Raw genomic sequence first — 144,179 nt, 5'->3', positions numbered from 1 at the left:
GTCACATGTGGAATGCATTACGCTTAAAACATGTTGTTTACACTGTGCCGGCTTTTTACATCTTGAAGGAACCGCGGATTTCCTTTCTTCGTTGCATTTAAATGCTGTAGTTTTCACATTTATTCTAGTAGCTGGAGTATGACGTTCAGAGTGCAAACGCAAGGGGAACGGAAATTTGCCAGGAATCAATGCACGAAAGGGCCACAGTGTGGGACCGATCTGGTGACAGGGGTGCATTGAAACTTGGTGATTAATAGGGAGTAGTATGACTGTAGTATTCTGTAGTCTGGCGCTGCACTGAAAAGAAACAAATTCAGAGTTTCAAACTGAAATCTCTTTGGGTTCGTGTTTGAGTTCACACGTTTTAGTTCTGTTCTGGTTCATCTCTGGAGCGAAAATAACAGTTTGAACCTGTTTGGAGCATCTTGCAATGGTCCATTCGGGTTCAAACAGGTTCAAAGGAAAAGAACATTCATGTGCCTGGAGATCAGAAATATGCGGTGCTTTTGGTGAAACAGTTCCCTTTGTTACTAGCTGTGTAAGAGTTTTCTTTTGCACAGGCATTAACTTGAAAAAGATGCCACAAAAATGATTCACCTAGGGGTTGAAATTTGTACATTCAGTGAGCTTGGTAGGGGGGGGGCACCCTGTGCTGCCTAGGCTGTGTTTTACCGCAACGCCCCTCCCCTAAATTTTCTCCTTCGTTGAATTCCTAAAGTTGCCTGCGCTTGTTGCCTTTACTGTGCAAAATTACTACCTAATCAATTAACTACCCATATATTACATGTTCATTTTATTTTAATGAAAGAAGGCACCTAGTTCTAAGAGAACATGTAATATCGGGCTGCTACATACATAAAACGGGCTGCTGGAATAGCTAGTACATGTTGATAACTAAGAATCGACCACAAAAACAAGACGGAGTGATTGAGGCTACTGAACTCGGCTCACAACTAGGTGCTGCTGCTGAGCACGAGGTCGCAGGATCGAACCCCGGCCACGGCGGCCGCATTTCGATGGGGGCGAAATGCGAAAACACCCGTGTACTTTGATTTAGGTGCATGTTAAAGAACCCCAGGCGGTCCAAATTTCCGGTGTCCCCCTCTACGGCGTGCCTCATAATCAGATCATGGTTTTGGCACGTAAAACCTCATAATTTTTTTTTTTAAACTAGTTGCTTTTCGCATAAGTTGTGCACCTGTGATGGCAAGTAGGAGTGTGTGTTGTATGGAGGTGAGTTTTGAAGTGAACTGAGAGGTCGGAAATATTGGGCACCAAATGTGTGATGCATATACGTAAAAGGTGGACTGGGTGGACTTAAAATAACAAAGTGAGCAAGTGGGAACAACGCATTTCTGATTTTGTCTTGGAAGTAGTGTAGATGTGAACAGCGCAATTGGCACCTTTATGAGCACTGCACTCGCTGTGCGCAAGTGATTATGTCACGTGCTTTTTACATATTTTGCACGCTTTCTTTTGGGATGCAGAAAAAAATGATACGTAACAAATAAAAAACTGCTAAATAGTTGTTTTTTGGAACACTCTTTAATTGTGTATCACCAAATGAGTGGAGTTACAAGGCGAATTGTATATATTGCATGTTGTAGCTGGCAACCTTACATATTTTATCATAAAATGCCAGTTGTTTAGAGCTTGTTTACTATTGACTATATTTATTGAGTTTAGGGCAAAACTGATTTCAAAAACAAATACAGTTGTCGACCGATTTTTCAGCAGCTGATTTTTCGAACCTGCTAAATTATTTGGACCCATGTACGAGTACATGCAGCAGTGTCACCCTTTCATAAAACCAATATATATAATGGCAACTGAAATTTCTGTCATTACATGAATTTTCATGGAATAATCATGAATATTTTCGTGAGGGCTAGTTCACAGCATCCCTCCAGAAAAAGTGTGCAAGTTTATTTTCAAGGTTTTGCCTGGTCCACCATGGTGTTGCGTATGTCAATCTGTTGGTCGGTATTTTTCATGATAGGACACGGCACACTGGGTTATATAGCACTGGATTGACCAACAAAATAGTTCCGTGAGCCCACCTGCTTTGGCGTAGTAGTACATTCAGTCACAAGAAACTTGTACGTATAATGTCCGCTCATGATAATTTCTAAAGCGCACAGATCTCTTAATCCCAGAGAGCCCAAGTCCAAATACCAGAGAGGCCTATCGCATTCTTGGGCAGCTGGGTATATGCCATCAGATGCTCCTGCTTAATAGCATGGAATTTTAACCGAAGAAGTAGTGCCGGTGAGAGCACCTTTGTTTTGCATAATAAAACAATGAATCGCAAATAAAACGTACATATATTGGTTCACAGGTATTTCTAAAGCACACACACCATTTAATGGAATATCACATGTATTCGATGGCATCTTTTTCATTCTTGTGCCTTGGGTGTGTGCCTCTGGATATGAGCCCATTCTTGGCCAATCCTGCAGAAGGGGTATGTGCTTGTGTGAGACAAGGAGTTAAAGGGTCCCTGAAACGGTTTGGACAAATTTTGTAGACGCATAGGGTACAGCTACAGTAAAACATTCGCACCACAATTTGTGTGAAGCATCTCACATTAAGAAAACTACGCATCATTACAAGTTACCCTCCTTCTTAGCGATGCTTTTTCTCCTCAACTCGTTTGCCGAGTGATCGGGGCTAAGCTCCGCCTTCACTGGCTCTGCTTCATGATGGGACGTCGTGTCGTCTACTTTCGGTTGTCTTGGAGCCAGCGCGTGAGGCTTCTCCAACCTCTGCCAGCCGCCTGGCAGTCGATCCCAAGTGAGAGCTATCCAAGCAGCGTGCGTTGCGAGCATTCTGTGGCAGCTTCGAGCATTTCTGGTATTCCGGTAACCACAGGCGGAGCTGGGCGTTTTGACGGATGGGGTGAGGCATGAACTAAAGCCCCTCCATACTACTATTGCTGTGAGTAAGGAGCTGTAGCACAGACGTACGTGAGCGGCCTGATCGGTCTGCATGGTCCAGCCAGCTGGTGGCGCAGAGCTTAACCAGCCAAACAAATAGCTAATATTGCTGTAACCAAATGTAAAACATTTTAAACATCTAGAAAAACAATGTGTTCACGATTATGCTCCTGCCAAAAAGTTACAACAGCAGCAAAGTGGACTACACTTGATTACTGCTATATTAGTTCTGTGTTTGGTTGAGCTCTGTGCCACCAGGTGGGCTGCACCGTCCAGGCCCTTCACGTTTGTGCCTCCACTCATCCTGTATACCACAATAGTGTTTCGAGTGACCAGTATTCGGGTAAATGCAAGCGCGTTTACCCGAATACTGGACACTCGAAACACTATTGTGGTATATAGTAATCCTTCGGGGTGAAGTGACGACCGCAAACGCATAGATGCTGGTGCCGATAGGATACCGACAACCAGCACTGCAGCCTCTTTGCATACATGTTTGCCTTGCAGAGGGACACGATGTCGCAGCTTGACATGTTGCCGATCGCTACATCTGCAGCCCACAATGCAAGGGCGTACCATGGTGCTTGTGAAGAGTGATTGAGACCAACACAGACTGGCGCAGCTCGCCTCAACAGAAGAGCACGTTGTAACACAAGCAGACGACACTTGCTGATTACCAGAAGTGCTTGAGTTTAGTGATACATTGTCCTTGTGCATTCTCTTTCTGTTGCTTTCTTTTTATAGAAACAAATTTACTAACATTTAAACTATTATGAACAACATTTGTTCACCATAAAGTTGGAAAAATTATCGATGACGCGCCCTGGGCAGCCAATCGGATAGCTCGCCCTATTGACGTCATATGGTCAAATCGCGTCACCTGGTCAGGGGCGGCTGAAAACTCAGCAGAGTGGCGTGCTGTGATCGGTAGTGATGTGCCTTTTTAAAACCTTGTAATAAATTACACACTTCATGCGGAGTACTTAGATATGCGTCAATTAGTGATCAGAAGGACCTACTGTAACGACTCAGTACATTTGTACAAAATTGTTTCAGGGTCCCTTTAAATGTAATTGCATGCGTGTCTATTGTGCGTCCACCTGATTTGGTGTTCGCATTTCGCCACAGTTTGTGAATGGTGTAGTGCATAAGCATAAACATTGCATGACATTAAAGTTGTGCAGTGCATACACATAAACATTGCATTAGGTTACATGTTGCATAGGATGAAAATGAACACAATTGTATACTTTGCATTTAGTTGTATGTTATTTACTGCTTTACTAAGCTTTGCATCATATCAGTTCCAACATCTGCGTTTGATTTGCTATTTTCTGTTTTAGAAACAATTAACATACTGAGTAAGAAAACAGCTTTTAATGGTTTTCACCTAACTTTATGTAATTTTTTGGCTTCAACAATAGTATTCATATTTTGAGGTTGGCAGGACTGATAATGTGGTTAACTACACGGTTTATTTGACACGCCATTTTGTGATGGAGACAGAACGTCATGCTTTGTTCGAAAGCTCCGTAGACTCTAGTGCAACTAATTCATGAGATCATGATTAAGTTCTTTGATCACCATAGCTGTTGTTTTATAAAAGCCAGATAAAAAATATAACATTTGTTTGCGCCGAATGGCTCACATTTGTAAAAGTATAAAATTTTTTTTTTTGAATATTCATTCACAATGCATGTGCATAGATGCTAATTGCATGCATGTAATATATATGCTCATTGTGAGCAGGAGCAGTAAACAAATATAAAAACATTTCAACTCTGAGCATAGCAGATGGGAAATGCGAGTCCCCTGCTTTTGTCGCCATGGCACTGTTCATAGTGCCACCATGTGTGATGCACCAGGGCAATGGGAGCAGACGGTTTAATATATTGTAACATAGGTTAAAGACGGAGGCTGGCAAAAAAGGCGCTGTCTCTTTAATGGCGGATCAAAAGAAGAGCGTGCAGCTTGCGCACATCATCTTCTTTCATGGCGCTGACCTTTGCGTGTGTCTTGCCATAGTGTGGAAGCCCCACATCATTGTGATATGTGCTGTGAAATCTGTGTGATATTTAGAACCATTGACTGCAGAGCCAGTTGGTGAATATTCTTGGTGAAGATGAGGCACGGAAAAAGTGTAGACATGAAAGAAATGCCAGATCTACTTATCTGTCCTTCATTTTTTTCTATGCTTCATCTATATTGTGTAAATTTGTAGAGTAGCAGTGCACAAATTAGAGTTGATAATCTTGACGATAGTTCTTTCTAAGCTCCTCAGAAAACTGAATGGGATCACCTATATGACAAGTCTGTTGCAACAAATTAGTTCCAAAAAAAAGGTTAATATTGCAAGTTGCTAAGAAACTGTGAACCTTAGACAAAACTGTGTGCTATTAGTTGTGCCAAATGCCAGTTGGACTACCTTAAATGTGGCTTGTGCAGGAGGCAGTTCCAGATTTTTCTTTTTTTTTTTTCATCCTTTTATTTTTTGGGTGGCCAGTAAAATGGGTGGCCAGTAAAATTCATTTCTTTTGGTTTTCTAATCGATGCTTGGTGAATCCAAATTTTTTTCTCTACAAATCTGATACTGGATTAAGAGCTTACACAAAAGCAAAATTTGGCAGCGTAGCTTTCGGAAGACATTTCCCACATATAAACAATAAGTTTGGTCTATCTCCTTCAGGACCATCATGGCGTTTGCGAAATGGTATGCTGCTGGAGCGGAGCTTGCGTCTGCGGCCCAGCTGGACTCCCGAGAGAGGCTGGAACGATCCAGAAGAACGAATGGCAGAAGAGCGCCATTTCAGGCATGGGGAAATTAGTCTTTCGAGTGACCGGGAGGCACCTGAACTTGGGGAGCGCAGTAGCCTTGGTGGCCCATCCAGCGCAGATGTTGCTGAGAGTGATGTCTCTGGATTAGACAACCTTGTTGATGAGTCTGCCATTGTAGGGGGTAAGCTGTATTATGTATTCCCTGATATAATTGGCTCCCCGTGTTGGTTGGCAAAGCAAACAATTGCTCTCATGTTTTTGCTTGCTTTCTTACAGGCTTCAGCAACTTTTAAGAATGCAGCTGAAACCACTGCAAAACAGAGCTGGAAATTAGCTACAATCACTTTCCATTTAGCCTCGCATGGAAATGGTACAGCTACAGCCGGGACCGACAAAATTAATCAAATTATTTGGCAGGTCAAATTAAATTAAAATGTAGAAAAACACCAAAACACATCACCTATACATTTGGCAGTACTTGCCCGAGTCTAACACGTCCCCGGCCGAATCAAAAGAGCACCCACTTTCCATGTGTTCTAAGTAGGAAACATTAAAGCTTCGAAACAAAGTAAAAGTCTTACACGCACCTGTTTCTTTAACATGAAAAAAGGGGCAAGGGTCTAATATGTGTTTCACAATGGCGACCATTTTCCTAAATTCAGCTTCGCCGCACGTTTTGTAATGTTACCTTCGCCGCAGTACATTCGTGATGCAGTAAAGCATCCAAGCGCCGCGAAGGTGGTTTTGATTTCTTATCTGATTGGACTATGCAGGCAAAATTTGGCCTAATTTTCTTCGGAAAAAACAAACAAAAAAGAAAAGTGCATATTAGAATCAAGTAAATACCGTAATCAGACATTGTCATCAGACGGGATAGACATTAATCAGACGGGATAGGATGTGTTCAACACCTTCGCTGTCCCCTGAGCTCCGCCGAGACAGACACTGCCACTAAAGGATTCACTATTGGGGTCACCATAGCGGTCAGGCGCGTGCATGCTGACTGGTCAAGTTTGAATTACCGAGCATGGACTAACTTTAGGCTCGAAATAACAAAAATTTGGGCTGCCGAAATGCATGGGTGCCGCCGGCTGGGAACTTTGACCGGGATCAAATTAATCGTAGTTGAATTTTCAACGGAAGTCTACTGTAATAGGAAACTGGTGTGGCCCTCTTCTCGCATGGTAGTGACATTGCATGCTTTCCTTTCCACCTCGTTGCGCTGCATGCTCTAGTACCTCTCCCTTCACCCAGTTTTTAATATAGATTTGTTATGTGGAGCTTGTGGATATGGCTGGAATGACATGTATTGCTGCCAGCTTTTTTCATAAAGACAAAATATATTTGAATGCATTCTCAGAATGTGCCTGTAGAATGCATGTAACTATACCATAGACCATTTCTCCTAAACCCATTTTGTGCACTGATATATTGCTGTGCGACAGTAAATGTGACGCAGAAGCAGGAAATAAAGTACACTTGTCGATGACGCAAAGAAGTAGTATCCTATGCTTGCTTCTGCTATTGGGTACTTTTTTTTTTCCTTTTTGCCCTGCTAGTTTTTTTTTGTGTAGTTGCTACATTTTTTGTCATAATAAACTTTGTGAGGGCAACATGGGGGTCTTTTCGTGCTACAGCATAAAATGTGCAAGTGTTTTTCTGGTATTTCGTTTAATAAATGGCAGTGTACATTTTCTAAAGCCAAGCACTAGTGTTAATATTGCTTCAGTGTCTTGAAGAAATTATGCCTCAGTGATCAAAAATTTGTGCGCTTCAAAAGATTGAAGCCTTCACAGAATGTGGGACATGCGTCAGTATTTTGTGTTAAGTGCACTGGTTCTGTTTTGTTTAGTAAGTATTGAAAGAAAAAAAAAATGTCCTTTTGGCTGAATCCTTTCTTGGTAGTCACAAGAAGCAGCAGACAGATTCGTGCGTGTGTGTGGGAATAATATATATATATATATATATATATATATATATATATATATGCCACCAAGCCGTGAGTGGTGGCGCTGGCTAACGCTTCCATGGTTCCAGAAACATAAATACCCCAGAAAGTGAATGGGAAAACGGTGCCGCGGTAGCTCAATTGGTAAGAGCATCACACGTGTAATGTGAAGATCTCGGTTCATATTCCACCTGCGGCCAGTTGTTTTTTCATCCACTTTCATTTCCCTGTATTTATCATTTCTTTAATTCAATTAGGAACTGTAGATAACTTCCCCTATGCTGTCCTTGGTGTCATTGTTGGCTTCTTATGATATGACTAATAAAAATCGGGCCCCTCGGTTTCCTTTCTTCTCGCTGATATATATATATATATATATATATATATATATATATAAATGCACGTACATACATACTACTTGAGAGACTGAAGTTATGGTTATTCTTGCTGACAGAAACACTTGAAAGTTCCTGTTTTCTTTAACATAATCTGTATTTTTTTAAAGGATTTGTCGTTATTTTTACAACACATTTCATACATGCTTCACTTTTCTGTTGCCTTTATGCCTGCTTACCCCCCTCCATGATGCAAGCTTAAATGTGAAGCTTTTACTTGGCTAAAGTGATGGTGATCTCTGCATGCACCTATCAGGATAAGGCATCAACGCATTGTACATTATGTATATTGTAATGTGAATTGTGAAGTGATTGCGTAAATGTGTTTGTCAGGGAAAGTGTGGTTTCCCCTTGGCTGTCACCATTATATTTATCTTGTTCGCTTTCAGAAATGAATTATCGTGTATTTTATGTCCCCCCCCCCAAATACTATCGGCATTTTTTGTAAATGAAGGCCTGTGTTCCTGCTTGCAGCAGCTGCAGTTCTTCCCAAATGTGCAAGATGTTTCTTATTTTGTTCTCATGCATTTCAACACTGTAGGTACCTCGAGTGACCATGGAAGAGTTGATAAAGCCACCCAGACCAATTCATCAGAAGAAGGTGTAGAATTGGCAGCGCCGCAGGCGAAGGCATTGAGAGCAGGACCTGATGATAGCCAGCACTATGTCGTGAGGAAATCAGCCTCCGTTATCTCCGATATTTCTTTTGTAGGTGAGTGTACAGGTGCTTGATGACACCCCAGTATGCTTTACCAGTATGCAAGGAAGGGGATGCAGCAAATGGCAGAAAATGGCGCCTTTGGTGGCGATGCCTGTGTGCATGCCAGTTGTTTCAGCAACAGCTGTCTCCAACAGTTAAAAATTCGGAATCACAGACAAAATGTTGATGCTAAAATTTGGGTGATAATTACCAAATGAGTTACTAACTAGCCGGATCTCACTACTGACATTTTGGATGAATAATTAATTGTTGCAGTTGTGGATTTCAAGCCAGTTCCTAAGGCATGTCTACTTTAATGGGTATCGCAAACATTAGCACCAGGCTTGGCCTATTTGTTAGCAAACTTTCAGTGAAATGTATGGGCATCCGATGTTTCATTTTCCCTCAAAGCCTTAGGGGACACTCCACTTGAAAACAATTAAAAAAAAATATCTGGGCCCATATTGATAAAATTGGCATAGCTATTATATTTTGATATGCTTATTTCGAATATGATTTTTCTGTGTGACAAGTAGTTTCTAAATAGAAATTTGTTTTTGTGTGGACTAGTTGGGAGGTTTGCTCTCTCTGAAATTCTGGTTATCGAGACTGGCATATCAAAATGATGTTGAATGAAAAAGAGTTTGCAGTGCTATAAGAATGAATGCTGTGGACTTATTTAGGCCAAATTTATATAGTATGTCCAACTTTTTATAGTAAGAACACCTAGTAACACCAGGCCAAATTACTTTTTGAAAATTTCTGAATAATATTTCTTCATATTATAGGCCTACTGCACTCTATCTGATAAAAGAAAAAAAAAATTACTGCGATAGGATTAGGTAGAACCAGAGATATCATCACTCCAAAACTGTGACACCATCAGAAATGCTTTTTGAGAAAAGGAACATTTCACGACGTGTTCATGGGGATTATGGCAAAGACTATATCAATTGAGGATGATACAGGGGTAATCAAGCAAAAATAAAGGCTCTACACCAACCTGGAGCTAAGAAACGTGAAACTATATTTGGGCCAATTTTCACCTCCAAAGAGCAGTGTCTCCCTTTAATCAAAATTCATCCGGAGACGCCTATCACGGTGTGCCTCAAAATCAGATTGTGGTTATGGCGCGTAAAACCCCATAATATTATTTAATTTTTGTTTTCCTCCCTTTAAGTACTGCGAGAGAAAACTGTGAGTAACTTCAGTGTATTTCACTTCGTCACATGTGGCGCAGTGCCACTTCCCTTATCTTACTGAACCTTGGTGCTGTCGCCGTGTTTCTCGGTGCCATTTGACAAGCCGAATTAACCTCTGCACAATTTTAAATGTGAATACCTCAAAAAATGGTACAGTACAATCCTCACTGTGCCTACTAGCGGACTGTCCTAAGCACTGACCAGCTTCAGCAGTAAAAAAAAGAGAGAGAGAGAGAGAGAGAGACATTTAGAGAGGCCATACTAATTTATTTATATTTAAACAAAAGGGTTGGGCAGACTTTTGCAGCACTATGTGTTTTGGGGCCAGGCACCATACTTCACCCATATGTTCAGATGTATGCTGCCCTGACATGGCATTTTATATAAAAATTTTCAAAAATGTGTGATTTCATTTTATGAGCTGTGGTTCTTTATGCTGAATTTTTTCTTCCCCTGAATTTCAGTGCTTGTAGCAGGTTGCAGCGCGGTCGCTGTATTTGGAGTGGTTGCGGCTGGTTACTGCTTCTACAAGTGAGTGTCTTTTTTAGTGTTTAACCTCTTCGAGCAGGTTGTTGCCATTTCATGACACACAAATTCTGGTTTCTTAAATTAGAATAATACGTTAAGGCAAAAGTAGGGTGGATTTTGATGTCATGTGTGATTGTGCAACGGCACTTGCTAGTGACCCAAGAAGCCTTGGGCCATGTTTGGGGGATCTCACGTGACTCGCTCGATGGCACCGATAGCGCTTGTGATTCCCCTGCGGTGACTGCGAAAGGAAGGCATCACCCCTCTCGACAAACGTGCTGGCGCTTGCACCTAACGTGACATTTACCGCGTACATGAGGACTCCCACATGAGCTGGTATAAAATGTGAATCTCATTTGATCCAAATGAAAATAAATTTTTCTATGTGATAGCAGCATTAACCGATTCGCTTCCACAGCCAGCGATCTACCGGCCCCGACGGCCAAGGCCAAAGTTGGAGTTACTGGCACTTTGCCGGCCGCTCAAAGATGTGCTGTTTCTGGCTATTTTTCATAGACGGCAGCCCATTATAGGCTGTTTTCTAGTTTTGGGTTTCGCGCACTAGAGGGAAAAATTTGTCTACACTTTTAGCTGGAGTTGTTTGTAAAACAATGGAAAGCTTCCTGCTCGCCAGACTCCACTCCGTTGTTGTAGCCGTTGCAACTAGAGCACCAGGCTCAATCGATAAAGAGCGTACAGGCTTCGGAGTGCACTCATTTTTTTCAGCACATGCCACCGAAAGCTGTGAAGCAGAAGCATTCAATGCTGTGCTTAGTTTTCGAGGGCTAAGTTCAAAAGTCCAAGAGGTGTTCCGAGTGCAGAAGTGCCAAAGTGCACTCCGCGTTCCTGCACGCTTTAAACATTTTTACAGCGATGCTGTTAAGGGCTCAGTCTCCAATGGTCCTGTCCGTGTGTAGAAAAAATTGCCCCCATCCCCGAAGGGAATCGTGAGGAAATGCGAATGCATTTCTTGTGCCGAGAGTACACGGCGTAGTAATTTTAATGGCGTAAATTAATGACGAGACGAGGATTTGTACCGTAACCATTTATTTACACATTCATCAGCACCTGTTTGTGTTGTCATTGTATCTGATGGCCATAATCACAGCCTTGTGGTCGCTAAAGTGTACAGTCAGAGGGTCTTTAAGAAGCATGCGCACGTCACAGTTTCGGGTAAAGGCGAGATCAATGCAACTTCCGTGAATGGTAGTCGGACACTTGTCGGACTCGGCGGAGGCACACTGCATAGAGTACTTTGTCCGCATGTACTCCACCAACCATTTGCCGCTCTTATTTCTCACGTCCACGTTAAAGTCACCAACCAAGACGACGGGGTCAGATACTTTGGAGCGCGCACACACACTTTCCATAGCCGCGTCCAGTTGCGCGGCAACGGCGTCACGAGCGAGGTTGGGCGCGAGGTACACGGTCACCACAAAGGCTCCGTCTCCGGTGTAGGCAAGGGTGTAGAAGTCTTTGTACGGAGACGTGTCTCGAACGGGCGAGGTGGCAACGGCATGCGATATGAGGTTCCCATACACGTTAGCAGCGAGATTAACGCCGCAGTATTCGCCGTCCTTGCCACTTCGAGCAAAGTAGTACTCGTTGACGGCGTCGTTTAATGCTGCACTGTGGAGAGAGAGCAAACGGCGAGAGAAGGAGCGGCGAAGCACTGCACCTACCCTCTCCTACACTCTCTCCACACACGCGGGAGCTCCGCCGAGTTCCCGCGATGCGAGCGCCCTCACACGCCAGAGCGCGCTCCTCCTCTCCGCTACTCCGCCCGCACCACGTGCTCCGGTTGCTAGGGGCGAGGATAAGCGCGCGCCCCCGCAGCTGTTGCTATGGGAGAGGGAGTGAGAGCGGAGAGATAACACCCGCCGGCGCGCGGACACCGACAGATGCCTGAATGCCCCGACTAAGAAATGCATTCGCATTTAAAAAACTCTCATTGGCCGTATGCTGTATGTGCAAGTGAAAGCACGCGAGGGACGCGCGCTTTCACTCGCACATACAGCACATTTTGGATTAATAATTAATTGTTGCAGTTGTGGATTTCAAGCCAGTCCCTAAGGCATGTCTACTTTAATGGGTATCCCAAACATTAGCACCAGGCTCGGTGTATTTGTTAGCAAACTTTCAGTGAAATGTATGGGCATCCCATGTTTCATTTTCCCTAAAAGCCTTAGGGGACACTCCACTTGAAAACAATTTTTTTTAATATCTGGGCCCATATTGATAAAATTGGCATAGCTAACTCTCATTGGCCGTATGCTGTATGTGCGAGTGAAAGCGCACGCTTTCATGGAGAGTGAACGCACGGCGGAGCGCAAACGCGACTTCTTCCGTCGCGCAAAAGGCCGTGGGGGCACGGGAGGGGAGGCGATGTTTAGCTGCGGCACTAAATGCGTATCTTGTGACTGGGCGCAAGGGGAACTGGCGACTCAATCACCCATGCAAAAGGAGGAAAGCGGGGATGCAGCGCGGGAGGGAGGTAGTGCGGCTTTTGCTCTGCAAGCAATCAACTGCGTACGTGTACTTTGCGCGGTGACAGGTGGTTGCGCGCACCGTATCTTGTAAGCAATCTGCAGGACGGCTCCTACCTTTTATCCGCTGTGCTTTCGCCGCTCAGTTTCCGTAGAAGCGTGTGGGGTCTCACACATGCTCTTGGGACAAAGGAACGACAACACAGTAGCGCAAACAATCAAAAGGGTATTTATTGCACCTTTCATACACTAATGCACACTAGCCGAATTACAACCAATTGAACATTCACACAGGCGCGCGACAAATCAAGGAAGTCCGACTCACCGCGACCCGATAGCGAGCGAATATGTTCGCCCCATGCTGTGACACCATCGCCCAGTCGTTCACGTGTACGGTCACGCGAACGGTAGCGCGTTCGAACGATCCGTGTTCGTCCATACCGGTGTCCTGCTCTTAGCCTCGCGCGACGGTCGCGCGAAGCGGGCCGGCGCACGCGCGAAGCGTTCGTGCGTGTTGGCCGCCGATCCCAATCCAAAGAGAGAGCGCCATCGACCTTTTTCTCCCAAGTCACCCCGCCGTTCGGTGGCGTTAGCATCGCGACACTCGCGCCATCTCTCGCAACGCGCCGCAACCGCTACGACCACCGCCAGCACTTAGCCACGCGGTGAAGCCGGACTACAGGAGACGCGAGCTATGCGGAGAAAACAACATCAGGGGACGCGCGTGAGTGGCGCATCCCCACAAGCGATAGACCGCATGAACCTTCGCTCGCAGCTGCTGGCGCGCTTGCTCACGCCAGCGTTTTGACTGCGCACGTCAGCAACCGCAGAACGCCGGCGCAGTGTCGACGGCGGCGGCGTTTTGCCCGCATTCGCATGTTTTTTTGTCCGCATTTTTTTCAATGCATCTGACACAGAAGCCTTTTGCGAAGAAAATCAATCAGACATTTTGTAAATGTGATGTCTGTAACGGTTTTAGAGCAATTTTCTTACAACGGGAAACGCGCTCAACAAAGCAGGAATATGTGCTGCGGGTCCCACCAGGCACGACGGAGCGCTGAATGGGCAGAAGTGAAGGGGTCAATGTGCGAGTCATAATGTGTTGTATCAACATTTTGTCAGCTGTTAGCTTCATATGTGGTGAAGCCTACTTAAGAATTTTTCTAACATAGAATAAGATTTTGTTAGCTTTACTAATTATCAGTATGCATTTCAGAGTTTGTTTGTTGCGAAATTGTTGGTATAAAAAACAAAGAAATAGTGAGGCGTGTTTTGATACTGTATGCACCACACAAGGTAGCACATAATCTCAAAAATGTAGCCAGCCAGTATCACACAAAAGTGGTATTCCTGCACCTAATAAACTTTTAAAAGTATGTGCCAGACCATAGGCTGTCAAAAAAAAAAGAAAGCCATAATTATGTAATGACGTTAAATTATTCAGCATTGTTTTCCTTTTGTTAAATGTGGGACCCATATGATCAGCAACAGAAATGTTTGACGTACAGTCAAATTCACAATGTAACGAACTATTTTTGTTTCCCAATCTTAGTTGCATTGAAAACCGTGTATTTTTTTCGTGATTTAATGAAGTCATTTCGTCACACAATTTTGATTTAACAAAGTTAGCGGCCATGTGAAGCATCTACTTGGAGCCTGTATTGCTAGTAAATCTAGCAAAGAACTATAAAAATCTTGGCCAAAGCAAAAGTTACTTTAAGCATCCTTCTGCATTAAATGTTTGAGAGGAAAAAACGCCGTCAAAAACACTGGCCCTGCGCCGCGTGTTTCGTGCGCGCAGGGAAACAGTAGGCAGGAAACACAGCTGTACCATTTGTCGTGTTGGTAAACGACTTGCAGAAGTCGTGGAGCATGTGGCAGCTTGCAGCGCTTGGAGAAACATGAGAGCTGACAAGTGAATGGGCACTTATCTGTTTTCTCCTCCATGCGAGGGCCACGAGCCGTGTCTTGGAGGTAATCTCTGCGGCAGGTGCTAAGTGTGAGCTGGGACAATAGGTGCTTTGATGCACAATAAGTTCCCGTGCGTCTACTGTTGGCGGTCGCGTAAGTTCAAGTTTCCGAGATTTTCAAGTTTCCACAACAGCAAGTTCGGGTTCGTAGAGTTAGATTTGTTAATGTTTGCCTGAGCGTGCGTGGCACTGACAAAACTACGAACTGTGATTTGCTGGAATTTTTTTTTTCCCTCAGTACAAATATATCTATGTAGGTATATCTTATTAAACTTGTTTTTCATTCGTGGGCGCCGGCTGCGGGCACTAAGGGCGGTCAGTCATGGCGTTCAAGATTTACGGCAACGCAACACACGCAAACCTCGGACGCTGTGAGCCACGTCAATGCATTGCTCTCGGCACGATCTGCAATGCACACGCTGGTGCTCATAACCGTGCATTTACGGCCCGACTTTCTTGCAATTTGCTTATAAATGCTTATTAAGAAGATGCTATCCACCAAGAATGCTGTAGGAATTTGTGAAGTTGTTTATAATGCTGAAACGTACCTCCAATATGAAATTCGTGATTTAACAAGGTTTTTCGCTGCAAGCACAACTTCGTTATATCAAGGTTCGACTGTATTTCAAGTTATCAAAATCATTGACATAACATATTTACACGCTTTTAACACGCTCCCGAATCTAACATGCACCCAATCTTCGTATGTTTAAACTAAGAAAATAAATGTGGCAACTGTATGTCAAATGCACCCGATTTATAAAAGTAAGCATACCTCCTACGTTCCCTAATGTAGCATACCCCCTAACGAGACGTGCGGAATTTACCTTCATGAAAAGTAAACTATTTTTTAAAAATAAGCTTTCATAATCAAAGCGGCATATGGCGCTACCGTGCGCAATGCCAAGAGCGCATGCACGAGGAACCACGTGACTTTTCTTCGTGAGCTTCGGAGTGAATAAAAGTTCAGTTGTTTGGGACGCGTGTTGCTTATAGTCGCTTAACTCAGCCTAACAGCGCGTTCCAACATTGGTGACCCGGACGTGATGTGCAGCCACCAGGGTTGAGCATCAACGTCACTATGACTTCGATGTCGACGATGGACTCCATGACTATGACTTCTAATGTCCACGACGGACGCTACGCCGACAGTCTCTTCAGTTGACGGTAAGCTGCCCCCCTTTTGGACTGTGGACCCCGCACTTTGGTTTATTCAAGTAGAAGCGCAGTTCGCAGCACGACGCATCACAGCAGACGTTGCCAAATACCACTACGTTGTAAGCAGTCTCCCGCCGCCCATAGCCAGTGAAATACGGGATCTTTTACTCGACTCGCCTGCTGAAAAAGCATATGCAACGCTAAAAGAAACCCTCATCCGCCGTGTCACGCCCCACCGAATCGCAGAGACTACAGCAATTGCTTCGCGACACAGACCTGGGTGACCGTACTCCCAGTCAGCTGTTACGGCACATGCAACTATTGTGCGGCGAAACAACAAACACTGTAGACGGAGCATTATTCCGAGAGCTCTTTTTGCAAAAGCTGCCGTCAAGTGTCCGCTTGGTTGTTGCTGCGTCAGAGCAGAAAGACCTACCTGTGGTCGCCGAGCTTGCTGATTGGCTCATGGCGATAACCACGCACGCATCACTGGCTTCCGTGCCAGCACAACAGGCTCAGGATGAACTTCAGCAAATGCTGAAGATATTTCTCGACTCACCGAGACGTTATCAGCTTTGGTACAAGCAGGAAAGCACAAAATTTAAGCGAGCCAAACGTGTCGCTATCACAACCTCAGTGGGAGAATTTATGCTGGTATCATTGGCGGTTTGGAAATGCTGCGCATAACTGTGTTCCACCCTGCGCGCGCTCGGGAAACGACCGCGGCAAGCAGTGAGGGCGACCAGTGCTTCTACGTTGCCTTCAAGTCGTCCCTTGGTATTTTTTGTTACCGACCGCAACAACGGGGCTCGTTTCTTAGTCGACACAGGCGCTGAGGTGAGGGTGATACCCGCGTCACAAACTGAAAAGCAGAAGCCTAGTAGATCGCCACTCGAAGCTGTCAATACACGGTGATACGAACATACAGACATCGTTCGTTCACGCTGAACTTCGGTTTCAACAGAGTGTTCAAATGGGTGTTCATAGCCGCTGATGTCAAGTTGGCCATATTGGGCGCTGACTTTCTGCAATACTTCGGTCTGTTAGGTGATGTTCGGAACAAACGGCTTCAGGATCCGGTAGGTCGTGTAGTGGTACAAGGCAAGCCGCGTTTGCGTCCTCCTCTCAGCCTGACATTACTTCGTCTGTCTGGAGAATCGCGCTTCACCACCATAGTACAAGAGTTCCCAGAGCTGACACAACAGCAACAGGCATTCGCTGAAGTGAAACACGATGTTCAGCATCACATAGAAATCGCAGGACCACCGGTCTACGCGCGGCCATGGCGCCTTTCACCCGAGAAGCTACGGTTAGCCCGACAGGTGTTTTCGCTTATGATGGAACTCGGCACAGTACGCCCTTCGTCGAGCCCATATGCGTCGCCTCTTCACATGGTCCCCAAATCAACAGGCGGCGATTGGCGTCATTATGGGGATTATAGGGCACTTAACCGTGTGACTGTACCGGACCGTTACCCAGTGCCACACGTCCACGACCTCACCTCCTGCCTGCATGGCGCTAATACCTTCTTAAAAATAGATTTGGTGTGAGCATATCAGATACCTGTAGCACCAGAGGATGTTCCCAAGACTGCAATAACAACGCCATTTAGAATGTTCGAATTTCTACGGATGCCTTTCGGCTTACGGAATGCAGGCCAAACTTTTCAACGGTTCATGGGTGGCGTTGTCCAGGGCCTCGACTTCTGCAAGGTTTACCTGGATGACCTGCTGATTGCTAGCCGCATGCCTGAACAGCACGAGGCTGCGCTGCGTGCTACAGCGACTGGCAGAGCACGGCATCGTTATCAATACGGCCAAGTGCGTGTTCGAGGTACCATCGCTACCATTTTTGGGCCACAGCATTTCAAGTGCGGGAGTGCAACCACATCAGGACAAGGTCGAAGCAGTACAATGGTTTCCACAGCCAAAAACCATCCGCCAGCTCAGAGTTCCTGGGACTCGTAAACTTCTACCGTAGGTTCATTCCGAAGTGCGCCCACATCCTTCACCTGCTGCACAGCCTACTAGCAGCATCAGGAACTAATGCAAGCGCCATTCATTGGAACGACCAAGCCGTAGAAGCGTTCCTGCATATTAAGGAGGCCCTCACAAATGCCGCTCTGCTCGTATACCCGCAGCCCGGTGTTCCGCAATGCGTAATGGCGGACGCCTCCGATGCAGCTATCAGAGCCGTATTGCAGCAGAAGTCGAGCGGAAGGTGGCGACCGATTTCCTTCTTCTCCAGAAAATTGAGTCTGTCCGAACAACGGTGCAGCAGCTTTGGTAGGCAGCTCCTGGCCATATACGCTGCTATACGCTGCACACGTGGCACGAGAGCTCCGCCAAATGTCGTACATCGCAGAATTCATGACGGATATGCGCCATGTCAGCGGGAAGAACAATGCAGCGGCAGATGCTGTTTCGCGCAGCCCAGTGAACGCCATCAGCCTACCAAGCGGCGTTGACTTCACCGCACTAACGACGGCTCAACGCAGCGACAGGGAGTTGAAACACCTACTGAAGTCCACAACCAGCGCCTTAAAGCTGCAATGGGTGGATGGACTGACTGGATCTGGATGCTGTGACGTGTCCACAGGTAGGGCCAGACCGTTCGTGCCCCCGGATCTTCGCCGCAACATTTATGAATTGCTGCACGGCCTCTCGCATCCGGGGATTTGAGCCACTCAATGGCTGTGCACAGCTAGGTTCGTGTGGCCTGGAATAAACCGGGATGTCCGACGTTGGACATAAGAGTGCCTATCATGTCAGTGCTCCAAAGTGCAGCGCCATACTGTGACCCCCTTAGGATCCTTCCCCGAGCCGGACACTCGATTTTACCATGTGTATTTGCACCTTGTGGGACCATTGCCCTATTGCCAAGGGCAAAACTACTTACTAACTTGTGTCGACCGCTTCACGCGGTGGCCGGAGGCCGTCCCCATCCCAGATATGACTGCTGATACTGTGGCCCACGCTTTCATCTACCACTTGGTAGCGCGATTCAGTGACAATGGATCGCGGAACGCAGTTCGAGTCTGCTCTATTCGGGAACATCACGTGGCTCCTAGGAATCATGCGCATCAGAACAACGGCCTACCATCCCATCAGCAACGGTATGGTGGAAAGGTTCCATCGCCAGCTGAAGACTAGCCTGATGGCAACTTCAAGTCACAGTTGGGTAGAGGCGCTACCTCTGGTTTTATTGGGAATTAGGACGTCTCTGAAAGCGGACATTGGCTGCTGCTTGGCTGAACTCTGTATACGGCAGAACACTTCGCCTTCCGGGAGAGTTTGTCACTGACAGTAAAAACGCAAACGCTAAGGCCAACAACGATTACGACCTGCGACTGCGGGTAATTATGAGCAAGCTATGCGCTGTCCCTCTGCGTCTGCCAGCACCACGGCTTGTCCATGTCCACAGTGATCTCTCTTCCTGCTCTCACGTGTTTGTAAGGCACGATGCCGTACAGCGTCCACTCCAGCCCCCGTATGATGGGCCGTTCAAGGTGGTGAAATGAGGAGAAAAGCACATCACAATTGACCGAGGTGGCCGTCACGACCAGCGCACGTGGACAGCAACAGTGAAGTGTGTGCATCTCGAGTTCCACAGCCACAAGGACTACCAGCAGACCAGACTGAACCGGCCCAACCAGTCGTCGAAAGGTTCACACGGAGTGGACGGCGCACAAGACCTCCGTTGCAAATGAACTTATGAACCGCAGCTCATTGTTGACCCATTCACTAGGGGGGGAGTATTGTAGCGCCGCGAAACGGCGCTTCCGTGCGCAATGCCAAGAGCGCATGCACAAGGAACCACGTGACTTTTCTTCGTGAGCTTCGGAGTGAATAAAAGTTCATTTGTTGTTCGGGACGTGTGTTGCTTATACTCGCTTAACTCAGCCTAGCAGCGCATTCCAACAGGCACATTGTCGACACCACCTACACTTCATTGGCCACAGATACCAAGTACACAGGGGCGGTATTCTCGCGTGACCACTTTTACTACTATCACTTCACAAGATTTTACGTGACTCTGCATCGCACATGATGAAGTATGCATCCAAGGTTGTTTCTGCTACTGTGCTGGCACCGTGCACAGATAGTGAGCTGCACCAAGAACGGTGATGGCCGTATACGCTGACTCATTTGGTGTTGAGTTGCACAAAACCTTGTAAAAGTGATAGTATATACAGTTAAACCTGCCTATAAGGAACCTCCATATAACGAATTCCTGGATATAACGAAGTTTTTTTATTCTCCGCCGTTACTCCATAGAAGCACATGTATTTGAGACCTTTATGTAACGAAGTGGCAGTGGGAGACCCCCTCAAACTAACGAAGTTTCCCCGCCGACAACCTAGAGATTTCGCCCCATTTTTTGTCATTTTTGCGCAAGCAGCAACCGGAAGCACCTTCTCCGCCTCAACGGAATGCAAAGCGGCGGCGGCGCGCTTGGCGCGCTCGAATTCATGGCGACTGTGAGGCGAGAGTGAGCGCACGTGTGCGTGCGTGCGCGCGTGTGTGCGCAAGGCGGGCCTGCATCCTTTGACCCAGCGATCATGCCGCCGCGGGCGTGACGTTTCTCCCTCCCTTCATTCAAACCTGATCCCGCCGCTTGCTGCAGCTGGCCTAGCCTAAAGCCCCTCAATTTAGCCTAGCCTGCCAAGCCGGCACTCTCCTTTTCCTATTGATGTTGCTGAAGGAAAAAAATGTTTTTTTTTTACGCGCTGACAGCGCCACTCTTTGGTTACTGCGCAAGTCTCTGCGCTTCACTTCACTAACCTGAGACTAGGTGACACTATAGGACGCTACCGCTCGCTCTTCGTTTCCGACGCCTTGCGCTTGTGCGAAACGACACGTGTCCACTCATCCAGTACCTGGTGTGACATTCCAAGGATGAGTGCTTCGACAAAGGAACGCAAGATATTGACCTTGTCTGCAGTTCGCTTTGAAGCCCGTGCGGGTGCACACTTTTTCCACATCGCAGATCGCTGTCAAGATACAGCGGCCGCCGCCGAACGCCTCCCTTTCTTGCCTCCCCCGCTGTACCTACCGACGAAGCGCATTTCTGCCCCCCCCCCTCCTTTCTCCCTCGCACGCGCGAGATTGAGTCAGCTGACCCCTGCAAGCTTTCACTCGCACACGCAGCATACGGCGCGCGGCAACGATGTTACTGTGTTTGGACTTTACAAGGAACCTCAAAGCGACGTCCACGGTGACCGCACAAATGCGCGTCGCAATAAAATGTGCTTCTGTGCGGTTACTACTTCGACGGCGACAGCGAATTTGCACGCCCTACCGGCAGCTTCTCCGCGTTACTGGGAACTTATCTCGAAGGCCATGCTTTTGTGCGCGCCAATCGGCAACAGCTGTACGAGCAGGAAATACGTCATGGTGGCCATGTTGTAAGTTCACTATCGCTGGCGACTGTCGTCCGGGCGTCACAACTCGAGAATCGAACATTTGCACACATGAGATTTTGCTGATTTTGGGCCTGTGCGTGTAGAACAAGAAAAATAGTACGTACTATCCGTTTGGTGGGCAATGAGCGACTACGGCTTAAGTGGTGAGCCAATACATAGGGTTCAATGGGAGCTGGGTGGGGGAATCTTCGCGACCACGTTTAAACCTCAATTACGCATTAAACGGGTACCTATTAATGAGGTTTGACTGTACTATGCTTACTTCGTATATTAATTGATGCAGTGATTCCACTCCTGCGCCAACTGCGCCAAAGTGCGCCAATTGGAATTTACTGCGCCATCCTGATACAATCGACGAAAATTGCGCCTAACTGCGCCAAACAGTCTCGGATTTGATGACGTCTATCGCCAATTGCACCACCGGGGAATTAAAACGTTCAACGTGACGATAGGGCGAGCCTTAGTTGCAACCTTAGCTGCAAACAGGAGACGAGAAAGCTCTAGCGCGTACGTCCCAATTAAGGTCACTGGAACCTGGAAAGTACCGCAGCCCTTTTCTCTAATTAGCTGCCGCGCCGCCGATTGGTCAGTTGCCGTCAGGTGATGACTTTCCACTATAGATGGCGGATCTAAGCCGCGCCGGAGGAGATAAGCAGACAGACATCGCTCGCACACGCCGCGCGTACGACGAGTCATCAACGAGGTCAGATTTTGCATTTTGTATAATTTAGTGTATATGTAACTTTCGTAGACTTAAAACAAAACGAAAGGAAATGCCCGGGTGCTGCACGTTCGGGTGCAGCAACCGCCGGGAGTCCGGGAAAGCGCTTTTCGCGATACCAGTTAAGCGGAAAGAGCGACAGCAAGCGCCGTGCTATATATGGCTGCACCGGATAAAGAGCGACAAGTTCACTTCCACTTGGTGAACTTGTTGATATTGCAAAGCTGAGAAGCTCCTTGCGGTATTTCATCGAACTCCCTAAATGCCATAATGTGATGGGAAAGCTTCTTCGCGCATTTGCTTTGAAGACTGCGGTTTGCCTTGAGTAAACAAAGCGAGGAGATGCTCAGAAATATGCAGAACCGAGCAAAATGTGGCTCGAAGAGCGACGGAATACGGGCGGCTGTGTCAAAAATAACAAAGTGTAGTGAGAAGATTGATTGACCTGTCAATGTTGAAAATTAAAATATAGAGTTTCTCGTGTGTTGTTTAAAACAACACGAACATGACCTGGTTAATTCTGTTTTAGCATCCCTTTTCTTGTAGTGCAGTCAGGGACCGTTTATTTTCGTAGAAATAGATCTGTATGAAACATTTCGTGCGCGGTTAAATCAGTAGCCACGTTAGAAAGTGATAATATCCACGCGTATAAACGATTTTGTGGCAGCGCTTGATACCTTGTGGGGATGCGCGACTCTCACGCGTCCCCTGATGTTGTTTTCCCCGCATGTCTCCTGTAGTCCGGCTTCTCTGCGTGGCTAAGCCCGGCGGTGGTTGCGGCGCAGTGCGAAAGATGGCGCTGGTGTCGCGATGCTAACGCCACCGAACGGCGAGGTCACTTGGGAGAAAAAGGTCGGAGGCGCTCGCTCTTTGGCTTGGGATCGGCGACGAACACGCACGGACGCTTCGCGCGTGCGCCGGCCCGCTTAGCGCGACCGTCGCGCGAGGCTAAGAGCAGGACACCGGTATGGACGAACACGGATCGTTCGAGCGCGCCACCGTTCGCGTGACTGTACACGTGAACGACTAGGCGATGGTGTCATAGCATGGGGCGAACGTATTCGCTCGCTATCGGGTCGCGGTGAGTCTGACTTCCTTGATTTGTCGCGCGCCCGTGTGAATGTTCTATTGGTTGTAATTCGGCTAGTATGTATTAGTGTATGAAAGGTGCAATAAATGGCCTTTTGATTGTCTGCACTACTGCGTTGTCGTTCCTTTGTCCCAAGAGCACATGTGAGACCCCACATTTGGCGCTACCAACGTGGTTCGAATTCGGCAACACCGCGAGTTTTTTTTTTTTTTTTTCTGTTTTTTTGGAGCTGGGACTACTGAAGTTACAGCAAACAATGGCGACAGGCTTGTCTGACTTTCCAGATTTGTTCATGTTGTCGGATGTCGCGGCAGATAATCAGAGGCCTAGTGCTAACGCGGCAGCAGCTTCCGAACAAACCGATAGCTTTGATTTTGAGTGTTTCACGCGAAACAGTCGGGATCACGGAAACGCCACGTTTGCAGGGTTTAGGCCTGAAAGTAGGCCTAACACGCCTAACACCTCGCCGCTTCGTCCCGCGGACTCAGAGCCACCTATGCCTCTAACTAGTTCGACGCAAGCTGCGGATGCGTCCGAACCTTCGGGCGGTAGTATTCCGTCAAGCGAAATAATGCTGCAGAATGCCCTGCAAGTCATGCAGAGCTTAGCCGGCGCCCTGCAGAACACAATGTGGGCCCCGTCGCAGAGTGAGCGACCACGAATTAAGGTAGACATGCCTACCTATAGTGGGTACCACGATCGCACTAGTGCAAACGAGTACCTCGACCGTCTGCAGTATTATCAGCAAGCAACAGGGCTTTCAGACGCCGAACTTCTCGCGCGCGTGGTCCCTGCTTCACTGACTGAACAGGCGGCTCGTTGGTTCCGACTGGCCGGACACAGAGCCCGCACAGTAGAAGAGTTCCGCGCGAACTTCCGCGAAGAATTTCTTCCGGCCAACTACGAGTGGCGTTTGAGGAGAGAGTTGGAGTTGCGTACCCAGCATCCGGACGAGTCCCTGCTGGAGTATGTTCGAGCGATGGACGAACTTTATCGTCTCGCAAGCCCTCTCGCCACCGACGCCGATAAAGTCGAGCGCGTCACACGGCAAGCGCACCCGACTTTCGCGGCCTACTTCAGGGGATGTAGGTTCCGAGACTTAGACGAGCTCGCCACCGAAGCAAAGCGCATCCAAGGGGACATCCTCGCGGCGCGAGCATACCGTCCGCCTCCACCCGCCGCGCTGTCACTCGAGCCTCGCTGCGCGTGGAACGGCGGCGGGATCGCTTCACATTCCCCTAGGGTCGACGCGTCGGCATCGTTCGCCGACGAGCAGGTCCAGCGTGGTTGTGAATTATCAGACCGCGCCTTGGACCCGTACGTCTATGCGCTGAAAACAGCACAGCATAACGCGCCGCGGCAGCAACTTGCGAGAACGGAGGAGCGGCACATGCCGACCGCTGAGCGTGGAAGCTACGGCCCGCCGGATTGGAGCGGCGGGCGCCCACGCCACTGAGGCTTCGGTGGCCGTTGCTACCAGTGCGGCGGACTGGGGCACATCGCCCGTGACTGCACAAGTACGCCGGGCCGAGGTCGAGCACGTGGTTCGGGAAACGGGCGAGGCCGCCGGTGATCCACCTTGGGTCCCGGGCGGCGATCTCGAACACAACCGGTGATTTCGATTTACTTGCGCCTTTGGCTTGTCGCGTAGGAGATGTCGCGGACTCGCAGGCGCCGTTCATCGAGCTAACGATAGCCCGAAAGAAGTTTGCCGCATTATTGGATACTGGGGCAAGCGCTTCTTTATTTGGTGACGAGGTGTTGCATCATCTCCGCGAGAACAATATCCGCTTAAGAGATAGTGACACCACTTTCCGCCTTGCTTCCGGCACAGCACAATCGAGCGGTGCAGCTAGGCTAGTTATTCGTTGGGAGAGACGCGTCAGGCGACAACGCCTCGTACATCTTCCTGGTCTGTCAGTGCCTGTTATTTTAGGTCGAGACTTTCTCACCAAGTCGGGTATTTTGATAGACATCGCCAGCGGAGGTTACCGAGAGAACGGAACGGGTGCTTTGAAGCGTTTCGCAAAAGCGCCCGTGCCAGCGGAGACACGCCAGTCTCTGGGCGCGGCGCGAGCGGGCCACACCCAGCCACAGCCGAGCGAGCAAACAGTAATCGGTAAAGGCGATGAAAGCAGCAGTGCGGTGGCACAACATTGTGCCACGGCGTTGCAAGGGGCAGTGCACCCACGTTTATCAGAGGTCAACAGCCTGCCGGAGAGAGAAAGGGCACGACTGTCATCGCTGTTGTACGAATACGACGCGATTTTCACGGACCGTCCGGGCCGCACTACGCTAGTCAGGCACAGGATAGACACGGGTGACGCTGCGCCGTGGAAATGTATACCTCGGCCGATAAGCTTGACTAAACGGAAAGCACTTGACAGCGCCTTAGACGAACTCATCGACACAGGCGTTGTCGAAAGGTCGAACAGCCCATGGGGCTTCCCTGGTAGTTCTAGTCCCGAAGAAGGACGATACTTATCGCCTTTGTGTAGACTACCGCAGGCTGAATGAGGTTACGAAGAAGGATGCGTACCCTCTACCCTCCATTTCCTCTTTAGTATCTGGCGGGCGAGGAGGACACTCCCCTCGCGGAAAGGTAAAAAGATATAAAAGAGCGCGACCGTGAGACCCCCGCTCTCTCTGACCTCGCTTGACCTACCTGCCGATACGGATTTACCCGCTGAAACCCGTGAGTGACCTCGTTTGCGTGACTACTACACGCGACGAGGCAAGCCTATTTTATTACTCATTATACAGAGCGGACTTCCCTCTGCAAGAGTGTTTTATTGCCAACAGCAATAAACGTTGTTGAGTTGACTCGCTTGTTGCCTTATTCGCCCGAACCCTACGTAGCTGCGATTACACGCGCTACGGGTTGGGGAAGACCCCCACAACCTATAGCCATCCGAAAAAAAAAATCTTGTGTGACACACGAGCATCGGGATCGCTTTGCATTTAGAACGGGTGGCGCACAGTTGAATGCTTCACTTTCCGAGTGCAGTAGCCGACCGATTTTCCGGACTTCGCGGGGACTGAAAAATCGAGCAGTCCGAAAAACTCGCCCCCCCCCCCCCCCCCCCAGAGAAAAAAATTATGAGGCTTTAGAGCGGCTTAAGAAAAATGTCGCACATTCGCCCAAAAGGCGGAGCATCGATTGCGATAGCAAATTAATAGACAGCGATACGAAGTAAGGATGTTAGTTTTATCGGCCGTATAAAGTTGTAAATATGTGCTTACTAACTAAATAAGCACGGTGTCACGCGGGCGCAGGTTACATGAACACATCTCGCTCGATGACCGCGGGCATATTGACCTTCGCGCTGTCTATTCTCTCGCTTCAATGCGAACGTCGAAAAAAAAAAACGAAAAAAAGAACGGCGCATACGAAGCTAGTGGCACTCGGCGCACACCCTTTGTACCCATCGCAGATCGCGGGTGCACACTTCGGCCACATAGCAGATCGCTTTCAAGATACGGTGCCTGCGAGGCAGCTCCGTCGGCAGCCGCAAGAGCAGAATGCAACTCCCCACCGTCTCCGCCGCCTTCTCCCCGTGCCCCGCGAGCAAACGAAGTCCGCGCGCGCCTCCGGCCGCCTTCCTCTCTCGCGTACGTGAGAATAAATTGCGGTTGCTGGCTGACCCTCGCAAGCTTTCACCCGCACACAGCGTACGGACCGAAAAAAAAAAAAGCAAGTGCAGCTTTTTAGAATGTTTTGTCGGCCAAGGAAGAGCGGGCATGGCCTCGGAGACGAGGGGATAGCGTGCGTCTACTTATCGAAGGCTATACAGGAGGGCACTGGAAGCCAAGCCAGCGGAAAATCCAACATGGCAGCCTTCAAGATCGGGTAGCGTGGCTCGGAGCGAGCGATTTAGTCTGGAAAATCGAACATTGGCTCCTAGATTCGTCTGAAAAATCGCTCGCGAAAATGCATTAGCGCTATGGGAATCCTGCCGGTACATCTATGAAGTCCGGAATATCCAACAAGTCCGAATTTTTGGAGTCCGAAAAATCCGTCGGCTACTGTACCTGTAATTTACATCGTAGCTAGCTAAACGAAATGCGGTTTTGTTTGTGGATTTCACAGGGCCCACTGCGGCAGCCATCGTGCTGTTCTTCACTGTAGCAAGCCTAGAAACCTAGAAAACCTGAGGAAGAGCTGCTCGTCTTCTCCGCGCAGTGTTGCCTGCGCTCACTCCGGCGGTTGCGCTACTTTCAAAGTTCCAGGTTCCAGTGACTTTAGCAGTGCCACGCACGGCGGCTCGACGGCAAAGTGCGGTTTCTGCCGAGGCTCGCGGCTTCAAGGTTGATTGGCGATTCATCGGCGGACGTTATCTACTCCGGCAACGCAGCTAGTAGCTTGTTTGAAGCGCAGCATGACGTGGTTATAATAACTGCGTGCCGCCAATGTGTCCATCATTTCTGTTTCTGGATATTACCGATGAATCTGGGAAAACTAGCAATATACGAAATGATATCAATTTGTGTCTGTGTGTGTCGCATGCACACAAGTGCATTTTTTTCTCCACGAGATCTGCAATAGATGGAAATGTTTACAAAGCTTCTCGTGAGAACATAAGAATTATTCAGGTAATTGAATGTAAATTGCAACTCGCTTTTTCGAAATACTTCAGGATGTGAAAAATCAGCTGCTCCAAGCTGCTCCAAAATGCCAAATTGCCTGCTCCAAACTGCTCCAAAATGAAATTTCTGATGCTCCAAAAATTGCTCCAAATCATAAGTCCACAGTAGCATCACTGTTGATGCTTCGCCTTTCGGGCGAAACGGGGACTTTTTTGTTCATAGCAACTTTAGTGTATTGGGAGTAAATCTTGAGTGATAGTACATACGGTAAGCATTTCTTTTTCGAATTTTCATGCTGAACCTGCATGTAACGAAATCCTCTTTATAACGAAGTTTTTCGGGAATTTGTCAATTTCGTTATATCCAGGTTTAACTGTATCTGAAAGTTATTGACAGGGAATGACATTGCAGATTGTAGTCGAGCACAAATTGACCCCACAGCAAACCTCACGAAAACGGGCTCTGTCCCTGTTGTGATGGTGATCATGCTACGTCTGATGGCTCTAACGGTAAGGTGTTGCCAATGCCGCGAACACGATTTGGTTTCGTATTCGATTATAACGTGCAAGCAATTTTTCGACCCATTTTCTTTAAAAAGGTGCACGTTAGATTCGTGCGAATACAGTATGCAACTCTTCTCTTTCAAGAGAGGGACATATTCAAAGAGAAACGGAATGCTCGATGACTGCACCATAACTGTCTAGTGCACGGCTTACACCTGAACAGCTGTCAGAAGTGTGGGGAAGGGGGAGAAGGGATGGAAGGATGACAGATATGACAAAGAAGAGTGTGCTCTGCTGGCATAAGATGCCCTGCAAACGCTAAACACGCTTTGTACTCAACTGTCATTTTTCGAAGGGTGGCACAAATGGGGATAAAGTTTACATTGAATAGACAAGAATGTTTAGTTTCTAATTGTGAACTGCATTGGTATTACAAAAAATTGTCGCAGTTTCACCCTAAAGGCGAAGCGTCAATTGCGATAGCAAATTAGTAGAGAGCTATACAGAGTAAGGATAGTAGTTTTATCAGCTGTATAAACTTGAACATGCAGCAGCACCAGCAACGCGCAGAACTGTTGTCGACGCCGTCGGCGTTTTATCTGTGTTCACACCGAACGCGCGTGTGGCGTTGGTGACTCTGGCCGGTACGTCTGGGGGCGGCTCGGAGGTTTTCGACGAAATCACAATGGGACACTCATCTAGCAGCATCGGAAATCTTACCTACCTTCTCGCCTCGCAACATTTTTATATAAATACGCATTTGGTGCCGCAGCTAAACGTCGCCTCCCCTACCTCCCGTCCCCCCACGGCATTTCGCGCCACGGAAGAAGTCGCGTTCGCTCTCTATATATAGTGATTGTAACGGAGGAAAGAGACGCAGCCCTTTAGGGAGCACGGCGCAGTAACGCGCGTTTGCTCTCCGACGTGCGTTCGCTCCCCGTGAAAGCGCGTGTCCCTCGTGCCCATTCACTTGCACATACAGCGTCCGGAGTGCGGCGACGATTTCATCGCAGTTGACGTCATACGGAACCTCACGGCAAAGGCAACGGCGCCGATGACGCCGACGGCAGAAATCCGCTTTGGAGTGTCCATATAATAGCTATCGCAGTAATAGGGTGTTGGTTTGTATATCGTATTTACTAGTCCAAGGGCCGTACTGTTTATATATATATATATATATATATATATATATATATATATATATATATAATTAGTAGGTGCAAGCATTACATGAGGCAGGGTTATAGCTACTCACCAAAGCCTCAAACTGCACTGAGACTGCTTTGCAAAGTAACGCAACCACTGGCGGCCGACTGTAAACACATTTACAGTTGCTGACGGATTTTTCGGACATGCTGAATAATCGGGCCGTCTGAAAATAAATCAATTCTGACTGTAAAATCGGTTTTGTTGTTTCATAGAGCACCAGCGTACCAGAACATTCATTTACAGGTTTTTTTCTCAGTTTACTTGAAATTTCGTGATGCCCAATGTTGTGTGGTGTGTTTTGCATTCACCCATGCATTGCATAGTACGATGCGAGTTGCAGGTAGCTGTGAAGTGCAATTTCCGCTCTTGTGACCTTGGCTCCGTGACCCTGTCAGTTTAGGCTGTGCTGCACAAAATCAGTAGAGCTTTATTGGTTTTATGCTCACACGCAAGCTGATGCCTTTCCGTCCAGTAAGCGTGCACATAAACTTGGTAGGCATTCGCAGTAGTTGCTGGCTAATTGCCCATGGACCCAAACTCCGATTCACGCATGTCGCCGTCAGTCCAGCCCTTGCACCTGCTCTCACCCCTGATCTCTGATGTAGTTCACTGGTACAGACGGTTGAACTTCCCGTAACAACTCGCTGCCCGCCACATTGTCTGGCTAGACCTAACCAGTGCCGCCACTTTGTCGGATTTGGCGACAAAAGTTGCGATTTGGTAGGTTTGGTGCCAAGTGCGGGATGATAGGCCATCAATGCCATCATCAGGAGGACACTAGTGCCATATAGTAGTGACTTGCGGAAGTTAACCAGCATGCGGGTATGCGCATAACGCTTAGCGAAACTTCTAAAAAAATTCGCACTGCAAAGGGATGGGGATGGGGAGGGGAGTATGGGCCTTACACAAGGGTGGGCCTTATAGGAGGAAATACGGTAGATGAAATGTTGAGTGCAACAGTTATTTCATCTACTTTGTCTAATTTGTGGTCTCTTTTTTGTATTGTTTTCTGTGGGCTGCCTTGTTTAAAGAAGATATGGCAACAACCAGCCGCAAGAGGGTTGACATCCTACGCACTATTTACAGGGTCCAGAAGAATGCACGTGCAGCTGCTGATGTGGACTATCCGGCGTATGGGGTGACAGGGCCGAACAAAGAAGGGGCTTCTCCAACGGCTGATCGCAAGCTGGCCCAAAGTGCCCAGATGTACCATTTCCAGCACCAGAAGCAGCAAATGATTGCCGTAGAGAAGTGAGCCTTTCTCTTTTTTCAGAAATTAATGGCTAAAATGATCTGTCTGTGAATTTCACATGCCCTTCTTCTGCACTACCCAATTTTCACAGTCAAATAATCCTTCCCGTGAATTAACATTGGGGTTTGCTCACCTTGGAAAATTGATACCCTTGACTCTGTAAAAAAAATATATATATATATATATATATATTCTAAAACTTTCGAAACCTAATGCATTCCTGGAATAACCTGAAAACTGGTTTGCAAGTAGTGCTTCAGATCGCGCATGCATGTGAGGCTCTACCATTTAGCTACAGCAACATCTGTCCCTACTTGCATACGGCAAACTGATTCCCTCACAGCGAAGGCAAGAGTGGCTGAAAGTAAGTTTTATACGTTGGTTTGGTTGACATAATGCAGCAAGTACTATTTATGTGCTCATAAAGTGCCTATTTCTAACCCTTTAAGGCGCTGTGGACACAATTGTGTACAACAAGATCAGTACAACAAGATCAAACAAAACACACACTGTAGCAGACGACCTGTGGTTCTATGGGCGAGGGGGCGAGATCTACAAGTGAGAGAGTACCTACGGTCCATGCCCATTACAATGAATCTGCAGACAACATACTTCTGATTCAGCAGATGATTCTTCTCACTTGGTTTCGTCTGTCTATATTATCAGTACTGGGTCATTCCACGCCAACTGTCCCTACCGTGGCGCTCGAGAAAAATAATTTCTTAAAAAAAAATACAAAAAATTACACGTATATAAGCATTACTTGCACAGTATTTTCCCAAAACATTTTGAGTGGTAAAAAAAAATTTTGGCCACATGAGGGCCATTTGAATTTCACGAAATGGTGGAACCATTTCAGTGGAACCATTTGGTGGAGCCATTTCGAAACCAGGTGCAAAAAACAAGTTTGCCTAAAATCTACAAATTTTTTATTGCTAATTAAAATTCTTCGAAAGAACCTATTTCGAAAAAATATGGTCAATTTTTTTAAAGTGACAGTAAAGTGGGGAAAAAATTGTTTGTGTTGTAAAATACACAATGTTTATTCATGAATAAGAAGATAAACGCACTAAAAAATGGCTGTATGCACGTCCGGGATACGAAACAAGTGAGAAGCCTTCGTCTTATCGCCAACAAGGTGCGGGTGCGATAGAGCTTTTGTGGTCTCCAAAAAAGGAAATGAGGAAACGGCAGCATCGTTTGTGTATATACGCTTTGTGTATATATGCTTTGTGTATACAGTCGATGTCCGATTTCCCGGACGCCCGAAATTCTGGACATGCCTGATTTCCCGGACTCATCTGTGGCACCGTCAAGTTCCCCATAGAGTCAATGTATTAAAAAGTCCGAAATTCCGGACGCTTATAGCCTTCGCCATCCGATTTCCCGGACTTTTTACTGTTAACCGCCGACCCAAAGTCACCACCGACACCGCCATTTTGGTTGTTTTCATATCCTCGAACCCACCATACTCGCATCGCAGGTGTGGCCAGCAGCACCGCCGCACCGCGCCGCGGCTGCCGTAACCTCGAAACCGCACGTGTCAATCCGTTGCCAGCCGTAGCTTAGCCAAGCCAAACCTCACTGTGTTCGTTCACGTGTTGTTTTGTCAGCTCTGCTAGCTCTGCGGTCGTGTCTGCGGTTGATCGTTTGCTGCTGCGCGCTATCTTCAGTGATCACGTTTCCCGACCTTCAGCATCCACCGAGTTCCTAGCTGTTTCGTGCTGCGCTTTTTGTCGAGCGGATTCGCCGTTTACAGCGATGGCACCGACTGCTCCTTTTTGTCTTCGTCCGCGCCTTCGAAGCGCACAAAGCCCCCTCGTAGGCTCGCGATGGAGAAGAAAGCCGCCATCATTGAACAAGTCCAAAGCGGTCGGTTGCAGGCAGAGGTGGGGAGGGAGTACGGAATTTCGAAGCAAACTGTTTCGGACTTCATCAAAAACAAGGCGAAGATCTTGGAAGTGGCTGCCAAATCAACCGGGGCTGGAAAGAAGAATGCGAGTCAGGGTGTTTACCCGCAGCTCGAGGAAGCGCTCCTCGTGTGGCTCAGTGCCATGATCGCTAAGAAAATCCCGGTGTCAGGCGACATCCTGAAGCAGAAGGCGGAGGTTTTCGCGCTTCGGATCAGAGCCACCTAAACGATGCATTGGCTGAATAGCAATGGGAATTTTGTACTCCGGCCGTGCACCCTCTCCGTCAGCGAAAAATACCTACCAAAAAGGTGCGTTTTCACGTGCATTCGTTTTTCCGGACTGCCCGATTTTCCGGACGTTTTCGCGGTCCCTTGAGGGTCCGGGAAATCGGACGTCGACTGTATACGTGCCTGCCAGGGAACAGGTGTAATCGTGCCGCGGTGGGCGATAAACGATCGAGTAACAAGCGGTCACCCTTTGAGAGATTTGAAACCAGGTTGCCATCAGTTTAGCGCGTGCAACAAGCGAGATTCGCCACAGGAGAAAGCCGTAACTTGCCTCCCGGGCCGCACGCGCGCGCCGGATGTGCAAGCGATAGCTGACGCGCCGTTGCCATAAAAAAAAAAAAAAGGGCATTGGCGCAAGAGGCATTGGCGCAAGTAAAAAATTCCTCGTGTTTCCGTCGAGTGGCAGCACATACCAAGCGAACAAAACTGATCGAAAGAGGCACGCTTTTTAAATGTACAAGCGGTACCGTACATGTACTCCATTGACCATTTTGAGGGTGTTCGCGGAGGCCGTATATGTACGGTATTGACCCTGAAAGGGTTAAAACGGGGCCCTACAAAAGTAGATAACTGCATTTCAGCCTTTTAGATGCGAGAGCATCTTATGCTCGGGGCAGTGTCCGTTCTGCGGCGTCCGCATGCAGACTGCGCATGCGCAACTCTCCCTCATTCTCCTCTCCTACGCAGGTGTGCGCTCTCCTCCTCCCGTCTCCCCCTCTTCGCCACAGGTGCAGCGCAGCAAATCATTGCATATAACTCTCTCTCTCCCTTTTTGAATTTGAATAACTGGCGAGCTTGTTTCTTGCACATTTTGGCAGCAGTGAGCTGCGCACTTCACATGTTCTGAGGCTGCCATTTCAAGATTTGCCTGGTTATCCTGAGTTTATTTCGTTGCTGGATCCTAGCTGCTGCCTGATGGTGATAAAGACATGGTTTGCACAAGATAATGGAATTTGCTTACTTTTTTTAATGGCTGTGAAGCTGCTTCGTATTGTGCACCCTGACTGAGGCAAAAGTAGCAAAGTTTCGATTACTCATTGAGCGCTGAAGACGAGGGAAGGCTTTGAATACAGAGATAAGGCGTCAAACCGCCCTGGAACGTCAACAGGCATCCGCCGATGATTTTCGCTTTCTTCTCGGACAGTTTCATTGAAGTGAATGCTGTCGATCTTGCTGACGCGGCAAGAATAGGTCGTGTGTTATTGCCGGCTTCTGATAAGTTACAAAACGACTGACAAGTGGCACGATACTGCTAAAGGAAGAAAGCCAAGGATTGCATGGAAATGTAAATAAGTAAAACATAAAGGAAGCAAGAAAGCTTTAAAAAAAAAAAACAGCAGAAGGTTTGTTTTCTTTTTTCAGGAGGGGGTTGGGGGGTCATGGGGGCGAGGTCAAGGCCAAGTGTCGTAGGTTGCTTGGTAACAGGAATGTGACCGGCGCGGCCGCTCTGCCTGCGCCTTCTCGCCGGTTCTGCTGGAGATCATGAAGAGGCTCGGTTGTTCGTATTATCCGCTATGGCCCAAAAAGCTGTTTGCAACATCTCAACTTTAGTATGCTGTAAGCTAATCGATTTGGGCCAGGGCTCGTGAAAAATTCATACCAGTCGTGATCGTATCACCGAGATTTTGCTGTACAGTCAAACCTCGATATAACGAAGTTGTACTTGCAGTGAAAAGCTTCATTATATCGAGAATTTCATTCTATCGAGGTTTCGTTTATTCAATAGAACTAAGAGGGGGAAATAAAAATAGTTCGTTACATTGCAAATTTCGTTAAATCGAGGTTTGTTATATCGAGGTTTGACTGTATTATGATTTTCGAATAGTGGCTATTCGATTTGACAACCAAATCGAATGGGTCAATGTTCAATTTGCTAATCGAATGTTTTGAATACTTGCACACCCATAATAAATGTTAGTTTGCATGGAATAAGATGAGTGTATTTGTTGTGTACAGCAATGTGTTAAATTCTCAGCCCTGATGAAAGCTAATAATTCTTGTGACTTTAGGAAATTCCTGATTACTCGCGGTGTGCTTGTTTTCTTCTGAGGGCCCTTTGCCACCATAGTTGCTCTGTGGTACTCATCACATTCATTCTTGCGCTACCTATGCCTTCTTAACACTTTCGTGACTGCGGGAAAATCGGTAGTTTTCGGGGGATGTAGGAAATATATTTTTTCTTGCCACATAAAATGCTTGATGTTAAAGTGTATAGTATCATATTATAGCACAAGAAATTATCTTTCCAATGGTATTAATTTCAAACAACATAATTATTAAAAATTAGAAAAATTATTTTTAAAAATTGTTAAGAAAATCGATGACGTTAGACAACATCAATGCTGCTTCACACAATATAAATGTAAAAAAATATTAGAAATATACATTTTGAACACAAGGGCCATATGCAATAATCCTGCAAATATAAGCTCTGTAGGTACAAAACTGCTTTAGCTACATAGCAAAACATCAGCCCTAGTGAACCACCGCGTGCTTACAAACCACTGCACGGCACTCCGGAGAGCGATGCCAAGGTCCATTCCTGGCCGTCTTTGTGCACAAAACGTCGTTCGGTACCGCCCGAACGACGTTGACACCCTGCAGATAAGAACTGTGACCTTTAGAACACGCCGGATATACTTGAATCAATGCGCGGCAGTGATGAAACTGTCCAATAAGAAAGCGAAAATCACCGGTGATGCCTGTTGATGTTCCGGGGCGGTTTGACGCACTTTCGCCGTCCGTATTGAAGTCTGACGAATGGAAGCCATTTTCCAAGTCTGTGATGCTACCATAATCCCGAAATTTGAGCCCAGATGCATCGAAATTCACCGCTTCTGTGGAGCAGCGGCGTGCGACGTTGACACCATCTTCGAAACTACGAGCGCTTGTCTCCCCGACTACGAAGGTGCTTTAGAAATGCACACGTTGTGGAAAAGAGAAACACAAAAGTGAAACTGATAAAATTGGTTCTCTTTGACCTATTAGATGGCGTAAGCTGTCCAGAAGTGCTCGGAGAGCACCAAAATTCTAATTTGCACCCATCGATAACATGCTATCAATGGGAATAGGTGCGGTCACGAAAGTGTTGATCGGGCAAAGAATGATGGTGTCCTTGACTAAGTGTTGCCAATAAAGTGCTTATGCTCATTATTCTCGTTTTGTGGTGTTTCAGGAACCATACTAATCGACACACCTCAGCATCTGATGTGGATACTGAGGAGGAAGAAAATGAGGAAGGTGATTACACAGTCTACGAGTGTCCTGGCATGGCCTCGGTGGGTGCTGTTTTTGTACTAGGCAGTTTTTTGTAGTTTGGAAACATCCATGAAAACACCACTGCAGTAGTTAACTTGTAGGCATTCACATGCTGTTTCAAAGGTATTTCGAAGATAAAAATAAGTTGTGTGAATTTCACTATATTTGCATCGAAAGTACATTTACAGTAATGATACACTCGAACCTCTTTATAACGAAGTTGAAGGGGAAGCCGAAATTACTTAGTTATATCCATTGCTTTGTTATACAGTTGAACCCACTTATAACAATATTCAAGTGGAACCAAAATTCCATTGTTATAACTGATCATTCTTATAACGGGTTTGCATAAAAAGAAAAAAGAAAACTAAATAGAGGGATGTAATAGCTATTGTGAGAGAACTATTGTGGCGGGGAGGTTAGTGCCCCTCCTCGCCAGCTTCCTCCATCCAGCTGCTGATTGTGTTGACTCGTTTAACTGTTTGACTCTGCTTCCTGCACTCGGATCGCATATACCAAGCCGCCGTCGTCGGCGTGAAAGAATGGCACTGCTTTAACAACTGCAAAGCAGGGTCATGGGCAGCAAGTGACATGAGAGCTCCGCCAAGGCATCGCTTTGGGGACCGCAAAAGGGGCCTTTTAAAAAGTATGTGAAGGTTGCCAGGAACGCTGGGTCGAGATCGCCAAAAGCATCTCGCCATGTACTTCTCACTGACTTGCACGAGAAAACCCCATGCCCGTTAGCTTTGCTTGCTTTATGCGAAGCTATCCGACATCCTTCTCTCGCGGAGGTCCCTCGCGATACGAAGCCCTGGAAGGACTGAATCACCTGCAAGTCCTCCTGTGAATACAAGCTTGAGGCAGCCTGCCCCACTGTGTCATCACTGCCGATCGTCACTGTCGTTTCGCTATCCAATGCAAGCACGTTCGTGACGATCGCCTCATCGGTTAGAAGTACTTCGTTTCCAAATCTGTCTCAGTCTGCTTTTTTTTTCATCGGCAACGTTGTGCGCTGCCAAAGACCAGTGGGTGGATCAGCCATCTTCCGTTTCAGCGGCGAGTCAAACGAGGCTGAGAAACCCACGTAGCCTGGAACGATTTCGACGCATCCAACAAAGATGAGAACGAGCGGCCTAATCCGTCTATAGAACTGCGTAGAATGAGGGGCCAGCATTGGCCAGCGAACAATCTAGGAGCTGCGCCCAGCGCTATCAGCATAGCTGGCAACGTCCATTCGTGTTTCGGAGGGTGGCGTGGCAGAGAGCTATGGGCGCAGCCCATTCGTGTTCGGAGGGGTGGAAGGGCGCCAAGCGAGAGGCGTGCGAGGATGGCGATGTGGAGATGAGTGGAAAACACCGCGCGGTAGCGTGCAACGACTCAGAAATTTGTCATTTTTTTCAAGGATTTCGCATTTTATTTTCTTTCGGCACGGACGCCCAGTAGCCAGACTTCATCATTATAACCGATAATGCGTCATGGGGGCATTGTAGTAAGCAGGTTATTTCACCATAAAAAGATACAAAAGTTGATGGTGCAGCAGCTTCTCATTGTTTATAACCGATATATTGTTAAAACCGGTCTCAGTACAAGTGGGTTCTACTGCACTGACTATTGGCATTTACTGCAGTATATGCCCATTAGTATACTGCAGTAAATTTATGTCCACTGCAGGACCTAGGCCTGCAGTGGAAATAAATATAGGCTGATAATGATGATGCCCAATATTATGCACTACATTAAACATCCGGAGAAGACTGCGGCTCCGCTGCCCTACGAACCGCTACGCAGCCGCGTATGCGATGCAAATTCACTAAAGCAACAGAAAAAAGACTCTGTGATGTGTTCAACACGCGACTTTTTAGCACCTGACGCGACAGCCGTTACGATAGCGTCCTTATGTTCCAATGTGATAGTCTTTCGCTTCTGCTTTCCGCTTGGCTTGCTCATATTGTGAAACCGATTGAAGTGTACGGCCGACAGAGCTTGGCACAGCGCTAGGAATGTGGATGTATAGGTGGACGCGTTTGGCCCTTGAAACTATCGGATTCGGCTTTCTCGTGACTCCGCGTCTCCGCTGTGTGAATGCACCGGCTGGGCTTGGCTGGCTCATGCACTGATCTGTACAAACATAGTACTGACAGATCAGTGGGCTCGTGCTGATTTCACGGAATTTCGAATGTCACGCCTAGCTGCGACAGCCCAGCGCAGTACACTGCATAGAGAGAGAGAAAAGTAGGGGCACTAGATTTTAGCATGCCGCACGCAAGCATCATCATCTATATGTGGCACGGCGCAGCCTTCGAGATTGCAATCTCGGAGGGTGCGTATAGCTTCGCCAGTTATGCGCTGCAGTGAGAGAGAGGTGCGATAAGAAAGAAGTGCTGCTTATGCGCGGGTAGCCGCACCGGTGTTGCTCGACGGTGTTCTAGACGCGGGAATTTTGAACTGCCACGCCAAATGAGTGCGGAACCCAACGGAAACCGATATTCTCGGTGCGCAACGGTCGGTACTTTTGGTTTCAGAGATAAATCTAGTTCATTATATCCATTGGCAGAACAATTTTACTTTGTTAAAACGAGGTTTAAAATACATGAATCTCTAAGGGGATGCCAGCTGTAAGTGCCGGCCCGTTGCTCGCTGAACAGAACGTCGGTTCTACGGCCGTATCTACACTACACATCAGTGATCCCCATTTTCACCAAATTTCATCGCGATGGCTTATGGTTTTCCCAGGATGGCGAGCTGAATTCACCACTTTAATTCAACCACACACTTATAACTTTGTCTGCACATCACCCATAACATTCTTACTATATCAACAAAATATAAACGAGGTGATTTGTCTAGTTCACCGAGGACACCACGGGCATCTCACATAACACATGAAAGCTGGGGGAAAGTGATGGTTTAGTAAATATTTCCAAAGCTCTTAATAATCGAGGAATCTTTAGCGTTTTGTCACACATTGCACATAACATGCACCCAATTTTCACCAAATATGAACATGGTGTGACGTGGAGTTATCTCAGGACGTTAAGAAACAGTGTATAACTCTCAGCACGTTAGTAAATAGTGTATAACAGCTGTATCTTGCTTTCAAGCACTTGATGAGGGAATTTTTTTTAGAAAGGTTGTAATTTATGCACACACATTTCACTTCTATGTACATTACCAATAATGTTCCCTCCATTTTCAGCAGACTTGGTCTCAGTGGCAGTTGCATTTCTCCCAGGACGGTAGGCTAAATGCTGCGCCATTAATAAAACACATTTATATACAGTAGAACCTCATTCATAGATTTTAGAAAAAAACCTGCTTAAGTGGGAAAACGTATGATCAGATGCAACTAAAACATTTGCCAGACTCAACTGTAGTTGACATCTACGTAATGCGAAGGGTTGTGAAAATCGTTGCGGCACGAGGCACAAGACACTGACATGCGCCGAGCTGGTAGGGCTTCGGCATCCCAAGATGCGTTTTGTTGTTTTCCTGTTGTGTAGCGCATTAAGACGGAGACAGGAATCTAAAACGAAATCGAGCTGGTGGGCGACGCCGAATGCCGCTGGAGCGAAACGTGACACTCGCATTGTGCCGCCTGCAGCTCATATGTAACTGCAGCTGAGAACGGAGGCTCGTTTGGGTTATCGCCTACTAAACGCGTGCAGTACGCTTCCAGTGGTACTACGCCCTACGCGCTGTGAAACAGATAAGTGAAGATGCTTATCGCAATTGGGTTGGTGGCGATAGCTGTGAATACGGCATGCGACTACCCAGGAGGATATTTGCTGGTATTGAAATAAACTGAGTGTGCGCCAGTGATTTCACGTGAGACGGGTGGGTGGGTATTGCGGTGAAGCTGCCGTGGCCGGCGGCTACTGTTCTCGATCGTGCGTGCCTCGTGCATTTTCTTGTTTACATGAGATCTAGCACCCGGAAAATGTATCATACTAATACCGGGGTGGAATCTCGTTGCTGCAATCTTCATGGGAACCAGAAAATAAAGCATATCATCCGAAAATCGTATCGTCGAACGTATTATCCCAGAAAAGAAAAAGAAATGTAATATTCCAAAAAACGTATTACAGTAGCCGATGGAAGGCAGCCGGAGGCGCGCGGACTTCTTTCGCTCGCGGGGCACGGGGAGAAGGCGACGGAGTTGGTGGGGAGTTGCGTTCAGCTCTTGCGGCTGCTGCTGCGCAGGCACCGTATCTTGAAAGCGATCTGCTATGTGGCCTAAGTGTGCGCCCGCGGGGGACTCATCTTCAAAGGGATCTGCGATGGGTACAAAGGACGTGCGCCGAGTGCCAGTAGCTTCGTATGCGCTGTTTTTGTTCTCGACGTTTGCGTGGAAGCGAGAGAATAGACAGCGCGAAGGTCAATTTGCCCGCATTCATCGAGCGAGATGTGTTCATGTAACCTGTGCGCGCGTGACACCATGCTTATTTAGTTAGTAAGCGCATATTTACAACTTTATACGGCCGATAAAGCTAACATCCTTACTTCGTATTGCTGTCGATTAATTTGCTATCGCAATCGATGCTGCGCTTTTTGTGCGAAACTGCGACATTTTTCGTAAGCCGCTCTTAGCCTCATAATTTTTTCTCATGGGGGGGGGGGGGGGGGGGCGAGTCAGTCCCCGCGGCGTCCGGAAAATCGGTCGGCTACTGTATGCAAAATCATATCAATGAGATTCTACTGTATCGCATTTTGGTGATGTACTGAACGTTGGTGCCGAATGATTGTATTTTCCGGGAATGTATGAACCAGAAAAATATAATCTTAACTCTATTGGGATATTTTCTGTTTTCTTGATCATAAACGTTGGCTCCAGGAAATCGTACGTAGTGGGATCATATCGAGGTTCTACTGTACACGCCTTTGACGCTGATGTTAGTACTTTTCTGTTAAGAGTGTAATTAGCTTGCATACTTACAAACTCTTGGTACATGCCACCCATAACATGTGCCCCGATTTCTCCAAATATTGAATTTCTACTACCTTTAGTTCTCCCAGGGCAGCGGGAAGACTTGGGCCGGTATTATGTAGCGATGCCTTTAAAGTAATAATGCCTTTTCGCGCTTATCGCACTTTGTCAGTGGTCAGAGCGACGGTCCGCTCACGATATCAACATTGATAACGCGAGCGGACCGTCGCTCTGACCACTGACAAAGCGCGATAAGCGCGAAAAGGCATTATTACTTTAAAGGCATCGCTACAAAATACCGGCCTTGGTAAGCATTTCATATGATGCCTCCAAACTGGCAAAAAAATGTGGGTTTAGTCATTTTCGTCTAGCCTCCATTTAAACCACACCCTTCGAAATTGTTCTGCCCATCATCCCTAACATTCCCCTTATTCCCTTTAAATATAATCTCCATGAAATATTTAGTTCTAGGATACTGTGAAAGCATGCACATACTGTGTTCCAACATTTTTAGTCGGAACTAATGACTTCACTGTATACCGTAAAATTCCGAGCAAGCGCGCCCCCCCTCGAGTAAGTCGAAATTACCGGCAAAGTTAGGGGGGGCGCTATCCCGGAACAGCACCAAAATTCAAGATGGCAACGACAAAATTTTCCTGCAAAAAAAAAAAAAGCACAGTGGGAATGGCATTAAAATTTTATTGAACATGAAATTTATTAAGCCAAAGATTTGTTAGTGGTGTTTATCACTCTCAAAACCACCGAAAGAACTGCAGAAAGAGCGCATCAACGCGTCGCCGCGACCGGCAACACGAACATTGGTTATGGAGCTTCTATTCCAGGCAAAATTATGTCCACTGGAGTAAAGCGACGCGTAATGTTCACTTTATTAAAAACCATGTCCACGGTGAAATGTTTAGCACTAATGAGAATTCTGATACAAGTCAAGCTCAGCTGCAGTGCATGGCCACCGGCAGCGAACCGCGGCTCGGCCATGCTCGCATCGCAGTTGGTGGCGCTGCAAATATCAGCATGTTTTCTTCATCGTGTGAAATTATTGCGAGATGAGGGCAAAGCGGCAACGACGGTAACAAAACATTGCTGTTTGGGAGCGTCGGCGGTTCGTTCTGAAGCGCTGTCTGCTACAGATTCGAAGTGAACTGGAAAAGGCCTAGCGACGATAGCGGTGGCGAGTGATTAGCAGCAGTAAAGCTGCCGGCGACGCCAGAGTGTAGCCGCGACCACTCCTCTGTCGCCGAGTGGTCACGTCGCTGTGCCGCAGGGAACTCCTCTGTGCCGTGCAAGAGGCAGATCTCGCCGTCAGCCGGCGGTCCGTGAACTACAGACCGCCAGCCGCAGTTCGCCCCGATGCACACGTGTGCCCACTGGGGAGCCCAGGTACGACCATGATTCGATGAAATGGGTTATCGGGGCCCCCCGATGCGCACCGGTGCGATTTGCCGAATTTGCCATTATTTTCGTGGACTGGATGTGGCAGGCCAGTGTTGGTGCGGAGCGGGAAGGGGGAAGGGGGGGGGGGGGGCGCTTTCCCGGAACGGCGCGGAAATTTGAAATTAGAAGTGAAGCTAGGGGGGGTGCTCTTGCACGGGTGGGGGCGCTTGCTCAGAATTTTGTGGTAAGCTTGCAGAGCAGTGTTGGAAGCAATGTCACCATTTAGCAACATATTTATTTTCTAGGTAGAAGCTATCCAGACCATTAGAAAATAGTGTCTTTTGCTAAATTTCTCTTTCTTAAATATATCATGAAATTGGCCCTTTATGTTTAGGGTAAAAATTACAAATGAGCCCCCCTCTTTTGTAGTCGGCTCCTGTGAAGTGAACTCAGCTTAGTAAGAACCCGCTTGTGCATAAGATGACAGAAATGAGTCACAAAGACAAAGTGCAATAACATTGTGAACTAGAATGCATTCTCCGCAAGTTGGTGGCATAAGACAAGAATATTGTCAGATGCAGGTCAGTAATGTTGCCTCAAATAATATAGAAGGCTTCCTGTCTTCTTCTCATCCCCACTCCCTCATTTGGTTGTTGCATAAATCAAACAGCAAGTGGGTGAAACATTCCAAGTAGTGTAATTATCCATCTCATGCTCTTGGGCATCTATCTTTTAGGGTGGCGAGTTGGAAGTCAAAAATCCACTGTTTCAAGATGACCATCCGATTGTGCTGGCCACACCAGAAGATTTGGGCAAGACATGCGATGAAGAGAGAAAGAAGCGTTCACCCTAAGAAAAAATGATGTGCAAGGTGCCTCCTCCTTTGACCCATTGACCCCTGCGTTGCTGCTCCTAGGTCATCAGTGAGCACCTGTGGGCTTGTTTACCTGAAACACGTTTCCTTGAAGCGCTAAAAAGAGGTTCTTAATTTATGTTTTGTTTTTCTCCCAAGTAATTTTTAAGCTTATGTCTGTTGAAGGTGTCATGAGCAAAGTTACATATGAGTTTTTAAGAAAGGGATGTTGGTTTAGCCCATGCTTTTATGAACAGTTTAAACAGCCTTGCATATGTATTTGGTAAACCTTGTCCAAATCAGTGGACACTCTAGCAGCGTTGTATGTATTCCACGTGCAAGGTAAGTGTTTCTATTTCCTTCTTTGTATCAATATTTTTGGATGCTTTCGTAAGTTAGGCTATGCTTTTATTTTTATCCTAAATCCTTAGTTAGTGAGAAGAATATGTGACAGATAAATGAGACTAACTGTAAACTGCTTAGAAAGTCACTTCTGTCTGTTCACACAATTGAGAGAATAAACCCACTTGTCATTGATGCTGTAAGTGTGCACAGTTGGATGACAGTGTGTACTTGTTTGAAATATTGGCTATAAGTCTATGAATTCTTTTCATCTGCAATATACTGAGGAACTGTAGCTGCTGCTTATTGCACATTGTTGCTGCACCAAAGTGTTTTTTTTCCCCCCTTTTTTTTCTGTTTTTTATTCTGCATATGATAGTGTTCACAACCACTTCTGTTTACATTTGCACTTGGCTTTTGCAAGCCATACTTTTTTTTTTTCTCTCATATAAAAGATATTGTATGGTTTAATGGCAAAAAAAAATGCAGTGGTTGATGCTGGGTGCATTTATAAGCGTTTTAGCTTGCTGTCCAGCTACTGATGTCGTAGGCACATTTGAGTCAACTTTCCATGTTTGAACTTTTACCTTATATAGTTTTTGTCCTGCATTTATTTATCTTTGATATTTTTTTCTTTTAAGAGCTTGAAAAATTTGAAACTGCTGTGTTTTCTTTTGTTATTATTTATGTATGTACGTTCATAGTGTTTTGCCATGCTTACTGCGATAAACTTTAAAAAGAGTTTTCTAGGCACTTGCTGTCAGACGATTTTTTTAGATATAGTTGTTAAAACAACCCTACTGGTTGTATATTCTGCATTGTTGAACTTAGCTTAGCTTTCACTGGGAAGTGTTGTTTTCCCTAGGGGTGTTGAAGATGGAAACCAGAGTTTTATCTCCTGCACTACCATTCAAAATTATGTGATGTGCTATGACCCCACATGTTTAACCTGTTTTTCTCACAAGTGCATGGTTGTTTTTGCCAGCTTTGAAGGTTGCCTCCTGGCTGTGCAGGACTTTTGTCCAAAAGGAACAGTGTATGAGTCTTTCAGTTACTGTGCTGTCGCCATGGGCATTTTACAACCAGTTTATAACTCTGCAGTGGCTAATAATAAGTGACGTCTGCACCATAGCTACATTCCACTTTCATGAAATGGACAATGTGTGCTATTCAGGGACAACAGTTTTAAAGTTATATCATGCTTTTGGTTGCAGATATTATGTGATTTAATTCTTCTAAAGCTCCGAATGCTTAATTGTGATGATGCAAAGACATTCAGGGCTGGTAACAGTGTCAGGGGAATCTGTAGTGTTACACCTTTGGGGGGCCACAATGAGGCACATTATTCTCTCGGAAACAAATTTGCTCATTCAAAAGTTCTGTACTGTTGTCACAGATTTCGGCTCTCTTATGTGCAACTTAAAAGTGTGTGCATAGGGCTGCAGTCACACAAATTTAAACATACTGCAAACTTTTTTACCTATGCCAGTACACTACACACATTTGTCACCACGTGGCTTGAAACTTGGAAGTAACAAGCAGGCCTTGCAAACCAAACAATCAGCTTTCCTGCAGCACTAGTCCAATTTCTTTCTTTGGCATTGAGCGACTTTACATGAATGCACACCAATCATGCTGCGAGCGCTGTCAGCTGCATCCATCTAGTCACACTTTGATTCTCAACACCTCACAGCTTGTCATGCAGATTTATTCCAGTATTCACCCAGTGCAGTGTTGAAGCACCAAAGTGAATGATATTCTATTTTGTAAGTGTATATTTGTGTGTCGGAGACTGGTTGCAGTGGATCTGAAAGACTGAGGAACCTGCTATTCTTGTACTACAGCCAAAAGCATTGCAGTCTTTGGCAGTAGTGCAATAATTTGCTGATAGCACAGTATATTTTGTATTTTATTTTGTAGGCAATATTCTTGTCAGCTCCTAGGACTCTCTCTCACTAGCCCTCCCCCCCCCCTTTTTTTTTCCTTCCGGTTTTTGTTTATGCTGCTAGTTTTAACTGCTTTCTTGTTTTAAATTTATTGCTTGCCTCACCTGGCCAGCATGGATTACAAATTATTATTGAAGCAGGCATATCCCGATAAGCAGGAGCTCTCTGTTGTTTTACTCTTTTAATGTCATGCAGGTACACTGCAAGCACCGTCTTTCCGCTAGTCCTATTATTCAGGGTCAATAGATATTGTGCGTAGAGGTATGTTATATATATACATAAAATATGCATGAATAAATGTTTATATATTCGGTCTCCCATCCCTGGCACCCTTCCAGTATGGGTATAAATTAAGAAGTGGACCTTATTATGTTATCTTACAGCCTCATACCTTTGGAAGCAGGAAACAAGTCTTTGTTTTGCTTGATTGGCTGTTTGTTTTAAAGTTCTAATTTTGGTAAGAAACTCGTACCATTTTTTTGTAGTATGCTAGCGCACTTTTTTTTTTATATGTGTATATACATACCTGCCAAGTCTCCCGGATTTGGACCATTTCTTCCGGTTGTACGGTTGATAGGAAAATCCCCCGAAAATTGCAGTTGTGTCCCGTTTCTATCCGCGTCCAGCGCTTTGCCAGGCCACACTGGCAAAAAGAATACAACGCAGTTGGAAGTTGATCGCGCAAAACATCGTTAGGGTGAACATTGTTATGAAAGAAGTAGGGATACCCTATACATGCGCTATTCCGTTAACCGCGGAGCCGCTTTTTACGCTGACGGGGTGGTTGGGTGCCCTAGTGGCCCTAGTCTCATTAAGTTAGTGCGCGAATGCGGCGTTCCGCAACTCGCAACACTCGACTGGCCATCGTTCTCCTCGGCATCAGCCGCTCTGGCATTGCGTAGGCCTACGGTCAGTCGTGGCCTTAACACCATGGAGCGCTAGCGCAAGAAATTTTTAATGTAGGGCTCAGCCGAAGTGACGCTGAGTATTTTGTTGATACCACAGAGCAATGCAGAGTGCGAGAGGCAATTTAACATCGGGAAAAAATAGGACGCAGTGCCGCTCGTCCATGTTTCACTCGTCTAAGACGCTGGGAAACATCATCCTCTCAAAATGTGAAAGAAATAATATTTATTACAATCAAACATCATCTGAAGAATTTTTGGACACCCGCCGTGGTTGCTTAGTGGCTTTGGCATTGCGCTGCTAAGCATGAGTTCGCGGGATCAAATCTCGGCCGCATTTGTTGGGGGCGAAGTGCAAAAACGCCCGTGTGCCGTCCTTTGGATGTACGAACCTCAGGTGGTCGAAATTAATTTCCCACAATGGCGTGCTTTGGATGGTGGTTGTAGAACCCGAGAATTTAATTAGTAACAACGAAATGCTTGCAAAAATGAGACCTTGATGGTCATGTGGTCATATCTGTAACTAAATTGTGATTAAGTTCTCCTCTCACTACTAGTCGGTGTTGTAAACGACTGCCCCCCCCCCCCCCCCCCCCCGGCAGCAGGTCTCCCGGGTTTAGTTTCTTCGAACTTGGCAGGTATGTATATATATTCAGCAGCATTAATATTCTGTTTAAGCAGTGTGCTTAATTAATCGGAATTGTTTAGACACATTATTTGGAAATCGTGTTCATTTGGGCTGCTTAGTACATCTTTAACAGCAGAATTTAAACAGCGCGACACAATACACAGATAAAAACCACAGGACAGCACTCTGTCCTGTGGTTTTTGTATTTGTCCTGTTTCGTGCTGTTTACATACCTGTAAAGCTTTTGTACGTATGTTTTTCTTCAGATTATGCAAATGCTATTCTCTTGTATTTATAGGTAATAAGGTTCAAAGGTTTTATCCTAATTGCTGTGTGTATGGACTTTATATTATAAAGTTTCGTAAGCAATTGTGACCTCCTGATAGGCAACAATTTGGTGAAAGCATTAGCATTTTATGCTTACAATTGACATTGTAGCAAAATGTTATAAAAGTGGTGACTATGTATTTAAAGAAAAAATTTTAAGAATTTTACAAAAATAATAGTCACACAGTGGCTGCGGCAGCCTTAACTTCAACACAGGAACATTTGTGTAGGTTCCACCATGTTGCCATAGTAAAAATAAGGTGGGGGCTGTTTTGTGCATACTGACCATTCCAAATAGACACCAGCATCATTTCTGTTAGTTTTGGCACTGCACACTTTATGGTCAAGTTCATATGTTCATGTTGATATGTTGGGTGTGAAAACAATGGGCAAGAGCAAAACAAAGCAGTGCACACTTGTAGTGTTCTTCTCTGTTCTACGTTCTTAATGTTGTTTTCATGGTGAACCTACCAACGTTACATTTTCACTATTGCTGTTTTTAGCCTGAGCTGTAAAACTTGCAATGCCTTGCGTTGGGTTGATCGCATCATGAAAATGTTGGGCCTCTGGCTATGCAGAGGGTGGCTTTTCACCCACTGGAATAGAGCTTGTTTTTCTTTTTTCCTCTCCTTTTGAATTCAGGATGCACTGCAACATGGCATTATGCATCCTATATGTTGAAACACATCTCTCTCTCACTCTTTTTAATGGCTAATGAAGAGAAACAAAGGCTTGTGACATACTGCTTTGACCAACCTACTTATATTCTTGATTGCAACTTGTGCTGCACCCAGGCAAAACATTTGCACATGACATTGTCTTTTTGTATGTTTGCGTGAGTGTACTTTTCATTAAGATCTGGTCAGGGCATCCGTGCGCACATGGAATGCTTGCAGATTGTGGCAGCCAGTGGCTTTCTTCCTCTCCCCCCCCCCCCCCCCCCCCCCCACTTGGCTAGAATTACAATATGGCAATATGCCATTTTGGGTACCAGTGAAAAAGCTTACATGATGACATAAGCATACGAGAATGAAGGTTCAAGTGAAATTTGTGTCCTTGCTTTTTGAAGTTTGAGAGCTTAATTACTCATGCACCATTCTGCACATCTTGTAGTTTAAAGCCTCTCAAGTATACAGAAATGCTTGCTTTCCTAATTAAAATTATATTTTTGTGCCAGGGAAAATCGGCGAATAAGTCGCAAAAGGCTACTTCTGTAATGTGCATATAATTATATAAAACTTCGTTTTATGTATTTACTGGTATTTCTCCCAGCATTCCGCCTGCCTGCTGTGTGTTTACATACCAGTTAAATTTTTTAAAGCTGTCTCATGTTTAGCTTCATTTGTTGCTTTACCAGCTGTAATATGTGCTAACATGTAGTTCAGTATAAGCTTCAAGCATCAATTAGGAGGACATGACCGGGCCTATGAGTAAAAAAAGAACCTTAGCATATCATGATAACACAAGCTCTTGTCTAATTGAATACTGAAAAAAAAAAAAATGTTGATGTCCAATTCTTGATCATTACTACTGAGAACTCACCTTGGCAAAAAAATAATTTGGAGTGTGAAATTATGTATTCAGTACCTGTGTGGTGGAAACAGCTGCCAGAATGTTTTGTACTGCTTTTGTTGGATCACTGGCAAATTGCAGTAAGATATGGTTTAGTGGCAGAGCAGACTGACAGCTTTAATGAATCTCATGCAAGCTAAGAGAGAACTGTATGGTTTAAAGCACAATGTTAATTATGGTTAAAGAGGCTAACACAGGTGTATGTAGCCACTGAGGCTTAAAGGGCCCCTAAACCACCCAGAGGTCGAAATTTAGTTGTGTTGAAGTTGTGCACGAGTCTACAGTGAACTTGTAGCGCGAGAATTTTTCGAAATGATGCTGTAATAGCAGAGCTACACGCGTTTGATCGAAACACGGCCCCCGCTCGTTTCGCTCTTTCCTTCGCTACTCTCCTCGCCGAGTGCTCCTCGAAATGTCATGTGACATTCCTCGTCGCCAACGCGCTTCTCAAAACACTGTCCATTTCCAGTTAAGCCTAGAGTGATTTAAGGCACGTCCGCGCTAACGGCAAATATGCCGACGGTGAACCGACCTCCAGTGCCATAGAACATCTGCCGCGCAAGAGGTGTCCGAAGTATATGGCAGTTCGGCCAGCGCACCGCCCGCTGCACGATCGAGGCGGATCCACGGGCCAATCGACGACGTGCGAAGCTGCGCGCTGCCGGCGACGAAAACATCGGCTGCAGCTTCTGTTCCAAGCAAAATTATTTCCGCTAGATAAAGCGATGCATAAGTTGTACATTTTATGAAAAACAATATCTGCTGTCAAACGTTTAACATGAACGAGAGCTCCGATGCTTGTCGAGCTCAGCTGCAGCGCACGGCTACCGACGGGAGATGACCGGCTCGGTTGTGCTCGCTTCGCAGCGGACGGCACTCCTAATATCAGCGTATTTTTCTTTTTTGTGTACAATTATTGCGAAGAGCGACAACAATGACACGAAAATATTGTGGCTCGTGAGTGTCGGTAAGCCAATCCAAAGCGCTGTCCGCTTTAGCTTTGAAGAGAACCGGAAAAGGCTTAGCGACGATATCTGCGTCATCGAGCGATCAGCGGCGGTGATCGAGGCTGCCGCACAAGGGACGTATTCTGAAACGTTACACTTCGGCGATATTTCGCTTTTCGCCTTCAGATGCGTGCTCATTGACTGGTTGAGCAAAATTTAATGGCGCCGGGCTCAACCAGCCAATCAGCTCATCCAATTTTGCTAAAACAGCCAATCAGCACGCGCCTAAAAGTGAAAAGCAAAATATCGCCGAAGTGGAACGTTTCAGAATATGTCCCCAAATAAGTCCTGGTCTCATCCTCTCTACGGCAAGGAAATCTCGCCGTTCACGGGCAAAACCGCTGTCGAACGGCGGCCCGCGAATGGCAAACGGCGTGCGGCGACTTACCGTGCTGGTAACGCAAACGGGCCTCAGCCGCGACTCAGCGCTTCTCGGCTACCCGCTGTTGTTGCTGTGCCGGCCCGTGCTCATGCAAAGCGTGCCGCTATGGACCCTGTGTTGCGTGCACATCTAGAAAGGCCAATACCGTCGAACTCTGTTCACGCAACTAATCAGATCGCTAAGCACGACTGTGTCGGAACATGAGCGATTTCGCACTTGCGTTGCGGGCTGTAATTACCGATTCGCAAGCGCGCACAAGCGAGCAACACGACGAGGAAGAGCAGGGAGCGTGTACCTGCTGACAGACTAACCGGAAATCTTAGGTTGTTTCTCAACCAATCGACATCGTCGACCCAATTTACATCACCAGATGTACCCTGGTGACATCGTGACGACCGCTGGGAATATCGGAAAGGCCAAGAGAGAAGGACAACATTGTTTTTTTTTTTATTTTGTGCAGCGTTTGGCTGCAGCGTTTGGCATCGGTGACCGTGACGGCATTTTGAACTCGATGCGCATGTTTACTTGAAATGTTCAAGAAATATCTCAGGTGGTTTAGGGGCCCTTTAAATATGACCTCAAGTGATTAGATTCGTAAAGATTCGTTGGAAGATGACTTTTAGGCTGTGGAATTATTAAAAGGATGTGGGAAACCAGCAAACCATTATTACAGTATTTCCGTAAATTGGTCGACACTCTTATTGACCCTCTTTGCGGCAATCCCATGGGCGCTGCCATGTTTGACCATGGGGTGACGCGTCCATTGCTTGCCTCAGCTGCCTCTACAATGGAAGTACATGACGCCCTGTGCGCCTCAGGAAACCTCTGTTTCGGGAGATGTCGTAGACGCTGACTGGGTGGTCGATACAAAGCTTTGGCCACAGCTTCAGCGGACATGTAAAAGCGCTTTTGGAGCTCAATGAGCTTTGTTCAAACGGCGTGAGCAGCGTAAATGGTGCTTGTTCTAAAAATGAGGCTAAAAATGTATTCCAAGCTATCCAAGCTTATCGCTTAGGAATTGAATCAAGCTCAGTGTGTTTTGCTCTTAGTTCTTTATTTTGCACATACTTAGAAGCAGCTTGTCACGTTTCTGACTCGGTGAAGTTCGTCGGTGCGGTCACTATCTGATTATTTTCTGCCTAATCGCTCACGGGTGTGCTTAGTTGCAATACATTTGTTCTTGCTGCACACAAGGCTTGGAACGTAGCTGTTATGTTCATTGTAATAGCTTGTAGCAAATATGTAGTTGTCGCTAGTAACTCGCTGACTCCTGTGGACCGTCGCGAAACATTCAGATTCGACCATTCGTGTGCTGTTGGTGTAGTCACTGTTACCCATGCTTTGGCGCATTGGTTCAAGTGTGCGCCCATTCACATATTTTTAATATATTGGTGATAGTGTGTGCGTAAGTTTGCATGCGAGTTGGGGTAGATGTGTGTAAATAACGTGTGCGAAACTTACTATGCCAGGTAACGGCGCTACTCCCTTCCTTTGTCATAGTTTAATGAGCGGTACTCACTCCTGCCAACGTTCCAGGGTTGAAGTCTTTGGAGGTTAGCGATATAATACTGACATGAATTATTGTGAAAAGTGAATTGTTTTTTTATCCACCAGGAAAGTGGTACATTGAGAAGAGTTGGCAACAGAGGCTGTCCGTATGTAGCAACGGTCCGGGAATTCCATTCCTTAATATGCCACTCACTATTTTTACAGCCAACTACCGCACACGTCTTCCCTTTATCGTTACACATTTTGCAGCGTGAATTGGGCACAGTGCTCTAGCGAACACCTATTTGCATTTCTGACACCTGATCGCACGGAAGCAGGGCAGAAGCGGTAATGGTTTCGTATTCGTGTGCTTTCGCTGAGGCAACGTATGGCGCGCCGCCGAAAGCGCCATCTTGTTTCTCGAGAACAAACTGCTCCACGAAAAGGGTCAATACTATATGCGAGTGCCCTGTGCGGAATTGGCAAAGTGCTTCACAGAATCAGTTTTTCTGCCTGGCAGTTCTTGCATTCAAAATGACTGTTGAGATAAGGTGAATGTATTTTTGTTGGGGGAAGTCATGTAAAAAAACAGTGTCTTTCAGTCAATTGTTTCAATATATCCTGCCTCTACCCTGAGACGGAGAGCTGTACTTGGGGATTGAACGTTGGGATTTCAAGGTTAATGATTAGTACAACCAGATTGTATAATCTGCTTCTTCACCCAGTTACTACCTGGCCCATTGAACAACTCTACTGACTATATATATATATGGTGTTCTTTGTTTAGGTAATACAGATTTTTTAATAAAAAGGCTATAAGCGCAGCGAACGTGTCATTTTTGCAGAGTTTCTAGCTGAGGTGGACATACTTTGCCACTAATAATGTGGGCTTCAGAAGACTAACATTTTTTAGTTAACTTTTTTATTAGTGCCTTAGGGGCAATTGTTTAAATGGCGAATTTAAAGGCAGTAGCATATAATGCAACCTCATTTTTTTAAATCTTGAAAGTCTCACCTAATTAAAGATATTTATCAATGGATTTGGACGATAAATCCAGGCAATAATAAAAGCAAGCGCCGCGGGAGCACAGAAAAGCTGGCCCCACTATCACGACAAGCGTGAGGAAGTTTGAAGCCAAACGTCTCGGCCACCGCGGCAGTTACTGATATGGTGCGCTTTGCCTGGCAAGCATGTGCAGCTGTGTGTCAGGTAAGGATTTGCCACAGCATGCTATAATTCAAACTTCACCCCACACTTCTTTATGGGGCGCTGCTGTCTGATGCGCGTGCAGCAGGACGCACTCAGTCTCGATATTTCGATTGAGCTTTGGAAATTATGATGAATATCTCGAATTATGTGCAATTTTGGTGGTGTGCATGGAAATGTCTGTCTCCATATTTGCCATTTAGACAACTGCTTTCAAGGCACCAATAAAAAAAAAAATTAATTATTCTTATGAAGCTCACATTATTAGCGGGAAAGCATGTCCGTCTCGTCTAGGAACTTGTCTACAAAAACACCACATTTGCTGCGCTCATTACTTCGTCCTGCAGTGGACATAAATATAGGCTGATGATTATGATATACAAAGTATCTAGCAACCTTGAAAGCAAGGAAAACTTGGAATTGTCAGAGGTGTGTAGCAATTGGAAGAAAGCATGGAATTGCAAGGGTTGCTACTTTTCGGTTGTGGAGATTTAATTTGCTCAAATAGTTCAGGGAAACCTGGAAAAGTAGAATTTAGAAGGATGGATTTACTGGATCCTTTATGTAGAATCTTGGCACTGTTATTGTATGGCCTCAAATAAGAAGAGCCTAACTCACTTAATGCTGGTACAGTTTCCTGTTGTTCTTGGAGCGACGTGATGCCCTGCACCATTTTTCTCTTATTCTGGCACGTTGGTTGCACTGAACTGGTTGAAAGTTTGAACTTTTTAGTCAAAAACATTGGGAAAGTCATTCTATTGCCCACCGTGCTGGCTGCATTGAGCATGCATACATTGGCAACTTATATCACTGGTGTTTAATGTTGCAAAGTGTGCTGCCCTCTGTAGTGGGCTCGTTAAACACCCACTGCACAGCATTGCAGTTAGTTGCACTTGACATGTGCTGATAAGCCAATTCATATCACACTGTGAACAGTTGGCACTGTTGTTGGGATAGACCCCTCTTTCTTTTATCTCGTGAATTCTTACTGTGTCATATATATATATATATATATATTATATACAAGACTTGTACTATCCATTTGTGTCTTGATCTGTGAATATGGTCTTAAGCATGAAATAAAAGTTCTGCAATCTCGTTCAGTGCATTTTCAGTTCATTGAAATGCAATGCCTTTTTTAGGTGGGTGCTTGCAGCGAAGAAGGCTCTTGTTAAGGTAGGTATTCACTGCATATTGAATATGTACATGCTTAGTCATTGTCTAAGCTGTCTGCTCGTGAAGACAAATCGAAGTACCACAAGAAGCTTGTAGCCATACTGCAAAATTGCGGTCGCAGTGTAGCACATATCTAAGTCCTCTGCCTGTAGTTAAGCATTTATTGCTCTGGGCAGTTACTGCTCTGGAAATTAAGTATTTCGACAAGAAATCTTGTACAGATGATGTCGCATGTAGTGAATAAAAAAAGGGTCTACCCGTGCCACTTAAATGTTAATGTATACTTTTTCTCATAATCTTACTCCGTGCAGTGGAGTAAAAGCTATGGGGTGTGCCTTGACAGCTGGAGTTGTGCAAAAGTATATATAGGTTCTGTCACTTCAATATCGCTCATGATGCATGCGATTTGTTTTGGTGCAACTTTGTTATGCAGAGATGTTTCAACACTTGGTTGGCTCATAAATAGTGGCTTCTAATACTTCTAATATGAAATCAAATGATAAGCGTTTCATATAGGTCAGGAATGTAGTCCCTCACAAAAGTGACTGATCATTAATCTCATTTGAGATTTAGGTTAAATATTTTGCAATGAAGCTAGGAAAGTCTTCACAAAACAAGAAACTGGTTATTCACGCAAACCAGCTAGAAACTTGGAAGAGGTTATCCCCTGCATTTAGTGCCCTAGCTTCGGTGTAGCTGTTCGATTTTCATATCATATGCTATGGTGGTGAACAGATCTTTGTTTTTGAGCTTGACACTCTTGATAAACGAATCCAGCTATGTAGACAGCTTTTTCTGGAAAAGTTTGTACAACAACTCTTGCACTTGCGTGCACCAGCAAGTGATCATTCTGAAGTGTACGAAAGAGGTCGAGTCTGTGGGTACGGTGCAGTCAACTCTGACTGAAGTCCTGGAGAGGCAACCATGTGACCAATATTAGGGTGGACAATTTTGACTTAAATGGTCATTGCAGACTTGCATACCACCTTGTATTACAGAGAACAGTGAAAAAATTTGGTTCATATTTCGTTTGAGACCCACACCTCGGATAAACCACCTGCAATAGCAGGCGCCTGATAATTGTGTGCTGTGAAAGTGAAATGCAGAAACCTTGGTGGTGTTGAAGCCGCATTTCACACAAAGGAGTGAATGGCTATCATCGTAGATGGGTAGGCGACACAACAAAAAGTGTCGTGTGAAAAAACTGCTGCCATATTTCCCTCCGAGGTGTGTTGCCATATAAAACGCGCTTCACTACACCATGAAACTTGAAAATATAATGCAAATGCTTTTTTTACAGAAAGTTATTCATAACTGGCTGTCATCCAAACAATAACATTCCTAGTGGACTTTTAACTGCATGTAACATTGTCTGCTTTCCCCAGCAGAATACACCAGTGGATCAACAATCTGTACAAGGTTACTGTGTGGTCATAAGTTTGTTTACCTGATTGACTGAAAAGGTTCCTAGCTCTGACTGCACTGCACCGGGTTGGTGAGACGGGAGTATACGTGGCACACCTACTTACTAAAAGTCACCATTTTTGAGAGTTGGCGCTACAAAACTATTTTACACAATGTCAAGAGTTGAAGAAACACTAAAAAGAAATTCCAGATCAGTTTAGACTGATAAAGTAATGTTTGAAAATTAATTTTCGCCTATTTCACAGAATTTCATTACCTAAAAAAAAAAATGTAGGCCAAACTTCCATTTTTTTTTTTTTTTAATTTCGCTTTGAAACCCCTATGCCCATATGTTATTATGATGACATGTATTTCAAAATACTCTTATTTGTGCCGTTGCGGTGCAGCATTTGTTCTCGTAACTAGCCTTTGACTATTTTGGAATACAATGCAGTTCATCTTTAGCAATAACAAATTAACTCGGCCTGAGCAGAGACCGTTAAAATCCATGACATCACGGCGAGCTGGTGCAGGAATTTGGAGGCAGTGTCGCCATCAGTCTTTCATTTTTGCATCTTTTCTGGCCTTTGAAACCTGCTGTCCCAATAAGATGGGCTTCTTTGGTATGTAGAAGGTTAGGTGATTAATACAGGCCAACTTCCCTTTAGTAGCGTCCCTTTAAAGGGCCCTTAAACCACCTCGAGCTTGAAAATGTGGTGTATAGTGACAGCTGGGTAATTTTTTTAAATGATGCTGTAAATGCAAAGTTAGGGCATTTCACTAAGAACTATGTGGCTACCACAGTTTCTCGCCTTTTCTACATTTCCCCCAGGTGCTCTCTCCTCCTTGCTGCATACTCTTGCCAACTTCATGCTGTGCAGTGAAAGCTACGGGTCGCATCAACACACCAGAAGAAAAGCTCCTCCATTGTCCACTGCTGTTTGCTCTCTGTGCGGCACCGACTGGATGGAAGTTTCATTAAGGGTTCAGTGGTGCACAAGGGGGCGAGTCCCCCTTCATTCTGAGAGCAGAGAGTCAGCTCTCATCATGCTACCTCGTCAACCGGCCATTTGACACTCTTTACCCTGGTGACATAGCGCGCAGGACTCTGCTGGCGTCACTACAATCAAAGAAGGGACCGGAGAAGCCTGGAGAGGAGCACGGGATTGTATTTTTTAATTTTTGGCTTCCTTGCAGAGCATAACTCTGCCATATTTGCCATGCGATGATCGTTATCATTTTAGAAGTACGGAGAAAGCACGAACTGAAATGCCGTGACCCATGCATGAATTGAAGAAAGCCTGAATGTCACAAGGACGAATTAAGTGAACACACACAAGCGCAAACATTTAAAAAAAATTATTGAAATGAAAATAAAATGAAAGAAACGTAGTCACCCTATAATGATGACGGCTATTCCTTTTCGCATAACAGAAGCAACAATATGAAAAATATCGGTAGTGAGAAAATGAAAAGAAACAACGTCACAGGACCAGAAATACACAGCACACAGTCATCTACACCCACAAACATACAAAGCAAGTCGCAGCACAATGAGTTTGTAAACAAAGTCACAAATATGCACAAACAGCCGTAATGTAGAGAGTGATGAGCATGTAAACAGATGAGACTACACAGAATACTAAAGAGTATAACACGTGATATTCAAGCGCTTATAATTACAAATAATAGAAGCAAGTTGTAGTTACACCGTGTGGCAAATTAGTGCGATATCTAGTAATTGTTAAGGATGCCTGTGTCTTCAAAAAAATGTTCGAGTGCGTTCAATGCTTTTCACTGAGAAGTTTTCGATGGCCATGGGCCCAGCAATTTTGCGAGCAAGAAAGGTCTGCGAGGACCAATGGAGTGTAGCTCTTGTTCTAGTTGCCATCTTTATGTCGTATATGTGGGGCATCCATCTACTCCTTGAAGCTTCAACATATGGCTTTGCTTGAAATGGGGCATAATATTTTCTCATCCATATACACATGATAATCATGAGGAAGCAAAGATGCCTTGCGTGTGCTATATCACATTAAAAAAAAAAAAAAAAAAACTTTTTTTAACAGTACTGACCCACTCAATGTGCAAACTTGCTATTTTTTCTACTTAAGTAATCAAACTTGCAAGTTCATCTGTGTCCCAACATCAGGTCTTTCTGGAACAATGGCTGTGCAACTTCTGCTTCCTCATGAGCATTGCATGTTTGCATATTAAAGGCATGCAAATATTAAAAATTTCAAATATGAATCAAATTGCATTGACAGTTTGATTAGTATTTGATTCGAGAATCCACTATTTGAAATTGGCAAATATTTCTTTTTGTTCAAAGACCAAGGATTAACAACAGTTGTTGCAGTCTACAGGGAAGAGCCAATGCGAGTGGAGACTTCGGAATGATCCAACACGAGAGTCACGGTTGTTGCACAGATGCACCAGTTGCTGAGCACAAGTGTCCAGCCATTAAATAATCATGCCTCACCTTCTGCAGACTATGAATTTGTTGTCTCGATTTAGCAAAGCACTTTATTCGACCAATGTCGCCATGTTTGGATCCTTAAGATGATGTTCAGTGCTCTAGCTCCTTCACCAAACGCAACACATTAGCAGCAGGCGCATAGCCAGAATTTCAGGGGAGGGGGGGTGCTAAGGTTGCATACGCCCACTTGGCGGTTTCCATAAACTTTTCAGGTCTCTCTTGTAATTTTGGTGTTAATTATTAAGGTTATGGAATCCCAGGTGTAATTATAAGCTGGACAAAAAATCACAATTCTGCGTAGTGCAAATCCGTGCACGTGCGCATGATAAAAGGGAGCAGGGCGCCAGTGGGAAAAATTTTGGGGGGAGGGGGCTGAAGCTCGGCAACCCCCCCCCCCTGGCTACGACTACCAGTGTACTTAGTGATGTGCTGTTCCTTCGTTTCATTATTGTCATGGGTGTACCATATATATGATCATTCCCTGTCAGTAGTTTCTCATTTACAAGCTTCTCAGTTGACCTCTCATCTAGTCAATGGCATTACATGCATCAATGTACCTGCCGCAGTAGCTCAGTGGCTCTGGCATTCTGCTGCTGAGTGCGAGGTTGCAGCTTAAATTACCAGCTACAGCAGCCACATTCTACTTTCGGCAGTATGATGAGAACATCGTGTACTTGGATTTTGGAATGTGTCAAAAAGGTCGAGCTGGCCGAAGTTCATCAGAAGGCACACCCCACCATATTCCGGTCTCTTGCATAGCCCTTCTGTTGCTTTGCGATGGTAGGCCCTATATTTTCATTTGATCAATACTGCAAATAAGCCTTTTGCCCAGCACACTACTCGCAACCTTTATATTTCACTGTTTACATGTTGCAAACATTCGTTACTTGAAGGTTTTTCCTCAAATATTCAATTAAAGAATTTTGGTATTGGTACACCCCTAGTGCGTATATAAATTATGCCCCATTTCACGTAAAGCCATTTGTTGGAAGCTAGTGCTAGCAAATGTCCACTCGCTTCAACCATTTTCAGCACTCTTCAGTGTATGGCTTACCAACAAGGCTGAACCTCTACGCACGTGATAATATTTTGCTATAATGCACAAGTTCTTACCAGCACAGACATTTGTTCAAACTGACATTTGTGCTATTTAATACGGTTTTGTTATAGAAAAGACACGCTCTTCGACGTAAATAAGCCTTGAACACAAAAGTACAGAAATACTGGTGAATGAGATATGGGGAAAAGGCAATGCTGCAAATGACATTTGTTGTTTGTGACAAAGGTGTACACCATTACGCATACAAAATAAATGTGGAAGCACACAACATAGCCGCTTTCTAGAGTTTAACATTCTGTAGGCAAAAGCTCTGCATCAATAGACCTTTTTATCCGCGCTGTGGCAGCAGTGCATCCATGACCCCAGAAAACTTCCGGTCATGCATTTCTGACATTCAGGTTAAGGAAAAAGTATTTTGCTTGATAATATACTATAGGCAGATGTTCTTGATGCATTCAAATATAAGGAAAGTGCCCCATGTGTCGAGCTCATATGTGTAGCTTTATGGTTGTACTTAGCAGTAAAACTCGCTTATCAAAAATTCTTACTCTGTAGCAAAACTGGTGCCAGCAAAAGTTCTATTGAGTTATAGGCTATTGTAAGTTTTTTTTTTTTGTTGTTGTTGTTGCAGAGCATTTGACCGGAAGTCTTTAGAGAGCTCTGTTTGCAAACACAGAAAGGGTCTATACATTTTATTCAAAGCGCGCCAGTGCTTGAAAGGGCTGCACTATACAGGCGCACTTGAGTTCTCTACACTCAACAGCAGCTAGACGCTCGGGGCACGATTCATCGAGCGGCCGTGCTCGGGAGCCGCCATTTCACTAGGGAACAAGAACAAGTTGCACGCGCACTTTTCAATGTGTTCACAACTTCACAGGCACCTCGACCCCGCACTTTTGTACCTGCAAACTGCACAGTTCGCGAGATTCCGGGTCTACAACCGCATAACGGGAGACGAGTCCGTCAACAGGCGCATCGTGACGAACTGACAGGTAGCTGGGCCACAAGCGAAGCGGCAACGAGTCAAAAAGCACGGATAAAGGATTAACCCAGTTATGCACAGCGTATCGCGCCGCGCCGACGGCAACCAATGGCTTCCTCTCGCTCGCAGGTCATCTCGCTTTTAATAAGCGTGTGCGCAACGAGAGTACGTACATTCGAAACGCTGCGGCCAACAAGCAGGCTTACGTGACGGCACGGCAGTGGCGGGGGCCAGTAATAAGTGAAAAGAGGGCAAAAATGCGTTTAGTTCCTTTCTTCTTTTTCACTTTTGCGTCGGAGCTTGTGGCGCAGTAACTGCTACAGCGGCAGCGCTGGTGGGAGCCGCGGCGGCTTCTGTGGCCGGCTGCTGCAGCAGTCGCATTCGTTTCCGAGTGTAGTGCTGCCAATGCAGGAGCTGTTGGTCCTCGATGAACTTTGCGCATTGTGCGTTGGATATCTCGCGTCGGAAGTGTTCATATTGGAGCAACTCTAGGAAGTAAAGGCACATCGGGTATTTGAGGTACCTGGAGTATTCCGGCTTCTTCCAGTACTGCAGATAGTTCAGGTAATTCACAAACATCATCTGCTTGAGGTAGCCTCGTTGTGCAAGGAAGTTCAGGTAGTTTGGGTTTGCCAGGCACTGAACAAACTCTAGTTCAATCTGGAAGCGTAGCTTTTGCTGTTCGTCCGTCTCTTTCACGTTCATTTTTTTCCCCTGCTGTGAGCACTTCGCACTTCACGGTCAGACATCAAGGAACAGCGCAACAGTAGTATTCCGATTCTGCTTACGCTTTTGTGATTGCTTGCTTGTTCCCGACTGCGGGAGATTGGCCAAGAGAGAGAAGTAATTTTTTATGAAGGGAAAGGTTGACGCTATTTTCTGCAGCTCAAGAGCACGGTTCAGGCCAAGAAGCCGGCGGTTAAAGTTTAAAGGGAAGGGGAGAGAAAAATCTAAATGAAAAAGTAAATAAGGGTGAAGTATAACGTTTATGATAATTAGGAACTAGATTTACCTGGGCAGATACAGAAATAATAATTTTAATTATATATAAACAGAAAACTTTTTTGGGGGGCGGGGAGCTTTGGTGGTATTAGAATAATTTGTGCACATAAAGACGCGAAGATGATGAAGCCTCAGTTGATGGCACAAACCCACTGTGGTGGATAGGCCACGAACCGGGTGGTAATATAGTTGAGCACCTTTCATGAAGCTTCAAATTTGTGCCAGTTGATGCTGCAGCCTTGCAGTATTTCCAGTTGCAAGCACATCGCCATCTTGGCTCAGGAACGCAGATGCGCATTACGTGTAAAAAAATAGAGAAAAGGTTCTCATAAGCGAATGCAATAACCAATATACAATTTTGAAAAACAATTTTAAATTTACATATTGTCATTTTATGAAATGATATAGCCCGTGTAGCTTTTTTTTTCTTGCAACTAATCAAGCATCGAGAATTTGCTCTCTGCGTTGTAGCGAGAGGTGGGCGAGGGCGCGTCAGACATGTTGCAAGAGTAATCGATACTGTTGTGCATGTTTCCTTGATGTTGGGTTTACTCGTTCAAGCTGTTACTGAAATTCCTCGGTGAGTTGTGTACTTTGTGGCATGGCCCGTGTGAGGCTGTAAAATTCGCGTACAAAGTCGTACCGTACCCCCGGGTTGCCGTTTTGACCGAAGCTGCTTTGCATTGCAAAGGAAACACGTCGAATCGAAGTCTATGGCAAGGCGCCTACAGTGAGACATCTCTTTTGATGCTCCCATTAATTGCTTGGAACCAAGGTAGAGCATCAAATGGCTGTCTTGTTTACGCCCGTCGCTCACTTGCTGGTTATGTTTAAGCACTGAAGTCGCCGAAGGCAACTGATAGCGATCTTCAAAGACGGCTGCGAGCGGCGCCGTCCTCTTGACAGTGCTCTGAATGACATGGGACGCGTTCCACTTGGTGCCAACCCGCCGTAATTGACAAACCGTTGCTGTTGGCTGTCGTTCTAGCTGCTGCGATTGTTTCTTGCTGCCCGCGGGTTCGCCCGATTTGGATCTGCCGTGTTGCTTATCGCGGTGTTGGAAAACGTCGCGGCCGTGGAGTTCATTCGGAGTATGACGCTTGCGGCACGTATCGAATGACGGCGGCCGCTGTGCGTATTTTGCCTGATGCGTTCATGGGCGCTTGTTTGTAATGTCGCAGTGTCGCCGGGGTCATGTGAAGCTGCCATGGTCTTCTGTGGCTGCCTCCTGATTCCGAACACCCGCACCTCGAATCATGACCTTCATGCTGAAGAAGAAAAAGTACAAGTTTCAGGTTGACATTCGTATCGAAGAGCTGACTGCTGTACCATTCGTCAATGCAATCCTTTTCGCCAAGATCCGTCTCCTCGACGGAGGAAGCTTCTCGGAGACGTCGTCGAGGTAAGTTTTCGTGTTTCATATTCTCTTGGTCCTACCGCTGCGTGATGAACGGAACTAATTGCGGCGTAGGTGTGGTTGTGATGTAATGAAACCGGCAAGATTGAGCTCATTCGTATAAATATGCGATGTTACCTTGAAATCACGTTCTGGAAGAAACCCATATCGGGGGGACTGAGCGAAATAAGGATTAAACAATGAAGGTTGTTCTTTCCTTCAATAATTTAGTGATCGTTTCGTCTTACATTGTGCGCCAAGTCGTAGTTAACTGGCTACTTCAATTCTTGCATGCGCGCTGTTTGCATAAGTTAGTTTTCGACAAGGAATTCAACTCTAGCGCGCCTGTTTCCGGGAAACGCCGTTGAACGTCTTCGGCTTATGGTTTTCTCTGTGCTGAGCCTGTGTTTTACCCTTTATTTTGTCTGTCGTGTCCTCTACTTTAGAACAATTACATAAGGCGGAGTATTGATAAATGTTGACTCGATTGTTTGGCTTGCGAGTGTGCAAGCTTTGTGTATTTCATTTACTTCTAACCTGATATTCTTTTTTGTGCAAGTTCAATTCCTGCAAAGCCTTCCATACTGACACTATAAAAGGACTTATGTTGGCATAAGGCATGTTGATTCACAATTTTCCTGTTTTGTTAATCATTTGTGGTATTGCCCACATTTTCTATTTAATTGTGAAACTAACTGTACGATGTAAACACTGTTTTCTAGTTTAATCCTGAAGGACATTTAGCACTGAATAAGTATAATTCATCATCATTTATTATTCCCTTAAAGGCCCCTGCTTGGGGTAAAACAAAAAGGGGGAGGGGGGGGAGAGCACATATACAAACTACACTAAAATTGGTCAGTGATCGAAATAAAAAGTGGAGAAAAACACGTGAGAAGTCATTCAATGAATAAAAAGCAGTTAAAGAAACAGCAGGATAGACATGGTTTAAGAGGGATCACTAATACCTCTGTCACACGAGCACGCAAAAACTCTTTTACGCAAGCGGTCTTTTACCAAGTTGAAAAACTTTTGAATGAAGAGGTGCTGCGCAGCAGACACACGGCGCCGACGATCTCCTTTTAGTGTTTCCTTCTAGACACGCTACCAAAAGCATGGCGCTAGCGTTCGAAACAATATCGGCCAAAAAAAACTTATGTATCTCAAAATATAAAGTGAAAACTTATTGTTTACCGTTTTTCAAATAAATGTAACATAAGCAGTGTTAATATAAAGATTTTTTTTAGTAGTTTAAAGAGCGTCATCACGTGACATCCCCAGCCCGTTCGACCTGCTTACGAGAGTACATAAGAAAATGAGCATTACTGGGTTTACTACACCTTCTGCGAGACATAAAATAATTTTTTATGATGAGCCTAGGCAACAGAAAATTATGCATTCGATTATTTTCTTTAATAAATGATAATTGCTGGTGCCCACTGGTTTCGAGGCTACTCCTTTTCGGCCGTAAAGGAGATCGGCGAACTCCTCTTCCAGAAAAGACCGCTTCAAAAAAAGAGATCGCTCCCTGTCCTGTGTCTGCGGGTGAAACTCTTTTTCGGGAGAAGTCTTTTTTCTCAAAAGACTTTCGAGTGCCCGTGTGACAGGGGTATAAGACATACTAGAAAAAGCATATTAGAGTTACATATTATTCTTGTTTGCACTAGCTCGTTTGTGGCGGGTAAATAATTTCCAAAACACATACGAAATGATAAGCACTCAGCTACAATGGCAGGCAAGCTAACTCAGTAACATTGATTTTAGGGATTTCTTTTACCTGCATCATAGTCGTAATGTGTGGTGGTTGATATTTAATTGGTTAAAGTGCAGCGGGGCTAACAGTGGTGTAACTTGCAATCTTGTGTAGTGAAGCCAATAGAATAATTGTATACATGCTAATGTTATGCAACATAAATTAAGTTACATTTTTAATGATTTAAATAAAATGGTTAGAAAAGGGTCGTTATATATTAATAGTGTTATGCAAGTCCTGCTGTGCTTCTACAACAAACATGGTATTCATATTTAAAAATCAACAACTTACCAGTCTAGGAACAAGTACTTGCAATATTCACGGGAAAGCTTCGCTTTGCTCAAGAAAAAAAAAAAAAAAAGCTGTAGGTAATTTATACCATTCTCCTCCCATTTCTTCCATGCCTAGTGTACTGTCTGCTACTCTGTGGAAAACAGTAACACACATGCTTCAAGGCTAAGTTGCTGTGCTTTCTGGATGCAAGGCACCCCAATTTTTATTCTTCTTCCATTTCAATTTGGTGACCCAGAAATGTTGCATCTGATAACTCACCCACGTGAAAAGTGGCACACTGGCTCTGCGTTCGCTTCTTGATCAGCCTTCTCTGTCTCCTGCTCCCGGCCTTTCTTGCTTTTGAGCTGAGCTTTAGAATAAAGATACAAAAAGCGGCACAGATTTCCCGCTGGCGAGATCCTTATTGCGATATGATGGTTTTCAGTCTGGCAAGCCAATGTGGTTCTTGAGTTGTATCTGATTGAACCTGCAAACTTTGACCCCAAACTTTCATTTATTGCTTGGGGTGTACCTTTAATGGATTCAGTACTCCCAAGTGCATTTGAAGGCAGGGGCGTACGTGTGGGGAATATTAATACACAGGCCACCTGAGTTGACTTAAACGATTCATTTGTGGTGTTGTTTTGTTTCTTCCTCCTCCATCATCACATTTCATTGTATCTATGTCTTGGCTGCTGTTGAAGTTCTGCTGTTCCAATATTTCTCAGTTCAAGCTTTTGTTTTATTGAGGTTGAAAATATTAGAACTAGTTCTACATTGTTTCTCGTAACCTACCTTTTCTTCGGACCTGTGGGAGTGCCCTCCCACAGGTCGCATGAACTGTGAGCATTAGGGGATTCTGTGTGGGCATTGTTAGCTGCCAGGCACGACATATTCACCAATAAGTTCCTCATTAACAATTGGCCATAATCCAGGTCATGCCCACATGCAGTTTTGTGAAAAGCTGCTTAATTTCACAAGTTTTCACATAGACATATGTGCATTTAATTGTATACTGCCCTAAACCATGCCCCAAAATTTGTCGCTGCTTTCCATGTTTGTTTGAAATGGAGGTCTCCGTTAAAATACTTGTCGGTACTCTCCGTGGTGGCTGATGCTAGGTAATTAAAAGTAGATAGTACACAATCCTGTAGTTTATTTTCTGCTCTCATTGGTAGGTACTGATGGCATCACTGGGCAAGCAAAATGTGTGAGGGCACTTTTGTCTGCTTGTCGTTTGTATTTTGAGATTCAATAACTTTTACTTACATGCACTAATTTACATATTGTTTTCTGTATTTAACTTGGGAATGTACGAATAATCCTTTGAAGCAATATGATTAACAATTAAAATAAAGTTTCCGGTTCCCTTTAAGGGCTTTACTAGAAGGAAGTATAAGGAACACCCACTGTCATTTTTGTTCAGGTGTAACTGCATAAAACATATTTTATGAACAGCCCCTGTGTGAGGCTGCCTCTGTCAGCAGCCCATTGACCCCCTACACATTTGTTTTGGTTGCACATGTGAAATTCGAACCAGTCTGAATGCTTTAAGCTAATTGCAATGGTATTTTGTGCTTGATAGAATTAGGAATCATAAATGTCACCCCAAGAATTAAAACACAGGTTGAACTTGTTTTTGACAGCATTAGTTACTAAACAGCTGGAAAACTTGCATTGCTACTTCTTCTAGTTGCAAAATGTGAGTGAGCGACATATAGGTTGCTGTGGTTTTGTTAAAATGTTTTCACTGTATGCTTTATTTTGTGCCGTCAGCGATTTCTTAGCATTTTACTCCATTGGTAGAGCAGGGGCACACAAATTTGCGGCTTGTAGCTTTATTTCGTAACCCCCCCCTTATGGTAATACCCCTGTTGGGGTATTACATAAGGGAGGGGGGGTGGTTACAGAAGGTAAGAATAGAAACAAAAATGTGGTTACAGTTTTCTAGAAAATTCAACCTGTGGGTTCATTTGAGAACAGAAATAAAAGTATAAATAAAAATACTAAGAAGCACACTGAATACGATTCAAAAGCAAATCAGCAGTAAAGTCGTAATGTGAATTGCTAATCGCACAAGAAGAAAACACACTGTAAGGTCATTATAAAGGTTAGTGTTTGAGGGGATCAGTAAGCAGCTTTTAAAGATAATGGGGTTGCACTCGTTAACAACTGGTAAATTGTTCCACTCTGTGATGGCACTAGGCAGAAACGAATAAATGATGTGAACCATGCAAGCGCTGGATGCTGCAAGGGTTAAAAAGGCGACGAGATGTTCGGGTATGTGGGATAACAAGTTGTTCATGTAGTTGTGGGAAGTTGTAATATAGTTTGTGGAAAAGGCACAACTTAATAATTTTCCACCAATGGTTAGAGTTCTAGGGATGATTTAATTGCATTGACGCTTTCTTCACGGCTGTACCTGGAAGTAATGAATCTGGCGGTACGATTTTGTATTGATTCTAAAGTGTTGAGTAAGCTTGGTGCAGGCTCCAAATAGCTGAGGCATATTTAAGTTTACTTCGAATGAAAATTTCATAAGCTAGTTCTTGCATGGACGAGGGGCACAAGGCTAGGGTACGTCTGACGTAACCAAGTTATTTAGTAGTGTCGGCAGCCACTTTTGTGGTCCGAGCAGGTTAACTTGCTGATAATAGTCACACCAAGATAACGATATGATTCAACGGAGGATAAGGTTGTCAAGTTTAAACGTGTATGGGTAGTCCTTGTAAGGTGTTTATGGGATACTTGCACAACTTTACATTTAGAGATGTTAAGTTTCTTTAGAGAATTGGAACTCCAGGTTTCTATTTACATTGCTTCAGGGATACGTTTTTATGTATAAATTCTGGATTTTGGTTATAAAGCTGGAAGCAGACAATATTTACAGTTTTGGTTAGTCAGGGAGTGTCACATGGTTTCTGTTTAATACAGTTGTGTTTCTGCTGTTGTTTACGCTCAGCAGTAATGACAGGGTTGACTGCTCAAAAGCAGTTACCTGCTGTTGTAATAAAATTGTAATTTGTATTATTGCTCACTGCAGTAAGTACTTTGTAACAGGAGTGAAATGTCAGGCTTTCTTGTTGACATAGAGCACATATTTGCATTGTATTGCTTAGAGCTAGTGCTTTCTAGACATCATCCCAGTAGCATTGGCTTTTGAGACATGTTTGTAAAGATAATGTGTGGTAATTATGTGTGAATGATAAATCACAAGCAATGCCTCCGATGTAGCAAGAGGAAAACATGGAGGTTGCTTATTGTTCCTCTAGTGCATCCTGCTTTCATAGTGCAGACTGTAAATGGGCTCTTTTAGCTTACTTCCTTATGCAGTTTTTACCTGCTTCCTGTTGGTGCAAGCTTGCACGTACAGACAAATTATTTTTGTGAAATGCAGTGATCCTTTAGTCAGTGAAAGTGAAAGCTGCTCTTTATTTTATTAGCAAATCTGCATAATAGTAGTATAATATCGATAACATTTTATAATATTCCGTTCGCTATGAATTCCTGAATATTTTCTTAGTTTTTATATCTTTATTGCATAATCACTTAACGTTTGTGTGTAAGCACACCCAGACTCGCAGACTAACAAATTGCTTGGACTTCTATTACTTCGTTTTCCTGTGCAACTTAACCTAAATGCTTTTAAATTTAAAAATACTGGTTAACTTAACTAAATTCATTACCATTAGAATTACTTTTCTAAGAAGACCTTTATAGTTAAAATTACATACTGCCTTGAAATTTCTAAACAGTGAACATAACTATGTACAGTTTGCAAAACTTGTGATGATGTTTCTTTTTAAGGGGGTAGCTGAAGTGAATGAGATATTTTCAGTACTCTTCAGTTAACCTTAAACTGCCTTTTGAATTTAGCACAGTCAGGAAAAAAATTACATTTCTTCCGTGGTGTCATCAAATTTTTATTACAGCTGTAGATTTCTTCCAATTGTGACCTACTTATTGGCATTTCATTCTGCCTTGCGCTGGACATTTAATTGGCTTTCACTTGCGCATTGGTCATCACGAATACTTTAGTGAGCTTGGGATCCAATTGTAGGGTCACATGAGAACTGCAGAAGCCTCTTTTGGCCAGCTTTTGATGTGGAATGGGTGCGGCAATAACTGTGTGCAACAGGTGTGCTACGTGCCAAGCTGGGACACCATGTCATGCGCAGCTGGCTATTGCCCATTTCAATGCTGCATCGTCACGCCACACTTGGCACGCTAGATGTACCTTCCATTGTTTTTCTGCCCTCTCTTCCTTCCAACTGTTTCCACAATGGTTTCTGTGGGATAGCATACAACACTTTGGGCAAGGATTTCCTGTGTTACCTTTCTCTCATTCTTTCATTGCTGTTGTTGCTGCCTTTATCGACTGTGTGTGTCTCATCTGCCAGCCATTTGCAAGCATGGCACAGAAAGTACAGCGTTCTACACTTTCCTCTGAGTTCATGTTTGTTGCTGCTTTGTACCTAAGTGGGTTGGGTGTGTAAACATTAAGTGCCTTTTATACAAAGCCTGTGTACACGAGTGTGTAAATTTTCTTAAGCCTCATTTTGTCACTGGTATCATGCCTTCGTGTTCTGGTACACAATGTATACCCCTCTGGGTAACTGTTTTTCTCCTTGCCCAAACCTCACAGACTGATGGTGCTTTTATTTTTAAATGTGTGAGCTTTGTGTTAGTGGGACTCTCACAGGTGAAGCGCGCATACTCAAAGGACACTAATTCTGGCCCGTGCGTAATTGGAAAGCACCATGCTTGGCCCTGATCATTTGCTTATCTGAGCTGATCTTGGCTATGGTAGCATTCTTTGCCACTTCTCACCTTGTACTTTTGGTCCAAGCTCTTAACTGTGGTACTGCCAAATTAACGAATGTCAATAACGTCGACTACTTTTGTGTGATATACCTAATTTCTCGAGCAAGTTCGCTTACTTGTTAACTTGTTGCGTTACACATTATTGTTTGATGATTTCATAAAATGTTTACTGGGCATTGGTTCTCATTGTTCATTTCTGTATTATTGCTATTTCCTTTTCTTTCTACTGCAACCACCTATTTTCTGATTTTGTAACTATGTTGCTAAATGTGTTCTTTTTTGTTCTATTGCCATATTTCGTACTTATATCATCATTATTGTAGCCTCTCTATCTATAATTCTTCATAAAAAAGCCCTGAAGGTATCACAAACAAACTCAAACAATGTAGTAGCTGCTATCTGGCTAGAAGTCCTGCTTGTATCGGGGCTAGATGTTTTCTTTGCATGCCCTCTGAATGTGGCAGGATACATGTGCTATTCTGACAGGTGACTGTCTGAGAGGTGTGAAGTGCCTTGCAGTGGTTGTAGCTTTTGCTGTATTATATGATGATTTCGAGATTGGCTGAGCTAAAGGTGTTGGCTTTTTGTGTACAGGGCACGTAATATTGTGTTTGTTGCACTAAACAGCCAGTGCATATATGAAACTAAATCTGTCTGATGTTTGTGCAATGAACTTTAGTATCAGTGGCAGGAATGAGGAATTACTTGGTACTAGGCATGTTTAGTTTTCATTCCTTACAGCCCACTCTGCTCACATTTTATGTGCCTAGGAACTACAGAGAACCACATTCATTTCGCATTTTGATAAGTGCATCACAGTGTGTCTGCCAGATAAGCAAGCGATGCGTAGTTAGCTTGGCAGCAAAACAACAAAAAAGCCAAGTAGGTGCACCGTCACGCTCCACTCAACCGGCTCTGTAATGGAGCGAGGGCAGCATTCTGCCTGCCAGTGCCCAGCGTGAGCATTGTGCGCACACAAAATATCTTTCCTGTTAAGTGGCTGGGTTCAAATTGTAAGGTTACAATGGTCTTTGTGGAGCAGACCGTGAATGCTTCACTAAAATTCTCTGTTAATGTAGTAAAATGAGCAAACTCCTGAATAAACTTTAATGTTTGCTACTACCTAATAGTCTGAAGTGCATTATTGCCAAACAACTAAAATACTTAAAAAATTTGTCATTTTTGATGGTAACATTTTAAATAATGCATCATAACAAATGTTATTTATTATCCTAGTTCATCGCCGAACCTAACACAGTGTTGTACACAAACATGATCTTTCTTAATGAAGTTATCAGTTATCATAACAAGAAATTGCAGAAGATTAAATTCTTAGAAAAAGGGGGGCAATTCTCAGATGCCATACATGTGTTTTGCCATCAGTTCAAGATTGCCTAAATCTTTTGAATGAAGCAAAGTATAAATGTAAGTCTTCATGGGCACAATTCTGAATTTGTAGGGGTGCTTAAAATGCCAAAAGTAAAAAAAAAAAAAAAAAACTTTCTGATGAAAAAAAAAAAGACATCTCCAAAGGTGGTGACTGACATATCTTAAAATGTCTAAAAAAGATGTAAAACCATAAAGGCTCCAAATTACTTTTTACCATTTGTAGCTGTTTACTGTGCGTTGAAAGCCAAGCACATGGGTATTGCATTTCACTCAAAGCAAATTGTACTTGCTGTTGTCTCACCCTAAGCATCAGAACACTTATGTGTGACATATTAGTGTTATAATGTACAATCTCCCTTCAGCCTGCAAGAGACTGGCATCTAGCAGGACTGGGCGCTTATCTAATTTTCTGGCGAACCCGAAGGGTTTATGCAAGCAAGCAGTAAATGGAAAGTGCATTTGTGTACAAATTCACTTTCTCTGTGTGCCTGTTTTCTCACAAGTGCAGCCAGTGGCCTGGAATGCCTAGTATTCAAAACATTGGAGAAGGCTTTTTCCTGGTTGGGGCTGTGCCCATCTCAGCCTCACATTGCTTATTATTCTTGTGTGTCTGGCTCCAAGAGAGTGCCTTTTCTGTTTGGATTTCTGCACAGCATTTTATTTGCCCGTCTGAGTGGTGCCAGTTATTTTTGGACAGTTCCCATGCATGCAGTAATTTCTTATGCATCTGGTTTCTTTACCTAATCCAGTAAGAACATCAAGCTTGGAATGAGAAGCTCATCTCATTGTTGTGAATATTGATGATGAAATGTTTATTTAAGAAGTAAGTAGGTGTCGGCAAGTTCCAGTAAAAGTGAGAGCATATTCTTAAGGTTTTATGTTGAAAAATATGCGGGGCACACATCCAGGGCAAACCACAAAGAATTGAGGAGACAAGCACTGGTGCTGACTAACTGCTTTATTCTTCTTACGTCAATGCGCACACACACACACACACACACACACACACACACACACACACACACACACACACACACACACATCACTAGAACCCCGCTGATGTTTTTCACGGGACCGTAAAAAAAAAAAAAAAAAAAAAAAAAAAAAAAAAAAAAAAAAACATAAGAGCCGGGAAACGGGAAAAATTAAGAAATGGGAGTAGTGTTGAACTGCGAGAAATGGGAGTAGTGTTGAACTGCACACAATATTATTTTAATACTTATGTGTGAAAAACAAGTAGTAGTTTCGCCCGACAGCCGAAGTATCGATTGCGATAGCAAATTAGTAGACAGCTATACAAAGTAAGAATAGTAGTTCTGTCGTCCGTATAAACTTGTAAACATTCGCTTAATAACTATATTAACAAGCATGGTGTCGGAACCCACAGGCAAACGTGAACACATCACACTCGATGAGCGCGGACACGCGCTGTCAAATGCTGGCGTGATGAATTTAAGCGCCGCTGCAGAAACGAGCGAAGTGACCTTCGTGCTGTTGTCTATCGTTTCAACGCAAACTGAGCGCCGAGAACACACAGCACGCACAAATCAACGAGCTGCCGACGCACCTACACTGCGTAGACTCTGCCCCCAAGGCAGATCGCTTTCAAGATACGGCCCGCGCGCCGCCGCGCAGTACGCAGTTGATGCCAGAGCACAACGCTTCCCGCTATTCCTTGCTCCCTCGCCGGTGCCTCGAGCGCAACGGAAGAAGGCGCGCTTCCTCCCCGCTTTTCTTTCTTTCGCGCGCGAGATTTAGACGCGGTCGTCGGCTCCCCTAGCACGCTTTCGCTCGCACATACAGCATACGGCGCGCGGCGACGGCGTTATCGCCCTTGGACTTCATACGAAAAGTATATGAGCCAAACACAATTTTAGGGCAGCAATGCATCATAGACACCATCTTTAGATAGCAAATACGGATCTCAAGGGCCATACTTTTGCTGGCGGAAACCGAAAATACGTCATAAATGTCGCCCCCGGCACTTTGGGCGGCCAATCCAAGTGACGTGGAATATCGAAATGGCCGCTCGGGCCGGCGCGGGGTGGCAGTTCACAACGTATGATGTGGGAACGGTCCCACAGTTGCAACGTAACAGCGGGGTTACCAATGCTTTGGGTTCGATGGGAGCTGTGCCGGGACCGGCCGAAAACGCCGCGACAGCCGGGAAAACGCAGCACCCGGGAACGTAACAGCGGGGTTCTACTGCACACACACACACACACACACACACACACACACACACACACACACACACACACACACACACACACACACACACACACCTGAACGACACAAGTGCATGCAACACATGACATATAAATACGCATGTCACACCAGTGCCAGTTACCGAAGATGTGTGCACAAGAAATTATATTTGCCCGAGTATAGGGACAATCTATTATCACTGATACATGGATGGCAAAGAAGACGTTGGTTATGCTTTTTCGGCCGATATAGAAGATGTATTTTATTCAATGCCACAGCGTGAACTTTTGACTTCTGTAAATTCTTGCATTGAGGAAAACGGTACGATACTGTTCCAGAATGATGTCGGACTGTCAGTGGGGAATTTTTAAAATTTGTTGGAATATTTCCTTAAAGTAACTTTTATTGTTTTCAATTACCAGCCGTTTTTACAGCGGAATGGGATATGCATTGGATCCTGTGTTGCTCCAGTTCTCTGCGATATTTTTTAGCTAGTATAGACCGGTCTTTAGACCATATTTTAAAGAGGAAAATTTTCAGTTTTCAGGTACGTCGATGATTCTTTAGTGTTTTTAACATTTGACTCTTCCTACCGGGTTACGGTAGATAAGGTTTTAAATGATTTTAAGCAACACGGACAAGGCCTTGTTTTTACCCAAGAGCTACCCCAGATTAATGTTTCGCAGCTTTTGGACCTTAGGCTCGAGGTCTGCGAACGACATGTGTGTGGGGGTTACCCAGCACATGCAAAAAAGGAAGTTTTGGCGTTCAAGTCGGCTCATTCCAAATTAGTAAAAAGAGGAATTGCGTCCTCATGTATGGAATCTGCTCTCAAATAGTTGTGTGGGCATAAGATGCAGGATAGCTTTGACGATTAGGTGCGCCAACTTTTGGCAGCAGGCTTCCCTATGTCGCTCCTGACAGCAGCTGCTGAGGCCCTGATTCAGAAAAGAACGGAATGAGGACGGTCGCGGAACGTGAGACCTTCAGGCTTCTGGTTGTACCTTAGCTTCATAAGGTCACTCATCAACTCAAGAGAGTTGCTGGCAGACATGGTGTCCCTCTGGCGTTTGCTGTACCGCACAAGCTTGCTAAGCTGTGCTCCCTTGCAGTGACAGCAGGTGTGGATGCCAAATCGGGCACGGGATCTCCTACATCCCATGCACCTCCGGTGGGGTTTATGCCTTCGCTCTCTCATGTGGGAAGACTTTCATTGGGCAGACAGGGCGATGTATTAATGAGCGACTTAGGGAACATGCGCAAAAAGTAACTAATAATGCAGACAAAGGTGCACATCTTGTTGCCCATCTTAATTCATTCCGATTGTGTAATTGTGCACCGTGATTTTATGAGATGGTGATTCTCGGCAGAAGCATAAATGGACACACGAGGCTGGCCCTGGAAGCTTTTCACATAAAGAAAAAAGCAGATGACTGTATCAGTGATACTTCTTTGTCCCTATGCTCGGCCGAATATAATTTCTTGTGCACACGTCTTCAGTAACTGGCACTGGTGTGACGTGTATTTATATGTCATGTGTTGCATGCGCTTGCGTGGTTAAGGGTCTGTGTGTGTGTGTGTGTGTGTGTGTGTGTGTGTGTGTGTGTGTGTGTGTATATATATATATATATATATATATATATATATATATATATATATATATATATATATATATATATATATATATATATATATGAGTTGACGTAAGAAGAATAAAGCAGTTAGTCAGCACCAGTGCTTGTCTCGTCTCTTCTTTGTGGTTTGTCCTGGGTGTTTACGCTGAATTTTTTTCACCTTAAAATACTATGTACCAACTAGCCCCAACCGAAGTTTATTGATATTCTTAGGGGATGTAGAAAATACCTTGCTGCTAAAGTTGTCTTCTGCATGCCGTGTTTTGGGCCTTGCATTCCTAGATGAGGTGCTGCATAGTAGGTGTGATGGACTCCTCATACCATAATATTTTAATCGGCTAACAATTATAGAGATAAAAATTTCTCATCAGGTTGAGTGAAATGTGAGCAGTGTAGAATACATTAAGGGCTGTTTCATATTACATATGTGTATTGCAGAACTTTAGTGAGTGGGTAATGGTCCATTGTCATGTCCAGCCTTCACTTTTAGTACAAGCAGTCAAGTGCAGGTGCTATATTCTGTTGAATCTATAAATTATGGGGGCAAAATGCAAAAATGCTTGTGTACTTCGATTTATGTGCGCTTTAAAGAACTGCAGGGGGGAGGGGGTCAAAAAATAATCTTGAGCCCTCCCCTTTGGCATCTCTCAAAGCCCTCTGGGCAGATTTGGGACACAATTCGCCATCCAATTAAAAGCTCCTTTTTTCAAACTCTTCTGTCTGGAGTAAAGGGGTATGTGAGATTCAAAGGGTGTTTATATATCAAAAGAAAGATTTTTTAGGATATACATACTTAATTTAAAACTTCAGTCTGATGACTGATACTACACAAGAAAAAACAAAAACATCAATAGACACTGCTCTCAACTGTTCGAGGAAACAGTCTTCAAATATTGTCACGCATATATTGTTTTTCCTTTTCCACGGGAATGTTGCTGATAGGAATTGTTCACTTGAAGCAGGACGCGACATTGATAATTTAGATTCTTGACTCGCTCTTTGAAGGTGCTTTTTTTCTTCACCGTCACTACAAGTGTGTGTGTGTGTGTGTGTGTGTGTGTGTGGTGTGTGTGTGTGTGTGTGCGCGCGCACAGACGCACATACACATGCAGAAGCTTTGGAGTATTGTGAATAGGGATATTTCAGGTTGAATGGTACCAGAAGTGAATGAAATATGAACTGGTTTTTGAATAATGAACACCCTTTTTCACCATTAATATAAATTGCATGTTCCCATCCTAATATTCATAACATTAGCAAGTTTGTCATTGCTCTGCCCATTATATAATGAAGCACACTTTATCAAAAGCATGAATCAAGCATTAGAAAAAAAATTAGTTTTGTGTACTCAAGATTCATTGCGGCATACATGGTTATGAATTATCAAAGTGAAGTTTTACAAGGTAATTCTGTGAGTCTGTTAGCATCTGTGTATACCTTCGAGACTAAATAATAAACACCCCTTGATTGCAGAGATAGCAAGGTGAAAAAAAAAGCACTTTTTCTTTTGTTAAAGTTGTGGTTGAGGTGGCAGGCATTTTCTGCGGACTCCGCGCTGATGAGCAAGGATGTCTTTGACATTTAAATTGATGGGATTTTGTGAGGGATAGTGTAATACGCCCGTCAAGCGGGCAAGTTAAGGGCACTTATGGAGAGTGTCACTCGGTTTAAGTGCACTTAGCCAAATCTAAACGTCGCAAGTGGAGTGTCACTCGCAGAAGAGTGTACTCCGGTCGAAGTGCCTTCACGGAACGCACTTTGCTGGCCGAGTGCGTAGCCTCGCCGCCAGCGGTTTCAGTGGTACAAAATTTAATGCATAAAAAAAAGGACACAGAAGTTCTTTTTAGTGGTTGAACAGCTCTTGCGCACAGATAATAGCCTAAAACACACTCATATTCTGCTCTAGCAGGATCAAATGCTGCCTCGTCCCACGCCGCTGTCGTTCTGGATTGGCTAGGCATTCTTCTTGGCCGGTATTGACTTGCCACACTCTTATAATAAAAAATATTTTTGTTTTTTGTTGAAAAAAACATAGATTAAGTTTGTTTTTATAATAATACAACGCAAAACTATCACTTTTTAGAAATACTTTTTTTTTAACTACATCCTCACAAAAAGCGCTCGTATTCTGTCGCCATCTTTTTTTTTTTTTACTGTGAGTGCGCTCTGTTTTCCCGTTTAGAACCGCGTAGATTAAAGGGTCACTCAAGGTCCCGAAGTGCACTTCCCGTAAGTGCACTTAACTTGCCTGCTTGACAAGGGTATTACTCTAACTTCTCGTTCTTTGTCTGCTATGTCTGGGTTGAAATTTATCGCAGTGTGCACTTCAGTTTTGCGCCTGATTATGCATACCTAATGATGTGACGGTCTTGAAAGCTATTATATAAATATGTGCTTTTACGAATAATGACTATTTGATGCGACGACTGAATTGAATGGATGATAATCTATTTGTTATTTCGAAGAAGCTCATGCGCGGTTGCATTGGGTGGACAAGATTCTGCTATAGTCAAAGGGCATCAAGTCGTAGAAAAGCATTACGAACAGCATGCTAGCTCTCATATTGGTGAAGACTATTTGCTTTTTAGAACGGTGCTTTACAAATGGAAGAGTTGACATTTACAGCTAAGTGTGTGCTTTCTTTTTTGCATTGAGCAAATGTCCACTCATATGATCATTGACTGATCTGCTAGTCTGGCTGATAGAGCATTTCTCACAATATAGATAAAAGAAAGGAACTCAGTTGGTTGATTTAATGTTAGTTACTGCCATATGAAGCTAACAGATAATGAAGCCATAGAAAGCATAAGGAAAATCAACTGTTATTTTAAATTGAAATCTAGAAATATAAAATGGAAATTGAATTCAAAGAGGCGAATTTTAGAATCGAAATAACGAAAGTTTGGGCCCACAGGAATGCATTGGACCGACCGGGACCTTCAGTGGGGGTTGAAATAACTGAAAAATAGAATTAACTGGAGTCGAATTAACGGAAGTCTGCTGTAGTGTAGTGTGTTAACTTAAGAGCAAAAGACTGGCCAATAAACCCTTATATGTTACCTCATAACATCAAGTCTGCCAAACTTGGAGGCCATTGCCTGCAATGATTGAGAACATCATGGTACTGGGACTCTTGTGTGTGTGTGTGTGTGTGTGTGTGTGTGTGTGTGTGTGCGTGTGTATTAGTTACTACTATATGAAGCCAAAGGAGGCATACGGAAAATGACGTATTATTTTTAATTGAATAATGAAAGGGGAAACTAAATTCGATCAAAAGACAACTTGTCGCAAGTGCGAGCCAAACCCACATTTTCTGGCCGTGAGTGGTACTGGCTTACACTCCCAGTGCTAATTTTGTACATATGCACAAATACCGTAGGAAGGTGACAGTCACCACGGTAACGTAATGGTTATGCACCGCATGCATAGTGTGGCAGATGTAGATTGAGCTCCCACCTGCAGTAAGTTATCTTTTCGTCTGCTTTAATTTTTCTTTTATTGCTATTTATTTTTTTTTCAAATAAATATAATTGTTCATTTTCCCTATTGTTTCTGTGGCTTCATTTTCTGTTTACTTCATAGCGCAATATACAGTGGAATCTCGTTAATGGGATTTTCACGGGAGTCGGAAAATAAAACGCATCATCCGAAAATCGTATTATCCAAACATAATCGTATATAAGAAAGAAAAAGAAACGTATGTAAGAAAAAAAAAAAAAACTTAGTCTGAAGAATTATATCAACGAGATTCCACTGTATTGATATTTCATACGTTATACGTCAGGGGATCACCTAACAAAAAAGGAGACACTTTTTGTTGCACTCTTGTTTAGTCTCGCCTTCTGCAGCAGTGTAAAGACAGACAGTGTGCCTATTTGAGGACTTAAAAATTGCACCTGAATGTTGTGCCTGCCGAGGTTGTTGGGCACTTTGGCAGGTATGGGATCGCTTCCAGTCTTCACTTTTTCTGCGTGGCTTCCACAAGCTATCGGCTGTGCCCGTTCTTTGTCCTCTTAGGAGTGCTTTAGTGACACTCATTATCAGTTTGAGAGGGAACCCAACTTACAACAATATCAGCGCCTGATACTCGGAACTCTTGGATCTTGTGACGTCACAAAAATGCTAGCAGTGTGCAAGTTTTTACAATCTTATCGTCCATAGCTTGCAGCTATCACTAGCTGAATGTCTAGTATGCCTGCACTTCCAGCCCCTGGAAAATGCCTGCTGCTTATTATTGTGTTTGAAGCAGCTGTGTGCACAGGCACAAAACTTCTCATTAAGTCCCACTGAGCCTATTGGCATAATTAGTTGATGCTATTTTCATTACCTCAAAAGATAGTTTATGGCTAGTTCTCCCATCAACTTCTGCTATCAATGAAATAAAAACATTGTGGCTTTGATAGACCGAGTGAAGTGGGTCACAAAAGAAGCTTGGAAGGGCCGTGACATGGTCGTCTGCTTTTCTCAGTTTAGCATTGTAACTGAAAATAGAGAGAGCAATCATCATCATCATCAGCCTATTTATGTCCACTGCAGGACGAAGGCCTCTCCCTGCGATCTCCAATTACCCCTGTCTTGCGCTAGTGTATCCCAACTTGCGCCTGCAAATTTCTTAACTTCATCATCCCATCTGGTTTTCTGCCGACCTCGACTGTGCTTACCTTCTCTTGGTCGAGCACTACGGTTATGAAAAAAAAAAAAAAAACTCTCAGCAGATATTTTAACCAAGAATTCCAATTTAAAACTGCTGCCTCTAAGGTCCCCCTATCAACGGCGCCCGCCATTTTTGGCATGGCCTGTGGGACGTCGAGAAATGCGGGGCCACCCCTGTGTCGTCTTCTCGAAAATATTCCAAAGTCACATGTGCGCCTTGCTGTACTCTGAAAAAAAAAAAAAATAGGACTGGCAGTAGGAAGTCACCACACAAAGGAGCTTTAAAGGCATTAAAAAGTCTTCCGAATTTAGTCCTTGCATGAATCCCCAACCTAAAACTTTGATAAAACGCAAGGTGCCATCTTAGCCATCTGAACCAGCATGTGAAAGACTAAGACAGAACAGGCCAAAATAGAGCTTTTTTATACCACAACCCGCGTTGGCACTTGCTAAATGGCAATTCAATGATATAACGGTACAAGGCGCTTTCATGACGGTCAAAAATGATTTCTGGCACGAAAGTTTTGATAAATATGAAGCCCATGAGCGTCATGCGAAATGCTTCCTTTCAAGCCCCAGGAGTAATCGAAGTGCTTCACCAATTGCGCCAAACTGCTCCGTGAAGGAAATGCTGCTACATGCTGTGTTAAATAGTTTATTGCTGGTATTGCGCCTCGCCTGCGCTGACATGCACCTGCTCTGAATAATCTAGCAGAAAAAAACTAAAATTTCAGTGATCAAAATAAATTTCTTTGCTTTTTACAATGCCCGCAGTACGAAGAAAACGCTTAATTTTGCTGTGTTGGGCTTCATTGAACTAATGCGATAGTCATGCTGGCGGGGTCACTTCGCGTTTGGCCATTGCTGGCACATCGCGCAGCCTGATGCGTCTGTGCATTGTCTAAAGTGTGCAATGCATATGACCTTGTTAGTTTAGAGCTGTATAAGCATAGTGGGCGAATTTGCATTAGTTCCTGGCAGAGTGACCATGGTCTCAATTTCTGCCAATACGGCCGCCAGTTTAGGCTGTGTGTATGGTGTCACGTGCAGTTGCCGAAGATGTCTCTTGTATGAACATATGAACATACAGACGAGCATTCTGCGACAACTTGCCACCTGCCGCTCCAATGACCAGCCAGCACTGACTTTTTGTCATGGCCATGTGCCCCTAGGCCTAACCAGTGCCGCTTCGTCAGGATTCTGTAGTAAATGTTGTGCTTTGATGCGGAGTTGGAGAAAATTTTCTTAGTAGTGGTCATATGGCGTTCTGGAAGTCAAGAAATTGCTTCGGCCAAGAAAAATTAGGGTTAGGGCAACAACCTGAATGGCGGCAACTTTTTTCACAACTGTCTCAAGCAGGGCCCAGGACCCTCCCCCGCTTTTTCTGAATCTGCCAGTATCTGTAGAGAATGCGGCAGGGCCGTAGGGAAGTTCTAATAATCAGAGCAGGTACGAAAAATCAATCAGTGATGTACATATTGCAGTGGGACTGCTACTTTGGCTAGTTGACTGAAATGCATTTTTTGGGCATTTATTGACTTGTATTTGTCATTATGTGCACTTTCGTACATGGCAATTAATTTCTCGCTATTAAAAGTGTTGCATACTTACGGTCGCTTTGGGATCAATCACTGGTATCTAACTTTTTTACATATGGTGTGTGTAGCCTATAACTTTTTTTGTGGTAGTATGGTGACTCACAGTAGTGAAGGCACATTTCCTCGTCACGGCTTTTGCATGGTCGCTTGGCAGTTTTTACAAGTGTGTAGGACGCCTTTTATTACGACTAGGCAGCCCGACATGGAAAGAAAAAACTGAAAGTGGGACAAGGAAGTAGTGTGTCGGCTGCGCAAGCTGCAGAACACAGACGCTATTCCATCTATGCCTTTGAGGACAACAAAAATGTCTTTATTTCTGTTGCATCTCGATTTGCACTGCCTAGACGTGCTCGTAATGAACTACCAACTCGCTAAGCTAGTAATTTCAATTGGAGTAATGTATATCCTCCTGAGACCCTGTAGACCCTGTATATCCTCCTGCAAACGGGGATAGCCGATAGGAGCTCAAATGGTTCTTAGCAAATCTGAAATAGTTTTCTTGCTGTGTTTTGTCAATTCACCAGAGAGGAGGTTTGCAACCACTGCGTGAAATGGGATTCCAAGTTCGTCTTCACATGCAAGATGAGCGCCAACGCCAACACTGGGGAGTTGGACCCCTGTATCTGCCGAATTTCCATCAGAAAGGTATGTGACCGCATGATGTCCTCTCTACTTTACCCTCGCTTTTTTTTTGTTCTGAATCTTTTGTTGTTCTTTTAGTGTAACAGTTAGGATACAATGGTGTTGCAATGATAGCTGTTCTGGCCTTTTGTCTGGCCTGGCCCAGTATGATGTAGGGCACGAGGTGACGGTGATATTCAGTCACCTTCAGGCTGAGGGAACAAACCCATCCCTCCTCAAGATTCAATCTTGAGGAGAGATGGTCCACAGCATGGCAGCTGGGCATTCTACCACTAAGCTACGCCAACTGCTTCAAACATGCTTTAAATTCTATTGCATAACTGCATTTACAAGTCTTGCATCATACCCATTAGAATGCTTTTCTTACGCCAGGGGATCCCTGTTCCAAATGGGTTCCTTAGACTGGTACCATGCCTGTTTTATCTCTGCAGTTTGATTGTATCATGCAACTTCTGCCCTGTGGCATCATGTCACGATAGTCTCTTGCTAAATTCGTATATAAAATCAAGGTTTGTCACTCTCCAAGCAGACACTGGTGATGACTCCCTCATACAAAGGGAAGACCTTAGAAGAATAAGTGGAACACAAAGATTTAGGACTGCAGGACAGGTGTGTCCGCCTTGCCAGATCATTGAAAACACATAAACTAAGAGTGACGTTGTCAATATTATGCACGCGTCCTAGTGCACTGAATATGGAGCTGATTAACCCTTTTAGTGTTGGGTTTTTTCGAAGGTTGCGCATGCACATTGTCGTTTTTTTTTTTTCCCTCGGGTATTACAAAATGAACCCAACATTTTAGTTTTGGCCATTCATAAGGGGAAAATGACAAATGCACTCTTGGTATGGTCCTCACTAGATAGTAGACAACATACGGGTACATGGTGGGACATAAATGCGGAAACGTACCGCTACATCTGACACTGAAAAGGTTAACGGTTGAAAACGATGTCATTGGTGCATTTGCTGCTTGTGCAGTACATTGTTTACACGAACACAAGCTCCCCATGTCTCTGCTCAACCAGTCTTTGCTTTGGGATGTTGAACCCATCAGTAAATCATCCTCGACCAGCCAATTGCACTGGAATGGGAATTATTCAGTGATATTATAGATGTTCAGGTCATTAAGGTTGAAACTCTTGCTGTTAATTGTTTCAGACCTGGCATTTTTTATCTGGAGCTGTATTTTTATTCATATTATTTAGCTTTTTTTACTACATTAACACAAATACTATATGAAAAAATAGAGCTTCATTTGATTCCTCAAGTAAGCACATCAGGGCCAAGTGGTTGTGGTGTTGGCAAAAATATTATTTGGCCTGACATTTAATTGCCCATTTTATACAACTATTTAGATCAATAAAAAGTTGTATGACGTGCTAATCTTGAGACTGAACTAAGCCATGTCATATCAGTGATGCATATGGAATCGTAGAAGCAATTTTTCTATTGGCATGAGCAAGTGAAGAAAACTATGCTAGTATCTTATGTCTTTTTCATTTGCTTGGACAGGTGTTATTTCATTGAAAAAATTGCAGGGTCTTTTATTTTATCCCTAAGATGACTTGAAGGCAAAATCCCAAGTGCTGACGCATTAAAGACAGACACATGACATACTTTGTTTCACGTTGTCTAGCGTGAAAGTCAGGATCAGACTTACGTTGTCGGCGCTTGGATTCGGCTTTCTGCTCCCTTCGTCTTGTCGGCAACGTCAGTACCTGTGGACGCACATTTTGTTCTCGCCATTTGGCTCACCGAGCTCAATTCCTTGCTTCTCGAGCTTCCTCCAGCCTTGCAAACGTCTTAGGTCGACTAGAGGTCCTTAGGCCCTGGCATAGCATCAGGCATGGCGCGCTACTCTGTATAAGGTTATGTTGCATGCTGCTTATAAAGAAGACAATGATGACTGTGACCCCTGCACCATCAAGATGGTTGCGTGAGCGTTGCTTGCTTACTCATAGAAAACTATGACGACGGTAACCCGCACACTATCAAAATTATTGCTAGAGCGTTTGCATGTAGGTAAGACACGATGCCGGGTTGGTGTAGCAAGTTGCTACACCAACTCGGCATCGTGTACAATTTCGTGTTGACGACACTGTTTTCGCTCAAGGACATTGAAGGTCGACTGAACGATGAGACATAAAAATGTCTTTCGCCTTAATGACGAATACAAGTTAGTTTCGTAAGCCATCCCGTCGAACACACTGTTGGACATTATAGCAAGGAAAATATTTGTGCATAGTAGGTGGTTGATCAAGACAAGGGTCATTCTCATCAGAAAGTATGATGGTAGCTTATAAATTTTTCTGCACCATGACACATTTTCGGTAAGTCATTCCCCATAAAATTCATTGTACGATTCCGGTGTATCTTGGGCTCAGCCACCATGGCCTCTTTTTTAAAAAATGTAGCCATCTTCCCCTTTGTCTTCATTCTCACCCCACGTCCAGTATATTTTCACGATCACGTTGAGCAAACGTTTTGTTTGCACCTTCAAGAAGGAATAAACTAAGCTTCAATGCCTTCATGGAAGACGTGAAACAAATCGGATGTAATTAGAACACCTAAAAAGAAATCCAAGTGTGGAGCGGAACGTTTCCAAGTTTCCGGAAAGAGCGAAATCAGCTACAGCAAAGTCGCTGATAAAGCCAATGTGATCTATGAACAGTGCATTTCTTGTTAGTTTTTGCCCTTCCTTGTTTGCTGCTACTTCTGTGCTTTGTCTACAGGCAAATCGGCAATTATAAATTATTATGTTTCATCAATAAAGTACATATGTCGCACTCAAAAGTTGTGTACTCGGGTTAAACTTAAAAATAATATATGCTCCCCCTTCCCTCCTTTTTTTTTTTTTTTCTTTTTTCTGCTGTCATGTCCGTGGGCTTTCTATGAATTTTAACCTTCACTGGTTGGCAGCTGTGCGAGGCACAGTGCCAAGAAGAAGCAAAGTCTTTTCACTGATGTGAAGTTTACGAAAGCATTGGTAATTTTTTTTCAAGTCAGGAAGTAATGAAACAGAATTCCTGCTTCCACATGTGGTGTAAGTAGCCTCCACAACTTGTTACCTCGACAGCAGCATAGGCAGGTAATTTTCCCATTGCTTCAGGTCCTCAGGTCAGGACTGTGCAGGCAGTTAGCCAACTGTCCCGTACGCTCTGTTGTTGGAGGCAGCACAAATTGACATTGTATCACATAAATTGCTATTCCAAACCTTGTGTCTGTACAAAGCAGGAATTGAGCATTTGATGTTTCATTTGCCTTGCTGCTTTTTGTAATTATACAAGTAGGTGCAGGTGTTGAGGCTTCTGTATGAGAAAGGATGATAATGTCCAAACCCCGTGTAAATATCTTATGCGGCTGCACATAGCATCATGGTGTATTGTGCAGTTGAAGTGCTGACGAAAAAGTTTAAAGCATGCATGCCATCTCCTGAATGTTTTGTACAACTCCACCACCGCTATGCATTGCTTCGAGGTACCATGCATGCGTTAAATCACGACTCCAAACAAAAGCAGATCCCATGTGCCGCAGTTACCATAATAATAAGGTGGCGACGTTCATTCACTGCAGCAGTGTTAAAGTTCCCAGAAATGCTGCGGCATTCTTTGGTTTGACATTTTTCCCGTTTTCCTGTTTACTTGTTTTTGCCTCGGTACTCTCTTTTGCACTCAGTAGTTATTTTATTAACACACCTTTAACACACCTTTTCTACATTGGACTTCTTTTAATCTAAGGCTGACTTTTGTTGCCTGACCTAACGATCGAACTGTGAGGCTCAACATAAAGAGCTATATTTCAAAGCCCATCAATGTTTTGACCGTGGTGTAAGGTCATGTGGCTAAGTTCAGAACTGCTAGCCTCTCTACAGAGGTGGCCATAGCTATTGCCATATACGCACATCTATATATCCCCATTCTCACGTAAAGCATCACGTCTTAACACTCTGCTAGTGGGGTGTGACTGCTAAAGTAGTAATTTTTTAGGTTAGTGAATTTCACAATGTGTGTGTCGCCATATACGTTTGAGCTGTTTGATTCCTAACTAGTAATCCTTTTTACAAGTTGAGTCCAGGTTCAATTTTCGCCAAAATGTAGGTTTGGTTTGGCTCAATGATGTGGTTACTAGCACCAATGCAACATCTGTATTACTCATCAGAAACTCTGGAACCTGTAATGTACTTTGTTTATCAGTTTTCATCAGTTACTGTCGTCTTGATGAGAAGTTATAGCTGGACCACTAATTCAAGGTAGGTAACTAATGACACACTATGCCCGAATCACTTCTGGGCCACTATGTTCCAACTTTCAATAGTTAGAGATAGTAAAGAGTGAAGTAAGTTGAGCTAATTTTAAGTTGCCCTTCTACAATACCAAATCAAGCCACACTTGTAAGTTGCCCTTCTACAATACCAAATCAAGCCACACTTGCCATGAGAAGAGGCTTGGTAAGCCTAGGATTGACACAAAATACCAAAGGCTGAAATTCCCACAAAATCTTGCTGTGACTTTGTGAACTTTGACGGCTCCTGCTTGGTGAAGATGGAGTACATTGTATTCTGAAGGCGCCCAAGATTGAACTTGGCAAGTTTCAAGAACCTTAACTGAGCCACAACAGCCACAGTACGAGAAAATACTTTGTGACGTAACACTGACATGCCATTGCTGGAGTTTTGGCACCAAGTTAAATAAAAGTGTGGAAATTTGACCTTTATTTTCTCTTCTAATAGTCAACCTCTTACCGCAAAATAAATGAAACTAGTTTTTTAATAATACTTCATCAGTCTACTGAGTTAATTGTTTTTCTGTAGCGTCCCTTTAATACATATTTGCTGCCTTCTTCATAACAGGAGGTCAAGGGAGGCAGGTCCTTCCAGAAGCTGGGCTTTGCAGACCTCAACCTGGTGGAGTTTGCCGGTGCAGGTCTCTGCTCACGGCGGTACTTGCTCGAGGGTTACGATGCCAAGCACCGCCAAGACAACTCCATCCTGCAGTTGTCACTCAGCATGACTCTTCTATCTGGAGATCCCTGCTTCAAGGCGTATGCATATGACTTAATCGCTTTTTACCATAACTGTCGCTGAAAACAACCCATGAAAGTAAACTTTTCAACTGCTGGCTGAATTTTAATAAAAATTGGGAGGCATGTTTACAGCGATATATTCTAGGGCCGGGTGCCCCATTTTATCATTATAGAATAATTTCACCCTTTGACAGTCGATTTTTTTTTTTGCACTATCCAACCCCCCCAGGGTCGAATTACTTTATTGCAGAGTTAAAATCTTCAGACTGACCCATTTCTAAAAAATGTACCGAAGTTCTTTTAGAGTGACCTCAAAGTGACAAAAAAAAATTATTTTCTGTAGGTAAACATGCATTGTTTCTTCATGGATACGGATCGGCTTCCATAAATACTTTTAATAACAATAGAAAAGTACATACACTAAAATATATATACCATATAAACTCGTGTAAGGGCCGCACTATTCTTTTATAATTTTGACGAGGTGTAGCCCTTACATGGGATAGAACCTTTTGGTCAAAATGATGCTGGCCCAGCTGGTGACATGCACACCCCAAATCTTGTGCGTACCCCCCAGCTCTGGCCATCTAGTAGTGGCATGCGAAAGTACACAGCGCACTAAAATTTGCTGATGCTTGCACACGGCATTGGGGCACCAAACGCGATTGCTTCTACGTTGGAAATATTGTTCTCCAAATCTTGGGCTGCCAAGTTGGGGGTGTGGCCCATGCACGGGTGCAGCCATGCACGAGTCTTTACAGTATTCTAATTCGGCACTTGGGTGGTAGTCCACATCTGAAAAATCGCCACTCGACTGAACCGGTGCGTGCGCGCGTAATCGAACCGTGTATGTGAGCGCAAGCAAGAAAGCTCGATGGTTGTGCGCCTGTCAGAAAAACGTTTGCAAACGAGTCAAGGAACTTGCAGTAATCATTCGTTCCGTCGCCAACGACGGGCAATCAGCTTTTGCGAGCCGAGTCACGAGAAAAGAAACGCAAGCATGGCAGCATCGTTTTTATACGGTGGCATCGTTTGTGTATGCCAGCGCCAGCCGGTGAACAGATCTAGCAGTGACCCTTTGAGAGATTAGAAACCAGGTGGACATCAGTGTTTAGGAGTGCAACGAACGGAAACAGCCCGCTAAATGAAACCAAAACTAACTGCGGGGCGCCCTCGCACTAGCGGATGCTCAAGCAGACGCTGAAACGCGAGTGTAAAGAAGCTGTGGAATGAAAACCAAGAGACTACGGAGCAAATAAAAAATTATTTGTTTCACCCCTAGGGTGGCAGCACTTGCTGGGTGACGAGTTAAAAAACTGATGTGTTTTTCATACAGACATTGCCTTAAATATGCGGCATCAACCATTTGGGACTTGTTCGCAGTGCCATGTACTTATGGAATTGTCCGTCAAAGGGTTAAACGATATGGCTGTTTGAAAGTTCACATTACTATGGTTAATCACAAAAGATGCCATTCCAAAATTACCAGAAGGTTTAGTGTTTGTGGGCCCTATATGGTTAGGAGGTCCCAAAGTATACCACAGGGGTGCTTTTTTTTTAAATTGTGTATAACTGGCGCCACTCAACTGATACTTGCACCTTTATGCAAAATATTAATTTTTCTCCAAGAAAGACAAAACTTACAATTTCACCTTGGGAATGTCCTGCAAACAGACCGCCTTGTATGATGCAGTCGATCCAGGATATATCGATTCGAAGAGTGTCATGAAATAGTTCGATATATCGATAATTAGAAATATAATCCATGTCTATCTAGAGCTTGAAATATAAAATGTCTACAAATATCTAAAATATTTCTAAAATATGTCTATCTAAAGATGTGGCCTGACATGGCTCTATTGCAGCGAAACTAACAAGAGAACCGGCGATTAACAACGCAAATTAAACCCTTGCAGGCCCCGAAATAAGTGTAACCCTGCACTCGGCAAATTTGGCATGATTAGAAGAGGATCATGAAATAGTTCGATATATTGATAATTAAAAATATAAAATATGTCTATCTAAAGCTTATTTGAGCTCTCCACACATTTCGAACAGTTTCCCAAAATTGTGAAAATCGGGAACTTACCACTTTGCTTCTCCATGGTTGTGTCAAATGTAGAAAAGTTGACTTGTTTTTTGTTCACAAACATTGCAAGTTGCTCACGCTGCAAAAGGTCTTTGCAACACTAACCCTAAAAGCCCACACTGTCTAGACACTAGAGTTCCAGACTTTTGAAACTCTTTTCCAAATGACATGCCATGTGTGTGCTACAAGAGTACCCAATTTCTTAAACACTCTCTGAATCCCTTTTGGACCAGCAATCTAACTTCCATAGTCTAGAACGTTCCTTCACTCATCCCTCCACCTGGACAGGAGAAAGTGGATGGCAGTGCCAACTGTCAACAGAAGTGTTCACTGCTCTTCTTTGACGTTCCACGGCAATTCTTGAGAAGCGTAGTGTCTCGTCAAGGGCCGGTGCTGTGTTAAACTAGGTTGAGTGGAGGATCGTTTGAGAATAGTGGGGTTAGCAATTTAGGACTTCGGCCGTTTGAAACACCAGAGCTTGGCAGATAAGCGCGTCCAGCGTTGGGGAAGAAGACTGCCTGAAAAGCGCGGAGCACAGGTCACTTTGCAATTATACAAAATTTGAACTAATGAAAGTCAGAGAAAAACTTGCTCAGTTAATGCGCATACATAGTCCAACGTGATGTAGCGTGTGCGCTTGCGTGTACGCACTCGTTACGTTGACGAGAATGTTGTCTATAGTTCGACGCACTGGCGCAGCCAACGTAACCGGACGTGGCCGACATCGAGACGGCTCTTCCTCCATGCACGCGTTCTTTGCGCTGACTGCGCCGACCCACAATGCATTGCGCGAAGATGAGGTGCCCATGACGCTTTGCCGATGGTCGCAGATAGCCATTGAAAACAGCGTGCAAGTTTGGGATCGTTCTGCGCATGCTAAGAAGAGAGCAGCCCAAGGTGCGCGCATCGAAGTATAGAGGGGATGGCATTTGAGCTGGCGCAGCACAACGGGCATAGCATGACTGGTTGCAAGCGACGCCCACCCGCGCGCCGAAAACATTGGACTACAAACGTGCCTTTTGTGTTTATAGTCCGACAAGGTGCGTCAGCAAGCATTGCTTGCAGCCAGTCATGCTACGCTGGTTACGCTGGGCCAGCCAAAATGTCATCCCCTCTATACTGCTGCTTTCTTCAGAGTATGTGCAGAATAAACCCCAACCCGTGCGTCGCTTAGCAGACGGTCGCAGACCATCTGCTAAGCGACGTGGGCGTGTTTTAGAGTTTACGTCGCTGCGCGCCCTGCTCTGCGACACCGGTGTCGCCTACTTGCTCCCGCGCACTAGCGCTCTCTCCATCCACAATGGCATGGAGTTCGAATTATCGTTGGCGGTGCGGATTACACTGTGAATTAGCGGTATGCGTTACATATTGCTTTCAATACATTGTTGGTTGAACTGTGGCGGCTACTTCAAATTATCAAAAATTTTGAATGAATGAATTCTGAATTAACAAGCTTTTACAGTACCTTTGAATGACGGAACAGAAAATTGGTGTTGTGTAAAGATAAATTACCTAAAAGAATATAAAGTTCTATGCCTGCCTGTCGCATCACAGCCACCTTTAAATGATAGACAATCATAAATGTTCTACTATTTAATTTTTTTTGATCAAAGAAAGCATTTGTGGCACACATTGAAGTTTCACTGAGTGGTAAAAGGCATTCTCCATGACAAGAATGCTCCTCAGGTCCACATGCAGCACCATTTTTCTACACACCATTTTTGGCAGCGTTATCTGCCGATCTGCTGACTGGCGACTTTTCTTAGCGACGTGACAGAACATTTGGTGGCATTTTAGCGACCTCAAAGTTAAAAAGTTGCTTCTTAAACAGCTTTTTTAGAATGAACCTTAGCATTGAAAACCTACAAGTGAGCGGCCGAAATTGTCTGTACAACGTGTGCACTCGGTGACATGATAAAGCGACAATGATCTCCACTCACAGAGGCTTTGTGCTACGGTTAATTACGTGGCGCAGAGACCACCACGCTGCAGCCTTTGCTGGCATCATACCGTCGGCAGAGACACATGATAAATGTGGAAGATAAATGGAACGTTTCAGAACATGTGCCCTAGTTGTGTCAGACCTATTTAAAACATATAAAATAAAGTTGTGTGAATTTTATTACATTAAAAAAATTATTTGTGCTAGTTTATCCATGTAATCAACTGTAAACCACATTTTAAAAAATGACCTTTGGTTTGCTTATCGTCATCTAAAATTATTTGCTTGTTTTTTTCTCGAAGTAAGGCACTCTGAAGAATACAAATTTGCAATTTAAACAAATGTGGCCCTGGGGGACTCATTTCTCATTAAAAAAAATAGTGACCCTCAGAGGGTTAAAAATTCATCTTTCAATGTGTCCTGTGATGCATCATAATACGAAATTAGGCCTACAGAGACCGCACCGCATCTTACTTTGAACCAGTTTTGCAACAATGTACATTTTCTCATTCTTTTAGTGTCACATTGAGTTTTTAAAGACTGGCCCAAACAGGCCACACTTTACTTGCTGCAAAGTTCGTTATGTGGTTGTTATGCTACAGTCTCGCTATTCTTTTTGCAGTGTTTAGGGGTGTATGTATATAGCTGTGCATTGCTCATGCATTGCTGAAATGTATTTTCCCATGTCCGGCAACAGCATGCACATGGAGGGTAAAAGAGCTGTTTGTTACTCCTCTAGATTATCCACGCAAGCTCTGGTACCGAATGCATAAGTATGAAGACTCGTCTGCAGGGGTGATGCTCCTACAATATCCTAGCTAGCAGGGAAATCTTCAGAATTTGGTCAATGCTGTCAAAAGAAATACGCACATTGTCGTGATCGTAGAGGAGACTGACCCAAGTCTGTTTACGTGGTTTCATTGCAGTCCCACGCTGCTGCCGTGCCCTGCACCCAGTGAGCAGCAGCCCAGTGAGCTGCACGTAGCGGCCCCCAAGGTGGATGACCACAGTGGCAGCAGCATTGCAAGCAGCAGCAGTGGCTTTGGCAGCCTGCCTCGTAAGCAGCGACCTACCATAGGCAGCACATCTGCAGGTGCGCTGTGGCTCTGTTACATTGGCCTATCGCTTATGTTGCTGATTAGTCCCAATGGGCAGTTGTTTTTCCACTACGATCCGGTTACAAAATGCTTGAAATACTCACTCGCTTTTTATAGATGGAAATTCTCCAGCCAAGAGAAACATAATGTGAATTAATGAAATGACACACTTGCAAGTGAATTCAACCACTTTGCAATGGTCACCCGGAGAAATTGCGCACAATGCAAAGAAAATTTACCATGCTGTCGTCATATTCAGTATGAAAACCACAGTGCTAGCAGTATGATGTTTTAACTCTTTCCCTACCATCGGTAAAATAGGTGTTTTTTCTAGGTTACGCCAGATTTTTTTTTTTTTTTTTTGTCTGGGGGAACTACTGCACTCAATATTTTATGTAATACATAAAGAAAAAGCAGAATGAATGCACTTTTCACGCATAAAGGTTTTTATTAACGAGATGTATGTCATAAAAAAAGATATAAATTGCCAAAATCAAGATTGTGGGATAAAATTGAAAAAAAGATTGTAGACACGCTTGTATCTACTAAAAAGAAAATGTAACGAAAATTATGAGATATACAAAATGTATTGCCGTTAATAGGCACTCTCTCCAAAAAGATCAATTTTTCATTGAACAGGTATTCTGATAAAAAATTTAACTGCAAGTGCTACAGTTTGCTCGGACTGCAGTCGCCGATGTTCCGAGCTGGTTTGCGTCGTCGTCACTCTTAGAGTCGAAGTCCAACGAAAAAGCAGCATCCTCAAACTCACTGCTGCGCGATCCATCGATAAAATCAGCCGCAGACGCATTGGAATTGCAAAACCTGCGATCTTTCGAAGCGTGCGTGTTGCTCTTGGAGGTGGCCATTTTTGCTTTCTACTTTGACGATTGCGTTTAAAAATTGCCACCTGGCGGGAAAAAAAAGCGAACTGCTTAGAAAACAAAAATATAGTTCTTCTTCACGCCCGATGGCACAGTGCGTCCATGAGCGGCATGGAAGGTCTCGAAAGCGGACGTTTCAAACCATCGTTAACGGGCGTCCATTCTTGCTTTCTACTTTGATGATCGATATAGTTTCTCACTATATTTACCTAGAGGGAAATCAGGCACTGCTGCGCTGTGGTATGCTTGGGAATGCTGGTATATTGTGATCTCCCGTGGCCCCCTCCAACGACAGACCGATGCCGAAGTTCCGCCCGGTTTGAACGTTTGACGATTCCTCTACGGCTAGCACAACTACCGTATTTACTCGATTCTCACGCTTCCTCGATTGTAACGCGCACCCGTTTTCCGTGAGGAAAAATTTGGAAAAATAGATTTCCTCCCGATGCACTGATGTTGCGATGAATAAAGAAGTCGCAGTTTCGCCCGAAAGGCGATGCATCGAATGCGGCAGCAAATTAGTAGACCGCTATTAACAAGCACGGTGTCACGCGCGCTCAAGCAAACATGAACACACCTCGCTCGTTGACCACGGAAACGAACTGTCAAAACGCTGGAGACGAAGCGCGCCTTCGTGCTCGCATGCCTCTCGCTTCAACGCGGCGAAAACACGGCGCGCGGCGGACTTTACCAGTCGCAGATTGCTTTCAAGATAGGGCCAAGCCTGATCGTATCGCCGGAGTGGATCGTCGCAGATTACGTCCTGCTTCGGTACACTGAAACCGTTCCGCATTGCTTTGCTGGCGAAAATCCTCTCCTTCTGTTTGCGCCAGTCCCGCTCGCAAGTTTCGGATTCTCCGAACGCCCGTGATGCGGCGCGATTTCCGTCCGTCTCCGCACATATGATCACTTTCCTTTTAAATGCGGCATCATGATGAACTCAGTACTTCATGCTGAAAGATAGAGCAGACGCTGAGAACGTGAAGACAGACGGTAGACTATTGCCTAAGCACGTGTACTGCAGCACACGGAGGAAGCTTCCGCATGCTACGGTAGCTAGGCACGACGCGCGTGCGAGGCGGCCATTTTGAAATGCCGACGCAGATTTAGGGTCGTGTTGAAAGTGCGCGTGATTCGAGTAAATACCGTTTAGAAAGCGGCACTAAGTGGCATCGTTGGTGCCATTACGATAACGACAGTCAAGATTCTCGCTTGTGTACTTCAGCTCTACTGCGCGGCTAGTAGCGGCTGCGATACTGACTTTCTAGATGGCGCTAACTATGCACCATTTATCAGTTTCGTCTGGCGCGTTTTTTAAAATCTCGAATCTAAGCCGACCCTAGAGTTTTTTGATTATTTGAAAAAAACACGGCCTAGATGATTCTGAGGGAAATCGGCACTGCTGTAGGTGAGTAAGAGCCAGGCCACCTTGAAGATGCGCCTGGCTAGTACCGTTCGTCTGTCACAGTGATTCATTTCCTGCTGAAACAGCACGTAAAAAGCTGTTTTAGCTTTATTATTGCACAAAAAAATTTGTTCTTTAATTTTGAGAACTTGTTATTGGATGTACAATTATATGAATCGTAAAAAGTATCAGCTGGCCGCTAAAGTTGGAGGACAGTCAAGATTCTCGCTCGCTTTTGAACAGCTTGTCGTCTGTTCTTGCTTTTTTTCACTTGATTCTGCGTTGTAGGTGAGTAAACTTTATTGAGAGATGTAATATGGGGGAATGAAAGCCTTTTGTGTGGATTTTATTTTTAGAACGCAATCTTTGTGTAGCCAATCCATGTTTTCGACGAAGCCTCATACAGCACCAGAGAACACAAGCCTCGCAGACACATATCCCGTCATTCCCATGAAGGCACAGCGCCCTTTAAAAAACTTCCATAGGTGGTGGCACCAGATTACCCTCTAGGTGTTATAGTGGGCCTCTTCGATTATCCGTCTCTGACAGTCCCGGACTGTCCGAGAAGCTGCACACGCAACGCTCATTGACTGAAAGCACGGCCTCGGGCAGTCCGGGACTGTCGGGGACGGATAATCGAAGAGGCCCAGTGAGAAACTCTATGGCGCTTCTCGGAGGCCATGCCCACTTTTCCTTAGCTGACAGGACACTCTAGGGGATGACACTTTTTTTTCTCCCTTTTTTTGGTCAGCACTATCGTCTTAATCGCTTTGCAAAATATGTGTTTTATTATTTTTTAAAAGTTTCATTGCTATTTTTTTTACTTGCCAACTTTCTCCAATTGTCCGAGAGCCTTCAGAATTTTGATCACATCTCCCATTTTACGGACGTGACCTCAAATCTCCCAAAAAGTGGCCGCCACAGCACAGCGTTATCGCTATAATCCTATTATGCCCTATAATATAACCATGCGAGAAAGCAGTGCAGGAGCAGTTAGTCACAAGTACGCATCTTGAATCGAGGTAGCGGCCCGGCACCACCACGAACGCGAGCAACAAATGAGCGTGGCTATATTGGGTTTTCCAGATTGGCTCATCTCAGGCTGGCTCGCGCGTTTTTAGCAATCCAGTTGTTATATGATCGTGGGTGCGCTAGGCTTCAGTTGGCTTTGTCAGGTCGTCGAGTGAAGCGCTGAACACCAAACTACTCTTTGTGTTTCCCCGAGTTTAGTTGGAACGATCCATGGTGCTTTCAACAGCGAAGAAGGATCATACACGACTGAGTTCCTGTGCTTTTTCACTTCGCGGAAAGGAGACAAGTATGGATTCTGTACCACGTGCGCCTGTGATGAGTGTTTCGCTCGGGGGAGGGGGGGGGGGGATATAAGATTGCTTTAACCCCCCACCCTCCCCGCATGGTGGTCTCCCGAATTTTCATGTTGCTAGGTTGGCAGGTATGTATTTTGCACTTGGTGTGTGCGGCTTGGGAGACGTGTACGGCTTTGCATTTGTGTGATCGGTGCCACCTCCTGTGCCTTCGCACCACTTGGCCGGAGTGAACGCTGCCGGAGCTGATCGCAGAGGCCATGTGCAAAGGAACGGGGCTCGTTTCTTCGACCTCCATGGTGATCTCCGCTAATGGAGATTGTCAACTTGGGGACGCTCTAGTCAACTGTACAGTCAAACCCGCATATATCGAACTCGCAAAAAAACTGGAATTAGTTCGATATATCGAGTAATTCGATATAGAGCATTTAAAGAATTAGAAAATGTACAAAACGCACCTCATTAAAAAAGTGTTCTTTATTTCCTAAATACATGTGTGACGGGCATATTAGCGCGAGAAATAGTCGCCGATCTTCTTCTGCTTTTTCATTTTTAAAGCATTGTTGAGCATACAGTTTTCAATTATCGGGTACAGACCCCGTCAAGCCTTTTTTTGGCTTTTAGTCTGTGCCCCCAGCATTTTGTACATGCTATAATGTACCATAATGCCGAAATAAAATGAATGATGAATAAATGAACATTGTCGAGTGACTCGGAAAAGCGGAGCCCACAGCCTTCTATGGACGCGCAGTGGCGGCGAACAATGCTCAGTGCATGAAGTGCATCGGAACACGTGGGCAGGTCAGAACTGGTTGGGTCCTCCCAGTTAACTCTCGCCGGCAAGATCCCTAGCCAGATCGGCAACGATGTCTTCGTCAGCGAGCTCTCCGGTGGTCACAACATGGTGTCGGAGCGTCCGGTGCCAGGCCGCAATACAAGACAGCCTGTAGCGGCACCCGTGGCCCGCGGCCACCCGGTTCCCAGAGCCACGACTCTGGGAACCGGGGGGCTTACAAAGTCAAAGAGATAAAAAAAGCTATTTACATAAGAAATTCGGACCACCCACGAGGCTTCCGTACTCACTCGCTTCAGGCTTGCCAATGCTCCACGGGCGCTAGGCCTCGCTCTCCCAGGATGCAGACCACGTGGCTCTCATACCGATGAGTGTACTTCTAAACACTTACAAAAAGCCTTAGCATGTTCAAAAGATCAAACTCCAGCAACTGTCGCCTCGCTCAAGAAAGCACGCTGCCAACGCTAGGGATCAAAATGCACGCTAGGACTACGCTTCGGTTGAAACAAAGGTTGTTTCGAACCGAGCAAAACTGTGAAAATTATCGTCCGATGCCCCAAGAGGTCCACTTTGGGCAGCCAGGTGTGGGGTCTCACACGTGCTCTTGGGACAAAGGAACGACAACACAGTAGTGCAAACAGTCAAAGGGGCGTTTATTGCACCTTTCATACACTAATGCATGCTAGCCGAAATACTACAGATAGAACATTCACATGAGCGCGCGACAAATCCTTAAGTCCGACTCACCGCGACCGGATAGCGAGCGAATATGTTCGCCCCATGCTATGACACCATCGCCGAGTCGTTCACATGTACGGTTATGCGAACGGTGGCGTGTTCAAATGATCAGTGTTCGTCCATACCGGTGTCCTGCTCCTGGTCTCGTGAAGCATGGATCAGCGCACGCGCGGAACGTCCACATCGCTAACCGATCCCACGTCCAAGAGTCTTCTTCCTTTTGCGCCCTAGTAACCCCGCCGTTAGATGGCGTTAGCAGCGAGACACTCGTGCCATGTCTCACAATGCGCCGCAACTCCACCGCTGTAAAGCTACGCGGCGAAGCCAGTTTACAGGAGACTGGAGCCATGCGGGGAAAACATCAGGGGATGCGCGAGAGTCACGCATCCCCACACAGCGAAGTCCAGAAAATCGGTTGGCGACTGTGTTATCAAGCTGGGTTAATTTGTGATGTTGGAACATTTCAATTACACGGGTTCAAAGTAAACCCCCACAAGAGTTCGTTTTCTTTTCACCAGGAAGAAAGGTCTCGTTGCAGATCCCACTATCGAAATGCATGGAAAACAATTACCTATGAACAACGAACACAAGTTTTTAGGCATCATACTTGACTCTAAGATTACTTTCATCCACCACATAAAACACCTCAAGGCGAAATGCCTAAACACAATGAACTTACTGAAAATTTTATCTCGCACATCCTGGGACAGTGACAGGAAGTGTTCAATGAATCTTCATAAGAGCCTCATTCGGTCACGATTGGACCATGGTGGTGTAGCATATCCACTCTGCCGCCCTGAGCGCGCTAAAAATGCTAGATCCTGTCCACCATCTAGGTATCCGCCTGGCCACTGGCGCATTCAGAACAAGCCCCGTCGAAAGTTTATACGTAGAATCAAATGAGTGGTCATTCCATCTCCAGATAACATACATCAGCTTCACCTATTTTCCAAAGTGCACTCCGATTGGGAACATCCTTGTTCTATAACAGTTAATGATTTGAAGTGTGGAATGTTTTTCTATAATCGACCCTCTATGAGGCGACCTTTGTCACTGCGTGTAAGAGAACTTAGCGAACAGATGGATGTCCCACTTCTAGAAAATCGCCTAATGCCTCCAGCTAAGCTGTCATCGCCCTGGGAGTGGCAGGTGATAGAATGTGATTTATCCTTTGTAGAGGTCACAAAGCATGCTCCCGAGTTTGAAATTGCAATCCATTTCCACGAACTTAAATCGAAGTACTCATGCTCAGAATTCTACACCGACGCATCCAAGTCCCGTGCTGGCCTAACTTACGCGGCTGTTGGCCCCTCTTTTTCTAAATCTGACTTATTGCAACCCCTAACAAGCTGTTGGCTCCTCTTTTTCCAAATCTGACGTATTGCAACCCCTAACAAGCATCTTCATAGCAGAGGCCTACGCAGTACTGTCTGCGGTGAAACATATAAAGAAATTAAAACTAGAAAAAGCAATAATATTCACAGATTCATTAAGTCTTGTAAAAGCGCTAACATCTTTACAAAAGCATAAAAATCCTGTTTTTATTGAGCTTTACTCACTCTTGTGTAACATTTACTTATCTCATAGACATGTAATAATATGCTGGGTTCCTGGCCATAGAGGAATCGAGGCTAATGTGCTTGCTGTCAAAATCGCCAAATCAATAGCATCGCAAGGGATTGGTCTTCCCGCTGCTGCCCCTGCTACAGATCTTAAGCCTTTCCTACGAAACAAACTGCGAAGCCACTGGCAACGCTTGTGGGATGCCGAAACAAATAATAAGCTCCACTTGATTAAGCCACAGTTAGGTTTCTGGCCCTGTACAACTAAAACACGACGAACTGATGTCCTATTCTGGCGTCTCAGAATAGGACACACATATGGTACTCACAATTTTCTTTTGAATGGTAATGATCCTCCAACCTGTGGTAGATGTGGCGAGAGGCTCACCGTCCTGCATGTCCTCCTGGAGTGTCGGGAAGCCAAAAGAGAAACATTTTCCGCTAGCATATCGCTATTGTGTCCCTCTCCATCCCGCTATGTTTCTCAGTAAAGAACCACTTTTTAACACCAACGCAGTCCTCGCATTCGTGAACGAAGTTGTGCTACATGTTATTAGCCCAATAAGTTCGTAGCGCATCCTCTCTCCAGAAGATGTTGCTTTGATAGTTTTTTATAGCACATGCCTCAAGGCCCTTGTGTTTCAAGGGCTCTGTTTAGGTACTTGTGCTTCTGGCCAATTCTTGCATCTGTAATATTTTGTAAGTCATATCATTCTTTCGCAATGCATTGTTCATGTCCATAGTATACATAATTAGTCATTGCCATAATTTTATTACGTATAGATTTTACGCACTTTACAGCAACTATTTTTAGGCCCCTTTACAGCCATGCCACATCTAATGTTCATATAATTCACTATTCATGCACCACAAGCCATTACCATCGTCTTGGCGCTCTTTGGCCACATCTGGCCCTTGCGCCAATAAACCACAATAATCAATCAACATTGCAATTACATTGTCAATGTTAAAAACTAGACTAGTAAGCCGTTATACTAAAACATTTTGTATTTGGCTTGGAGAATTTAGGTATTTCCCCTAGCTATGCTCGCCAGCCTGTGCCTTATTATACTGCATCAAATGCCCGTGAACTGAGAGGCATTTGATCCTGTGCCAGTCGTCACTGATCGTACTTGCTGTCAAGCAGTAAGCTCAGAATTGGGGGTGGCGCTGCAAAATCAAAAAAGAAAAAAAGTGAGCCATTTCACTCTATGAAGCTGATGACCCGTGAAGCTGTTAAGCACATAGGCACGTTGCTCCTCGGGAGTCCGGACTATACGCAGCCTCCCCATTACGATGACAGAAGAGAAAAATTCAATATGGAGAATGGTAACTTGTCTTTCTGGTTTTTTATATACATTCGCGTGGACGATGGGACCGCCTTCACGAGGAGCCGGAGGAAACTAGGCACGTGTGACGTTTCGACAGCACCGCTACTACAGGAGAGCACAAGGATACACAAGTACTTGGAATGCCAACAAAGAGAGGGCAGTACGAACGTAGACATGGCCAACGCGGCATAGCTTTGAGAAACCTTTATTATCTACCCGCAAGGTTACTCATTTTGAAAATGGTGCCTATTGATAACTAATGTACTCAAAATGCATATCCGAGGGACGCCGACAAGTCCGCTGTGGAAGAAGACGACAAACGCGCGAGCAGTGGCATGAGCGCGTTCGCGCGGAACCCAAGTTCTTGCTTACGCACACGGAGAATCCACGGAACCATAGCCATAAACAGCTTCGCTGTAAAAAGTGTACCCTCGCTCTCCGCAAACCCGTGCCCCTTGCTATTGAGAGGCTGGCTTTCCTGCAAAGTTTAGTTGTCTAGTGGCTAAGTGCTTTACAGGCGCAATTTCACTGGCAGCACGAAATCATCACAAAATTCAGCACACAATCGCTCCTATGTTCTTAGATTAGATGTAAACAAATGCTAAGAACTGGGTTTGCTCCTGCACAGTGAGCAATATATTTGTTTTGATTCAAATATTTGGTTGGATATGAATAGTCGTACATTTTCAGATATCTATTTTTTTAATCGAATACGAATATTAAAAATGTAATATTCGATAAATTTGAACTTTTCTAATATTCGCACACTCCTAAACATAAATCGATAGCTGCATCAGCAACAATGCTGATGCATTCCAATGCATGTCGGCTTCTTGTATTTCAAGATTGAATAACATTTGTTTGTTTATCAGGGCTAAACTGAGGACCATTTGAAGTGAAATTACCATATTTTCAGTACTATCATTGCACCTTTGTAAAGTTGCCACCCCCACTTTTCACGAGTTTCCAGGGAAAAATTGTTTATATAAGTCGCATTGGTGTACGAGACACGCGCCTATTACAACTCAGTCGGCATGAAGAAATGCATTTATGCATGTTTGTACACTCATCGCAAAATGCTGTATTTAACCATTTCAGGGTGCTAAATTTCCATAAACAAAGTTTTTACAAGATGCAATGCAATTTTTAGCCGAAAAAAACTTCAACCAACAGTCGTCCTAAGACGCCATAAAATTTTAATTACTTTGGGCAGCAGCATCGCTCGGTCACCATCTTAGGCCTCTGAGTAATTTAGATGTAGGCACGTTGCCGGCATTGCTTCTTCAGGGAGGGGGGGGGGGGGGGTTGCTCGGGGAGAAAAAGAATGCTCCTTTTGGACGTGCTAGTGTGCACGGTTTCATGCATGTATAGTAGAACTCTGTTATGTTTTTCGAGGCATTGAGGAAAAGAAATGGTAGCAGTGAGGAACGGCGCAAATCACAACATCAGAAACAGCTCTGATTGGCTTCCAGTGAAGATATTAGGCGTTTTGGTGCTTGTACTGTGACCAGGGACGTGGTGCGTGCATGCATGTATTATTAAAGGACACATGCAATGTTCCATGACAGTGACCCCTTTCCGCTCTTGATATGCTTTACTGCAATATTTTGCATATTCTTCACCACGTGACATGGCTCTATTGCGTTTAAGCTGACAGAGAATGGGCGATTATGCAATGCAAATAAGACATTTGCAGGCCCCGAAGTAAGTGTAACCCTGCGCTCGGCAGATTTGGCGTGATTCCCGGTAAGTTTTAACCGGTGCACGTTTTTCAGGTGCTTTGCCAAATCCTCTGTGCACGTTTTCTTCCGGTGCTGGCAGTGCTTGGTTACTGCAACTTCGGTCACATATTGAAAACTTCGATCGGTTGTTGCAATGTGTGAGAGCAAATTTCCCTTTGAATGGCTAAATTTATGTGACTACTGTGTTCAAATGCGACGTAAGATGCAGGAACATTACAGAATGGTGACGTACCAAATGGAAACATAATACAAGGAAGTCAATGCGATTTAGGTCGGGACTGTGACTTATCTGCCGGGGAAGTGCAACAGTGTAGAAACATACTAAAGTCACACCTTTGCACAAGATGCACTGACGAAAATTTTGAAAAAAGAATGCAACTTATATTCGAAAAAATATGGTAAATACAGTCAGAATAGTGTTGTATTACTTTTCCTGCATGGCTTCCATGTTGTAGATAGCAAAGCAGCCATTTAGTTGCTCAGTTTATCTTTCCCTAATGCCAAAAAAATGTTTTCAACCCTAGAATACTCTCAAAAGTCATGGTGGCCTTTTGTTTTGATGTATTAGCCACAGTGATTCCACTCCTGCGCCAACTGCGGAAAATTGCGCCAATTGGGATTTACTCCGCCATCCTGACGCCATCCTGATACAATCGACGAAAATTGCGCCTAACTGCGCCAAACAGTCTCGGATTTGATGGCGTCTATCGCCAATTGCACCACCGGGGAATTAAAACGTTCAACGTGACGATAGAGCGAGCCTTAGTTGCAACCTTAGCTGCAAACAGGAGACGAGAAAGCTCTAGCGTGTACGTCCCAATTAAGGTCACTGGAACCTGGGAAGTACCGCAGCCCTTTTCTCTTAGCCGCCATGCCGCCGATTGGTCAGTTGCCGTCAGGTGATCACTTTCCACTATAGATGGCGGATCTAAGCCGCGCCGGAGGAGATAAGCAGACAGACATCGCTCGCACACGCCACGCGTACGAGTCATCAACGAGGTCAGATTTTGCATTTTGTATAATTTAGTGTATATGTAACTTTCGTAGACTTAAAACAAAACGAAAGGAAATGCCCGGGTGCTGCACTTTCGGGTGCAGCAACCGCCGGGAGTCCGGGAAAGCGCTTTTCGCGATACCAGTTAAGCGGAAAGAGCGACAGCAAGCGCCGTGCTATCTCTGGCTGCACCGGATAAAGAGCGACAAGTTCACTCCCACTTGGTGAACTTGTTGATATCGCCAAGCTGAGAAGCTCCTTGCGGTATATCATCGAACTCCCTAAATGCCATAATGTGATGGAAAAGCTTCTTCGCGCATTTGCTTTGAAGACTGCGGTTTGCCTTGAGTAAACAAAGCGAGGAGATGCTCAGAAGTATGCAGAACCGAGCAAAATGTGGCTCGAAGAGCGACGGAAAACGGACGGCTGTGTAACCACTGCAATAAATCGATCGAGCTGTCAATGTTGAAAATTAAAATATAGATTTTCTCGTGTGTTGTTTAAAACAACACGAACATGACCTGGTTAATTGTTTTAGCATCCCTTTTCTTGTAGTGCAGTCAGGGACCGTTTATTTTCGTAGAAATAGATCTGTATGAAACATTTGCGTGCGCGGTTAAATCAGTAGCCACGTTAGAAAGCGATAATATCCACGCGTATAAACGATTTTGTGGCAGCGCTTGATACCTAGTCATCTGAAAAAAAAAGTCTTGTGTGACACACGAGCATCGGGATCGCTTTGCATTTAGAACGGGTGGCGCACAGTTGAATGCTTCACTTTCCGAGTGCAGTAGCCGACCGGTTTTCCGGACTTCACAGGGACTGAAAAATCGAGCAGTCCAAAAAACCTGAACAGTCCGAAAAACTCCCCCCCCCCCCCCAAGAGAAAAAAATTACGAGGCTTATAGCGGCTTAAGAAAAATGTCGCACTTTCGCCCAAAAGGCGGAGCATCGATTGCGATAGCCAATTAATAGATAGCGATACGCAGTAAGGATGTTAGTTTTATCGGCTGTATAAAGTTGTAAATATGCGCTTACTAACTAAATAAGCACGGTGTCACGCGCGCACAGGTTACATGAACACATCCCGCTCGATGACCGCGGGCATATTGACCTTCGCGCTGTCTATTCTCTCACTTCAACGCGAACGTCAAAAAAAAAAACGGTGCATACGAAGCTAGTGGCACTCGGCGCACGCCCTTTGTACCCATCGCAGATCGCGGGCGCACACTTCGGCCACATAGCAGATCGCTTTCAAGATACGGTGCCCTGCGCGGCAGCTCCGTCGGCAGCCGCAAGAGCAGAATGCAACTCCCCACCGTCTCCGCCGCCTTCTCCCCGTGCCCGCGTGCGAACGAAGTCCGCGCGCGCCTCCGGCCGCCTTCCTCTCTCGCGTGCGTAAGGATAAATTGCGGTTGCTGACTGACCTTCGCAAGCTTTCACCCGCACACAGCGTACGGACCGAACAAAAAAAAAAAAAGAAAAGAAAAGCAAGTGCAGCTTTTTCGAACGTTTTGTCGGCCAAGGAAGAGCGGGCATGGCCTCGGCGACGAGGGGATAGCGTGCGTGTACTGATCTTGAAGGCTATACAGGGGGGCACTGGAAGCCAAGCCAGCGGAAAATCTAACATGGCGGCCTCCAAAATCGGGTAGCGTGGCCCGGAGCAAGCAATTTAGTCCGGAAAATCGAACATTGGCTCCTAGATTGGTCCGAAAAATCGCTCGCGAAAATGCATTAGCTCTATGGGAATCCTGCCGGTACATCTATGAAGTCCGGAATATCCAACAAGTACGAATTTTTGGAGTCCGAAAAATCCATCGGCTACTGTACTTGTAATTTACATTGTATCTAGCTAAACGAAATGCGGTTTTGTTTGTGGATTTCACAGAGCCCACTGCGGCAGCCATCGTGCTGTTCTTCACTGTAGCAAGCTTAGAAAACCCGAGGAAGAGCCGCTCGTCTTTTCCGCGCAGTGTTGCCTGCGCAGTGTTGTCTGCGCTCGCTCCGGCGGTTGCGGTACTTTCAAAGTTCCAGGTTCCAGTGACTTTAGCAGTGCCACGCACGGCGCCGAGGCGGCGTCTGTCTGCCTTGCAAGGCGGCTCGACGGCAAAGTGCGGTTTCTGCCGAGGCTCGTGGCTTCAAGGTTAATTGGCGATTCATCGGCGGACGTTATCTACTCCTGAAACGCAGCTAGTAGTTTGTTTGAAGCGCAGCATGACGTGGTTATAATAACTGCGTGCCGCCAATGTGTCCATCATTTCTGTTTCTGGATATTACCGATGACATCTGGGAAAACTAGCAATTTACGAAATGATACCAATTTGTGTCTGTGTGTGTCGCATGCACACAAGTGCATTTTTTTCTCCACGAGATCTGCAATAGATGGAAATGTTTACGAAGCTTGTCGTGAGAACATAAGAATTATTCAGGTAATTGAATGTAAATTGCAATTCGCTTTTTCGAAATACTTCAGGATGTGAAAAATCAGCTGCTCCAAGCTGCTCCAAAATGCCAAATTGCCTGCTCCAAAGTGCTCCAAAATGAAATTTCTGATGCTCCAAAAATTGCTCCAAATCATAAGTCCGCAGTAGCATCACTGATTAGCCACCTTTCTTGCACTACTGGCTTTTGCTGTTCACTGCTGTTGCTGGTGCCAAGGGTTCCACAACAGCATTTTGCAGTTTTTTAAGTGACGTAAATGTAGGCTGATTGGATTGTGCAATTTCTATGGAGGAAAGACAAATATTCTTGGAATGCAAGGTTGTCTAGGCTTCGCCATGGTTTTTTAGTTGCTTTGAAGTGTATTATGCTGGACCTTAACTGAGTATGAACCTCTTTTTACTTACCTCTTTTCTGAAAACTATGCAGAAGGAGGCAATGGTGGCGTGGGATGCCCAGAGCCAGGTGAGCCCAGGCGGGAGGAGGACTTTGAACAGTGCCACTCACGCAATTCGAGCTATCACAGCCAACACTCTCGTGGCTCTGGCTATGGCAGCCTCCAGTCACACTCGCGGCAAGGTAGCTCTGAGTCTGGACATGTCAGGTAGGTTGGCCTTCGATTCAGCAAAGGGGTGAGGCTAGGCAGAATACACTTTCACAACTGAATAAATCGGAAGCATTGAATGTAGTGCATAGCCACAATTCGTACCTGTGTTGAAGGGAACCTGGCAGAAAAGGCAGCAATGTATTCTATTATGAACAACCAATGCTAAACAGTCGAACCCGGATACAGTTGAACCCTGCAGAACAACCAATGCTAAACAGTCGAACTCGGATACAGTTGAACCCTGCAATAATGAAATCGGCGGGGAAACTGAAAAATTTAGCTATCGCGAGAATTTCATTATCGTGAAATAACACATAACAAATAGGGAAATAATCACCAAAAGAAATTTAATGCCAAAATTCAGTTAGCTTGCCTTGTCGACACTTGCCATGGAGTTAATGCATATATTTTCCCTCGCAACGCAACAAATACAGTGAAATCTCGTTACTACAAACACCACATTAACAAACTATTCAGAAATCCCCCGCTGACTTCTTATAGTTTCAATGTAAATATATTTTAGTACTATGAAAGTCCACACACATTGCAGCATGTACCTGGAAATTTTATCGCATGTACCCGTGCGATATCAGATGCCATACGGTGACAGTCTTGTTCTTGCACAATTGTCCATGTGGCACCATGTGTATTACACCTATTTAAATGATTTCAAACGACCATCTATGTCCTTCCACGGTGGAAGGACATAGATGGTCGACATAGCACCGTGCGTACTGCACGGCGGCGCGCGGGTCGTATCTTGAAAGCTATCTGCGTTGGGGCAGAGTTTAGGCAGTGTAGGTGCGTCGGCGGCTCGTAGCTTTGTGCGTGCTGTGTGTTCTTGGTGCTCAGTTTGCGTTGAAGAGATAGACAACAGCACGAAGGTCACTTCGCTCGATTCTGCAGCGGCGCTTCCACACGCCGTCAGCGTTTGATAGCGCGTGTCCGCGCTCTTTGAGTGCGATGTGTCACAGCGTCTGCCAGCGCTTCGGCAACATCAACTGGAAAAGGAGAGTGCCGGCTTGGCGGGCTAGGCCAGCTGCAGCAAGGTTTTAATGAAGGGAGGGGGAAAGGTGACGCCCGCGGCGGCAAGATCGCCGGGTCGAGGGATGCAGGCCTGCCTTGTCACGCTCGCACACACGCACACGTGCACTCGCTTCGCATTCCGTCGCAGCGGAGAAGATGCTTCTGGTTGCTGCTCGCGCAAGAATGACATAATTTGGGGCGATATCTGTAGGTTGTCAGCGGGTAAAATTCGTTATTTCAAGGGGGTCTCCCGCTTCCACTTTGTTACGTAGAGGTTTCAAATACTGTGGAGTAACGGCGGCGAATAGAAAAACTTTGTTATATCCAGAAATTCGTTATGTGGAGGTTCGTTATAAGCAGGTTTGACTGTAATACCGTTCAGAGCAGTGTAGGCAACGCCAGCATAAGGAACTTGTTATTGTCGTTAGTCAGAAAACACAAAATGCTGAAGTCAGTTTCTAGCTGGGTGTTTGGTCACATTTATTGGTATAAACGCGGGTGCTCCAGCCCATTGCAATAAAGACGTCGATGCATTTTTGCCATGCATAAAACAATACTGCAATCGATTTATACGGTTTAATGAAATATAAGACCGTAGAGGCTTGGGCTAGTCGGTACATACTTGAAAGGGAAAAACAACGCGAAAAAACACGACAAGAAGACAAGAAGGCAGACACACACCAAATGAAATGTGTTTATGCGATATTTAGCTAGTTTTAATGTTTCAATTTCGAGAAATCCAGGTATTGGTTTATTGCTACCTCAGTTATTTAAATTGATACATGAAGAATTGTTGGTAAGTGCATATGGTTCACTGTTTGGTTGCAATAAAATAAAGTAATACGTCTTGGACTAGATTCATGAATATATTTAAAATGCAAGAAAAGCTCTCGTAAGTTCAGTCAGCGGACACACCAACATAAAGAACCTAGTGCAAGCAAGGCCGCAACATTGGTCCATCACATCACCTTTTTTCACAGCGCCGCCTCAGCTTCATTCAGGTGCTTCCTCTTCTCCCTGATGCTTTCACGCACTTTGTTCTTGCCCTTGACAAGAAAGTGAAGGCCGGTGTGTAATTGAATAGAACTTCACATCATCGTTTGTGGGCTCTTTCTTGTGTCGCTCACAGCCGATCAAATTCGGAGCATTCATCTGCATAAAGGATGGAAAGTCGGCGATACTGTTCCATCGTAACTCATTTAAACTGAAGCAGAGCATGAAGGCTTCTTCTAGCACTGCTACCAGTTTAAGTATTTCAGAAGGCAGCAACGGCCCTGACCTACTCATGTGCAGCGTAAGTGACGACTCAGGAGGAGGAGCTGATGCTGTTGAATTCGGTGATGTCCCTGAGCAGTTTAAGCGCTTGGTTCTTTGCAGGAACTTCCTGGCTACATAGCATGCTATATATAGAATATCAAGCTAGGGTCACTAAATTTTCCCTGTAGCAGCGAAGTGGTGTTCAAACTAGCCTTTCAAACAGTAAAAGGGACCCGGAGCTCTTCACCTTTCAAACCGACACGAACAGACAACATACAGCTATTCCAATACTGGCTTTATTTTTTGCGCATCGTCTGCACAGACGACGCGCACTGTGGAACCGTTATACAGTAAAAAACTTGTTAATTCGAATCTCATGGGGACACTTAACGAGTTCGAATTAAGGAGGGACATGGGTTATTGAGATGACTTTGCTAGTTCTTGAGATAACTTTGTTTCCTGATCAAATCTGATAAAACTGTATATGCTCATTCAGTTTTAATTATATTTTGCATATGTACATAGAAGTTGCCAAAATAATTAATAATTACCTTCTATTGTTTGCTGAAACAATTAAAATTTGCCTGCTAGAGCAAAAGTTGTAAACAACATTTCGTTGGATACTACAGTGCATAAGGATAGCAACGCTGCAAACATATTCGAAATTGAACAATTATTCATAATTTTACAGCCAATTGAAGTTCTGTGTTCATAGTATCAATAATAAGAGCGAATGTTGATGTAAATAAAAACTTTTGGAGTTGAAAATTCTAAATCTGCTCTCAGCGTTGCCTTCCCAACATGTTTAGCTTTGTACTGCAAAAAAAAAAAAGCTGTCCTAGGTCCAAAGATATTGATGCCGCAAACACGCATAGGGACCAAAAACCATGTTTTGAGAAAAAAGAGAGGAACTTTACTCAGTGCTATACAGTAAAAGCTATTTGCACATTTACACTCAGAATTGAGTAGTAAACCCTGTAGTAATTTGCTTGCAGCACTTCAAGCTTTATGCATTTTGCGTCATATAGCAAAAAAACAATAATAAAACGAAGTGTCGTTTGTTGATTACCGCTGCACCGCATTTCGCCCACAGCGAGATTGTTCACGAGGGATGAGTTGCACGTTTGGTCAACGCAGCATCAGCGTAGATCGCGCACGAGAAAAATATCTTTAAACGCAAAAAAATGTCATTGCCGTTTGCCAAACCGGTTCTCCACATGTCGTGCACAGCAAGATTGTTCACAAGCAAGGACATGCACGTTTGCCCGCTGGTCACGCATGGACAACGGCGCTCCGACACGGCAGTCGCCGCAGATTGCACACAAGATTATTATCTCTAAGGCGAGATCGCTGTCCTGTTCACCTTTGCCCACTGCGGCACCACAACTTGCGGTTTACACAAGACAGCAGAGCATTTATAGAATCCAGGCTTTCAATAACGAAGTGCGTCTCCATCGCATCCAAGCCAGCTGCGGCGGCATCAGTGTGAGCAAGAAAATGCTATTTTCTCTTGGTAGCCGGCATTGAAGCAAAGTCTTGCAGTTTTTCTTAGCCTTCTTCACCTGCTCCGAATCGTCGGGCTACAGTGGTTGTGCTGGAATGCCGCATGAACACAGGCCGCTTCCAGAACCGCTTTCATCTGCTGAGCCTATTTCGCTCGGCACGGGTAGCCTCCGTGCCGAGCGAATCTTCCAAAGCTACTGCTACTTTAGTAAGTTTAACACGCCTCGTTTCTTCATTTGTTTGCTGAATTTATGGCTTGTAGAAAACCGAATTTGACATCATTTCTTGTCGATTTTCGCACGCCTGAGCGGCCTGAGCAGACGACGAAGGAAATCCGCCACTAGCATGGCGTGTTTATGGTCACGTGCCTCAGTCGACGAATGGCATTGCGCATCGGGACAACTTTCTCGTGGCCTTTTTCTTCGTAACCATTCAGCGCACAGAGTAGCGGTAGCGCGAAAGCTAAACGAGAAGAGTGGCTTTTTCAAACAAGACCAAGATGGCTGCGATCGAAAACTGCGCACCAACTGCACCAACTGGCAACTGCGCACCACGGAAAAGGCCCTTTTTTGCATGCTCATCAGTAAAAATGCAGCTCGCCGACGTGATACAAAACGGCATTACGACCAAAATATTGGTCCAAGGTGTGTGAACATTTCTGAGATAATGCATCGGACACTGTAGAATCCAAAAATAACATTTAAAGAAAAAAGTGGTTTTTCCACGATTTTTCGTTCTGTAAGACCCGTGTCCCCCCTTAACCGAAATTCGGACTGTGATTAAGAAAAGGCCTCATTTCATAACAAAAGTAGGAGCACCTCCGGGTACTATATTTATTTGCAAAAAAATCCGTGATGGCTTTTTGCTTTTTCTCTCTGAAAGCAATTGCTGTCGCTTTATCTAGCAGAGCTCGAATGAGCCGGAAGGCACCATCTTTACCTTCTTCGAAACTGAAGAGAACCAGGGCGTGATTCAGTCCTTCCATCACCTGCGACAATGATGGTCATACCGGTGTTTCACGATCTTCCTCATTTGTGTCGTCATCGTCCACGGCAGGGTCGTGGACGATGTCTTCGCCGACGACTTGGGTGATAATTTCATCATCTGTCACGGCACAGCTGTCCATATTTACACAGTCGCCGTAGTCGGCATCTCCGAGCGCTTCATGTGCATGAACCAGAACGTGAACGTCTTGTTCAACTTCACTAGTGTCCGTGCTAGGGGCACCGAAACCACAGTGACTGAAACAATTCGCGATAGTTTCGGTTGTAACTTGACTGCAGGTGCGCACAAGCATGTGCAGGGCGATGAATAGATGTACAGGAGCATCTTTTCGAGAATGTGGCGTCTATAAAAACTTCTCAATTTTTTTTTATAATGCTTTAGTCCATAGGCTGAAGAGCTGCAGTGGTCTCAATTCAATGTCGACCTTGTTCGCCGAGCCGTTATCTACGAGAAGGAGAACATGCCTCTTGCCGAATCTGAAATTTTTGGTCTAGCTTCCTCCGCCACTGCTTGAAAAGCTCGCACGTCATCCACGCCTTCTTATTTGCAGCATAGTCGGCCGGCACTGTGCGGATGTTCTTGAAACATAAAGGTTTCTGCGACTTCCCTATCACAAATATTATGGCGGCCGCATTTCGATGGGGGCAAAATGGGAAAACATCCGTGTACTTAGATTTAGGTGCACGTTAAAGAACCCCAGGTGGTCCAAATTTCCGGAGTCCCCCACTACGGCGTGCCTCATAATCAGATCGTGGTTTTGGCACGTAAAACCCCATAATTGAATTTTTTTTTCTATCACAAATAGGGGGAGATTCTCTGTCCTGGTCATGTTGGCCTCGAGCAACACCGTCACGTCAACACCGTCACGTGATTTTGTCAGGTAAAAGTTTAAAAACATTGGATGGTGCATACTTGTTCAGGTGGTCTTCCAGTGCACCATTTCGCCACACGGTACAGAGTTTCTGCGTCTACAGCTTTGGCTTCGCTGCACACACTGCAGAAAAACGAGGTCGTGCCTATCTCTGAATCGATGAAACCATCCGTTCAGGCGAAATGGGAGATGTAAAAAGCGCTACACGAAATCGGCCGCCTTCGCTACGATGATCGGGCCACTCAAAGGGAAGTTCTGGCTCCGTTTTTCTGGTATCTATGTGGGCAACGCTGTCTCCAGGTGCTTAGCTGTACGAAGCCTTTTTTGATCCTTGGCGAAAGTTTCAGCCACGTTGCCGTCCTCAATCATCTTCTTGCTCCAGATGTATGTCGACTGCGTGCTTCTCAGTATTTTGTGCTTCTTGGCGATTTCGTTATTGCTCAGCTTTCCTGCATCCACTTCCCGCAGATTTTCAAATTTCTCCTTCGATGTTTTGGCGCGTACTTGCCACGCGACGACATAGCGGCATGCGTGCAGTGTCGGTCTGCGGTGGATGCGTCCCACCAGTCACAGAACAAAAGAAAGCAATGGCGCAGCTTCCGCAATCGCACGAGTGGTCAACTTGGGTTTGTGACGCGCTGCATATTCCACTGTCCATGACGATGCGGCAGAGCATTTACGAATAGTAAATGAAAATGCTGCCCCCTAAAAACATGCAATGATGATAGTGATAGGTTGCGGTGGCGCGCAGTTCGAATTATGCACAGCGGACCGGATTAGTGTTCGAATTAACGAGCTTTCCAATACATGGGGCTCTATGGAGCATGGCCAGACCGCACCACTTAGTTCGAATTATTCGAAAATTCGAATTAACGAGGTGTGAATTAACGAGCTCTTACTGTACTGACCGCAGCACCAATTTTGCACGATGACGTGGAGAAGAGGTGAACTGCGCTCCAGACGCTTTGGTCGGCACACCTACCCATCTAGCCACCGTATATGGGTGGAACATGTACTCTCAAAACCTGATGCATCGTTGCCTCCGCAATAGGAAAAAAAAAAAAAGGAAAGTCCCCTCTCGGCGTTCTTTTTTCTCCGGCGCCTTCTCTGGTTTTCTGAACCCATGCGCTGCGGCATCCGCTTTCTGCGCCTTGTTAACTGCTAGCCTACTGTTCCGGCTGCTGTAAAGGATACAGGAAAATCTAAGAATCCCAACATTTCGATATATTAGTTTGTAGTACTGAGGCATTACTAACATGACACGGAAAATGAATAGAGACCGTTATTCTGACAAGTTCGGTATTGCTAAAGTTCGTAGCACTGAAATAATTTTACATCGAAGCTATAAGCAGTCAGCAGGGCTGATGGCGTGTAATCAAACTGGACGAACGTCTGCGCGGTGCAGACCGAATCCTGTGCTGCTACTATTGTTTGTTTTACGCGCGCACGGTCACAGTGCCATTGCTACAGCTGGGAACAAGCAGTTGGTTCGAGCTCACTGGTGGCTTTCCGAGTGGCTCTTAGCGGTGCCCTCCTCGATTACGGCGGTGCAGTGCATATATCGAGGCACAAAAAGGGTCGCACGAAGCAGACTCACTTTCGTTTTATTGTTTTCCTAGCACCCGTTGTTTTCTCGTGCGTCGGTGTTCGTGGTCGTGCTGGGTAATCGCGCTGTGACGAGTATAGGAAAATGAGGCCATGGCTGAAGGGGTAGACAAATTAAATTACACAAGGGAGTGGCATGCATGCGCATTGTTGTGATGAAACGCGGCAGTTGTTCAATATTTGTGTCTTTCTCAATGCGGTCACACTCGCCGTACGTGAAGCTGGGGAGCCAACTCTGACTTCCCTATCGAAATACATGTAGCACGCAATAAGAATATTTTTCGATGCAAACACTCGGCTCACGAGAACGAAACGTGTCGCAGGAGACAGCGGAAGGCACTTAAGGGAGCAGACATTTCATGCAGTGCGGGGAATGTAATGCACAAAACTAACTAAGCGAACATTTCACAAGGGGACTTCTGAAAAGTTGGTAATCTGAAAAGTTCGTTAATGAGGTGGTTGTTGTAACGAGGTTTCACTGTATAACTTTTTCGTTTTATTTTACAAATGTCTTTTAGGTGTTTCTTTTTAAATTTTTTCCTTATAAACACATTATTTGGAACTAGAACCATTAGAAACAGAATTTCTTCTTTTTCAATTTAAATCTATACACTTTAGTATCTATCAAGCATGCTCGGTGACTAGAAAAAACATGTTTACTCTACAACCCAAGAACTGCTGCTTTTCACTGGGCAGGAAAGTGTTAAGTATTACATGCCAGCATTTGCATGGGAAGTACAAACAGGGGGGGGGGTTAGTTTTCCTAATCTTTTTTTTCCCACAAATTTTTAAAAATAATTTAGAATCTGCAAATTGTGATCTGAACGGACCCTGTGCTTGAAATCTCAGAGGCATTTAGATAAAGCACACAATTGCTTTTAGTGTTGCAATGAATCCATTAGTCGAAAACCTGTAGTTACTATAGCCCTTAAAATGCAATCGGTATGTGCACATATTGTTTTGATAAAGAATTCAGTTGTTAATTTTGATGCAGTATTCAAAATTTCCAACACGATTCCATTTATTTCATCTTGTACTGAATTTCACACGTTGCACAGCCCTGGGAGGGCGAATGGGTGGTTGTCTGGGTGTGTGTTTTTCAGAATTCGAAATGTTATGAAAAGATTCAAATTTATGCACCTGTTCTTTTGATTATTCCATCATTTGATAGCAAATAACATGTTTACAGGAACCTGAGCTCTGGTTCGAGCTATAGCGACACATTCCCAGGATCCCTGAAACCTCCAGATCGAAAGCGCCCCATCAGCAAGGTACAGAACTTGCTTTATGTGAGTGTTCACTCTTGCTTCATCTTTCCCTATTTTTCACCTGTGAGTTGTCTCATCACGTGATTGTCCCCTGTTGTCTATTTTCTCCTGTAGCCTCTTCAAGCCCTGTGGTTGCATGCAATGATAGTTTGGCTGTTCTGGTGTGCATTTTTGTACTGCATTTAGACATTATTATGGACACGGTGGGCTACTGATCTCATTCCTCGTGGCTCCAAGAGTTTCTGTATTGGACCAATAGCTGATGCCTTCACAACTTGTAATAAACTTTCAAGAGGTCATAGGCAGGAGCACAGGTAATGACTGCGGCTCTAGCAGGGTGCGCACAGGTCCTTGAAGCCCTTGAAAACTTTCAAGGTTCTTGAAAGTCCTGGAATTCTTGTTTTCTCTTAGAAAACCCTTGAATTTCTAGAGTAATACAGTCTAAGATCAATTTTGTGACCACCTTTTTATGGTGCATCAGCACGGACCCAGCAAGCTCGCCATTTTAGAAACAATGGTACAATAAAAAAAGGGGGGGGGGGGAGTAAGACGTTGCTCCCCCCCTGCGTGCCATACACGTTCGCCACACTCCCTTTTGATCCACGTGACCCGCACAGCACGCCTTCGTCGCAGTCACACCCTCTCTCGCTCTCTCTTCTCTCCCTTCCACTCCTTCCTCGTCAGCACTGTTGAACTTGTGTTTCGGAAGAGTGGAAGGGAGACGTGAGAAACATGCGCAAGACTGGCGATGCGGTGAAATCCTGCTGTATTGGGTGCGTGGCACAAAAGCGGGTGCAGCGGCTCGCTTTTTCTTTTTCACGTGTCCCTCGCATCGCGTGCAAATGAGGAAAGCGGGAAGGCAGCGTGGGAAGGAGAGCGGCTTGTACTCGTAGCATCTGCGTAGTTAGCACAGCGGCACGCGCCGTGTCGTGACAGCGATCTGCAAATGTGATGACTTCGGGGTCGGTCGACTCGCGGTCGGCCTGCCGCCGCTTGCGTTGCTGCTCTGTCCTTCTCGCATGGCGCTCGGGAACTTGATCAAGAGAAGAACGCGGCACCTCGATAGCGCGCACAGAACCCGTAGCAATTAAGTCAGTCGGGGAGCTTTGCGTGGCGATAACATCAAATCCGATTTTGACAGCAGTGCGTCTTATACACAGAAAAATACGGTTTACCAAACAGCTGCTTGTGTCTGGGGATCGAAGCATACAATCAGGATGTGCCCCCACTTTCATTGGCGAGGTGGTTCCTCCGTTTTCCAACTGCCTCACAGTCACTGCAAAGCATTTCATTGACTGTGCACATCAAACTGAAACTTTGGCCGCTGACTCCTGACGAGATGACGCTGGTTAGGCCTAGCTGGCGGAAGCAAAAGGCTTCCGTCGCCTATGCAACCCTACATGCCTGCTGAGCCAGCACAATGACGCCACTTTTTTCTTTCTTTCTTTCCTTCCTCCATTCCTTGTACATTCACTCGCTCCGCATATCCTCCTCTTCCTAAAGATCCTCGCTGCCTCACTTGTCTGCGGGATTTCCCCGCAACTTTATTATAACCAGTATTTCGTCTCGCATGTTTCGTCTCCGACTCAGAAAAGACCGCATTATATCCGTTCCTGCACTATAAGCAGTTATAAGTGGTCCGAGCTGTAATGCTTGTCTGTACAGCTAGCTGTACAGACATTCACTGACAGATTCCTCATAGAGAGTAAGCTAGGTAAACAGAGCTTTCGAACTTACTGGCTGGGGTTACGGGCTGCCAGAGCATTTGCTGCAGCAAAGGGCATGGAGGCTTCTTATGTATGGGAAAGCGAGGCAGTGGTGGAAACTTCCACGCTTTTCTACGAGCTAGATTTCACGGGACTTACTTGATGATGCTGGTAATGCTCTCACTTTCCGTGTGCAGTGCGCATATGAGGAAGGTCTTCCCCCACTTCCAAACACGTTGGCGCTGCCACCTGGGGCTTTATTCTGGACATTCCGCCATTTTATTCGAGGTGCTACGTAGGAGCTTATAAAATGGCGCTAATGGCCCTGATGTGCTTTCATAATGTGACGCAAATTTGACGTTTTGGCGAGGAAACTGAAATAAAGACACTGAACCTAATGTTTCAGATGAAGCAAAACAGTTTTCCTCCTCATAAAAAATGAAGCAGCCGGCTTAAAGCGTACGATTATACCGTCAAAAACGCTTCTCGCTTCCGTCATCTGCTGAGTCCAAGCCATCATCTGCTTCTTTAGGTATGATGCGTGTGTCCCACAGGAAACGGAATGAGTCATCGTATATTGGCACCCACATGTTTGTTTTTTGCCTTGAGACAACATACGCGACCTACCAGTGGTGATGAGCGCACGTTCTAGGCCGCGTTATCGCTATCTCGTGAAACACAAGTGACTCAGTCCAAATATCATCGATAGCGATGCACGCGCCTCAGATATCCTCTTGCGTGACGCAAGCGCCAGCGCTGTCATCTCTTGTTCACTTCTCTGCTTACTCACACCGCCTGAGGAAACTTCAAGGCGCTGCCTTGCATACATTTTTTTTTTTAATTAAGAAGTCGCCATTGTCATAACCTCTGATGATGCGAAAAATATTTAATCTCGATTAGAATACAAACAGTGAAAAGGGAAAAAAAGTTGCAGAAGGTTTGTAATGTTCAACCAATATTATTTAAAATAAACGTGTTTTAAAAAAAATCATGGCTAAAAACACAAATGCCAACACCACCCGAGAGCGATGCAAATGCTATGAGCACGCGTTATGAACAAAAGATTTTCATGGTGCCAAATGACAGGGAAAATGCAGCAATGCGCATGCCTTTCGGCTGTCATTGCATATGGCCGCTCATTACCACAATTCGCGCAGCTCGTCGCGCCACAAATAATGGCGGAAAATCTCTGCAATGGCGGCCCCGCGCAACATCACGCAGCATCAATTTGACGTTCACGAAACGGCCTTTCCTGTGACATTCCTCTCAGCATATTATTTCAACCAATCAGCAAGCTGACAGGGCTGCTATCTTGGATCACCACCACATATTTGCGATATTGCAGGTGCATTGCACGAGCTTCTTCTGCACGCTACCACTCACTTTCTCTTAGCGCTAACGTCACAATATAGCTGCCAAGGATCAGAAAAAGGTATTAGTCAATAAAATTTGCAGCTCCACGACACATTTCGTGATCTTCATGAAAACGCAAAATTCCATTTTGCAAAACTTCCGCTCCCCAGCTCAAATTTCAAAACACGTGACCTTTCGCCAGCCAATAAGAGAGTCAACATGGCGGATAATGGCAACCGTGCAGCCGCCATGTGTGTCGAGAATAGAGCCCCTGATGCAAGAATTCACGCACTCTTTAAAGCACTGTCTACAATTGTTCATGCCAAGATAGTACCTGATAACCAGAAGAATTAGCAAAAATAATGTGTCCAGAACTTTTTCGTGCATCTTAGGACACTGCTTATTAGATCTATTCAAAATTGGTTATGCACGAAGAGTTTTCGAAACAAAGCCCTGACTTACATGGACATCTGAACATTCTGGGGTTTCGAAGTACACTGCACGTGTAACATTTGATCTCGCTCATGTAGCTGAAATAGTGTTCAGGGTTCATGCTTGTAGTACACATTTCAATAGTGACATTAACTCACTGAAAAATTAACACTTTGTGCTTGTTTTGGTGCTGTCTGTTCAACTTCCTTATTTCTCATGGTTTTTGATGAAAATTGGCACAAATGTTTAGGATGTCTCCTTGATGCTTCCATAAAAGTTTCAGTGATACCTTGAACACATTTTATTGAGCAGAATTTTTCTCCCTTGAACTTTCTGGAGGGCCTGGGGAGCTTAAAAAACGAGATGGAAGGCTCTTTGAGTATTGACTGCATAGCTAAATGCATACTGAAGGTTGTGACAGTCTTGCTTTTTTTTTTTCTCCTCACAAATTTTTTGAGTGTCATTTTTTATGTTACCTTCGCATCAAGCGCACTATTCAGGTGAACGAATAACCACATAGATTATAAATAGTCAAGATAAAAAATCGAGACTGTCACGACCTGCACTGTAGCTTAAGGAACATGACAAAAACAGTCAAGATAGGCTAAACGATAACAAAGAAATCAGCTCCAGAAACTGAGCAGAAATGCAAAATGCAGTTTTGAGAAACGGCTCTCAAAGTTTCACCTTCTCTTCAGTATTCTAAAAGACATCAAATTTGTAGTCTTTGGTGTGTTTTGTGATCTGGGGCTTCTTTGACATGTGGCCTCCGGTCTGGTGTGCCTTCGTCCTCCCCTTTTTTTATATGGCATTCTTTGCTGCTACTCTACAAAGAGCATGGTGCCTGGGTTTCAAACCAAGTGGGGTGCAGAACTCTGTGTGGGCATGAATATAGTTACAGTGCAATCAGTGAGGCATTTTTTTCTTTTGGTAGAATCGACTATGTTACTGAATGAAAGATCTGATCCAGCAGCATTCCAAGTCATCTTCCCTTGACAGTGGCTGTGGAACTTAGGATAAGAGTGCCACTGATATATATGCAGCAGCTGGGTGCTTTCGAGCTTGTAATTTTGTATGATCCCTCACTTCTGCACCCAGGTGTCTGCCAGCCCAAGGGACTTGGTGAACAGAGCTCATGACGAGGTTCTCTTTATAAAGGGGTGATATGACAGATATTATTACGGGATATCATGACAATATGATAGTAGAGTCGGCATGCGATGAGCTTGGTCGCGGGTCCAATATGGCGAAATGCCTAGCTGTGGGTACAAAAAAGTCGACGCTTGATGCTTTTAGTCGCACAGTCCGAGGGGCCGACACGCGATATTGCAGGTATAGCATAGCACTTCACGAGCTTGGGGAGTCGACGCTCGATATGCTTAGTCGTGCAGTTTGAGGTGCCGACGCGCGAAATGCTTAGGCGAGGATCCGAGAAGCCCGCGCGCGGTGTGCTTGATCGCCGAGTCGGAGACGCCTACTGCCGAACTGCTTAGCTGCGGGTTCGAGGATTGCGTGCACGATGTGCATCGTCACAAATTCTGAAACACCGAGTGCTGAAAGGCTTAGCTGGTGTGCACGAAGCTTGGTAACGAAATCCGCATCGTCGATGCTTGGAATGCTTTTTTGATGTTTTTGGGGGATTTTCACGAAATTTTTGGGCACTTTGGCTGATAAAACAAATTTTTTAGAGCACTTCTACGTGGTTTTCGGTGATGATATTGCGGAGTCAGATAGAAAAAGAAGTATAGAAACTGCAAATGTAACTTTATAAACATTTATTTTTGAGCTATTTCTCGCGATGCGAAAGCTGCGTCCCGCGGGACCTTAACGATTCGAAAGGGGGGGGGGGGGGAAATGATAGAACTAAATATTTAGCGCGCAGTACTAATTTGTGTATGAAAAGGTTATGTATTATTGGATGGTAAATTCACAGCATTAGAACATACACAGTAGGCCCACATGAATGACAGGGGCTTTTATGTGTAAGCATGGCTCTAATTGTATGTAATTTTGGAAGTGTGCTTTTTTGCCTACACTTATGATAGTGAGCAGTATAGCTAGCAGTTGCTGGTTTTAGCAGAAAGATTTGTTTGTAATTCCAATTCACACTAGAATATTTTATAGCATTATATACCAGGTGACCTATTTTCATGTAAACAGATTTTTTTAGGGGGTTTAACCAATGTGATGTTGCTTTCTTCACTATTCGTTCTTTCAGCACGGTGTACACTAGATGGTCGAGTAGCTGTTGTAATCTGTTCACTAATTAACTAAAATTGGCAATTTAACTTTTTCATTACTGATTTTAATGCCACCGTTGCAGTGGTAGTATATTGGAGGACGCTGCAGGAGGCAAAAGCAGATAACGCAATTTTTAAAACTCCACCTGTTTTAACGATATTTGTTGATGAAAATTATTTTCCTGCTTCGATACCAAAACTGACACCGGTGTGTGTGTGTGGTGTGTGTGCATGCAAGCGCACATGTGTGTTTCTTGCTTTATTGGCAATCCGTGATGCTTGTTGCTGCTTGCACTTTCTCTTGTAATTTCTGTCTCTACCGCCGACTATCCGCTACGTTGTTAATGTTTCAGATAAGCATCGTGAGTGTTTTCAGTGTAAGTAGAACATGGGGCTGCTTGATGGGGATGTTTTGTTGCACTGTTCAAAGATTTTTAAAAAATAAAAGGAAGAGGTTATGCCAGAGACATAACTTTATGAGGCAGGAAGTTGGCAAGCAAGAACCAAATTAAGGTACTTACTTTGTATCAGTATTACAATCTGTGATATGTAGCAGCGCATTGTTGAACTTTTCAGTCGCATACCTCTTAGAGCTGCAGGTTCTGGTGGCCACTGCTGTCACATCCCCAGGCATAGCTGGGGTTGTATTTTTTGATCTGTCACTGATATCTCTTTTGGTGCGTTGATATCACTTTCAAGCGCATTGATCATTGGGCTTCAGCGAGGTGATGTGGATATTATGAAAGGAATGGCAAACCTCCCATCATTGTTGTGTTTATGGGCCGCTATCTTGTAGCGATGCTTTCCACTCGATTCCATGCCAGTCTTGTCTGTGGGCAGGGTGTTGCTCTGACCTCTGAGGAATCGTGAAAAGGCATTAACATCAAAAAAGGCATCGCTACAATATCGTGGCCATGATGTGTGGTTCTCAAGTACAGAGGTGAGCAGCCTTGTCTAGAACGCGAGAACGGCGGCTTCCGGAGCTCTCCAGAGCTAGCCAGCGACGTCTGACGCTAGCTGCTTGGTCCGACTTCTAATGGTAGGTGCTGGGCACGTTTGGGCTCAGCCCCAGCAACTACCATTGTGCCCAGCACCTACCATTAGACATCGCTGGCTGGCTCCGGAGAGCCCCAAAAGCTGCCGTTCCCGCGTTCTAGCCAAGGCTGCTCACCTCTGTACATTGATCAGATAGATGCATGTCATTCCAGTGAAGTGCTATGCTATACGTAGGGTTCTGCACTTTCTGTTAAAACTGAAAGATAAACCCCCCCCCCCCCCCTCTTCCTCCTCCTTTTTCCTGTCCTAGCCAAGAAAAGGGTCAGTGAGAGCAAATTTACCCGAGAGTAGTCTACATGTACTCAGATCCAAGGAGCCGGGCAATGTCAAAATGGCACATCAGCCTGCCACCTGAGCAATGTTTACTACTTTCTTATTTGCCTTCATTTTTTCTGCCATTACAACAAAAATGAGAAGCAAAGTGGCAGCGAGTAATGAGAGGTGGCAGCGTAGCCCTGGCTCAGATCCTTGCAGTCTTCGCAATGTGTCCACAGTGATGGAACTGAGCAAGTTCACTGATAGAAATGTGGGGTCACATTTACCTAATCATGTTTTCTTGTTGTTTTTCCCCCTGTATTATTAGCTGGAGCTCTGGATCCACAAACTGTTAGAAATGAAAATAATGTGACAAAGCAGGAATTAAAGGGGTATTATTGGCTGGAGCTCTGTATCCACAAAATGTTAGAAGTAAAGAATAATGTGATAAATGAATAATGTGATTTAAAGGCTGCTGACATGATACTTTGGACTATTCATTTTTTTGCATTATATGAATGACCTAGGCTCTAAACCCTAGACAATATAGTGACAAACCTCAGAGCACTATAAATAATCTAATACGAAAGCTTTTCTAAAGCCAGTTTCACTTTCGTTTCCCAGGAGGAACAGGTGGCAGAAAATTTTTTTTTCCTGGGGGAAGTCACTGAGAAAAGTGCCAAATTTTGAGAAAATAACCGAAAATGCTGATCCCTAGCGATATATTACCATCATGCAAAAGTGGGATTGTCTCTAAGAGGCATTGATAAAAATTACCAAAAATGCTGGTCCCTAGCTATATATTACCATCATGCAAAAGTGAAATTCCCTTTAAGAGGTATTGATTGAGAAAATGAGATCTGGCCCTGTGATTCCTTATGGGCATGCAAGCGTTCCCTTTCAGGACTTGTTGGTGCCTGCCGTGGAGGCTTAGCGTGTATGGCGTTGCACTGCTAAGCATAAGGTCACAGGTTTGATTCCTGGCCACAGTGGATGCATTTTGATGGAGGCATAATGAACAATGCTTATGTACTAGGTGCACGTTAAAAGAATGCCAGGTGGTCAAAATTAATCTGGAGTTCCTCTCTACGGGCATGCCTCATAATGAAATTGTGGTTTTGGCTCATAAAACCCCAGAATTTAATTTCAATTTTTAAGGACTCCTTGTTGGAGCACAGTAATGGCAAGAGGGCTGGGTTAGTGTACCTTGCACTTTGGGAGGTGCGTTTGGATTACACCTGTTCCCATGAATTATGTGTGTTACTGCTTGTTCAGTTATCATTCTCATCCCAGTGCTTTGCAGTACTGATATGTTTGCATGTTATTATTATTTATTATTATTATTATTATTATTATTATTATTATTATTATTATATATATATATATTTTTTTTTTTATTTTATTTTTTTTTTTTACTGCTCCATCCTGAAGCTTACGAAAGAAAGCATGCACTGGTGGGTTACATGTTTCTGATGATGATATGTGGTGTTTGATGGCGCAAGGGCCAGGTGTGGCCAAAGAGCGCCAAGGCAGTAGTGATGAGTGCTCAATAGACTAATGGTTCATGTGATGTGGCTATAGAGAAGCCTAAAACTCAGAGCTGTAAATTGCTTAAAATATATAGGAATTAAAAATATAGCGACTGAAGTGGCGTATGTTATGAGTATGAGATGTGCAACAAGGTTGTAATAGCTTAACATGTATTTAAAAATGGAAAAGTGATGGCTTATAACGAGTAGCACAACAGCCTCACCAGGTACCTTGAGTACAAGGGCCCTGAGGCACGTGCTATAACAAAGGTTGATATCGCAACTGTGGCCTCTCGCAGGAAGCCATGCTACAAAATTCTTGGGCAGAAAACGTTGAGCGTACGAACGTCATTTAAGAAGGCTAGGTTTACATGTTTCTAATTTCCCAAATTTAAATTGATGTAGCGCAAACCTTGCACATGCCAACAAGAGCAGTAAAGCAATAGTACACTGGTGTCTAGCCTGTTTTCCTTGTGCCCATGGGCACAGCAGGCAGTTTATTTCAATGTGCACAGGTTGCAACTTTGTTGTGATGGCAATATGTCCATCATAGAAGCATACCTCAAGCACATGTGCTTGAGTTTTTTTTTTTTCCTTCTTCTTCTTCCCCCCTCATTTTATCTTTATGTTGCAGAAACAGATCACTGAGGAACATCGCATGGACTCGACACGTGTCAATGCTGACCAGCTCATTGAGGATCTCATCCGCGACACAAACCTCGAGGCAGAGCCTACCGAGGGCCAAGGGCTGCAGCTCTTCATAGGAAAGGATGGAGTACCGGCTCTCAAGACTGGCACTTCAAGCAGCCTCAAAACCACCACCTCATGTGATTGAGCTCTCTTTGTGCAGCAGCCTTCTCCAACCCTCTGTGAGCTGTACATCTTTCAATGTCGTCATTCTTTCTCACTGTCTTGGCCCCTTTCTTTTCCCCGCCCCTTCATACCTGTGAAACCTGCCTTGCTTTATCTCCACTTGGGAATGTGCCTCCAACATTTCCTCAGACTTTGTTGTAGGAACTTTGCTTGGTTTCCTTCTCTTTCTCTGTATGTATTTGCTGAATTTGTTTCTCTTCTTTCAAGCACTGTTGGCTTGTTCTGCCCACAACCACCGTTGTGACTAGTTTAGCTTCGCTTACTTCCTGGCAGGAGATTCAAACTCTGAAATATAATTTGAAGAAGTGTGACAGGCCACTGCTGATGGAGCAGCATTGCCAGGACCACACTTGGGCGCTTTCCTTATGGATCTAAGCAGGACACAGCATGGGCTGTTGCTCTTAGAAGTCCCCTTCTTCACTAGCAACCCTCTTGCATCTTCTCCCTTCTGTTGTACTTCTTACTCTGGGTTGTCTTGTTCTTTAGAAAATTTCTTGGGATTTGCTTCTTTCCTGTGAAATCCTATTCACTGAGAGCCTTTTTGCTTCACAACTGCAGACACTGCTGGCACAGCCCAGCTTTATACCATGACATTGCAGGGTGTGACAAGAGTAACAAAGTAACTTTTAGAACAAAGAGACAAGAGTAAACTTGAAATTAAAAAAAAGAAATATCCTGCTTTGGTTTATTTGGCCAGAAGCTGTCCCAACCCTTATACTGCAAGGAAAAAAAATTTTAACTGCTCTTTTAAACATCAAGATAACATAATTGTTCACTACATATTCTGCAGGTGCTCTTATGTGCATGAATAAATTCTAGAAAACTTATTTTAATTGGTAGCTGATCACAAGTAGCCAAATAGAGCAACCTGGGGGGCTATTCTGTAAGTGTCCACCTAGTGGACATGTCCATTTCGTCTGCTGCTGAAGTTCTGATTGGCTGGCCTGGGGTACGCACCAGAAGGAGGCTGGAGCTTTCAGCCAATCAGCACTTCTGCAGCAGATGAAGTGGGCATGTCCAGTAGGTTGATATTTACAGAATATCCCCCCTGCCCTGTTATCACTCCTAACAATTCTTTTGTATACACAAGTGCGTGTGCCAATGCACAGTGCCTCTACCTAATATTGATTCATCTTTATAACTACAGCAGGTGATAAGAATGAGCTAAAATTGCAGCAGGTTTAAGAATGTCTGTGCTATAGTTTAGTTTAATTTTGTTCTCCTTTGTACATTCATTGGGTTGCCAAACCTGCTAACAGAAGCTTTGGAAAAGAAATTGTCACATTCTTAGCACTGCACTAAGCTAAAATTCAGAGACATAGGTTCTCAATTTCTTTTCTTTTTTTTTTTTCCCTTCCTTCCTCTCAGGTTTTTTCCTGAGGACTTGTGTGTATAAGATTGAAAAGCACTGAAGGCTTTTATACAGATTTGCAATTTTCCTGCTGTTGCACTTAAGCAAACAGGCTGCTGTGTGGATGCATATATCAGGATGTCCCCGAGACCTCAGACTAAGATATTTCAAATTTTTCTTGCCCGATGGAAGGCAGCAGGTAGCACCTTCTCATTCTGTGCTCATTTAGGCATTTCAAGTGTTTCCGAGAGTACCATTTCAAGATTGGCCTGGTTATCTCATGTTTCTTTAGTTGCTCCATCCTAGCTGCTGCCCGATCGTGATCAGGACATAATTTGCGCAATCTGCAGTGCAAATATAGGCTGTTGAATTTTCATGTCACATGCACTGTCCTGATTACATTGCTTTTTTCCCCTCATTACAATTTTTTTTCCCCTCATGCTGGAGTCCCCTTTCTCTATTTCCAAGTTTTCTGTTATTCTTTCTGCTTTCTATGTGAATTCAACTTTTGAAAGCAAGATACCGTTTTGTAGTGACTTCTAAGTGGTGTTTAACAATTCAGAGGACCGTTGGAGATAATGTTTTATGACTGACTCCTTGTTTTCTATCTCCCACTTTTTGTTGGGCTTTTTTTATTTACCTTGTGTCTAAGAATGTCTTGTCACTGTTATTTATTCCAAGTCCCTGCAAAGACAAGTGGGTAAAAAGCAGGTATGCTGTTAGAGAGTCTGTCTTACTATTTAGGTGCGGTAGCTCTGAATTATGGTTACCCAATTCTAACGTTTCCTTATATTGCACCCTATATTCCACCTGTTGGATGTGCTTTTAGTCTGTGCTTAAAACTTCAAATTCTTCTTTTCTGGTCCCTCTTTTTTTCTTCTTTTAATTTAAGGCTAGTACGACTTTTGAGCAAATTTCAGGTAATGGTTATCGTGACAATAAGCTCGCTTGCTTGTGCATTCTTCAAAATGTGCAAGAAAGCAAGTGTGCAGGATTTGTCATTTCCACATGCTTTTCTACCCAGCCATTGTTTTCATTCTTGTACTGTTTGTTTCTCTCTTTTCTGGGGTTACTGCATTTTGTGAAGATATAAGAATTTGAGTGTATATTGTGCTTCAACTTGCACGGTACATAGCACTAATATAAGGCAGTGAAAAAACAATGTTGAATGAAAGCTTTTGAACGCATGGACCAAGTGTTACTAGAATGAATGATTGTATTTCTTGCATATTTGCCTGTGTGTGTGCATGTATAAAATTTGACAGAATGTGTGTGCCTTGTCAAGTAATACCTGTCAGTGTTCTGTGCGTTCTGTGCTTGTTGTCAGAATGCACTATGCCTCCACTTACTAATGCTTGCCTGGCTTCAAGAACTGCATTCTGCTATGTTTCACTGCTTAGCTCCCACTTTTGCATGGCTGTGAACATTTCCTCCATAGAATGAATGTCCTTCCTCCTTCTTTTAGCAACTGCTTTCCTTTTGTTCTTCTCCATCACCTTTGCTTTGCTCAGTTGTTGAGACCAAATGTGTGCCTTCAAGTTGCTTTATATGAACGCTCTAGAATGGTTGTTCTTGAATGGAAGGGCATGCTGAGCCATCTTCTCGCATCTGCCCAATGAGCTGTTGTGGTAGAGTCTTTCTTTAATGTGAGGGAGCTTTCTTCCTTTTTTCTCGATGCACATTTTCTCTAAAGAAAAGGACATATTTATGAGAGTCTTTGTTTTGTGTAGTGTGTATTTATAGCCTTTCTCTAGCAGCTTTAGATGTTGAATGTTGTGCTTTAGACATTGGTTTACGTTGGCATACGAGTGAGAACTGGCTTCTTTGAAGTTGTGTATCTAGAGCACATTCTTACTTCGTTACCACTGCTAACATGCTGATAAAAATAAAAGCTCAGGGAAATTTCGGACATGAAAGCATTAATCTCGATACTTGGGCAGCAAGAAAGAGGTAAAGTTAATGCAGTCATATAGGTGAGACTGCTGTTGGCTTCTGCTTAAAGACAAAAAAAAAAAAAAAAAACGTTTTTCCTTTGTGCTTTGAGAGGTACAAAATGAAGTTAACAAGACCTGGTTTCCTCTGTCTATTCTGAATGTCTTCCCCCCACTTTATATTGGGGATTGTGAGAGACTGTATGTGGTTTTGTTTTTGCTCTATTCTTTGTCTTAGTGCAGTAGGAAACATGACAAGCGCATGTTTGATAGAATATCAAGTAATATGTAGTAACCGCACTCTCCTTGTTCTATTGCTGCAGACATTCTAAATTCTTGTTGTTACTGATGAGCTAGCCACAGTTTAAAATAGGTCTCACTTCGCATTAGGTTTCCCACAAGCAGCACAATTCTCAGCACACAGTAGCATTACCTGCTTTCAAGCGATATGTCATTTCTTTAACCATGTCTGGAGCAAGCAGTTCCTCTTTTTTTGTGTGTGTGTCGGTGTGTGTGTGTGTGTTTTTGGTCAAGAGCAACAAGTGTGTTGTCTTGAAAGAAGTGGAATGTATGTGCCATGAGTGACGCTAAAGTATAATTTATGCTTTGGTTTTTAATATGGTGTGTGTTCGTTGCGGCATGGAGAATGCCTGCTTTCTCCCTCTTGGTTGTTGGGTTAAAGTACACAGACTGAGGGGTAGGAATGCAAAGGAAATGTGGCTGTGACTGCATGAGGAACCTTCTTTTTGTTTGCTTGTGTTGAAGTTAAATTGCTATTGCATGGCATCCAAAGCACTCTAGTGCATTCGGTTTATAGCTATATATATGAAAAAACTCAAGGCCATGTGTATCTTTTTTGATTTGCATAATCTTGAAAAGTAATTTTTTTAAGTGAAAAATTATTGGCAAGCTGAATCGACAATTATTGGCCGAATGCACAGTGCCTTTCCTGGCATTTCTACCTCTCATTAGCAACTACTCTTCCCATTGAACAGAGAGCATTTCTTGAATGGTTTCATGTGTGTGTAGAACTTGGGAGAAACTTTCTGAAGGATGTAATAATTGTGCTAAAATGGAAGCATAGAGCCGGCCTTTTGCTTCCGTTTTGCCTTCCCCTTTCTTCCTGGCGCCTTCCACTGGAATGCATGTGACCTTGCTGTGGCACGAGTGTTGTGTGTGGACCACACAGTTGTCAGATAGACACACACTATGCTCAGCTCCTTACTTGTTAGTCAATGCCATTAAATACTGCTGCGGATTAATTTGTCTTGCAGTGTATGTAGCCAGCTTTGTAGCATTGGTGTTCTTTCAACAGAGTTGTAAGTTTGCACATACCAGTGGCTTATTCTTAGGCCACTGGTGCAGCTTCGGAGTGGCGCAGCAAAACCACCCTGCAGAGGCTGCCTGGTGCTGATCAGATTGTATGAGCAGCCAGCATCACAGAATGTTGCAGGCAAACTGGCACTAGTGACAGTAAGATGTGGAGTTGCATAGTTGTCATAAAATGAACACAAATCAAACAACGGCTAACTGATGTGCTGAAGCTAATTTAATGAACCTTTCCAGATTAGCCACTCGTGTCCCCACTTTGTTCTCCCACTTTAATATCTTAATTGGCAAAAGTGAACTTTTATTTACATGTTTTTTTAGGCACTTAGTGGCAAAACACTTCATCATGGCACCTTCATCGTTGGTTTTAAACTGATTTCATATGTAAACTTCCTGCATCATCACTAAAATTTGAGTGTCACACTTCATTGCACGTGTGCATTGAGTGAGTAGCTTGACTTAATGTGCTTGGTTACCAACTTACTAGGTGCCATCAGTTCAGAAAGCCTGCTGTGCTACTCCGAAGGCAGTCAGTAGTCCTTGTGTTATGCGAACAACCAGCTTAAGAACCTGCAGTTTCTAGTCATTCCCATTGCACCTGTGTTGAAGTGTGGTTTGGAAAGGCATAAATGCTGTCTTGCTACCTCTCTAATTTCTTATCAGCTGCAATTTGAAAAAAAAATCACTGTCATTGAAGTTATTGTGACCAGATTGTAATGCATTCTTGCGCAAATTTCTCATCCATGCCACATGTTTTTTCACTTAGTAAAATAATTGCAGTGTTTTTGAAAGTTTAGCAATTGATTCTTGCAACTGTTTTGTAAATTTTTTGCAACTTGCATGAAAATCCTAATACCAAGTAGGCCATTTGTCTCCTCATTAATTTCCCAATGAAGTTGTGTGTTTGCAGTGGGAAAAAAAAAAACTTATTTGAGGGCTTGCTTTAGTTATTTAACCATTTCTAAATGCCAGTAATGTTGCGGAAACTCAAGAAATCAACTGCCAAGGTGTCTGAAATATCAGCTTTCTTTTAACAGCAGCCGAAATAACCAAGATTTTTGTTATCCCTTCTATAAGAACTCCATAATGTTATAGTAAATGCCGTAATTTCCCCAATCCTTTTTAAAAATAGATTTGTTACTACCTGTGATGTACACTATCGTTTTCAGCTAATCCATTATTATCAATCAGTGCAGTCATTATTCACCTGTAATATGCAATTTTTTTGTTTTATTGGAGCAGGTGTAATGTCCGCTGCTTTTTTTCTTTTTTTTTTCCTCTAGACAGTGTGTGGCAGATATTTTGCCACTAGCATTGAATCGTAATGAAAAGTTTTCTGTTTCTGCACATCAGGGTCATTGTAAGATTTGTGATCAAGGAAAGTTTAAGGTGCATTTTATCCCCATTGAAATGTGAAGATTGTTGTAGTACAAAAGATATTTGGGCAAATGGACGTATTCGTGAGCAGAGCACTAGTGAATAATTTATGACATTTCTGAATTTTTGCTCTTTTCTCTGCCCCCAAGTTTTTTGCCACTTTGTTTTCATGTTTTTCCTGAATGTGCATGCCAAATAAATTGACAGAATTCTGTCATGTTGCGTTTTGACCGTTGGGCACTCACGCAGCTTAAACCAAAGCATGCCAGTCAGCACGGCATTCCCTTTGGCACTTGTGTTGTATGCTGAGGCAAAACTTGTTGCATGCATACTATTCAGTGGTATTCCATAACTTTATTCTGTTACGCAAAGTGGAAGATTTCACTGCTGTATTTTGCCCAGTTTACCTATTAGATTTCTCCTAGTCTGGTGTGGGAATACAGGCAATTAGCAGTAAATGGAGGGCTACAACAGACTGCCAGCTCGAATTGTAGCCAAAGTCTTTTGGCACTGACTACAGGCTGCTCCAACTGGAGCTTCAGTAACCCTTGGTGCTGATTACCAGGCTGGCTGTTGTACAGCTTTTGCCTTGCATAGTAATATTTAGTCTTATGTCTATAGTCACTGTTTTCCATCTGCATTAATATTGTTTTTTTCTTTTGCAGCTGTGTCAAACAACTTTGATAAACTAGTAGTTATCTGAAGATTTTAGTTCGCTTTTGTGCTAGGTAGATCCCTCAAAATATTATTTCAGATACTTTAAAGGGCTCGAGATTTTCTAGTGAGCACTCCCCTACCTGAAGACATGACCAACAATAGCTTCACAGGTGCCACTAAGAAAAGCAGTGGGCATATATAATGCTCTGATAGGCATGAGCAATGATTTGCAATAGAATCTCGGTGATACGAATCTCTCGGGACGGCGAAAAATATTCGTATAACTCGGAACGTAAAAAAAAAGAGGGGGGGGGGAAAAACGGGAGAAGCTGCAATGAAATGACTGCTCAAAAGAATTAAAAAAAATTTTTTTCTGCAATCCTGGGATCTTCTTTTATCCCATGGCAAAATATTATGAATACCCAGCCGGATTTGAGAAAATTGCACTTTAGGTGTGTTTATATTTGAGCTCAACTAGGGCTTCAGGATCCGTTTTCGCACCGCTGATCGCCGTTTTCGCACAGCCGCCATCTTGGTGTTGCTGTAAATAGGAGAGATCGGAATTACAGGTAGCCGTAGTGCCGTATTTCTCCACGCAGAAGTAAAAGCAACAAAAGCTAGCGCGAAAAAAAAAAGGGGGGGGGGGGGAATTGGAAACGCGATTCGTAATTGCAGCTACATGTGCGCAGTCCACGCAGCTATAGGTTTACGCGAATTTGAATCATTGGCGTGCTTGTTTCGTGCACATTTTGGCAGCAGCGAGCTGCGCACTTCGCGTGTTCCGAGGTCGACGTTTCAAGATCCGCCTGTTAATCGCGAGTTTCTTTTGCTGCATCCTAGCTGCTGCCTGATGGTGATGACATGGTTTACGCAAAATAAAGGAATCTGGGCCGGTATTTTGTAGCGATGCCTTATGACTTTTCTATACCAGTCTTATCATCCACCGCTCACGGCCGGCTGTTCCCGTTAATAACGCGAGCGGACCGTTGCGCTGACCACTGACAAAGCGCGATAAGGCATTATTACCGGAAAGGCATCGCTGCAAAATACCGGCCCTGTTTACTTTTCTTTGTGGCGGCGAAGCTCCTTATCGTTTGATCTGACTGCTGCAAAGCTAGCAAAGTTTCGAATTGTCATCGGGCGCCGAAGACGACGGAAGGAGTGGAATACAGAGATAAGGCATTTGATGAGGGTGGACCGCTGCCTATCGAAGCGAATGCCGCTGATCTTGCCGACGCGGCAAAATTAGGTCGCGTGCTATTGCTGGCTCTCCTGTTTGAGCAGCGCCTCTATTTTTTCAATGCCAGACAGATGCGGCCGATCCAACGGTTCACCACCCTCCCCGATCACCCTTTCCTACTCTCTCCCGTTGGCTAGCGCTCGCGCCCGCTTTACGGTCGTGGGGGAGAGTACCAGTACCCTCTGGGTGGCGCCTCACGACTGAAGTCGGAGGAAGTAATCCTGACAGACGCGTGAAGCGTCTACCGCATCTCCAGAACGGCAGCGGCGCGCGCTCAGTGGCTCAGACGCACGCGTAACGCAACAGTCGTAGCGTGACGCAAGCAGTCGTACCTGAAGCCCCTATATAGTAAAAGTACCGCCATCTACTCTTTCCTCCGCCGTCTCCTTTCCTAAATAAAGCGCTTGTTTTTTTTTTTTCTTTACTTTTTGCTTGCGAAAGCAAGTCGTCGGTGGCACCCCTAGAAAGTCCACGTTGAAGCTTTCTGGCCGGGCGCGCGCTGCCGCCGACGACTGCGGCTGCGCAGAGTGACTTTCAACATGGCTCTGAGGCGGAAAAAAAAAATCGTCCAATCGGAGGTACAGGAGAGAGAGAGAGAGAGAAGCGGCGTTGATCGAAGGATGGCGGTACTTTTCTTATATCGTACCTGAAGTCCCTATATAAGAAAAGTACCGCCATCTACTCTTTCCTCCGCCGCCTCCTCTCCTAAAGCGCTTGCTTTTTCTTTACATTTTGCTTGCGAAAGCCAAGTCGACGGTGGCGCACCTAGAAAGTCCACGTTGAAGCTTTCAGGCCGGGCGCGCGCCGCCGCCGGCGACTGCGGCTACGCAGAGGACTTTCTACATGGCTCTGAGGCGGAAAAAAAGAAAATATAAAGAAGTGAAAAGCGCGCGCTATCATCGTCCAATCGGAGATACAGGATAACACAGGAGAGAGCGAAGCGGCATTTGTCAAAGGATGGCGGTACTTATATAGGGACTTTAATCGTACCCTCTGGGTAGCGTCACATCGCGGCAACTCACTGAACTAAGGCGTACCAGCGGCTCCCATTGCGGAGCGGGCGATTGCACTGGCATTGGAAAAATAGAGGCGGCGTTGGTTTGAGCTAGGCGTTTGAAAACGGCCGACAAGCGGCACAATACTGCAAAATAAAGCGAAGGATCGCATAGAAATGTAAAGAAAACGTGAACTCACGGGCAAAGGACTAGTGTCCCAGCAGGCTGTAGGCGCTATAAGGCTTTCTTCCAATGATTCTGACAAACAAAACTTTAGGCAACGTTTTCTGAGCTTTTAATTTCCGGGCAGTTGCTGTCACTCATTCGCGCCGTTTTAATGAAGGTAGAATCGCTTTGTTTTTGTTTTTCCATACAAGTCCTGAAGCATTCAGCAGTACAATAACGCTGTCCATTTTTGTCTGCATGTCATAAGTATTCTTATACCTTTTGCAAACGTCAATTGTAAGGCAATATACATGTGTTTTTTTTTTTTCGTACGGTTACTGTGCATTAAAAAAATAGACCAATCGCCTTATAGCACAGACATGGATTTATGAGAATTACAGGGTGTGGGGCGAGAGCGTGCGCGGCCGCTCTGCCGGCTCTGCAAGGCCAGGCAACAGCCAGTGCCTGGCGCTACCGGCGTGCGGGCGCCTGCTTGCCGGGAACTCGGTTGTTCGTATCATCCGCCGCGGCACGAAAAACGGTTCGCAAAATCCGAAATCTAGCACGTTGTAAGCCAATTGACTTGGTTCGGGACTTTTGAAGAGTTCGTATCGGTCGTGATCATATCACCGAGATTCTATTTATTTGCAAACGCCTCGAGCGGTATTTTTAAAAAGCTGACAGTAATTTTAAATTAAAGTCTTGTCACACTGGCATTTCACATGTATCCAAAATGTGAACACGAAAGAGGAAGGTTGTGCTGTTCTTGAAATCAAGAGGCACAATGGTTCAACATGCATTTTTCAAGTTTGCCACATCACAAACATGGTGCCAAAAAACGGATGTGCGGGGGTGGGAAAGAACACCTATTTTTTTGACCAGCTGTTAATACTGCAATTTTTTATATCACATCGACAAAACTTTAAAATGCAGTGTTTTTGTCGGATAGAGCCACACTGTTGTGCCGATTTTCAAAAGTTGAACTTTATACAAAAGAAAAAAAAGTGTCAAAAATTGAGAGGTTCCATTGGTTGTATGGATGTTGCACGTTTTGACTAACTGAATAAACTGAGTATTACTGTGAAGCCCTGTGTCTTGCGTTATTGAGGGAATCAAAAATGGGGAAAGCAAAAATGTTCAACTGGTATTCAAACTGACCGGTTACAATTTAAGCGGTTTATGAAACTCTATTTGGTTTGTACCTGGGACCAGTTAGAAGTGGTTCCAGTTGTAAAGGGTACCAATCTGATTTTGTGTACTGGTTCCAGTAGTGACGCCTATTGGGCACCAGCAGTTTGACCCAAATGGTATCACAACTGGAGGCAGTTTCCGACTGCAAATGTTTTTCATTATTAAACGAAGCAGTTGATACAACTGGTCCCACTTGATTTAGTAGTTCGTGTATGCGTAGTTTAATGAACCGTGGTTTATGAACCACATTTGCAGTTGTAGCTGGGACCAGTTGCAACTGCTTCCACTTGCAAGTGGTACTATGTATATACGAATAGCGGCGACGTAACCGATGGATTTGAAGCAGATGCAGTGCAGATAAAGCTTGAAGAAAGTTTGTATTTACAAGAAATACACATTGAATTGCGAGGTGGAACTGACACCCATATGGCGACCCTATATTGGCAGAGCCGATGGTGCATAGCACCTGAAGTTGTGTCCAGAACGCTTGGTCGGGGCAATGGGGCCACGTTTTCTACCCTTCGGTGCTCCGACCCAAACCTTTACAGCCCAATCACCACCGAGTGGCTATGAGAGTGGTCCGCCGGCGCACTTATCCTGTACAGGATCGTCGTAGCGAGTGGTCCGCCGGCATTTCCAGCGCAATACAAGCGCTCTTTACCACTTTTTTTACGGTGTATTCCCCTGTCCCTAAAACAACGCACCATGGGGGGCAGTGGGGGCAGTCGCCCCCACAGGCTCTGAACCAGTGGGGGAATGCCCCCACACTCAAAGCTGTTCCGACCGCCCCCCACCCCCCACCTCTCTTCTCCCCTCCTACCACTCGTGAGGCTAGCGACTGCTGTGACTAGATAAAACATTAAGGCCCAGTGTACATAAAGTACAGTGTCATTTTCATTTGTAAATAATACATAGAGTCTTCCTTAGTACACCTTTTTGCTAAGAAGGGTCCTGCCATTCTAGTTTTTCGTCAGCTGCATGTCATGTTGATCTATTCATCGCCAAACTTGGAGAAGGGCTGAACATAGCAGGTGCTGCTGTACATGCACCTTCATTATTTTATTGCGATAGCAATTATATGGAAGCTAATTTCTGCCGTCGCCGTGAGGTTCCGTATAAAGTCCAACGGCAATAAAATTGTCGCCACGCGCCGTATGCTGTATGTGCGAGTGAAAACGCGCGAGGGACGCGCGCTTTCAAGGGGAGCGAACGCATGCCGGAGAGCAAACGCGACTTCCTTCGCGCGAAAGGCCGTGGGGGGACGCGAGGGAGGGAGGGGAGCGACGTTTAGCTGCGGCACCAAAAGCGTATTTCTTCCTCTTGCATAATATTTTGACTATTTTTAGTGCTACGAAAATGATTCGTAGAGGCAGCATACTAACTCTATGATGTACTACATAGTCTTTAGGTGGGGACACTTCTCGGGTTGCTTGCGAGACGCGATCGACCAGATAAAGTAGCAACGTCGCGTGCCGATCGGCCCAATGACGACAGCGGATACCTATCGGCGGTACGACGCAACTTTAAGACAGAAAATGTTTTCATTGCTTTAATCTCCCGTTGGTATAGCAACCGGTGCTTCGCGGGAAATCCTAAATGATTGAGTGACGCGCGAAAGGGCATCACCTTGACGAAGCAGATTCGGCGACGCGACGCCGCTTGCAGACGCTGTTCTGTGGTTGCTCGTGGTATCCGAGCGTTCTTTGCCCTCGCAAGCTCTCGCCCGCGTTTTAACTAAAGTTGTGTCTTCCCGCCGATAGGTATCCGCTGCCGTCACCGGGCCGACGGACGCGCGCCGTTGCTACATTATCTGGTCGATCGCGTCTCGTCAGTGTCCTCACTAGAGTGTACTAAACAATGTACACTCTAGTCCTCACCAAGAAAGTATATTGACCCTTTTCGCGGAGCAGTTTGCTCTACAGGAACGAGATGGCGCTTTCGGCCGCGCGCCATACGTTGCCTCAGAGAATGCGCACGAATACGAAACCATTACTGCTCCTACCCTGCTACTGTGCGATCAGCTGTCGAAAATGAAACTGGGTGTGCGGTAATGCACTGTGTCCAATTCATACTGCAAAATGTGTAACGATAAAGGGAAGATGTGTGCGGTATAGTTCGCTGCAAAAATAGTGATTCACATATTAATGAATGGAATCAACCTGTGTCGCCGCTGCTACATAAGGACTGCCTGTGTTGCCGCCCTTCGCGATGCACGGCTTTCCTCAAGGATAAAAAAATATAATTCATCCACCTGCGCTATATAGCTAACCTACAAAGAAAGGACTTCAACTCCGGAACGTCGGCACTTGGGAGTGAGTACCGCTTGTAACAAAATGAAGTAGTGCCACTTACTGGCATAGTACGTTTACCGCACGCTATCTACACACATCCACCCTTACTCGCACGAAAACTTACGCCCACCCAACGTGTGAGTGAATAGGCGCACACTTGAATCAATGTGTCAAAGCATGAGTGACGGCGACTACACCGACAAGACCCGAATGTTGGAAGCTGAATGTTTCGTGACGGTCCACAGAGCAAGCGAGGGACTAGCGATAATATGTCTTTGCTACGAGCTACCGCAAAGTACCGAACATTTAAATTCCAAGCTTTGTGCACAGCAAGAACAAATTTATCGCAGCAGAGCACACCCGCGAGTGATTACGCTGAAAATAAACAATCAGATAGTGGCCGCACCGAGGAACTTTACTGAGTCAGAAATATGACAAGGCGCAGGTTCAAAATCTTTGCCAAATAAAGAACGCAGAGCACACTGATCCCGATTTAATTCATAAGCGGGAAGTTTGGACAGCTTGGAATACATTTCTAGCCTCGCTTTTAGTACAAGCACCGTATACGCTGTTCACGCCGTTTGGACAAGGCGTAATGAGCTCTGGAAGCACTTGCATGTCCTCTAAAGCTGTGGTCAAAGCTTCGTGTCGTGCACGTAGTCACCGTCTACGATACGCGTCGAAACAGCGGTTTGCTGCGCCGCGCCGGCGTCATGCGCTTGCATTGTAAACGCGGAGGCAACGGAGGTGGCTGAGGCAAGCAATGGACGCGTCACCACGTGATCAAACATGGCCGCGCCCACGGGAGCGCCGCGAAAAGGGTCAATATCTTGCACCGTGGACCGGGCGCAAGAAGAACTGGCGACTCAATCACCCACGCGAAAGGAGGACGGCAGCGCGGGAGGGAGGGGTTGCGGCTTCTGCTCCCCGAGCAACAGCGTACTTGTATTTTGCGCGGCGCCAGGCGGTCGCGCGCACCTTATCTTGAAAGTGATCTGCAACACGGCTCCTACCTTGGTATGCGCTCTGCTTTCGCCGCTCAGTTTCCGTTGAAGCGATAGACCGCTGCTGCTGGCGCGCTTGCTCACGCCAGCGTTTTGACAGCGATTGTGTGCGGATGCGGATTGAGTGTGATCTATACATGTTTGCTTGTGCGCACTGACACCATGCTTGTTAATTCAGTTAGTAAGCGAATGTGTCCAACTTTATACGGCCGATAAAACTACTATCCTTACTCTTTATAGCTCGCTACCAATTTGCTACCGCAATTGATGCGTCGCCTTTTGGGCGAAACTGCGTCTTTTTTTTTTAAGAGCGGAGCTGTTTAAGGCGGCCGTATTGTGTGCCGCCTGTCACTGTGTTGCCTAGCAACTACCTCGAGGAGCGTCGCGCGCTATGCTCGGGAGAAAGAGAAAATGAGAGCGAGAGAGAGCCCGCGCGTCCCCGCTATGCTCGGGGGAGAAAATGAGCGAGAGAGAGCGCGCGTCACTCGTTATGCTCGGGAGAGAGAAAGAGAAAATGATAGCGAGAGAGAGTGCGAGCGTCACGCGCTATGCTCGGGAGAGAGAAAGAGAAAATAATAGCGAGAGTGCGAGCGTCGCACGCTATGCTCGGGAGAGAGACGATAAAATGAGAGCGAGAGTGCGAGCGTCGCGCGCTATGCTCGGGAGAGAGAGAGAGAGAAAATGAGAGCGAGAGAGAGTGCGAGCATCGCACTCTATGCTCGGGAAAAAGAAAGAGAAAATGAGAGCGAGAGAGAGGGCGAGCGTCGCACGCTATGCTCGGGAGAAAGAGAAAAATGAGAGCGAAAGTGCGAGCGTCGCGCGCTATGCTTAGGAGAGAGAAAGAGAAAATGAAAGCGAGAGAGAGTGGGAGCGTCGCACGCTATGCTCGGCAGACAGGAAGAGAAATTGAGAGCGAGAGAGAGCACGCGTCGCACGCTATGCTCGGGAGAGAGAAAGAGAAAATCCATTGCTTATAAGGGGGTATGTTTCATTCATTATTCGTGTCCTAACGCGCGCTCCGCCGGCGCGTTCGGACACGTCGTCAGTTGTTCCTCTGGGTGTAGTAGGAGGAGGACGTGCATTAACCTAAGGTCTAGGGGCTAGCGCCATTACAGACACTTAAAGGACACTTAAATTAACAGACACTTAAATTCATAGCTGTTATTGAATGTGACCTTGAAGTAATGGAGGATTAATTTGGCTGCAGAGAGAAAGCAAGGACAATAAATTTGAGAGAAGAAACAAGGCTAAAACAAGGTCATTTTGTTTGTTGAATGGTGAGCTGTTTCGTTGACACAATTAAGCCAGTGCAGCTTAAGGGTGTTAATAGCCACTGTGCTGTTATTTTGCTATTCTAATTTAAGTAGTCATTTGTGCTACCTGCATCAACTGATCAGTGTTGTTTAAATTTCAGAGGCTGCTAGGAACGACCCAACGTAAGCTACTGTCACACTCTATCAATACAATGGCAGACCGGCTGACAAAACTGCTGCTTGAGCGTCATCTGCGACTTCAAAGTAAATGTGATACATTTTATACCATTAATTACATAGAATTCTTACTGTTTTTTCTGGAATATATGAAAGTGAACTATATTTGCATTTACTGGTGGGGAAACTCTTGCTTTTTAATTTAATTATGAATATAAGTCTGAACTCTAGCTTGCCAAATTGCAATGTTTAAATGCTTTCACCTTCAGGAAAGGGAGTTTTATTGTAGAAGTGCTACTTGCTGGGCCAGTTGGTTCATAGTGATACTTGTGAAAACCAGCGAAAATTGAGACGCAAACACGAAGGAAAGAAGAGACCACAACGCTGGACTAGGATTTTTGTGTTGTGCTATTTGTCAGTAAGGAAAATGGCCTTTCCCTTTTGAAATTTACCATATCAAATGTGAATTTGACATAAAAACAATGATGATAAGGTTGTTTGTTATTGTTTGTGCTGACGAGAGAGCACTTAGTTTTTTTAGGGGTATATATCACAAAATTTTTGTCTCGTTTTTATACCAAGAATGAATAGCTGTCAACACGGTAATTATGTCATTCAGCCTCAATTACTTGTTTAATAATACAGGAATATTATTTATTTATACATTACCTTTTAGTGGGGCAGCTCAAAACATACGCCAAGTGTAGTGTGGCTTTGGACGAGAAACAGAAGTCTATTCATGCCACCAATGTACTCGCTGTAGTGGTCTCATGGTACCAGACACAACTGACGCATACACATACGCTATGGCCATGCTGCAAAAACATTGCTCATTCAACAATCGACAGGATAACGGAGGAGACAGTCCTCCTGCATTACAAAAAGAAGCACGCAATTGGAAGGCTCAATTTGACGGCTTTTTTTGTGACAAGGCCATTATATCGCCATCAACTGCTGCACTGAGCCAACTGGCTCCTGCTTGAGTTATTTGTGACACCGCATTTATGCCAACTATGGTTTCGGAGATGTGAATAGTCTCCTGCTTCACGTCTAAAATAGTGCTGCACTTAAAGCATAAACTAGCTGCATAAAATGGCATGTAATAATTATTTGTAGTGCTCAAGTAATTAAGGCACCGTTTCATAATTGTAGGATCGGCAACTATCTAAAAATGCACTACAGTGGGACACAATTTTTTTTTGTCAGTGCTAGCTTAATGAATTTATCATAGGGGCACTGCTTGATTTTAAAAGAGAGTGATGTGCGCAATTTGTTTTACTGTTGTATTGTTTTAACTCGTGCAGAGTACTAGAAACCATTGAGCCTGCCAATTCCTGCGTGAGCAGCTGCATCTTTTCCCGAGGTGGCACGAAGAAGGAAGCTCCGTACCGGTGATCTCATCCACAAGCTTTCTGCATGGGAGTCCCAGTTGTCAGTAGAAGATTGCAACAGAGTATTCCAGGGTGAAAAATCAAGCCTTTCCGGTTAGCATAAATGGTGGCGGCTGGTATATTCGGGCCAAAACGTACCATGCAGGTTTCTCGAAATAACGAAACTTCTGGGCCACTTGTTTAACGGCTGTCTATTTACATGTGGTCGTATGCATGCTATTATGATGGTACAGTCGAATCTCGTTAATCCGAACACGCTTAATTCGAACTGACGCTGTGGTCCCGTCAAAGTTATGTGTATCCCCATGTGCAAAAACGCAGGTTAATTCGAACATTCCACGCACCGACAATGCTCACAGCAGCGTGCCAAATGACGCGGCGGCGCCTCCGACCGGCATTGCTCCGGCAAAAGCTTAGGAGAGATCCCTCAATGCTGCGCGCGAACAAAGAAGAAAAATAAAAGAAACGAAAACGCGGCGGAAATTTCACCGTCTCTCAAATGGCAAGTTCGCCGTTTCTGCGTTGCGCCGGAACACGCGTGTACGTGCCAACGTATCAGCCACGCGGAGAAAATGGCAGTCAACCCTTCTCCTTTCCCTATTTTCTAGTCACGTGTTGACCTTGCACGCTGCGGCTGTGGCGCGGAGGGAAGCAGCGGCGGTGTCCCAGTCCGGCCAACGAAACTACCCATGCCAGCGAACGCGCGCTTCCCGATAACGGCAAAAAACGAAACTTCAGGGAGCTGGCGCCGGGCCGGCTGGAGCAGCGGCGCCGACATGGCGGCAGGCGCGCACGGTGAAAGTCGAAGGTGAGGGAGCTACGAGGGAGTTGAGAGGGAGGGCGAGGGGAGCCACCGAAGCGGCGGAGTTGCCAAATCTGCTTCCCTGCCGTCCTCCTCCCTCACCTTCCACGGTCTCTGCGTGCGCCCGTCGCCGTGCCGGCGCCGCACGATCCCTGGTGTTTCGTTTTCTGCCGATATCGGAAAGCGAGCGTTGGCCGCATGGTTGGCCGGCGTGGGCAGTTTCGTTGAGAGTGTACTAGACAATGGACCATATTCTAGTACACTCTAGTTTCGTTACTGCAGTTTCGTTGCCCTCGCTCGCTATGCGCTTGCGCGCTGTGATATTTCACGACTCGCACCGTTCGTGCATCGTGCTATGGTGCATGAATAATTCAAAAATACGTCCTTTTAATTGAAACTTCTTTTAATTCGAACAAATTTTCGGGCCCCTTCGAGTTCGAATTATTGAGATTCGACTGTAATAAGATCAAGCTTAGATCGAAACTTTTCGGCGACTTGTGAAACAGCTGCTTATTTACACGTCTCAGCTTCCTGTAACGATCGAAACAGTTACGTGCTATTGCTCGTTCGCACGTGGTCGTATTGTTTAATATTAGTAATAGGGAAAGTTTGTCTTTGTGCACTGCTAAATTTGTGTCACGCGCCCGCCCTCACTGATTAACCGTGTCGCTTAAGCTTCGTCCGCCGTTTGAGTTTTAATTCTTTGCCTGACCGCGATTTCGAGGGCAATCGTAAAACAACCTACGGTTGGAATAAGTGAACTTTTGTTGGCATTTCTCTCACGATCGGAACACTTGCGGCACGTGATGGTTGGTAGGCCGTGCTGCTGAATTCCCACGCGTTTCTTTAAGGCCGGTATATTGCTCGTGCCAAACAATGCCGTACATGTGCGTTTCTGGGAATAACGAAACTTTTCGGCGACTGCTGCTTATTTACACGTCGGGTGCATGCTAGTATGATGGTGAGGTCAAGCTTACGTCTCAGCTGTCTGTAACGACCGAAACGTTTGCGCTAATACCATTGCTCGTTCGCACGTTGTCGTATTTTTAGTAGTGGAGAACGTTTGTTTCTGTTCACTGTTAGTTACATAATACGATTATGTCGCGCGCCTTCAGTGATTAACTGGGTTGGTTAAGCTTCGTCTACCCTTTTGCCTTTTCTTTGCGTAACCGCGATTGCAAGAGCAATCGTAAAACCGTGTAAGGATCGAATAACGGAAGTTTTGTAGCCATTTGTATCTCAGTGGCACACATGGCGGTTGGCCAACCGCGTTGCTTCAGTTTTTCCTCTCGCATTTGCTATCATTTGCGCCAGCGTATGTTCTGACATGTGTGCGGGACATGCTGTACAAGATGCAATTCATACCACACTGTCTCTTTCGAACTACCAGACTGTTGCATTCCCGTATTGTCATTATATTCTGTGTAAAGCTATAGTCGACGTTCGCCAGGATTTTTTTTTTCTTTCTTGTTTTTATTGCGATCGGAATTATAGGCACACTCCAGGCGAAATTCCGTTGATGCGGCGTACGCAGAGTACGTGCGCCGCCGTGGGTTGTGGCTTCGTGAGCGCTGTTCCCGCGCAGCTCTAGTGTCGCAGGTCGCGTGAACTTAGCTCTGCAAGATCTGGAAACGCGTTGTAGCTGTAGCAGCAAGAAGCTATCGCTTGTCGCTGCTGTCTCGCTTCATCACGCCAGCGTACCGACAGCGAGTTCCCCTGCCATCGAGTGAGACGTGTTCATGTTTCCCTTTGCGCACGACGCCATGGTTGTTAATTTAATAAGCGAAGGTTTACATTAATTTAATCGCAATCACTTCGCGTTTCTGGTGAAATTGCGACATTTTTACTGTTGTCAGCTCGATCGACAAAGCCACGCAGTTGTAGAGACATTTGGCTAATTCCTTTTATTCTTGCACATAGTTGAAGTTGTCACAACTTTTCGATTTACTGTTAGCTCAGCTAGTTTGTATAAAGCCACAAGGACGCGAAGTTAGTGTCAGAACCAGCAGATTTCTGTTTTAGAAGTGCAGGTTAACATGCACACACTAACACACAACACACACACTAGCACGTGTTTCTTGCATACTTTACAGCCCCGCTGTGTGCCTTCCACCATCCTGGTCTACTGAAGCAAGCCCACAGAGAACCCCCGCTAACTTTATTAAGTACCTGTCATCTGAACAGTGCATTTTCGTGTCTGCGACCACTGAAATGAGCCTGCAGCATGACCACACAGTAAATTGTGTAGTCGCCAACGTACCTGTGATCTCTTCTGTTCTGCATTTCCAACCGTGGATGAAAGGCTGCGCCTAGCCAGTGCTAACTTCCTTAGGAGCCTATGTAGTTGTGAACTCTGGGTTAATTTGTGTCTGACTGTTAAAGAAAGTCTGCAGAAATGTCGTACTAAATTTTTAGTACCTGTGAACTCCAGTGCATTTTGTGTCTGCGACCGCTGAAGCCAGCCTGCAGCAAGCCTTAGTAAATAATATAATCGCCAAGATACCTGTGACCTTTTCAGAAGGGTTTGTGTCTGCAACCATAGGAGAACAGCCATATTCAGCTTCTGGTAACTTCCTTTGAGGTCGTGTGATATCCGTGAAATTTTAGTGTGAGTTTGTGTGCGTGACCGAGCTTGTATGATCAAATTATTGAGTCATATTTGTTTGCATTGATGTGCTTTACTAAAAACCGCTGAGTGTATTTGAAGGTTAAACTTGTGATCTTCATGCAGCCGTTTTATTGAAATAAATGTTGCATTTTAATGATATGTTGTCAAATGATTAATCAGACTGCAGAACTTAGTTCTGTACGTAGTTCTGTTCCTGTTCGCACAAGAAAGTCTAGCGTGCGTGTCTTGACTGATTATAGTTCGTACTACATATTTTGATTTATAGCATTTTTATCAACTTCTATGTAATGTTTATCGTAGCAGGGAATTACGTGCACAGTGCACCTAAGCACTGCGCATGATTCCCTGCTACGGTAAACTAATACATTACATAGAACTTGATAAAAATGCAATAAATCAAAACATATAGTATAAACTATCAGTCAGGACATGCAAGCTATACATAGCTTACTTGGTTAGTTGTATGTGGGTAAATGCAGCAGGTCTGCTGCACGGCTAAGGCACATTCTGAGGAGCGTCCCTATACTATGTTAATATCTATGATTATTATGGACGTCCTTTGGATGTCCTGAATCCACAAACAAATGTCCCACAGACGTCCTTCGGACAATTGCTAAGGCAATATGTCCCAGAAACGTCCTACATCCCGACAAAAATG

General features: G+C 44.8%; 3 protein-coding genes across 6 annotated transcripts in view; 2 read left to right on the top strand and 1 right to left on the bottom strand.

The window, feature by feature from the left end:
- LOC119436821 (neural proliferation differentiation and control protein 1) overlaps positions 1-54,414 on the top strand; it is a 62,274-nt gene extending 7,860 nt beyond the window's left edge. The window contains exons 2-7 of the mRNA XM_037703815.2: positions 5,623-5,892; positions 8,596-8,766; positions 10,421-10,487; positions 30,720-30,884; positions 36,261-36,363; positions 43,396-54,414. Of these exons, the coding sequence (XP_037559743.1) occupies positions 5,623-5,892; positions 8,596-8,766; positions 10,421-10,487; positions 30,720-30,884; positions 36,261-36,363; positions 43,396-43,512 (893 nt within the window). The 3' untranslated portion in view covers positions 43,513-54,414. The remainder of the gene's footprint in view (positions 1-5,622; positions 5,893-8,595; positions 8,767-10,420; positions 10,488-30,719; positions 30,885-36,260; positions 36,364-43,395) is intronic.
- A 6,265-nt stretch (positions 54,415-60,679) lies between these two features.
- LOC125942077 (mediator of RNA polymerase II transcription subunit 31-like) lies at positions 60,680-61,707 on the bottom strand. Its single transcript, XM_049660004.1, has one exon. It carries the CDS (start codon positions 61,120-61,122, stop codon positions 60,700-60,702), a length of 423 nt encoding a protein of 140 aa, XP_049515961.1. The 5' UTR covers positions 61,123-61,707; the 3' UTR covers positions 60,680-60,699.
- A 134-nt stretch (positions 61,708-61,841) lies between these two features.
- LOC119436820 (protein FAM102A) lies at positions 61,842-133,868 on the top strand. Of its 4 annotated transcripts, none has more exons than XM_037703814.2 (8): positions 61,842-61,999; positions 62,601-62,821; positions 81,672-81,792; positions 86,639-86,829; positions 91,769-91,935; positions 105,582-105,756; positions 114,216-114,297; positions 123,506-133,868. In XM_037703814.2, the coding sequence occupies exons 2-8, from the start codon at positions 62,676-62,678 to the stop codon at positions 123,698-123,700; spliced, it is 1,077 nt and encodes a 358-aa protein (XP_037559742.1). In that variant the 5' UTR covers positions 61,842-61,999; positions 62,601-62,675; the 3' UTR covers positions 123,701-133,868. The 4 variants fall into 4 exon arrangements, with proteins under 4 accessions (XP_037559742.1, XP_037559739.1, XP_037559740.1 ...); XM_037703811.2 differs by having other exon boundaries at positions 114,216-114,315; XM_037703812.2 differs by having other exon boundaries at positions 61,843-61,999; positions 123,500-133,868.
- The last annotated feature ends 10,311 nt before the right edge of the window (positions 133,869-144,179 follow it).

The sequence above is a fragment of the Dermacentor silvarum genome, chromosome 1, assembly GCF_013339745.2.
Source record: "Dermacentor silvarum isolate Dsil-2018 chromosome 1, BIME_Dsil_1.4, whole genome shotgun sequence".
NCBI classification, from domain to species: domain Eukaryota; kingdom Metazoa; phylum Arthropoda; class Arachnida; order Ixodida; family Ixodidae; genus Dermacentor; species Dermacentor silvarum.
The sequence above is the reverse complement of the archived record's forward strand: the minus strand, read 5'-3'. Positions and strand labels throughout refer to the sequence as shown.

Bases quoted from the DNA above. Each gene is read 5' to 3' on its own strand.
- LOC125942077 (XM_049660004.1), bottom strand. From the start codon at position 61,122: ATGAACGTGAAAGAGACGGACGAACAGCAAAAGCTACGCTTCCAGATT.
- LOC119436820 (XM_037703809.2), top strand. From the start codon at position 62,676: ATGACCTTCATGCTGAAGAAGAAAAAGTACAAGTTTCAGGTTGACATT. The intron at 86,830-91,768 runs GTATGCATATGA...GTTTCATTGCAG, and splicing joins GGAGATCCCTGCTTCAAGGC to TCCCACGCTGCTGCCGTGCC. The intron at 91,936-105,581 runs GTGCGCTGTGGC...AAAACTATGCAG, and splicing joins CATAGGCAGCACATCTGCAG to AAGGAGGCAATGGTGGCGTG.